General features: G+C 32.3%; 1 protein-coding gene across 1 annotated transcript; it reads left to right on the forward strand.

The window, feature by feature from the left end:
- The first annotated feature begins 29,364 nt into the window (after window positions 1-29,364).
- On the forward strand, window positions 29,365-100,329 carry LOC118206018 (beta-1,4-glucuronyltransferase 1-like). Its single transcript, XM_035378298.2, has 5 exons — window positions 29,365-29,568; window positions 57,327-57,453; window positions 73,138-74,163; window positions 85,191-85,420; window positions 89,446-100,329. The coding sequence occupies exons 2-4, from the start codon at window positions 57,391-57,393 to the stop codon at window positions 85,383-85,385; spliced, it is 1,284 nt and encodes a 427-aa protein (XP_035234189.1). The 5' UTR covers window positions 29,365-29,568; window positions 57,327-57,390; the 3' UTR covers window positions 85,386-85,420; window positions 89,446-100,329.
- The last annotated feature ends 20,930 nt before the right edge of the window (window positions 100,330-121,259 follow it).

Raw genomic sequence — 121,259 nt, forward strand, 5'->3', positions numbered from 1 at the left:
TTGAGGTAATGCTTATTCTCTCTTAATAAATACTGCATTTCTCATATTTTAAATTACTAGTCTAATTTTTAAAGTTATGCAGTTGTGTATAATGTAATTAGACAGGTGCTTATTTTTTTTCATAAAATGTGCTTGAAAAGTGCTTATAGGTGCTTATTTTTTTAACTGAAATGTGGCTATGAACCCTGTTATTGTAATTTAATAAATGTAATTGATCATTATATTAGCTGTAACTATAATTCGACCCTCATATTGCCTTCCAGTAATTTCAAGAAGCAGAAAATAGTAGAAATATTTTGGTGGCTGGTGAAAACTTTGTAAGTTTAGAGAAAATGGCTGTATTGAAAATTATAAAATAAATTCTAACATTCCATTTTGCAAGACTGAAAAGCTGAGTTTATTATATTACTCTCTGGTAATATAATTTATAAAATTCTACACAATTTCATTAACTTAAAAAGTAAAAGCAGTACATAAGTAAATTAAAAATCAGAGATGTTAATCGAGAAACTTGAATAAGCACATTGCAGTCCAGAGTTTGATGTGTCGATAAATTAAAATATTACAGTACCAAAGAAACAAGTGTAAAAGTTAATTTAGATTAATTCCTTATAATACAGACTCAGCAATGTAATTGCACTGGTAGTATATAAAAGAAGCAAGTCAACAGTTTGCTTAAATTTGTATAGCGAGTCAAGTCAGTTTACTGAACCATTAGCTGTCTAAATTATTGCTTGCATTTCAAAGGACATTAAGTTGTGCATTTGAATTAACTTTTGTGTAAAATCAAAATCAGAAGTACTTTACATATCTAAAATAAAAGAACATGTTTATTCCTGTAAGTTGATAATTATGTTGCACCTTATCTGTATTTTGAAATTTTAAAAAAAGATAAGAAAAAATGGAGTGTGATTTTTGTTGTTCAGGAGCAAAATATTGACTGGTATGTTATTTTTGTGCATTCAAAGCTCAATTCCAAGGTAAGGTTGCATGGTGCAACTTTTAAAAATAAATCAAACAACAAAAGTTTGCAGAGCCAAGTAACACAGTCCACCATGGTATGTAACATAAAGAATTTTAAACTGTTTTTCTGAAAAAGCGAGTGGTAAGGTTCAGCCTTGCAAATAATTTGCACTGAAATTCTTCAGTCTTCATTATGTAGTTCCGTCTAGTGTATCATATACAGTGGTGGCCAAAATTGTGGACACTTTAGGAAATTTTTATGTTTTTGAACTTTGTATGCTTATAGAAAATGTTACGTTTCGCAAAATGCAAACTTGTATATATCGTTTTAAAGAGAATTTATTACTGAATTCAATACAAAACACAAAATTCAATTATTTGCAATGCAAAAAAAGTTATATGTACTTTAATATAAATAAAAAACACAGTTATGAAGTGGTTTGTAATGTCTAGCTTTCCTGGCCAATCACTGTTCTTGTTCTGAGAACTAATCAAATGTTAATAACTGCCAGTAGAAGCTGACATCATGTTTTTACTTGAAAAAAATTCATTATTTTGCTTTGTTCTGTAGAAGGAGGGCCTGTTTCTTATACACTGCAATTGCAAATAGGAATTTTTGTAAAAATTTTTAATATTTAGTCAAGAAGCAATGACATCAAATAAAAGAGTAGACTGGACACTTAGAAAGAGATGTAATATTATTGTGTTACGAGAAAGTGGTCTTTCCTATGCTGAAATTGCAAGACAGGTGGGTGGTTCAGTGACTAGATCTGGAGTCCGAAAGTTTTGTTTACAATATCAGGAGACAAATTCAATAAAAAACAAAGAAGGAAAAGGCCGAAAAAGGTGCACCACATCTATTTATGACAGAAGAATAAAAAGACTATGTCTTCCAAGATAGAAAAATGTCATCAGCGGCGATCAGAAGTGATCTGAATGATGCTGGTGTTTCTGTCAGTTCAAGAACAATCAGGAGAAGATTAACAGATGTTGGACTGAGAGGTAGAATTCCACGGAAAAAGCCTTATCTTAATTTTCAGCAACGAAAAAAAAGACTCCAGTGGGCAAAGGAACACATTAATTGGACAGATGATCAGTGGTCACAAGTTATATGGAGTGATGAAACTAAGATATTGTTATTCGGTAGTGATGGGCGAAAATATGTAAGACATAGAATAGGAGAAGAGCTACATCCTGACTGCATTCAAGCAACTGTGAAGAACCCAGTTAGTGTTATGATTTGGTCATGCATGTCAGCAGATGGTATTGGTCGCCTTCATGTCATCGATGGGACACTGAATGCCAGAAAATACATTGACACTATTCTAGAACCAAAACTTCTACCTTCCATCAGAGATCTCTTTCCCAACAATGCTTCGTTTATTTTTCAGCAGGATTCTGCTCCTTGCCACACGGTGAAAATATTGAAAGAGTGGTTTCGTACAAAGAGCATTAAATTGTTGTCATGGCCAGGAAACAGTCCTGACCTCAATCCTATCGAAAATTTGTGGCACCGTTTGAAAACTCTTGTCTGAATGAGGTGTCCATCAAATAAAAGGAAACTAATTGAGGCTATAATTGTTTCCTGGCATCGTGTAATAACGAAAGAAGAGCTTAAAACTCTTGTCAGCTCAATGAAACGTCAATGTGAAGCTGTAATAAAAAATAAAGGGTACCCTACTAAGTACTGATAACTCACTGCAATCATCACTATCTAATGTATATCAATAACTATTATCATTTAACTTTTTTTTATTGCAAATAATTGAATTTTATGTTTTGTATTGAATTCAGTAATAAATTCTCTTTAAAATGATATATACAAGTCTGCATTTTGTGAAACATAACGTTTTCTATAAGCATACAAAGTTCAAAAACATAAAAATTTCCAAAAGTGTCCACAATTTTGGCCACCACTGTACATTCTTATGATATCATTTCTCTTTTTAGTCATATTGAATGAAAAGTTTTTTTAATTTATAACTGCAACGTGCACAGTTGTATCCCCCAAAGAGAGACATGCTTCATGGAATACTTTCTAAAGGAAATCAGCACATATCCACATTACACATAGAGAAACTGCGAAAACATCCATACAACCAGCCGACTCGAACTGCCGGTGTTCAGCGACTTTGCCACTCGATTGCTGGTGGGCCTTATAAAAAGTGTTGAAGCATAAAATTAGGATAAACTTCAATTATTAGTAGTTTCATTTCAAGTTCTTACAAAAGAACTGAAACATCAACAGTTTGGTTATGCCTTGAAAAGTAAAATGTTGTATCCAAAACAATATAAGTTAATTATTGAAGAAAATCTAATGTTCATGCTTAGTTAATTTTCTTTGTTAAACAATAAAATGTTTTAAACTTAAGAAAAATGTAACTTTAATGTAAACTTAAGATGTAGAAAAATAAGGCAAGTAAATTGCCATGGTGAAAGAAAATTATAGGAGTTAAACAACAAAAGTGAAATCGTTAAATTTAAACTTGGCTAATGTATTGCCATTTTAGAACTCTGAAGGATTTTAAATTTTATCAACAGTGTGAATTAAAGTGTGAAGGTCAAATTTTCATACGCTTACAGGAAAGCAACGAGAAAAATCGATAAAGCTAATTTATTTCAACTGAGGAAATGTGCCAAACATTGCAAGTTTATCAGCAAAACAATAAGCTAAGATGAGACCCATTTTCCGTAAAAACTGTACATGAATTGGAAAATCTGAAGAAATTGGATGCACATATGATAGACCACAATCCGGAAGACCATGTGTTCCTTTTGAAGTTGTTGTGCAAGTGCATAATTCAATTACCTGCAGGTCCAATGCATACTACAAGAAGTGCTGCCTGAAGTTTGAAAACAACAGTCCGGCAACCTATCACTTCGAGGCGAGTAATAGTGTGTCGACTTTGAAGGTAGCAGGTAGCCATTGTGGATGTTATGGATGGACAAGGTGTATTTCTCCTTAGTTATAAACACCAAGAACTGCACTTACTGGGCTAATAAACATCCTCACGGTGTAGCACCAGTTGCCTTTACGTGAAGCTAAAGTGACTGTGTGTGCGGCATTGCAAGCACATTCGATCTTGGTCCATACTGCTTCGAAGTGGTCTTTTTCATAGGTATGAAAACATATTGCTTCATATATACAAAATAATTGTGCAGAATTCCAGAATTGCAGCAGTGAAATGCCATTAATGTCATTGTATGGATGTAAGATTTTACTCCTTCACATGTAACAGCACTCTGGAGATAGTAATCTCCTGTAACTTTGCAGTTTCATGGCCACCACGAAGTCCCGACCTCACTCTGATAGATTTCTGGTTCTGGCGCATCTGAAATGTAAGGTGTACATCAAATCCACGATATTTATCCAAACTGAAAGATGCCATAATACTTGAAGCTATGCAGATTCCTTCTACTATGTTATGTTCGTTGATGTCATATATTCCTGCATGCAATGCGTTATCATCTGTGAAGGTGGGCATCATGAAAACTTGTAATTCTAATAAAAGTTTTTTCCCCCTCTCCTCACTTGTCATTGTTACTTGTCATTGTCTTTACAATGTTATTCCTTGCAAATGTTTCGTGCCAGTAATTTTCATATATGTATTGTTCCAACGCTATTTATGATTGTCTTGATCAATTTGTGCAGGAAAAAAGTGGGTGTTGCCAGTTGAAAATTTTGAATTTTTTTGACAGTTACCTTGTAAGATCCATTGTTTTAAATCATCACAATCTTGAGCACATACATTCAAATAACAAAATCTGAAATTTCATTTCAATTGGTTGAGCGAATAGGCCGCTAGAGGTTCATATATCATAAAAAAATTTTTATGACCACCCTGTGTAGTATAAAACGTAATGAATACTTGCTATGGCAAAATTGAATTAAGTATATTTTGTTGCAGACATTCTGCACCAGTCTTTATATCATCCTAACACTAGGCATGTCTTCCTGCAGGACTTCTTAAGGGAAACTGGCTCGCATTCATGTTATGAGTGGGGAAAGCCATGAAAACCAGTCATGCAACGAGCTGGTTTGCCCGGGGTCAGAGCTTAAATTGTGCCAGTACTTCTTAGTTTTTGGAATAAATCCTAATTCTAACTGGAGCACACTGGAGCCCTAAATGAGAAGGCTCTGGCACTTCTTTTATGTAATTGAACAAACTTTTGATTAGATATTAATCTAGAAGTGAAATAAAAATCAGCATTATATTTTCAAATTTTCACGCCATTTGCGCTTTTGCAGCTGAGGATGATGGTTCGGTAAAACCATCAAAACTAGTTCGGTGAAAATTTGAAAATATAACGCTGATTTTTGTTGTTTGACTTCTAAATTAATAGTTTGGCTAGATATTTGATCTCAAAAATTTTATTTTCAGTAATAAAATTATATAAAAAAAAATCTTTGTTAAATTTTAATTGTTTAATTACTTTAATTTTTGATTATTTAATGATTTTAATAATTCGTTGTTTAATTTTCAATTACTTTAATCATATATTATTTAATTGTTTTAATAATTATTAATAATTTGATTAGTCATTTTATTTATTTATTCTTGTTCCCCTTTTCTGATGGTCTTCCACAGGGCTCCGGCACTTCTAATTTTAGAAAGTAAGCCCTGCCTGGGATCGAACTCCCAGTGTTCAATGGTCTTAACCACTCGGCTGCCAGTGGGACTAATAAGGAGGGAAAGATTTCTATGTTTGTTTAAAAGTCCATTTATGTCCTCAGATTTAAATTTGGGAATATTATGTGAAAACGAAAAATGTTAGTTGTGGCTGAATTCCTTTGTCTTTTTCATAGGTAGGGTACATTACTGCATCATTGATAATGAGATTTTTAAAATTTTATTTTGGAATTGGGCTGGGCTTTTGTTTCATAATGATGGTTTAATCGATTATAGTGAAATGGACAATGACTATCTGCTTTCGGGTAGAGATGTCTTCGTAGATGATTTTTTTGGGTAATTTTCCTAATTTACATTAGATATGGAGAAAACCATTTACATATCCTCACAGTCAGGGCTCAAAATGCAAATCAAACAACCATTGTTCAACAATCTCCGATTGGCTGTTTGTTTCACAACAATTTTATTTTTTCTCTTGATATATTTGCAGATTTCGATTTCAACTTGGGATCATCTGCAGTTTGTTCAGCTAATTATTGTAATGTGTAAAAGAAAAATTTTAATTTATTCATAATTTCTGATATTCTCAAGGACTTTGAAAGCATTTCTTACAGTCAGTATAGCAGAGAAGACGTTTTCATTTTTATAATTGGCATTAATTTAATTTAAAACATAGTGCCATAATATGTAACCAATAGTGAAATTAAATAACTGTAATATGGCTTAAAAATGTTTAGATCTCTGAGCTTGATGTCAACGTCAAAGTATCAGCTTCGTGTTTTCTTATTTTATCTGGTGTTTTCCGATTAGCAATTTCTAGCAAAACGTTATAATATAGGAGATGAAAGCTTTGATTTTAGATTTACAGCAGTTAGTATCTAATGGTTTAGGAGTTGAAATTGAAATACATATAAAATTATTCAGACACGATACAAGAAAAATCGTTTAACTAATTGATTATTTAATAATAAATTAATTGAATGTTAAAGCAATTAATAACACATAGTAGTAACTTTTGATTTAGTTAAATTCTAAATATAATCACAGACTCTTCTGACAGTAATATTAGATTAAGCCCACGAAATCATTGAGACCAAGAGGGCACTTTCTTGTGTCTGTCATTAGTTTAAACCTTAGGCACATTATTGGTGACATTATATCACTTTTTCTCATTTTGAAACAATGACCGGGAGATAGAGCCAAAAATCATCTATCCCTCTTCCATTCCCACTAACTCTTGAGGACTTTTTGTTCCATGCTATTTAAAGTGCACCCACGCCACAAAGTAAAGAGAAATTTAAATGCCACCAACCTGTACCCCTTTTATTCTCATTCTAAACTTTTCAAAATAAATACAGATTTATCATATGAATACAGTGCATCAAAACAAAAATATATGTGGTACTCAAAATTTTTCTGGGGAAGGTACAGAATCACCCATTGCTCGGTGCGTTTTTAAGAATTGCACATACTCGGTATCCATGTACACATCGACCTATTTTCACTTAAAAAGGTCAAAGAAAATTGACAAAAATCCAATTCTTCTTACTCTTGTATAAAGTGCTAAACACATAAGTGAGCGATTCTGCACTTTACCCATTTTTCTTTTTGTTCATTCTTTAAAAATCTCTCTTATGCAGAGTCATAGCTACGGTTTTCAGCGCCCAGAGGCAACTGAAGATTTCGCGCCCCCTACTGCTTGCAAAGGATGGAAAACATTTAATTCTAAAATGTCGTAACATCAGTTTGGCGCCCAGTGGATTCTGTGCACGGGGACAGATGCCCACCTTGCCCCCCTCTAGCTACGCCCCTGCTCTTATGTGACCAATCATTTGAAAGAAAAAATGAAATTATATCTGAATGATGGCAAGTTTTGTATTTTTAGTAGAAAACCCACTCAATCTCTAAATACTTTTAATACTTGGAAATTTATTATTCCTGAATTGTATGACTCTAATAACTAAATCCTTATCACTTATATCCTTTATGCCACTTCCCTTTTACAGAAGTCTTAAATCTACTCCCAGAAAGAACTAAGGGTTTTAAAAGAAAGCATAGGTTTTCATTTTTCTAGAATGAAAATGTGAAATTATTATTTAATATTTTTATTTAATGTAATGACTGCAAAAATGTACGCCTTAATTTTAAGAAAGTATACTGATCTAACACCGTTTTTTCAAAATACTTTGATCATGTCTGAAAACAAATTTTTGTTTATTGTATATGTTAATTTTAATATTTTATGCTAACCATAACACAATATAAACCTGAATTGCCAGTGCTGTGAACAAACAGGCATAGAAATCATAGGAAAAGTACACACTCAAGCAGTGGATAAGATACTACCTCATTCTTCTTTCTGCATAAAAAAATTGCATCTCTTACTATCAGATCTTTGACAACTCAGGATACCAAACATAATCATTACTCAACCACTGGTAATTATAATGCACTTGCTGGCCTTTTAAATGCTAATTAATAATATATATATTATTAATTAGACTATATATTTATTACATCATTTTATATTTTAGTAATTTTAATTTGCTTAAATATAATTTGAAAAGTTTTTTTTTTTTTCTAATCCAAGAACCTTTTTCCATTTAAATTAATGGTAAATAGTTCTTTGATTTATACCATTATGTTTATAAAAATGTTCATTGAAAGATTGCTTTCATTATGTATTAAAAAATCTGATTTTAATTAAAATTTGAAAATTGTTCTGTAATTACATCAGCTTGACACTATTAATTAAAAAATAATTGCCATAATTTTGAAACTTTAAATTTCAAGATAGTTATTTCTTGTAAGTGCATAGTACATATTAATAGCACATAACCTAAAATAGCAACAATATGCCAAACTTATGATGTACATAATCTAAAGTGACCACATTTTCATCGAGACAAATGGAATGAAATAAAAATTGTAATTTAGTTATGAAAGCAGACCAATCATTTAAAAAAAAGGTATTTTATTGTATACATTCATCTACTTATCTATAAATATACATAAATATATTTATTATTAATTATTGGTAACTATAAAAATATTTGTAAAAAACTATGATTTGAATATTATGTTTTTTAATTAATTTAATATTTTATTTAAAAAATTTATGGTTTTCTTTCACGGTCCTATTTTTTATCCAATTGAATACTTTGCAATATATTCGGATGATTTATTAAAATGTCGTGAAATTTCTCACATGAATTGGTCAAATTATATTTGACGCTTAATTCATATTTTAACCCGGAAAGACGCACCTGTAATCCCCCCCCCCCATAATTCGAAATAGTTAGGTCCATCAGTAGCTGCATCCAAGCTCATGTTCTACACGTTTCGAGTGGAACCGGCAAATTCTGAGCATTTATTGTGGTTTAAAGAACAGTTTGGGGTGTGCCGCCACCCCATGCGCGTTTTCGTGCTGCTATTTTTCAGCGTGAAGCCATGGCGTATTCAAGTCGCTCTGTTCGGTCTTCCTCATTTGACGTATGATCAAAAAATGAAAAGACTTGAAAAATTAGTAGAGGAGGTTTCGTCGGATGAAGATTCTTTAGAAGAAGAATTAGGAGATTCAGATAATGAATATATATTTAGTGATCATCGGTCTGTATCCAAAGAAGAGTGCGACTCTTCAGAAGTTATTCCTTATGATCAAATTGACTATTTTAGAGGAAAAGACAAAACAATACAGTGGCAGAAAGAACCCTTTCGAGGTCAAAGATGCATGGCGTCCCATAATATAAAAATTTTGCCTGGCAATACGCATATATCTAAAGACGCATCTAAAGATGCGTTCTCACCCATCGACGCATGGAACCTAATATTTGATGACACAATGATTGAAATGATTGTGAAACACTAATATTTATGTAAAAAATATTCCGGGAAATTTTAAAAGAGAAAGAGACGCAAAACGTTGCTTTTTTTACGACTCTTATACATAGCTGAATTGCACAAATTTTCCCACGCAAATGTTAGAAATTTATGGGCGACTGATGGCACAGGATTGGATATTATTCGCAAAACCATTAACTATAAGCGTTTTCTTTTCATTATTCCTGCTTATAATTTGACGATGTCAGAATACGGGATAACAGAAGAAAGAGTGAAAAATTAGCTCCAATAGGAGAGTTATTTGAAAATTTTGTCAAGACCTGACAGAAATTATATCATGTAGGATACTACGTGACTTTAAACGAAAAGCTAGAACCTAGTATATACCTAAGAAACCTGCAAGATATGGTATAGATATTTGTTGTGGTTGATTCTAGAATCCTCTATATTTTCAACATGGAAATTTACGCAGATCAGCAGCCAGATGGGCCATACGAGAAAGTCAACAGTTCTAATGAAATAGCAAAGCGGATCTTAGCTCCATTATACAAATCTGGAAGACATTTTACCGCAGAACAATTGATATACCACTTATGAATTGGCCAATTTCTTACAGAAAATGATTTGATGAACCACAAACAAAGGAAAAAAATATAATGCCGGATATGTTACATGTACTCAAGGCAAAAAGACAGAAAATGAAATCTATATGTGTGAAGTGTAAAAAATGTGTGAAGAGCACTGTGTTTAGATGCTTCATATATAAACTCCAAAGTATCTAATCTTTGTTGATCTGGTGCTATCTAATGCTAATTCATCTGAAAATTAATAACTCGTTGTTCAAGCAATAATTCTGCATAATTTGAATTATAATTGCATTCAAAAATAAAAAACAAAAATTTCTCATAGACATCAATGATTCCTAGTCATCTGGGGGGAAAAAAATAATTTATTTGTTTTTAATCTTAAAATTAACATTATTTTAAGCTATTTTATATAATAAATGTTGCAATTAATACAGAATGCATTCTTTTACTGAATTGTAATAATATCTTTAATTTGTACGTCATTTAATTGCTTGGGGTGTGTTGACACACCATGCGCGTTCTCGTGTTACATAATACAGCGCGCGTCCTCCCGGGTTAAAGTTTTAATGTTCAACTGCGTTTTTTCAATTGTCTATATTTTATTGATACTAGAAAAAACACGTTCTATTGCTGCACTTGTTCCTAGAAGAGAGAGTGCATGTTCTACAATTTTCAAAATATTTTCATAAGGAATATTATTCTGTTTAAAATGAAGGAATAACTCCGTCCACTTTTCGTCTCTTTCCACATTTGCAGACAAAGAACATTTAATTTTTTCTTCAGTAACTTATATTTTAAAAAATAACCCCTCATCAAAAAGATAATTTTCGCAAATATTATTTTTCTGAAAATGGTTATTAATATATTAAAAAGATTTTCCCACATATTCCCATAAAATCTCCTTTTTTTTTTTTTTTTTTTTTTAAATGTTACCCAATGAAAATTTTTAATATTCTCGAATTGAACTGTCCGTTCTTCAAGATATTCCAAGCAGTTATAAAAATAATTATTATGACTTCTTTCAGAAAATCAGGTCGTTTAATGGCATCTTGTTCTTCTAACCTAGTGATGCTCTTTCGAATAACTAAAGGAACGTAATCGTTATAAATTCTTTCTCGCAATTTTATTTTTAAATTATTGATTTCATTTGTATGTCTGTCTGTGTGATTATGGCAAAGCCTCGAGGGCTATCTGCCTAAGGGGAGGGATGCCTTTGTGGAGGACTTTCTAAGGGAAACTGGCTCGTATATACGTTACACATTGGGAAAACCACGAAAACGCCCATGCAACCAGCCCGTTCGCGGGATTCGAACCTCGGACCGAACTACCAGTGTTCAGCGACTTTACCGCTCGGCCGCTGGTGGGCTGATTTCATTTGACACTTCCGTAATTGAAATTTTGTCCCCTTCAATAATATTCGCAGCATTGTGAAATAATGTAGCTTGGTTGTGGATGAACTGATGCCAAATTTGTGATGTGTCATTTTCAATAAAGAGCTGCAATATTCTTGGACATTTATCTAATAAAAAGTATGATTTTAATGGTTCGCATATTTTAAAAATATTTTCTACAGCTTGTAAAAGAGCTAGCCATCGTGTTTTGCTGTAACCAATAATTCTTTTATATTCGATTTCTGCGCTTTCACAAAAATCATTCAAACTTTCAACACGCACATTGTATATATATATATACAAATACGAATAAATTTTTGCATTAATATTTTTAAGATTCCACAGGAAGTTAGTCAGACGCTGTTTGAATAGTACTGTGTAGAATGTGCGCTGCACAACCTGCCCCAATAATTTATTGGTTCAAATGTTCGTTAAGTTTCGTAAAAACGTTATTAATGCCTCTTCTAGCTTTTCAACCAAAATTTGCGTTAGTGTTATCCTCACAATAGGCAATAATTTTATTGTTTAAATTATTACTTTTTAAAATAGTACTTTATGAATCAAAAATTATTTGTGAAGTTTCATCCGGCAATGAAACAAAATCTAATATTCTAATTTTAATTCCTGTTTCTGGATCAAAAAGTCTAACAATAGTGGGAAATAATATTAAATCTTTGTGTTTGTAAGCAATATAATATATGAATATAAATGTGCATTTATCTAATTCTTTCTGCAGTTGTGAAAACGAATATAGTGAAAAAATATAACAAATAATTGCTTCGGTTTTTGTCCTTGCACATGCAATTTTTTTGTCGTACAATGTTTTGATCATTTACGACCTACAATCAATTGATCTGAAACTTCTTATTGTGGTTTATGGTGTGGAAAGCAAATAGCCCTTCAGCTAATTCTAGCTGAGCTGTCCCTCCATTAACAATACATATTCCTTGCCGAGACGTAACGTTAATGATCGAACACCACCGGGTAAATCTAACTCGTTACATCACCTAATTTAGTTTACCCTGCATGCATTTTATGTGTTTTTTAATTTATGTATTTATCTCTTTATATTTACTATTTTCTAAACAAAGCACGCGCTCTTGTATTTTTAACTAGCAGCTTCGCTGCCAGCCTTCGTCTGGCTTTTAAATGTACCGGAAAATGGCTGAGGGAAACACCAAACGTTAAATTTAAAAACTGCATAGAATTTCACTCTGCAGAACAACTTCATAAAAAAAAGTTATTACGTATAAAAAAATTACAATGAAGCAATATCCCGTAATACAAATATTAATTATCCTAATAAATAAATTAACCATAATAAATAGTTCATAATAAAATCATTTTTAAAACAAATGCAAAATTATATTTTAATATTTAACAGCCATAAATAATGTTTAAAACATTAGATTAAATTTATAGATATTAATAAAACCAATTACGTTTTAAGTAAAGTGTCGTCACTATAAACAACAAAATTTTTATTTCAAATAAAAATGCAAAATGAAGTTGATTTTTAATGTTTAAAAGTGATAAATAATATTTAAAAAAATGAATTTATGCATAATAAAACGCATTATTTAATTTACCCTGAAAAATGACTGTAAAAAATGACAACAAAGTATCGGTTACCATAAAGAACAACTTATCCAGCAATGGGTTTACCATAAGTTGTATTACTCGCCAAAAGAAAAATTGCCAAAATCCGTTCAACCGTCTACCAAAGTTCCACCAAAAAATTACAATGAAATAAGCTATATCCCTTAATACAACTATTAATTATCCTAATAAAAAAAAATTAACCAACTATCCGTTGAAGAAAAAAAATCATGCACAATTTTTCAATATCTTACAAACAGTGAAATAAGCAAAAAATAACATGAAAGAAACTCAAAAAACAAAAAATTCCGCGCAGAATTTTACTCTGCAGAACAACTGTATAAAAAACATAAAAAAATGTATTATATATATAAAAAAAATGGCAATTAAATATGCCAATCTCTTAAAAACAGTGACATAAGAAATACTATGAAAAATTGTTGCCAAACCCATATTTCTAAAAGAATGAAACTATTAAAAATGATGCGATTTCATCAAAAATCTATCAACGACAATAAGAAAGGAAAATTGTTGCCTGTGATATCTTCGTTCTGAAGTGTTGAGTCATTTAATTCACAGTAGTTGTCTTTTGTTATTTATTGAAAACAATAAAAACATGATTGAAACAGATATGAAATATCACACGCGGCACAGTGCCGGATCTACAACTCTTACCATATCATCGTTCCTGTGTGTTCTAACTATATTTTCCCCCCGCCGCGGGAAAAGCGACATCAGTTTATCCCGTTAGAGATTTTTAGTTGGAACATTGCCAAAATCACATTTGTAAAGATGTGAGATGTGAGAACTCCGTACCACAATAACCATATTGAACGGGTCAACCAGGTGGTCAATAACTTCCTTAATACCCCTGCTCCGTACAACTTCACTTTCCTGACTACCCCAACAATCGTTGCCAACACCATCAGCGCCTTACAAACGAAGAAAGCCCCAGGGCACGATGGCATCTCGACCAAAGCACTGAAGCATCTTCCTATCAAGGCTCTTACCTGCCTAAGATAATCAACAACATTATCAAATTCGCTCATTTTCCTAAGTCATGGAAGCAAGCTATAATAATTGTTTTTGTTAAATCGCAACAAAATCCAACTCTCCCACAGAACTATCGCCCTATCAGTTTACTTAGCCACCTGTCTAAAGTTACTGAGAAAATCCTACTTTTCCACATCCAAAAAATTCACCCTTCCATGAATTTTCTCCCAGAAGAACAATTCGGTTTTCGTAATCATCATAGCACTTGCCACCAACTTCTTAGAATTATCAACATTATCACTGAAGGCTACAACTGCAAGCTTCCGACCGGTGCTATATTTCTCGATATTGCGAAAGCTTTTGACAGAGTATGGCATCGAGGCCTTATTTACAAACTAATCACTCTCAATTTTCCAGATCATTTTATTTGCTTAATAGCCTCTTTTCTCAGCAACAGAACATTCAGAATCAAAGTCGGTACTGCTTACTCTACCACCAGAGTAATCAATGCTGGTGTCCCACAGGGGTCGACACTTTCGCCGTACCTTTTTAATATTTATACACAAGACATCCCTAAAGACCCTTGTGTTCATCTTGCACTCTTTGCCGTTGACACCGCCATACTTACTATAGCCTGCACAGTTATCGCCATAAGAAACCAACTCCAAAGCTATCTCATAAAACTGGAAAAATGGCTTACCCTTTGGAAGATTAAAATTAACACTGATAAAACTAAGGCAATAATTTTCCGTAAAGGAAACATGAAATACTATCCTCCACCCCCTGAAATATTTGACGAAGAAATAGACTGGATTAATGAAACCAAATACCTTGGAGTCAGCATTGACCAAAAACTTTCCTTCAGAACCCATTTCTGGTCCGTAGTACAAAAATTTAAAATCACCACAGCTACTATGCGACCTCTTCTTGGTAGAAAAAGCAACTTATCTACTACAAACAAATTAATTCTATATGGCTCCATACTGCGCCCAGCTCTTCTTTATGCAGCATCGATCTGGAGACATGCAGCTAAAACCAATATTAAACAACTGCAAATTCTACAAAATAATATTCTAGGAGAAATTATCAATGCTCCTTGGTATATTCCCAACATCTATATTCACAGAGACCTTCGAATCCAACTTATTCAAGAGTATAATAAACGATTAGCGGTCAGCTTCTTTTATTCAGTACAAACCCACAGTAATAGCCTTATTAGCACTCTCAGACACTCCCGGGGTCCCAGACAGTGGCGTAGCTAGGATTCCAGCGCCCGGGGACAACTGGAGAATTTGCGCCCCTTTCTATGTGCCAAGAATGCAAAACATTCATTAAAAAATTTCGTAGCATTAATTTGGCGCCCCCTGGATGCTGCGCCGGGGGACAGATGTCCCCTCTTGCCCCACCCTAGCTACGCCACTGGTCCCAGAGAAAAACATCGTTACCCTTGTGACATCCTTCCACATAAGAATCACAACCTTAATTGACTCATTCACGCATAACTGACTCTGCGGTTTTACCACCCGCGGCTACATCTTATAACGACACTGAACTTGACACCTCCCCTTTTTTCGCCGCCGCTAGTGCGGACCTCACTCTGTTTCATCCCCCACCCGATCTTTATCAGAAGTCGAGTAAAAAGATATTTCTGCATCTTGACACTCGAGAATAAAATACGATCTGTGTGTGTGTGTGAAGGTCCGTAGAACGATTTTCATGAGTGTTCTCTGCGACCCTTATTTGAAGTACGATGGTATAATTTGGTTGGTGGCATGGCAAATGCGGTCAAGAGCAGAAGACTGACGTTACGGAAGGGGAAAGTAAACGGCTGTGTCAGGGATCATAAGGGGAGATATATTTAAAAAAAAAGTGTTTTTAGGTCTCATTCAGTATCAGTATATCATTAACGTAATTAATGAAAGCTATTTGAAACCAAAATAGGATTTGCATTAGTAAATTATAGTTAAGAATAATGGCCCCGATTGTTCTGATTATTACTGGAATAATTTAAAGATTAAATCCGATAGTATCTTAAGATATTTTTGCAGTTGGAAAAACAAGAATATAACTCATTTTGATTCACCTTTCTTTTCTTTATGAATCACGAATATCTGTTTTCCATACACGTGATCAAATAGGGAATTAAGTGTTTAATCCGTAACATTATAAGTATTGATTAACATTTCCTATAACTACTTCTAATTGAGGCTTTCTAAGAGCAACCCCCTTAATTTTGACTCGCAGCTTTTAATTTTAGACTAAAATATGAGCATAGAATGTACCTTTAAACAATGGGATTTTTTTTAAACACTGTGGCATGAGAGTGCCTAGTAATAATAGTCTTAGAGTCGCTAAGAATCATTTTCTGGATTCTCATATTGATTTTTTTCCAAAAAATATTAAAAGCTGCAATTGACGAGTATGAGCAATGCATAATACATACATATATAACGTAAGCATACCATAAAGAAAAATGAACCCCCAACAAAAGCTGATCGACTGCTATTGAACTCTAAAGAGGGGTTTATCAGAAGGAAAATGGCAATTAAAATCAATTAAAATTCCATTTAATCGATTTTAATTATTTATTTACTGTATCGATTTATTACTTATTGTAATGGATTGAAATATTTGAATATGAATTAGCTGAATATTTAAGAAAAATATTATGACTGCGAGAATAGGAAAAAAAAAACATTTCTTGAATATTTACTTTCTTATAGAATGCAGATGAATTCATTTTTACTCAACGAAAATCAAAATTTAGTAGCTAATTAATCTGTCTTGCATCGAGCACTTTAATTCAATGATCCGTATTAATGGGCGCTTTTTTTAAAAAAAATTTAAATGCTTCAAGAATAATTCGAAAAGGGCATAATTCTCTTCTTACCCTTAAATTCTTCAATAAAAAAAACTGCATGTTCAGCTATAACCAAGTGAAATAATTTTCTAAATATAATTCAAAGCATGAAAAATAAGGTACATAAACAGCTTGGAAATGTAACTAGCATTGAGATTCTCTTTAAGAAATATGGTGAAGCTTAACAAAAAAGTTTACGAAGTGAAGTAATTCCGTAGAATATTTTCTAACTCTTTATGATTAAATTTCACTCAATTATACTTTATAAACGACATGTAAATACTATTTAATGTATATGTGTGGATGTGTGGATGTGTGTGTGTGGCTCACTAGCGGCTGAGATGTAAAGTCGTTGAACTCTGGCAGGTCGATCCGGGGATCGAATCCGGATCGACGGGGATGGCTGTATTGGCGTTTTCGAGGTTTTTCCCACGTGTAACGTGCATAAGAGTCAGTTTTGCTTAGAAAGTTCTCCACGAGACACCCTTACCCTTAGGCAAATAACTGTCGAATGCTTTGCTATAATCAAACAAACCAGACCAAACAATAGATATATAAATAAGTAGCTTAAAAAACTGCTATATTTTATGTATACTTATCAAGTAGTATTTCAATATATATAATGATTAAAAGAAAGGAAAAGTCGTATCCTAACTGATTGTATATAATGTAATCCCTATGAAGGCCCTAACAATTCTTTCTCACTTAAAGTCGTAACCCAAAAAGAGTTCAGATACGTTTACAATACTGAATCTAATGCAAAAAATACAAATATAAAAATAAATTATATATGTACGAAACCTAACTAACTATTTATATTGATATTACGTAAATAATAATAATGGTAATGAACATTGTATAATAAAGATATTTTATACCTTGTTCTATATTTGGTTCCATTTATATATACCTATACATAGATATATATATAATTTAAGGATTCCATTTAAAGATTATAGTAGTAGTTAATACTACTACATATAAAACACAAAAGTGCATCAATAATGTATTTTTTAGTATTATTTAACTTCATTCTTAAGAATTTTCTGCAATCTAGTTTGCGTTATTTTATTCATAAGTCTCAAATAAAAACAGTTATTCTTTATATGTCATTAGAAAATTAACTAAAAAGCAGCGACCACAATGTAATTGAGAAACAGTCCTTAGTGAAAAGGTTGAAAGCCATTCGGTTATGACTATTATCTCACATACTCAGCTACTTCGCATACATGGAACATAGCATTCGAAATGAAAAACTCAATATTTACTACAAATTCATTCGTGTAACAAGTATGTGTATTTCTACACCTATGGCTTTAAAAAAAGATGTTATTTATCTTACAGTTTATCGTTAAGTAATACATTTTCTGTTGTGAAATGAACTGAAGTAATACCCGGCGCGAGGCGCTGCTGTTTGTAACGTCAGCCTGCGTGCTGAGTGTTTCGAATGTTTTGCTTGTAGACGAACGAAAGCTGATCTCGGAAGAGTGATACTGTTTTGATGGTAATAAAGAATGACTTATTAAGAATTCTTTGTCTTTATTCATAATGCACCCAGCCTCGGGTAGAGGCAGGCCCGCAACTGAACGAACTTTTTTGAATGTATTTGATTTATATATTTTCTGTGTTCTTCGTAACACAGTGGTACCCTCGGCGGGACCGGGTGCTTTGAATTAGAATTTTCCGATTGAACTTTTGATATTGAATTTCGATTTTGAATATACTTTGAAGATGGATTTGATCGCTTTAAAGGCCCAAAGAAAAGGACTTAGAATTGCGTTTTCGCAAACCTCAAGGAAAACCGAAAGTGAATTAACTAAAGAAGTAAGAGATTTAAAAATACTTTCGATTTTGAAGTGTTAACTTTGTGATAAATTCCAGAGACTTGACGTATGCCAGAGTGCTATATCGCAGCAGATTTTGCAGACTGAAGATGGAGAAAAATTATTTAGTGATGATTTTCAAGAAGCGGAGAATTATCGAGATAAGTTTCTAGAACAGTGTGCTCAAATAGATGCGGAAATACAAGCCTCCTCTCCTCCAAGTAACTCCGAATTTAGGAAATTTAAATTGCCTAAAATTGAGCTTAAAAAATTCCGTGGTGAAGCTGTGGTGATGGCGATAAGGAGCGCGCCTTGCGCCCTCCGATAAGTGTGGCAACCCTAGAGGAGAAATTTCTTACGAGTAGCGAGCAGAGCGAAACAGGCAGGCTGTCGGGCAGTGTGCGCGAAGTTCCTAAATAAAGCTTAATTTTTATTGTGCACTATGTCTTGTTAATATTATATTAATGCAGTAAGAACATAATCTGTGATATGGAATTCGAGGATTGGTGGTAAAAACATAACAGGAAATTACCATAATGGTAACCTGGACTGTGTTAAATCGTATGAACAGTTCTCAAGCACTTTCGGTTTTGACTACAAGCCATCACTCAAGATCTCCAAACCAGAAGTAATGGATTACATCGGTTTTCATCCTCCGGATCACAGATGAGTAGTAATTATAGATCATTTTATAATTCTGTTTACTACTTATCGTTTAATTTCATTTTCTTTAGTTAAATTTTTCCTTTTATTTTGGCTTAAAAACCTTGCACAATGTCTGATGTTTATGCCGTCCAAATTCCGGTTTATAACCGATCAGACCCATCTTTATCGTTTATTATGTGTGAAAGTACCTTTGCTCTTGCCACCCCCAAACCTATCACAGAATCCATTACTAAATATAATTATGTAGTTGCTCATCTTCCTCCAGATATCGCATCAATAGTACGGGATTTACTTATGAAACCAGACCCTATTGATCCATATACAAAGCTCAAAACTGAGTTAATAAATCGTTCGGGAGAATCTTCTCAGCAAGAAATTCGCCAATTATTATCTGGAGAGGAATTAGGTTCTCGAAAACCTTCCGATTTGCTTAGAAATATGAAACGTCGAGCAGAATCTTTAAATGTTCCTGATAACTTAATGTTAGAATTATTCCTTCAACGTTTGCCTTCGACTGTTCAGTCTATTTTGGCAGCGGTTTCCAATTTAACTGTAGATAAAGCTGCAGAAATTGCCGACAGAATTTTAGAAGTAAATCCAACCCCAGGGACTTGTGCCGTTTCTCGCACAGTCGATCAGTCTCTTGAGGATAAATTATTTAAACAAATAGAAAAATTAAACAAACGTATTGATCGCATTTCTCTTTCTCGTGGTCGGTCGCCAAATCGCGGAGATCGCAATAAGGAAAGAAGCAATTCCAAAAGGAGAGATTATTCTGTTTGCTGGTATCATAGACGTTTTGGGAAAAAGTGTAGAGATGACAAATGTACAAAACCTTGTTCATGGCAGGGAAACGAAACCAGCAAAGAATAGAGGCGACTTATTCTTTGCCTCAAGTTTCACGTCGCCTGTTCGTTCGTGACCGTAGAACAAACCTTTCATTCTTGGTCGATACCGGCTCTGACGTGTCCTTACTTCCAGCAAATAATTCTCAAAAACAGAATTCGTCCCAACAAACACTTTTCGCTGCTAATTCTTCTACTATTCATGTTTATGGTCAAAAAACACTTTCTTTGGATTTCAAATTAAGACGACAGTTTACATGGACTTTTCTTATAGCAAATGTTAGTACACCCATTCTTGGAGCAGATTTTCTCCATTTCTTTGAATTGGTGCCTGATCTCAGAAACAAATGTCTCAAAGATTTAAAAACGCATTTTAAAACCGTCGGTTGCGTGAAAAATGCAAGCATTTATTCAGTAAAAACTGTATTTAGTGATACACCATATCACAAAATTTTAAAAGAATTTCCTTCAGTTACTAGATTACCAGATCCTAACCAACCTGTTAAACATAACACCGTTCATTATATCATAACTAAAGGTCCACCTGTGGTTGCAAAACCTCGTCGGTTAGCTCCAGATCGCTTAAAAATAGCAAAACAAGAATTTCAAACTATGATGCAATTGGGGCATTTGAGACCTTCGAGCAGCAATTATGCATCCCCACTTCACATGGTTCCAAAAAAGGAAGTCTGGAATGGAGACCTGTAGGAGATTATCGAGCATTGAACGCTCAAACAATAAAAGACAGATACCCTATTCCATGCTTAGCCGATTTTACTGCTGCATTGCACGGTACTAAAATTTTTAGTCATGTCGACCTGATTAAGGCATACCATCAAATACCAATTAACCCAGCCGACATCCACAAAACCGCCATATGCACACCATTCGGTTTATTCGAAAGTACCCGTATGCAATTCGGCTTATGCAATGCATCAGCGACTTTTCAACGTTTTATAGATGAAGTCACGCGGGATTTAGAAGGTGTTTACGCTTTTGTCGATGACTTGCTCATAGCCTCTAAAGATTCTGAGGAACATTGCAGGCATTTGAAAGCTTTATTTTCCAAACTTCAGGAATATGGACTTTGCATAAATGTTTCAAAATGCACCTTTGGTCAAACATCTATTGATTTCTTAGGTTTTCACCTTAGTGAAAACGGAATTGAACCTCTTCCTGACAAAGTCAAATGTATTTTAGATTTTCCTCAACCTACCACTCTCACTCAGCTTCGCCGATTTTTAGGCATGTTTAACTTTTATAGATGTTTCATACCTAAAGCAGCACATATTATTTCTCCTTTAATAAAATTGTTAGAAGGCTATATTAATAAAAAGAAATCTCGTTCTCGTGTTCAGGATTCATCCCCACAATTAAATTGGAACGAGAATGCTGAACAAGCCTTTATTGCTGCCAAAAATGCCATTGCTCAGGCTACCCTTTTGAGTCACCCTATTCCCGGAGCCCAGCTAAGCATCTGGGTAGATGCCTCAGACGTCGCAATCGGCGGCACACTTATGCAGTTGTCTCAACAAACATGGGAACCTATAGCATTTTTCTCTATGAAACTCAGTAAAAGTCAACAGAAATGGTCCGCGTACGATAGGGAATTATTTTCTATTTATTCTGCAATTAAGAAATTCCGACACATGTTAGAGGGCAGAAATTTTATAATTTATACGGATCAAAAACCGTTAATATACGCTTTTAAACAGAACCCTCATAAATGTTCACCTCGACAATTGCGCCATTTAGATTTTATTTCTCAGTACTCTACTGATATTAGGCATGTGCAAGGTTCAAAAAACGTCGTTGCTGACGCTCTTTCAAGAATCGAAATTGATTCCATAACAAAATCTCCATTTTTGGATTTTAAAAAATTTTCGGAAGCTCAACGGCATGATCCGGAGGTACAAGACCTTCTCAAAAACAACACATCATCTTTGAAACTGGAATTTAAACCGTGCCAATATTCTGATGGTAATATTCTTTGTGACATATCAACGGACATTCCTCGTCCATTTGTTCCAGATTCCTTTCGCAGACTCATCTTTAATCATCTGCATAATCTGTCACATCCAGGAATTGCAGCTACTACGAAGCTTATTTGTTCTCGTTATGTATGGCCCGATATGAAACGTCATATCAAAAATTGGGTGAAATCCTGTGAATCTTGCCAAAAATCGAAAATTACTAGGCATACTAAAGCACCATTGGGCACATTCTCTCTTCCTGATGCACGTTTTTCAGAAATCCATATGGATATCGTCGGACCGTTACCTCCATCAGAAGGCAATGTGTACCTTTTGACTCTAATAGATAGATTCTCCAGATGGCCTGAAGCCATTCCCATCCCGGATATGAAAACGGAAACCATTTGCAGAGCCATCTTCAACTGTTGGATATCTCGTTTTGGCTGCCCATCGATCATAACAACAGACCAAGGTTCTCAAATGAGATCCGCACTTTTTGCAGAATTCACGCGCATTTTGGGTACGAACAGAATCACAACAACAGCCTATCATCCAATGTCAAACGGCATTGTTGAACGATTTCATCGACATTTAAAATCTTCTCTCAAGGCTCACGAGACCAATAACTGGACTGAAACACTACCAGTTGTTATGCTTGGTATTCGGACAGCCGTAAAGGAAGATCTACAGTCATCTTGTGCTGAACTGGTGTACGGCACAACTCTCAAGCTGCCTAGTGATATGATAACGTCATCTAAGATATCTCCGTATGACACACAATTTATCACGAATCTTCGGCATAAAATGCAACAGTTGAATCCAATAGCAACATCTGCACATTGCCAAGAAAAATGTTACGTAAGTGCTACCTTAAAGTCGTGTACGCATGTATACTTACGTGTCGATCGAGTAAAGCCACCTCTGTGCCAACCATATACAGGTCCGCATAAAGTCCTTTCTAGAACAGACAAAACTTTCACAATTGATGTTAACGGTCTGAAATCTACTGTGTCTATAGACCGTGTGAAACCAGCCTATTTGCTTTCGGACTCTAATTTGCCTGAACTGAAAACAAATAAAGACTTAAAGACAGTTCAGCAGAATAAATCTGCAAACGAACTCTCTAAGACACAAACTGTCACCAGATCGGGAAGACATGTTCACTTCCCTAAGAAACTTGCTTCTTACATAACAATTTAAAACATTTTTTTTAAATTCATATCTTAACATATTTCTTGTTATTTCATGTTTATTATATGTGTCAATACCTTGTTATATATTGAATTGCATTTTGATCTTTTCTAATTTTATATTCTAATTTTGTAATCATGTAAAAAATACCCGACAGTACGGATCCTCTAAGACAATTTCATAACCTATGTCGTTCCTTTGAATAGTCATTAAAGGAACTGGGGGGAAACTCTGTGGTGATGGCGATAAGGAGCGCGCCTTGCGCCCTCCGATAAGTGTGGCAACCCTAGAGGAGAAATTTCTTACGAGTAGCGAGCAGAGCGAAACAGGCAGGCTGTCGGGCAGTGTGCGCGAAGTTCCTAAATAAAGCTTAATTTTTATTGTACACTATGTCTTGTTAATATTATATTAATGCAGTAAGAACATAATCTGTGATATGGAATTCGAGGATTGGTGGTAAAAACATAATAGGAAATCTCCATAAAGCTAAAGATTACCTGACTTTTTGGAGTCAGTTCCAGAAAAATCCACGACGACAGAAGTATCGCGGATGAAGATAAAATGCAGTATCTGTTGCAGGCTATGGAACCCAAATCGAAAGCAGAACGCCTAGTCCTTAGCTTCCCGGCAACGGCAGCTAATTATCCTAAAGCCATCGAACAACTAAGAGAGCGCTTTGGACGCGAAGATTTACTTGTGCAAATCTATCTGAGAGACTTGTTAAGCCTAGTGATGAAGAACGCTGTAACCGGAAGAGCAAAAACGGTTCTACCCTCCCTGTATGATGAACAAATTGCGAGCCTGAAGGAAAATTGCGAGCGTTGGAAAGTTTGGGGAGAACTCAAGAAAAATATGGGGATTTTTTTTACCCCCTTAGTGGAAAGTTGCTTACCAGAAGAAGTATTGATGGCATGGGAAAGAAGCAGAAATCACGACTCCATTGAAACTAAAGGAAATCGATCTTTGAAACATTTAATGAATTTCTTAAAACAGGAAGTTAAGGGGGAGGTGATGGTTCTCCTCGCAAGAACTGGTTTCGCTTCCCAACAGAACCATCGGAAGAAAGATTTTAACCACGAACAGGTAAAGCAAAATGATCCCGTAACAGCATCAGCTCTAGTAAGTCTTGAGAATTCAGGTAAGAGTGTTCCGAACTGTAATTTTTGTGAAAAGAAACATTTTAGTGAAAAATGTTACTCTGCAAAAAAAATGACTTTAGCTGAAAAACAACAATTGTTGTTGAAAAAAGGTGCTTGTTTTTCTTGTCTGAAAAGAGCGAGTCACATTAGTAAATTTTGTCCTTTGAAAGGTAAGTTCAGTTGTTCTATTTGCAAAAGTTGTAATCATTTTGATGTAATGTGTAATCAAAAGCTAAAAAATAATGATCAGATAAATGTTTCAAAAGAGAGTTCTCTTTCTTACTGTGGCAGAAGCGAAACTGTATTTTTGCAAACGCTTTGCGTTCGAATTCGGTGTCAAGGTCGCGAGAAAATTATTCGCTGCATAATTGATAGCGGAAGCCAAAGTAGCTACGTTAGTGAAAATATGATGAGTCAGCTTAAAGCATCTCCACTTCGGGAGGAGACAGTTATACATGCACTGTTTGGGGGGGACGAAACGAAACCTAGACAACATGAAATGTTTTCGGTCGAGGTCAGCAATTTAAAAGGAACATTCGCATGTAGTTTTGAGGCATTATCGGAAAAAAAGATTTGCGGTTTTATTCCTAAGGTTAAAGATAAAGAGATTTTGAATGAATTAAAAGAAAAAGAAATCGAATTTTCTGATCCATTGCGAAAGGAAATTCAAATTAACCTTTTAATCGGAGCAGATGTTATGGGAAAATTATTGACAGGAAATTCTATTGAATTACAGTCCGGGGTAACGGCTGTCGAAACGAAACTTGGGTGGACGGTATTTGAAAAACGAAATTCGGGTGAAAAGGATAGTATTTTGAAAACATTTTCAATGCATGTCAGGAGAATTCCTCTAAATGAGTTATGGGAACTTGAAAAAATAGGAATATGCGCTCCAAACGAAACTGTTAAAATGAATGAAAGTTTTAATTTATCTGAATTTGAGAACAAAATGAAAATTCTTCCATATGGAAGATATGAAGTATAACTTCCGTGGAAATGTGATACGACACATTTAACCGATAATAAAGAATTATCCTGGAAAAGGTATCAAAAGATGATCTATAAACTCAGATGTAATAAATTTTTCGATGATTATCAAAATGTGTTCAAGGAATGGGAAAGGTTGAATATTATTGAACCCGTACCAGAAACCGAACTGAATAATGAATGTCATTATTTGCCGCATAGGCCTGTAATCAAATTAGGAAGTGAAACCACGAAAATTCGTCCTGTTTTTGATGCTTCTGCATCTGAGAAAGGGAAACTCTCTTTGAACGAATGTTTGTGTAAAGGAATAAATCTTATTGAATTAATGCCTGATATTCTAGATCGTTTTAGAATGTATCCGATTGGTATTAGTGCCGATATTGAAAAAGCTTTTTTAATGTTATCCGTCGCATCTAAAGATAGAGATTTTCTTAGATTTTTTTCCCATGCAATGAAGGGCAATTAATTTATAGGCATTGCAGAGTTGTGTTTGGAGTTTCTTCCAGCCCCTACTTGTTGAACGCATCTATAATGCATCTATTAGAAAACTGTCCACGTCAATATAGTGAAGTTGCTCAAAGATTAAAATCGTCATTTTATGTGGATAATTGTTTATCTAGTGTTTGTAGTATTGATGAACAGTTTACTTTTATTGAACATTCCAAATTAATCATGTCAAATGGATATTTTAACTTGCGCGGTTTTGAAAGCAATGTGGCTGGTACAAATGTTGACAAACATTCAGGGGATACTTCCGTTTTGGGGGTAATTTGGAATTTAGATAATGATACGCTGAGGTGCTGCACAGACACAGATACATTGACCTGTGATACGAAAATCACAAAGAGGACAATTTTGGCAATTGTGCAGACAATTTTTGATCCTGTTGGTTTATTAACAAACTGTTGTTGCAAAAATTGTGGAAAGTGAAAATTGCATGGGATGATGAATTGTCTCCGAATGATGTAAATATATTTTTGAACTGGTTTAAAGAACTTAATGTTTTGAAAGATGTTACTTTGCGAGGCAAAGTAACATACTTGTTTACCAATGACACGTCTGAACTACATGTATTTGTGGATGCTTGAAGGGGGGCGTATGCAGCGTGCGTCTTTGTTCGATTAATATTTAATTCTGAAGTAAAAATAAATCTCGTACGGGCGAAGTCTAGAGTATCGCTCTTGAAATCTTTAAGCATTCCTCGCTTAGAATTAATGGACTGTTGTATAGGTTCTAGACTTGCAAATTCTATTATCAAGGCTCTCAGTTTGCCCGATTTAAAAGTTACTTTCTGGTCTGATTCAACCACTGCCCTTTGGTGGATAACAGAGCAAGGAAATTGGTCCATTTTCGTCGAAAATATGTTTAAAGAGATTCGAGAGTTGACGCGAGGTCATTCATGGAGACATGTCCCAGGGAAACTAAATATTGCCGACTTGTTATCGCGCGGATGTTTTGCGAAGCAAATGCTTCGGTCTAGATGGTGGGAAGGCCCCTTGTGGTTGCGAGAAGGCCCTGAAAACTGGCCCACTGGTGAGATTATTTGTTTGCGTGAAGAAATAGAATTGGAGAGGAAAAAGATAAAAATAGTAAATATTGATCTATCAAAAGACGCAACCCCTTGGCATCGAATCGATGTATCCAATTATGACAAAATGATTAGAATATTTGCATGGATATTTAGATTTGTAAATAATTGTAAAGGTGGTTCTGAAAAGAATAGAAACATTGAACTTTCACAGTATGAAATTGAAAATTCTGAGAAAAATTTAATTCGTTTGGTTCAAAATTATTATCTGACTGATAAGAAATATTATAATTTTATTGAAACGCTCATTGATGATGAAGGTATTCTAAGAGTTAAAACGAGAATTCTAAATAGAGATGACCATGAATCCTTTCTGTATCCAATACTGTTACCAGAAAAATGTGATTTCACTAAGTTATTAATCAGAAATGTGCATAATAAGAACTGTCATGCTGGTCTTCAGATGATGCAATGTATATTACGAGAAAGATTTTGGATAGTCAGAGCTAGAAAAGCCATTAAAAATGTCCTCTTTAACTGTATCGTTTGTAAAAGATTTAAAACTAAGGCTATGTCAAGCGAACCGACACCTCTGCCACCAGACCGAGTTACGGATTGTGCGCCATTTGAAATCATAGGGATTGATTTGGCCGGACCGCTGTTTTTAAAAAATGGAGGAAAGGTGTGGATCGCGCTGTTCACCTGCGCTGTGTACCGTGCCATTCACCTTGAACTCGTAAATTCTCTTCCTACTGATGCGTTTCTCCTGGCGCTTCGACGATTTGTTCCTAGGCGCGGACGCCCTAGAATAATCTATAGTGATAACGGGACAAATTTTCGGGGTGCAGCTAATGATTTATCAAAACTAAATTGGGCTAAAGTATTAAAGGAAACAGGCACTGAAAGGATAATCTGGAAATTTATTCCACCTACTGCAGCTTGGTGGTGTGGCTGGTGGGAGAGGTTGGTTCGTACAGTAAAAGAATTGCTAAAACGTACTTTAGGTAAATCAGTGTTATCATATGAAGAACTTTATACTATTATTTGTGATTGTGAAACTATAATTAATTCTAGACCCTTAACTTATGTTTCTGAAGAACCGCAAGAATTAGTACCTCTGACACCCGCTATGTTTCTTATCGAGAACAGAAATTCCAATGTTGAAGATCTTGATGAATTAAATTCGTCAAGTCTTAATAAGAGATTAAAGTATAGAACTAAATTGTTAAATGATCTGAGACAACGATTTAGAAAAGAATACCTTAGTCAACTGGTTCAAAAGCATAATGAAAAACGATCTCGGATCTCGGATGATAAGAGAAAACGTTTATTTTGGCCTTTAGCCCGAATTACAGAATTGATCCCTGGATGTGATGGAAAGATTCGTACGGTTAAACTTAAGACCCGGCATGGAATAGTTATACGACCAATACAACGCATCTTTCCTCTGGAGATACAGTCCAATGATAGAAACATAATTCCTGATAAGAAACTGGATGCAGAGGAATCTAATTCTAGTGCTGGGTGTACGTTAAAAAAGGGAATTGCACCTGATAAAATGGTGATGCAACAATATTCCTCCTCTGGACGACTTGTAAAAGCTCCAAAAAGACTTGATCTTTTAAATAATGTTTGTTATGAGTTTGAGACTCAACCTGAGTCTCAAGGGGGGGGGGAGGATGTTGTGAAATGAACTGAAGTAATAACCGGCGCGAGGCGCTGCTGTTTGTGACGTCAGCCTGCGTGCTGAGTGTTTCGAATGTTTTGCTTGTAGACGAACGAAAGCTGATCTCGGAAGAGTGATACTGTTTTGATAGAAATAAAGAATGACTTATTAAGAATTTTTTGTCTTTATTCATAATGCACCCAGCCTCGGGTAGAGGCAGGCCCGCAACTGAACGAACTTTTTTGAATGTATTTGATTTATATATTTTCTGTGTTCTTCGTAACATTTTCATTGTACAAAATTGCATTCATTCGAAAAATTCAATTTGTATTTTACTCTGTATAAAACGGAATGTAGAGAAGTTAGATGTTTAAATGACCCCCACATTTTGTCAAGAGCAGGAGCAAGATTATCCCTTACTTTTCAGCCCCCCCCGTGAAAAAAGGGGATCTAAATTTACGACCTGACCGCATATATGGGTGTTTCATTTGGTTACCCAAATATTTAGTGTGGTAATAATACGAGGAATTTTAACCAGAGTAGATTGTACAAAATCGTAATTAAAATCTTTCTGCTAACGAGATTGTGGAGTTAGCAATAATAAAATATTCCTTCTAAGGAACGACTTTGCTGCTTGTTTACATAGAATATTTTCGCTGTAATGGCAACGCTAGACACTTGTCGCAAGGAACGACGAGCGTGAGTTTGTTTTTCGCAAAACTTACAGGTGTTGTGTTTTGATAACTATATAAATTGAATTACCCTTCAAATTTAATTATGATTATGAATAATGGTGAAACAGAATTTTTTTCCGCAATAAGTGAAAAGTTTTCTTCCTTTACCATTGATGTTTAGTTTATTATTTAGTCATCATAATGACTTAAAGGTAAATCGTAATTTTTGTGACTAATATTTGAAGTTCTGTATGTTATAATTAATCCTTCTGTAAAGTTTTCGGTAGAAAAATAATAATGTTGGTTTCTCTCATTTTACGAAAGGAAAGCTTTCCCATGAAGTCCTCTGTAAGCCGGAACAGTGTAAATCAACGAAACGATTACCATTAATTCACAGCAGTAAAATTTAGTGCTCTTCTGTTTTGAGGGCTGTAAAAAAATTGCAGCGAAAATGTATGTGCAAAAGCGCCAAATCTAGCAAACGCGCCTATTTAGCAGCGCGCCAAATCTAGCGTACGTGCTGTTTTCAGATTGCGTAAGTTTATATAGTTCTCTATTTCTTAAGACGCCATTGAAATACAAGTTTAATTTTTAAATCCTTTTTTTGATATCCTATGGATTTAACAATTTGGGAATTGCCCATGATGAAGAGTCGGCAATAGAATTTTGGGTAAAGTGCAGAATCACTCACTGCTTGATGCGTTTTTAAGAATTGCACATACTCAGTATCCATGTGCACATCCACCTATTTTCACTTGTTGATCTTTACAATATGGTAACTGGTAGTTTGGCGACATTTTGGAGGCGATAAAGGTTACTACCTGGGACTTTGGTAATAATGTGAGCAGTACTCAGTTCCGATTACGCATTATTTTGTGTGAGGGAAATGAGAGATCATGGGATATGTCATGTGATATTAATGGACGAATTACGGTTCTTTAATCGGAAAAGGGGGGGAAATCGGGAAAAAATCTGGAAATTTTGTATTTGGCTTTATTCTGTGTTGTGTGAAACAGTGTTCGTGAATTTTTGGATCCCATGGCCGTAACTAAAGTGAATTCAAAATGGGTATTTATGTATGTATTAATTTAATGTATGTGCTCATTTATATTTTAAGTAGTGTTTTTGAATTTAATTATATTTTAATTAAATGACAGTTATTTTGTGAATTTTATGTTTGTAGGAATTTGGTATACGTTTTAGTTGAAGTAAACGTGCATGGAAATAATTTAAATATCTGACACTAAGTATTTGTAATGGTTGCTGTATGAATTCGTTGGTGACGTGTATAATGGAATATATGATTTAGAGGTAAAAGTTTTTGGATATTTTATTTATTTTATATGTGGAAATGTTCATTACTTTTTCGCGATCAGGTAATTTCATATATGTTCTTTTTACCGGGTTTAAAGATTCAGAAAATTGTTATGAATTTTCGTGAAATTTTTCTAATTTATGAGAAAAAAGAAGTGTACATGGATATAGTGAAGAGTGTGCGCAATGCCATTTTTGTGCAATTCTGGGATGTTTTTTTGGTTGATCTTTACATTATGGTAACTTGGCGTTTTTTTTTTGGCGAAAATTTGGCGACCAACTCTTTTACAGCAACCCTCTATTTTTGTTTTCCTGCCGCCATTTTGTTTTCACGAAGTAAAGACATGTTTCTTTTCTTTTTATCTACTGAACACTTCTTCCAACAATCTACTAGCCGAATTACACTTATGCTAGAAATTTTATCTAACAAAACTGCTTAATCATGACAAATATTCACTGCAAAATTGGGAAAAACTGCACAATACCATACTCCTTACGCGTTTTTCAAAATAACACATACACATAAACCATGTACACGCCGACTTATTTTTACTTAAAAAAAATCCCAGAATTACACAAAAATGGCATTGCGCACACTCTTCACTATATCCATGTACACTGCTTTTTTCTCATAAATTAGAAAAATTTCACGAAAATACATGACAATTTTCTCAATCTTTAAACCCGGTAAAAAGAACATATATGAAATTACGTGATCGCGAAAAAGTTTATATCCTTTCCAAATATGAACATTTCTACATATAAAATAAATAAAATATCCAAAAACTTTTACCTCTAAATCATCTATTATATTATACATGTCACCAACGAATTCATACCGCAAGCATTACAAATACTTAGTGTCAAATATTTAAATTATTTCCATGCACGTTTACTTCAACTTAAACGTATACCAAATTCCTACAAACATAAAATTCACAAAATAACTATCATTTAATTAAAATATTACTAAACCATGTACACATCGACTTATTTTTACTTAAAAAAACATCCCAGAGTTGCACAAAAATGGCATTGCGCACACTCTTCACTATATCCATGTGCACTGCTTTTTTCTCATAAATTATAAAAATTTCACGAAAATACATGACAATTTTCTGAATCTTTAAACCCGGTAAAAAGAACATATATGAAATTACCTGATCGCGAAAAAGTATATACCCTTTCCAAATATGAACATTTCCCTGTATAAAATAAATAAAATATCCAAAAACTTTTACCTCTACATTATCTATTATATTACAAACGTCACTAACTAATGCATACCGCAAACATTACAAATGGTTACAAATACTTAGTGTCAAATATTTAAATTATTTCCATGCACGTTTACGCAAATTACTTTACTTCCACCTTACATTTAGAACAATGCATAAAAATAATATCCTCAAATAATTAAAAATACTAACTTACCTATTCTTCTTCAGAATCTTGATTACGTGTCCGATAAACTTTTCTTATTTCTGTTTCAGGATCTTTAAAATCATACTTATAGTTCACACCAAGGTACCAGGTAAAATAAATAACTTAATAAAACATCTTTACTTCTATCTCGCACAACCTTAAAGAAACACTTATTACTACCCCTTTCAATCCCACTAATTACCCATTTCGAATTCATTTTAGTTAGGGCCATGAGATCCAAAAATTAACGAACACTGTTTCACACAACGCAGAATAAAGCCAAATACAAAATTTCCAGATTTGTTCCCGATTTCCCCCCTTTACCTTATTAAATTACCTTACAATCCTAATTACTTTAAACTAAATCATTGCTTATAACAATTTTCCCAATAATACAAAATTCCTTTCCACCTTACATTTAGAACAATGCATAAAAATAATATCCTCAAATAATTAAAAATACTAACTTACCTAATCTTCTTCAGAAACTTGATTACGTGTCCGATAAACTTTTCTTTAGTTACGGCCATGGGATCCAAAAATTCACGAACACTGTTTCACACAACACAGAATAAACCAAATACAAAATTTCCAGATTTGTTCCCGATTTCCCCCCTTTTCCGATTCAAGAACCGTAATTCGTCCATTAATATCACATGACATATCCCATGATCTCTCATTTCCCTCACACAAAATAATGCGTAATCGGAACTGAGTACTGCTCACATTATTACCAAAGTCCCAGGTAGTAACCTTTATCGCCTCCAAAATGTCGCCAAACTACCAGTTACCATATTCTAAAGATCAGCCAGAAAAGGCATCATTCATTTTAGAAAATTACGTTTGAACAACCAACGAGATGAAATTATGCTTTAGCGATAAGTTGGTAGCGAAATAGCGATGAAGGCATCCATTCAGTTATGTTTAGCAATTTTTTATATAAATTATAATAATGATTTGAAATAGTTATTTACTCTTATGCTTCCATTCAGTCATGTTTAGCCTTTTTCATATAATTTATAATCATAAAAAAGTATTATATGAAATTAACTTTTCATCTAAATTAAAACATCAATCTTAAATAGTTATTTACTACAGTTAAAAGTCGTTAATTTGGACACCCATAATTTGGAATGATCTATAATCCGGACCTCAAAACTAAAAATTTTCTGCGCATGCGCCGCGTTGACACATGCACATGGGCGTTTACGCGTGCACGTAAGACCTTTTATGACTGCGCATATGAGTGTGCGCAAGTGCAGAATATGTTTTCGCGTGCGCGTTTTATGTATAATGGACGTATGAGCTAAAATTATCTAATTATCTATTTCAGTTAATGTTGATGATTGCGTTGTTCCTTAATTTTCGAATTGGATCCGGCTTATTATTTTTTGCAGACTGTAAGAGCATATTTATAAAAGTAAGCTAAACTTTCGATTATATCAGATAGAATTTTCGATATATATTTGTTAATATGTAAAGGATCTAAAGCGAAAGTATGTTTTGAAATCCGAAATCTGTTTATCGATTTCACGCTGCTCGGCGGGGGGAACGCCGCGGCGGGCGCATAATGAATTGGAAGTTGATCTGTCAGCACTATCCTTATCTTCAGCGCAGATGTTTTTATTTTATTTGGCTTATAATTCCTTACCAAATGTAGTATTTCATCTCGATATGCTCTGTCTTTGATATGATTTAAAACAAGTTCCTCGTCATTATAATTCGCTTCCGATAGCGAAGAAAAGTGAGAGAGGTTATTGAAAATGAAAAAATTTCGATTGACAAATTAGTCGGTGTTCTCGACACAGCAATTATAGGACTTGAACAGCAGAACTTTGTAACTGAACAAGAAATTATGTCTGTTTAATAGAATTAAAGAGAAAGTATTATCAAATGAAACGAAGCAAAACTTAAACAACTTACATTGAAAGAAATGTTTAATAAAGTAAACAAATAAATATTAAGCTTTTTCTTTATGCAAATTTTGATACCCTTTAGATCATAATTGTTCTTTATTTCATAAATTACGGTTTCATATTTTTAATTTTAGAATTTCTGCATGCCATCTTACGAGATTTAAACTGATGATCTATAATCCGAAAAAATCGATAATCCGGAATCGGCGAAGTCCCGACGAGTCCGGATTAACGACTTTTGACTGTATTATACTTCCTTTCTTGCGTTAGGGTTGCCGCAATTATTTTTGGCAGCATTGGCATCAACAATAGTTTGGCGATTTTTTACATCCCTCGAAACTGAATAGTACCTAAAATTTTAAGCGTTTCTAGACAGTTGTGTATATATATATATTTATATGAATAAATAATTGAGGCCCTAGAAAAAGAATGATATACATTTCCTGCTGATAGAAGTGATATGTATACCATCCGCAGTTGAGGACTCTAGACATGGCAGAGGACATAAGTGTAATAATGATAATGTATTAAGCAGTTTACTGAAGATTTGGTAGTGGGAAATGTAGGGACTGTGGTGTTGGTGGGAAGTGATGAAGATCTGTTACCTTTGATTGTATCCATCAGTGCCTACAGGGTTTCTGTACCTGCCTTTATAGTGTCAAAATTCGAGGGCTATGTTTAGCCTGATGTAAAAGAAAAGACGTATGTTTGATTGCTTAGCTTAATACAATTTTATTAATCCTACACTTAATAAAATTGTGTAATAAATATTAAATAATAATATTAATTAAAATATTCTCTATAATATCCTAAACCTTCATGCTGTATCATATTCAAAGTTATAATTTTCCATAATCAGGAGTGAACGAATTGCTTTTTTTTACAAAAGCCAAAATCCTTTGTCACTTTCTTTTGTTACTGCAAAAAAGTAGGCTAATATAAAGATGAACTTTGTGTGGAAAAAAAGTATAAAGGATTAAAATATAAAGTATAAAGGAAATAAAGGATTAAAATATAAAGTATAAAGGAAAAAAAGTATAAAAGTATAAAGGATTGCTGAAAGCCTTTTTATATCACAGTTAAATACACAGTCTTTGGCACAAAATTGCGACTGGGCAGTGCAAACATTTTTGCGGTGTTCATAATAAGTTCCAAAAAATTGTCTTGTGGACCAAATTCAGAACAAAATAAAAGTTCATACTGCCGAAAATATTATAGTAGTATCACAGTGTCTGATTTCAAAGAAAAATAACAGATTCTATATAAATAAAATGGATTCCGTCTTTTGCTGGAATTTTAAAGTTTTTTATATTTGGAAAGATTAATTTATTTTTAGCTGTTAAAAAAGAGCACTTAAGTTCTGACTGTGTAGACGCTTTCTGACCGACTCTTTAAAAATGTTTCTGAGACTGCTATTTAAAAGTATAATAATTTATTAGTTTTCAAATAACATTATTTTAGCTGCAGTGAGAATCATAATATGAAAATTTAAATGAAGTTAAAAAAATATTAATTTATGTATGAAAAAGAGTGATCCTTGCTATCTAAAAGGAAGAATATTTAGCCAATGAAGTTATAGCATCAGATCAAGTTGAAATCCTTCATGTTCAGAACATAAGAAAACAGAGCAAGGAGATTGGGGCAATCAAGGTGATAGGAATTTATAAACCTTGACATTCTGGATGCAGTTAATTCAATAGAAGAACAGAAAAAAGAGGAATAAATCAATTATAATCATTGGCATTGACAAGTAGAATACTAGAGTGTATAAACAAGCATGTGAGTCAAATTGAGTTTGAATTTATTCTAAAATGAAATTGTAAATCACTTTTATGAGTAATTGATTATATCTTACTTGATGAACTACTATGTTAGGTTTAAAATCATGTACAGTTAAGTGCAAATTGATTTCATTATGAGTTCTAAAATCATCCTATAATGTAATTCCTGAAGTTAAAAATTTGTTTATAGTATGGGTGTAGTATTTTCCATTCATTAGGCTGGTGATGGCAATCCTGTTAAGCTTGAAGTGTAAAAATTCAGAAAAGTCATAGCTTAACTCTGGTGCTGTTACATACAGAGTCATTCATCTGCCATCTATGTCATCTGTCTGTCAAGAATGTACTCGAACGTGCACAAAGTAAGCCGAACATGTTAACAATGACAAAGCCATTGAAAGAGACATCTTGTTGAAATTCATGAATTAATCATGATCTGAAACAAGTTTTGATAAGAAAATTGGAAAAAAAATTCATTGCATTACCAAATTCAGAATTGAAAAACATGCAAACTATACAACTCTGTTACTATCTCTTCAACATTAATATAAAATTGGCTTTGTCATTTGTACTGAAGCAAGTCACAGATTTTAGCAATTTTCACTATCACTGCACCATTAAAAATGGTGTCTGAAGTGAATGGAGCTGGATCTGCATCTTTAATTGTGTTCTCAGTAGAACTGCTTACTTTGAGAAGTGATTTTAATGAGAATTTCATTGAGTTGTCTTCGTGCAAATTATAATTTTGTCATAGATCTGCATAACTTGACTATACCAATACAGAAATAAAGAATAAAATTGTTTATCTTTCATGAAAAACATATAGACAGTGCTCTGTTGTTGAAAGTAAATACTTTATCAGTTGTTTGTTCATTTTAAACAATATTATTTTCTTATGTATATGATAGTAGTAAATATATAAAACAATATGAATCTATTTTATTTTCATTGACAAATGTTTATGCGTAAAATAAAAAGTTTATAATATGAAAATATGTTTTAGCCAGGATCTGGTATTTTTGATGACCTTATTGTATCTTTTAGGCAGTTTTCTGCATTGATTCTCTGACATTATTCCATGCCATTTATGTGATAAATTTCATCATGATTTTGGAGTTTACTTTATACTGTACTGTGCTGTAAAAATTTTTAGTTCTCATTTGGATTTAGGTGATTGCAACAGCCTTCCTTATGTTTATGCTTGGCATGACGGAAGCACCACAAACTTCAGTTTGTGTCAGACAAAATTGCTTTGAAATCGTTAAAATGAGAGTTAGAAACTACATGAAATGTCTGAATGTCTGAAATATCAGAACAAAATAAGTGAAAATGTTGCTTAAAATATGAAGGGGACGTATTGTAGCTTAAAATAATCATAGCAGGTTAAAAAGAAGGAAGTACCAGAACTTGGCAGTTTTGAAATCTCATAAAATACTGTGGAAAAGCAAGAGAAAATGTTTGTGTTTTGGTGTCGACAGATTTTAGCACAATACCAGAAATTAATCTTTCATCATATAAATGTGGAGATCAAATAAATCATATGTGTGATTTATAAATTTATGAATCACATTTCACTTACTGCAAATTATGGGTAAATGTAATGTAACAACAATCTGCTGTTTTGTTTAAAGTAGCTCCATTCATTCCCGATAAACCATGTTTTGTTTTTATGAACAAATATATGAATTAATTGCCATTCTGTACTTCTTTTATTTTGAAAAGAATGATTAAAGTTTGGAACCTGCCTTCAACAGAACAGTAATTAGTGAATTATTTTCAAAGTTATGGTATCCTATCATAAAAAAGTATGTATTAAAGAACATGGTATGGTCAACTACGTATGGCAGAGAAAATACAGTCAAAAGTCTTTAATCGGACTCGTCGGGACTCCGGCGATTCCGGATTATAGATCATCAGTTTAAATCTGGCAAGATGGCATGCAGAAATTATAAAATAAAAAATATGAAACCGTAATTTATGAAATAAAGAGTAATTATGATCTAAAGGGTATCAAAATTTAAAAAAATAAATAAAAAATTATATTTATTTGTTTATTTTATTAAACATTTCTTTCAAGGCGCGCATGTGTAAAGCATACATTACCCATAGTTGAAATTAGAAAACTGCAACCAGAAAACTATTTGATGTGTATTCATGATATTTATAATGACGAGGAATTTGATTTAAATCATATCAAAGACGGAGTACATCGAGATGAAATACTGCACTTAGTAAGGAATTATAAGCCGAATAAAATAAAAACCTGCCCTGAAGATAAGGATAGTGCTGACAGATCAACTTCCAGTTCATTGCGAGCCGCGTCGTCCCCCCCCCCCCCGGCAGAGCAGCGTGAAATTGATAAACATATTTCGGAATGATTAGAGACTCAAACGATATGCCTTTATCCATTTTTTGCAGCAATTCCACTTTTTGTTTGATGGATATCGAAACATGCTTTCGCTTTGTAGATCCTTTGGTAGCTCCAGAATCGGAAATTCTTTTTGACATAATCGAAAGATCAAGCTTACTTTTATAAAATTGCTGTAACAGTCTGCAAAAAAGAATAAGCCGGATCCAATTAGAAGATTAAGGAACAGTGCAATCTGCAACATTAACTGAAATAGATAATTAAATAATTTTAGCTTAGCTTATACCGTCCATTATACATTAAACGTGCATGCGTAAACGTATTATGCACATGCGTAGATGCATATGCACATGCGTAAACGTATTATGTGCGTGCGTTAATGCATTATGCGTTGACGCATGCGCAGAAAGTTTGTAGCTTTGAGGTCTGGATTATGGATGTCCAGATTAAAGACTTTTGACTGTAGTAATAGATTAGAACAATTACCTGCAGGAAAATATGTACTCATAACATTCTAAAAAGAGCTTCCAGTAAAATCGGACACCTAACAAAATAGTAGAAATAGACACAAGCATTTCCCCCTAGATTCATTACTGATTGTTTATTAAATGCAAAATTTATGTTTATAAAGCATCAGTACCTTCAGAATACCTATGAAATGATTGGTGCAGCTTTGACAGGATCTTCATTAGTTTTCATGGTTTGATACAGTGGCATAGTAATAGATCAGCAAGATTATACAAGCCTGAGGGACTATGTGCTTTAAGGGACGATTTCTTATTGATTTTTTAACTTCTGAAAAGTAGTAACAAGTTAATAAATTTGATGCCGAATCCACATTTGGTATTTTATATGTACATATTTAATTACAAATAATAGTAAACAAATTATGTTGTTAATTATAAAAGAATCTTATATCTTTATTTTTGAATAATGTAAAAATTAGAAATTGAATGGTACAACAGCATATCTTGTTTGTTGTTAGTTCTAGTGCTGTGTAATGAATTCTTTTGTTTACATGTATTGGCCATCTGCAGTATGGTAACACTGTGGCAAAATGCGCATGGGATCTAACCAAAATTAGCCTGTTTTGTTTATGATAATAATTTTGTATTTGTTTTTACTGCATTTTTATATAATACAAGAAGATAGTAAAGCCTAGTAAAGAATTGCTATCACAAATCAAAAAAAGTCTAGTTTTGGTTAGATTGTACCTGCACATTGGATAAAAGGGGCAAACAGAACAGCTAAGAGCCCAAAATCTATAGTAGTATGTATCATATATTGCGTTCTCCAAATTCTTTAGAATTGCTTTAATAGTTGTTGGTTGGAAAATAAAATTTGAAGATAAGAAGTATTAAAATAACTACAAGACTTGGTAAAATACTATGTATATATTATAGTAGTATTATACTTATATTAGTAGTTAAAATGGATGAGAAAAAACAAAAGAGTGGGGCCCAAAAGTGAAAAGAAAACAAAAAAACAGTAGAAGGGGGGGGGGAAAGCTCCCTGAATTAGACAACTTTGATATTAAAACATCATATACCCCCCCTGCCAAAAAAATTTGAGTTGATATGGTCTCTGCGATATGATTCAACAGACTGGACAAAAAACTATATTATCAGCTGAGATCACCTCTACTATTATGGTTGATAACAAACATACCGAAGAAATATATATGAATATCTGTAGATATAGGTAGCTCGTTATATAGGTTAATGTATTACTGATGATATGAGAAGATTTCTAATTTAATTGTGATGAAACTGAAGAAAAACCTATGAGCCCATTTCCAAAAGATACCAAATAAGGAAATAGGCATTTTAGTGCAACATATTAAACATCCATGATGAAGTACATATAGCTGTTGTGACATTAGTTATATTACTCTAAATTATTGTATGCTTCATATTGCAAGCCTTGTTAGTTGTTTTCTAACACTAGCTTCTAGTAGTTGGCATTCAGGTATTAGAGATTGAAAAAATTAATGGTAACAATTAAAACCCACAGTGGAAGCAAAACAAAATTGGCTACTGATAAAAGATTTAAAAAAACAAATTTGATACAAGATAAATTTTTGGTTTAAAATGGTTTTAGAATGATTATTTAGCATTACACTTATGCTGTCAGAAAATGTGCTAGCTTTTGAGTGGCTTAGTCATGATATAGATACTAATTATAATGGCAATATTTTTTTGGCAGTTTAAATCACTCTTTGGGGGAGGGAACATCATGAAGAAAGTGATTGTTTTTATAACGGTGATTGTTTAAATTAAATATGCAGTTAATAAAATTATTAAAAACTCAGGGCCATAGGATCCATCAGTGGCTAGCAATTGTACATTGAATTTTTAAATCAGTAATTCATGAAAACCACCTAGCCATGATGTAAGGCATAATAAAGATTTGTAATCTCATCCTACGATACACATTCTGCCAGGCATTCCTCTATTGTTGCTCCAAATGTGCAATATTTTGGGGTGCCTGAATCTGGCAACCTACCATAACCCCATATATGTTCGATTGGTGAAAGGTATGGTTACCTTGCTTTCTAAGGAAGATTGTTAATAGTTCAGAGACAGTCCAGAGTATAAGCAAGCCATATGGGATCTAACATTATCCTGTTGGAAAATAGGATGGCATACTATGAAGGGTAACACAAATGGCCGTAGAGTGTCATCAGCATATCATTGATTATACAGTCAAATACCGAAAATCCACTGACCTGAAATCTGCGTTGCCTCTCAGAATATAAACATTCAGTTTATAGGTTCCGGAAACTGCAACATTGAGTTTGAAATATCGAAGAAAAAAATACTTACCGAATAAATGACGTCATAATTACCGAATAATAATGAGTCAAAACAGAAATACAAAAATTATTATTAAATTATTGACATAAAAAAGTTTAAAAAAATAAGAAAATTTTTTTTCCTCTCTAATCTGCATCGAGGTAAAAAGCAGACTATTCACCCAACTCTTTGTTCAGGTTCACAATTCACGTTGTATTTTCTGAGCTTTGTTATTTCATTTGACGAGATTGTTTAGTGCTGCCTTTTTTTTATATGGAGAAATTAAGAATATTTTAAATTTCAGCCCTTTTTAATATAATGACAGATAAGAAATGCACTCGTGATTTTACTGCTTGCAACATTGAAAAACGTAAACACATTACATTGACGGTAACACAAAAAGTGCAAATTCTGCAAGAGATGAAAGCAGGTGCTACTGCTCGATTTATAGCAGAATGGTATGGAATTGCTACACGATTGTGTATGATATACGGAAAAATAAAGAAAAGCTGTTGAAATTTTACAGCAACAGTGATTCTAACACCGGAATCCGAAACCGGAAATCTTTGCATGAGGCGAAATTGGCAAACCTCAATGCTGTGTACATATAATAATACAATGAATAATATAATCAATTTATATATGTAATAATAATTTAATGCATATAATAAATTATGGCAGTAATGTATATAATAATTTAATTTAATGTATCTAATACGCCTTATTCATTTTGCACTTTTAGTCCGAATATTATGCTTTATCTTTTCTGTCCTGAAATCCGCACAACGTCTAATCCCAAGCTTTGCAGATTTCTGAAATTCTACTGTAGTTGTATGCATGATGACTACGGTTGACTTGCTGTCGGAAAAGATAGCATGCCACGCCATCGTACCAGAGATAATAGCTATTTGCCTCTCTAAAACAGAAGCTGATGCTGCCTCTCTCACACACACATAGATCTAATGGCCACTTGCCCCAAGACTGAGGCAGGATTTAGCTGAACACTTTGCAGGGTTCGTACGGTCCTTAGAAGTCCTTAATTTTTTCAAAAATGATTTTTGGTCCTTAAAAGGCCTTAATTTGGGCCAAAATGAATAAACGGTCCTTAATTTTGCTCATTTGACATTTCTTATCATTTCTAATGATTGCCATTTTCAGTGTGAATTGCGATTTCTCATGAATATGGAATTAAAATTCGGGTAGTGGAGGAAAGGTACCTTAATAAAAACGAAGAAAGAAATAAAAAATCTGAAAGTTTAGGGGGCGTTTTTTTAACATTTTGCGTGTTACATTTATGTATCCCAACCTGGAAGGCCACAACCCTTCCGACGCCAATAGGAACGAGATGCCTGGAAAGTGCATTTCAATAAACTGTGTCCTCATCAAGTTGACTACAAAGACTGGATATTGATGGATGACAATCCTTATAAAGCTAAATGTGGTCTTTGTCTGAAACAAATTGAAATTTCTAGAATGGGAGAGTCAGCGCTGAAAATTCACATGAAAATTAAGTTTCGTTTCATCATTTCAATTTGTTTTTACACGGTTTTGCTTAGCTTAATTTCTGTGTTTGTTTCAATTAAGCCATAAATTAATTTTTTATCACCTTCTACGGAGTTTATTCTCTTTTGCACATACTATATGCATGGGATATCGGGATTATGAGTTTATTTCTGCAGATGGTCTGTTATCGATTTCGCGGGAAATCTGTTGGCTCCATTTCGATTTTAGGTTGCCAAGGGCAAATTCGGTAACGCTAGCCGAGAAAAAGTGAAGTTCGGAAATACGTTTTGAAGCTTCAATAGACAATTAAGTATTTGGTTTAATCCTATGCTGTTAATAGTAATGCATTATTTTTGCTAATGGCGATACAATTATTAGTTGAAAACAACTAACTAATTAAAAATTTTAAAGTATTTTTAAAGCTGAAAACAACTAATTGAAACTAATTTTCCTGAATTAACTAGACGCAAAATTAACTTTCATGAATTACTGAAGTTATTGGGTAGAAGTTTAACTGAAAATATACATTCCGTATTATATATATATAATACGGAATATATATATATATATTTATACAAAGTCCGAGGTCTGGACTCGTCGGGACTTCGGCGATCCCAGATTTGAGATTTTCCCGGATATTAGAACATTTTAAATCTAAGATGGCACGTAGAAATTATAAAATTGAAAATATGAAAGAACCCGTAACTGGGGACGTGCGGTCTGACGGACCGTGCCACATGTTCCTCCCATCACCCCTATTGCACGCTTTGTCCAAGTGAATGGATTCTTCCCCTAGCTTCACGTTTCGTGACCTTCTTTCCGACACCTTCTTATCGGAATGCTTTGGCAAGTGTATCTGTTGAAATTCTTCTAGAGCGGTCTGTGAGACCTCACCTCCCTCTCAGTGTTACAATTTTCAGCAGTAGTGAACACATGGCTTTGAAGTTAGGTCCGTGGAGATTCATTTATCCTTCTGATCCACGTTATGCGGAAGAACTGAAAAAAATTCTAGACGAAGTTGGAAGTGATTTTAGTGAAGAAGATGACTGTGAAGAAAATTTCTGCGAAAAAAAGGCGAGCAGTGGTTTTGATGTCATCATAGCATCATTCGATAGAAACAGACTCGGAAACACAGAAACCTGAAATAATTGGTTTTTATAACAGAACCAAAGATGGTGTTGATGCTTTAGATGAAAAATGTTCTGTCCATTCCTGTAGTAGGAGAACAACGCGTTGGCCTATGGCTCTTTTCTACCGGTTAGTAGATATGAGTACAGTAAACGCATACATTTTGCACCAAGGTTATAACCAAAACCCTGTTATGACCAGAATGGTGTTTTCGAAAGAACTAGCGAGAGAATTAGTCCAACCACTACTACATACAAGAGGGAAAAATCCAAGAAGAAATCGAGAATTGCGCCTGACGACAAAGCGGATTTTAGGAAAAGAAAGCTGAGTCTAAGGTTGTGGAGCAGTGCACAAAAGAAGCAAAATTAAAATCAAGGAAAACATGTCGTCTGTGCCCCCCCCAAGCAAGAAAAGAAAGACAGTATATTTGCCAAGACCCTGTTTGTTTGGAATGCACGCAAATATGCTAAAGAAGACGAAAACTAAATTGTTTACTATCAGAAAATCAGTGAGATACTGATATTTTAGGTACTGTCAAAATTTTTCTGTATTGTGCTACATACAATTTTCTGTGGTTAAAATTTGCTTTGAATATTAACTAATATATATAATATAGTTAATTCAAAATAGATGCAATCTTATTTTTAGTTTTATAGAATTTAGTGCAGCATATGATTTTCATCAAAAAATTTGAGGCTATGGGGAAATTTTCTGCGAAAACTTTAATTTCACTTAATAAGTGTAAAAACATATTTTCTTTTCAGAGTAAAATGTTCAAAAAACATCTAAGTGAAATATCATGATGATATTTTAATTAGACGACTTTTAAAAATTTATTATAATGCGCGGTCTCTGAGACCGCACGTCCCCTGTTATGTTCAACTTTTTCACCTCCCCTGTTACGGGTTAATATTTATATGTTTACTTTATTAAACATTTCTTTCAATGTGAGTTGTTTGATTTGTTTTCTCTGCTAATACTTTAGACTAATACTATAGACATATAATTTCTTGTTCAGTTATTAAGTTCCATTGTTCAAATCCTGTAATTGCTGTGTCGAGAGTTCCGAATAACTTGTCAATCAAAATTTTTTCTCTGTTACTTTCTTCCCTATCGGTAGCTGTATTTTCTTGATTTAGAACCATACTACAGATTTCGCCCTCCGTTAATTGATTGATGATTGGGGCATTGTCATCGCAATGAAAAACTTCTGTTTAACTTCCCTAAATTCTGCCGCCTGGTGCGGCCATGCAAGCTCTGGTGCTGGTTCTGGCTTTATGTGAATAACAAATCAGTTATTCTTAATTCAAATAGCACTAAATATAATCGTTTGTCCTATGAGTATCATTAACAAAATCTATTTTTAGCATAAGGAAAGAAATTTCTGTTAAATCTCCCCTTGTCAACATTTAAGCGCATTAAACTTAAATCTGTAATCAGATAATACTCTATTATTTGGCGTCGCTGCATGAATCATTACTCAAGTTGTCATCCGTTGATAAACATGCGGTGATGAAAGCAAAATACAATAAATAATGATTCGCGATTTCGGCATCAAGGATATAAAATATTAGTTGGTGTAAAATTAACAAATATTTATTTCTTCAATAAGGAGATATTTTATTTAGCGCCAAACTGAGATTAAGAATCGGCATTTCCGACATGTTCTTTTATGATGAGGAAAAAAATCTAATGCACATGCGTAAAGCATACCCCTTCCCTCCAAAAAAGCCCTAAAAATTGGTTGGTGGTGGCTTTGAGGTCCGGATTTTAGATCATTCCAGATATTGGATGTCCGGATCTCGGACTTTGTACTATATATATATATATATATATATAGTAAAAAATGTATATTTTCAGTATACATTTCTTATTATACATATACAGTCAAAAGTCGTTAATTCGGACACCCATAATCCGGAATGATCTATAATCTGGACCTCAAAGCTACAAACTTTCTGCGCATGCGCCGCGTTCACGCATGCGCACAGGCGTTTACGAGAGCGCGTAAGACCCTTACGGCTGCGAATATGTTTGTGCGCATGCGCGTTTAATGTGTAACGGAGTTATACGCTAAGCTAATGTTATCTAATTCAGTTAATGTTGCAGATTGCGTTGTTCCTTAATCTTCGAATTAGATCCGGGTTATTATTTTTTGCAGACTGTTAGAGCAATTTTATAAAAGTAAGCTTGAACTTTCGATTATGTCAAATAGAATTTCCGATATATATTTACTACAAAGCGAAAGTATGTTTTGAAATCCGAAATCTGTTTATCAATTTCACGCTGCTCTGTGGCAGAGGGGGGGGCAGAAACGTCATTATTAGATTATGATAGATTAGAAAGATTATGTCAAATAGAATTTCCGATATATATTTACTAATATGTAATTTGTATCTACAAAGCGAAAGTATGTTTTGAAATCCGAAATTTGTTTATCAATTTCACGCTGCGGATTGGAAGTTGATCTCTCAGCACTATCCTTATCTTCAGGGCAGATGTTTTTATTTTATTTGGTTTATAATTCCGCACTAAGTGTAGTATTTCATCTCGATGTACTCCGTCTTTGATATGATTTAAATCAAGTTCCTCATCATTATAATTCGCTTCCGATAGTGAAGAAAGTGACCCAGAGGTTATTGAAAACGAAAACATTTCGATTGACAAATTAGTCGGTATTCTCAACACAGCAATATAGGACTTGAACAGCGGAACTTTGTAACTAAACAAGAAATTATGTCTGTTTAATAGAATTAAAGAGAAAGTATTATCACATGAAACGAAGCAACTTACATTGAAGGAAATGTTTAATAAACAAATAAATATTAAGCTTTTTCTTTTTGTAAATTTTGATACCCTTTAGATCATAATTGTTCTTTATTTCATAAATTACGGTTTCATATTTTTAATTTTGTAATTTCTGCATGCCATCTTACCAGATTTAAACTGATGATCTATAATCCGGAAAAATCGATAATCCGGAATCGCCGAAGTCCCGATGAGTCCGGATTAACGACTTTTGACTGTACATACATTATATACATATATATGCGATATTTAATTTTACTAATGCCTTGCATGTAATGCCCCTTTTACGTGCAAAACATCACTCCCTTCTCAACTGCAGAGTTTCTTCTAACAGTATCATGAATTTTGTCAAGTTAGAAGAACCATCTACTTCAGGAAAAGATGTAACTGCTAATTTAACATCAATAAGTGTAGAAAATAATAAAATCAATTCTTTTCTTTTCAAATCTGAAGTTACAGATGCAGAAATATCGTGGGCTTTTAAGTGCATCAAAAGCCACTATTCTTTTAAATCGTGCGATGATATTGGGCCGTTATTCACACAGATCAAAAGAAGTAACTAGATATTCATGTGAGGTACTGGCATCACGAAAATAAGGTCAGAACTCAGTACCTTACTTTTGCATTTATAGGGCATGCAACAAGTGAAATTATTTTATCCAAATATTATGAATGTGTTGAAAAACTAGACTTGTCATAACTCTTACAAATATCGATGGATGGTCCTGCAGTAAACTGAAAATTTTATGATTTATTGCAACAGGACTTGACAAAGGAACATAACATTCAATGCTTGACATTAGGGACATGCGGTTTACACATTCTTAACAATGCTTTCAAGCATGGGATGTCATCCACTGGCTGGGACATTCCATCATTCTTATCCTCCTTATATTGGATTTTTAAAGATTCTCCTGCAAGACGTGAAGATTTTTTAAGTATATCTGGCTTAAAAAAGCTACCTGTGAAGTTCTGCTTTTACCGATGGTTGCAAAATGTCCCAGCAGTTGAAAGAGCCATTGAAATATGGGATGACTTGCTACTGTACATTAAAAAAGTTGAAATGGGGAAGTTTTAAAAAAATTCATCGAAATCCTTCTCAAATATTTTGGAGGCAACTAAAGATAAAACATTTCATATAAAATTAAATTTTTTTCTCTCTCTGTCGAAAATATTATTGCCTTTCCTTGAATATTATCAAAGTGATAAACCACTTATTCCCTTTTTTACTGAAGATATCTTAAAACTTGTAAATGATTGCCTTCAGTACTTTAAAATTTTGAAACTAGAATATTCAAAAATAACTAAAGCAGAAAATCTTTATAAATTTAATTTTAATGATCCAAATTGTTATAATGATAAAAGTAAAGTTTATTTGGGATTCATTGCTGAGCAGTTAATGAATGATAAATGCCGCAAGAAGGACATTTCACAAGCTGAAAGTTTTGCATTGAAACAAGAAGGTCAACAATGTGTCTTAACAATGGTACAACACTTAATGTCTAAATGTCCAATAAATTATTCTCTTATTCGAAATGCATCTTGTATAGACCTGCGATTGATGGTTAAAAGTCCAGAAAAAGCCCAGAACAAAATGAAAATAGTTCTAACGGTATTAATGCGGAATAAACCTGTTTTACAAGATGATTGTGATGAAATTCTGCTGCAGTTTGGAGAGTTTCTAGACAAAGTAGTTAAGACAAATTTACATAAATTTTCTACTTTTGATCCTCAAAATCTTTCTCTTGACACATTTCTCACTTCTTATTTTCATGATTTTCACTATTCAAAAGTATGGAAAATAGTGAAAATGATTCTTATCTTGTCACATGGACAGGCCTCTGTGGAAAGGGGCTTCTCTGTAAATAAAGCAATTGAAATTGAAAATTTAAGTGACTCATCATACATTTTTCAACGCACAGTATTTGATTACATAAAATTTTCTGGAGGTGTTCTTAATATCGAAATTAATAAAGAAATGAGATCGGCAGCAGCTTCTGCAAGGTGTAAATATATGCAGTATTTAGAAGAACAAAAATCTTTAACTAAACTTGAAAATTCAAAGAGGAAAAGAAATATTATTGAGGAAGAAATTGATTATATGAAGCAGAAGAAAAAATTTCTTCAAAGGGACATTAAAGATATTAATGAAGAAGTAGATGCTTTAGCAGATGAAGCTGAGACCAGTAGGAACATTGATTTGTTTATCAAAGCAAATGAACTTAGAAGAATAGTTAAAGAAAAGGAAATAGACATAAATAAATTAGATGTTAAAATAGCTGAAAAGATTTCAGATTTAAAAAAAGCACAAATGTTTTGTATCTTTTATTGTACAGTTTATTATTCTAGCATCTTTCAAAAAACCAAGGAAATAAATTGTATGTTTACAAATCAGTTATTTTAATCTGCAAAATATTCTTACATTGTGATTATAATAGTAGTTGACTGTGTTTAAATAAATATCAAATAAGTTAAATAATAATCATTAAATCTCTAAAATAGTGACTGTTATTAGTGTAAAATACACTTATACATGTTTTTCAAGAAATTATGTTCTTAATTTAATGTTATCTATTTCATAACTTGTAGGGAGTTAGTTAAATTTTCAAAATTGTTTTATGGTAAGTATTAAATTGAATTTAATAATAGTGCATAATACACACTTCTGTTAGTTTCTTAAAGTGAAATTACAAGCATGAAGTCGGTTGTATGGATAATTGCTTTATTCTATTCGTTTTTTTGTTTGCTGATAGGTCCTTAATTTTTTCTTTGATGGTCCTTAAAAGTCCTTAATTTTCATGTAAGGAAATGTGTACGAACCCTGCTTTGTGATGCTACTCGGTTGGTAGCTATGACACCACTTCAGACGAGTCTGTTGATGAGCGCAACCTCGTCTCAGCCAAGCTCTGTGAGATGGTGGAAGATGTCATGGATGGTATGGAAGTGGTTATAGCTCATTGGTTAGCAGACAAAACTGCTGTTAGGACAGTTAGGGCCAGTCACTTCATAATTCCGACTTCGCCTAACATTTGTGCACCTTCGCTTTGATTATGCCAATGATTACAGTAACCATTGAAGCACATTTAGGTTAATCTTTGGATTATGGTAACTTGGCGATTTTTTGGTGAAAAATTTGGCGATCAACCCTGCTACAGCAACCTGCTAGTTTTTTTTTGGACGCCATTTTGTTTTCACGAAGTAAAGGCCTTTTTTTTTTTTTTTTTTTGCTCAAAATTTTTTACAACAATCTGCTAGCCGAATTACGCTTATGCTAGAACTTTTATGGAACAAAAGTGCTTAATCCTGACGAAGATTAGGTGCGAAATTGGGGCAAAGTGCAGAATCGCCCACTGCTTGCAGTGTTTCTAAGAATTGCAGGTACTATTCCGTTTTAAGGGCCGTAAAAAAATTGCAGCGAAAATGTATGCGCAAAAGCGCCAAATCTATCAAACGCGCCCATTTAACCGCGCGCCAAATCTAGCGTACGCGTTGATTTCAGATTGCGTAAGTTTGTATAGTTCTATATTTCTTAAGACGACATTGAAATACTAGTTTAATTTTTAAATCCTTTTTTTGATTTTAAGTCCTTTTTTGATATCCTATGGATTTAACAATTTGGGAATTGCCCATGACGAAAAGTCGGCAATAGAATTTTGGGTAAAGTGCAGAATCACCCATTGCTTGACGCGTTTCTTACAATTGCACATACTCGGTATCCATGTGCACATCGACTTATTTTCACTTATAAAAAAAAAAAAATCTCAGAATTGCACAAAAATGGCACTGCGCACACTCTTGACTTTATCCATGTACACTGCTAACGTCGTAGCTAGTAACCTTTATCGCCTTACCAAAATGTCACCAAACTACCTGTTACCATATTCTAAAGCTTAGCCCACATTTGCACAGCCATGTCTGTTTGGTGTAGGCACGGCTTTTTGCTTAGCCCGTTTGATGCATCCCTATTATGTTATCACGTCTGAAGTTGTCCTATTGTTTATAAAGTTTACAACAACATCATAACAGTATTATTGGCTGTATCACTACAGAACTGCAATGCTGACAATGAGAAAAGGAAAACTATCCGCAGTTGTTACCTATTTTGTACCATGCTAGTTATGCAGTAGAAACATGCATTGTGATCAAAGTGAACAAAAACTCATTGGCCTTAAAATTTTATCATTTGCATAAACATTTTTGAGATTTTCAGATTCATTTTTAACAGTGCTTTGTTTCTTTTGCAAAAGAATGCATCTTGCAATTTTTTGTAAAGGCTCTGAAAATTGTACCAGTTTAGTGGTATGTCCCCAAAATTTTATTACAAGTGCATTCTTTTGACTGAGATTTGGTCTGTAGTTAAAGTTCAGCATCTTTATGGAACCAAAAATAACTTTTTTTTAGTATGAATTATTTTATTGTTTGGTAAATTATCAACATTTTGGTGATTTGAAAAATAATTTGATTCTTATTTGCGAGTTGATTTTTTTCAATAATTATAACAATATTATTATGGCATCTTTAAAATAATGATATTGCATTAACCCCTACTTTGTTGACAGCGTGTCACATGTTCAGCTTTTTTGTGCTCGTATCATTGGTGTTTCATGGCATGCGATGAAGAGAAAAGATTGCATCATTCAAGTGAATCCATCGCTATGTTCACATCTTGTTATATTTCATGATTATGTTTTGTATTTCTGACTATTGCTAACAGTTGGCACAACTAGTCATACTTTCTTTAACCCATTAACCGCCAAAACTACAAGGAATGATTCTTTTCTCATGAAAATAATAACAAATATTAAATTAAGCATTTATATACATTGAAAATAAAAAAAATGCTCTTACCTGTGGAAAAAGTGAGTGTTGCGTTCGCGCAACGTCAGCGGAATAAGACTACGGATGTTGAGTGAGTAGGATTGTACTCGTGCAGTTTTTCCTTTGAGTGGAGCACTGGATTACTTTTTAGCTGTATAGCGTTTTATAAATCTATAAATCACATTACTTTTAATTAATTTAATATTAAAATATACATTATATTTCTTTTACAAACACAGATTATTTCAATTGAAAGATTCAAGCATGAAAAGCTTCTCTACAATCTTGATGTAAAGCTACATTACATGCTTTGCATCTAAAAACAGTTTGGCTATGGCACTCTTTACAACAAGTCTTTTGTTATCATTGGATTTTATGATAAAATGTCTACCATCTCCATGCAATAGTTTTTGAATGCTGAATTTACTAGGTCTTCCTGTTGCTAATCTATTTCTGGTTAATTCTACACTCTCAATAGGAGTTTGCAAAAGGAATAATGCAATCTCGCATCTGAAATCTAAAATACACTTTATTTCCAGTAGCAGAAAGTCATGATATTTAGTTAAGTTTAGATATGGTCTCACCTTATATAATTTATCAGTATTGTCAATTTGACTTTTGTCAGCTAAATGCAAATTCTGCTACGTATTCCTGTGCTACAAACGTGATATTGATTCTTGTACAATAGGAACAGAAATGTCCTTATCAAGTGACCAATACATTTTTTCTTGAGGTAAAGAATAATATCCCGTATATACAGGGGTTGGACAAAAATATGGAAACACCTTTAAAAAAACATGTTTCTTTGCTTAATATGGTGTAGGAAACCCGTTGGCATCCAAAACAGCTTGCAGTCTTCTCGGAATGGATAAATACAGTTCCTGTATGTTTGCCAAGGGAATATTATACCATTCTTCCTGCAAAACGGTGGCAAGTTCAGATAACGATGTTGGCGGTGGATAACGAGAACGCACTTTCCGTTCCAATGTAGACCACAAAGGTTTGATAATATCCAGGTCTGGTGAGTGTTGTGGCCAGGGAAGATGGGACAACTCATCCTCGTGCTCAGAAAACCAGTCCTGGACAATGTGAGCTGTGTGAACAGGGGCTTTGTCGTCTTGGAAGACACCATCACCATCGGGGAACAAAGTTTGTACAATGGGATGAACTTGATCGGCCAAAATGTTCACATAAGTCTTGGCAGTCATGTGCCCTGACACAGTTATCATGAGGCTAGCAGAGAACCACGATATGGCTGCCCAAACCATAACAGAACCCCCGCCATGTTTCACTCTTGGCAACAAGCAGTCTGTATTATAGGCTTGAGATGGCGTTCTCCAGACGTAAACTCGGCCAGAAGTGAATGTGAAGTGGGAAACAATGTGAAAGAAGAATCGTCAGACCATATTACTCGCTTCCACTGCTCTGTATTCCAGGCTTTATGACTTAAACACCACCTTTTACTTTACGGCATTAGCATCACTGATGACTGGCTTCTCAATTGCCAGCATGGCCAGCAATTCCCTGTTTATGAAGCTCCCTTCTAATTGTTTTGGTACTCACAGGGTTCGGTAACACAACATTCATTTCAGCAGTAACTTTTGCAGCTGTGGTCTTCTTATTTTTCGTCACAATTGCCCTTAATGATCGTCTGTCACGATCACTCAGGACACACTTTCGTCCGCGCTGTGATTTAGCAGATGATGTTTTTCCGCTTTTCAAATATGCGGAATAAATCTTCGATACACTACCTCTTGAAACACTAAACGTGTCGGCTACCTTGCTTACGGAAGCACCTACCATACATGCTCCAACAATTTGCCCACGTTCGAAGTCTGTTAACTCTGACATAATGCAATGACAACCTCACATAACAGTACTCCGACAACAACTGAACTGTTTAGCACATTTACGAAGTTGTATAGGTGGCGTCAGTAGTCAAAAACGCCAGCACCACCTACATATTTAATTAAAATCAATCTTTCTTTTCAAACATGCATTTCAGACATATTTCAAAATATTTCAAACATATTTCAAAATATGTTTCCATATTTTTGTCCATCCACTGTATATTCCAATAATATTTCAATAAATCTTCTCATATAGGCTTCAGATGCAATAAATTCTGGGAGATTTTTTTGCTGAGCGTATAAATTTGTCCTTTCAACGAGAAGGGAGTAAATGTCTATACAAAAAAGAAATATCTCTCCTGTAGTTTTACCTTGTATTTTGTCTTTTATGGTTTCTCTTCTGTCTCTTTATTTTCTTCCTGAGACATAACTGAGGGTTCCTTTCTTATCCATTTCAAGTTTTCAGTTTTCTGCTTTTTCTTATGACTACCACTGCTTTTAGAAGGCTGAAACTTACTTCTTACATGAATTTCAACTTCCCAGTAATATCATTTGGTAAAATATCATTTTCATTACTTACAAAATTGTCATTCCCTTCTTCTTCATCAGTAGCTTCTAAAATTTCTAGGGGAACAGCAACAATATCAGTTTCATTCTGGTCATTATTAACATTATCATCATTAATTATTATTAACATTAATCTGTTTCTTCATCAAAATAATCTTTGAAGGTCTTCTTCTAATGTAAGATACCTCGTTATAGGCATGTTTAAAGCAGCCACAATAGGAACCAATCGAAAGGAAAGAGTAAAAAAGGAGCTTACCTGTTTCCTGCTGACGTTGCGTCAGCGCAACACCTGTTTTCCTTCCTTCCCAACACAAATATAAACATCTGATTGATGTAATGTTTTGATAAACGGTGACCTTGAATAAAAATAGATCACCCATAAAGAGGGCGATTCTTTCGTTAAATATTTTCGGCAAAAATACCCGGTCGAAAATTTTGCTTAAATTTTTGTTAAAGTATGAGATTAATTATTATAAACAAATTGATTGAAGGCAAATATTTTTTTTACAGAAATAATCTTCATAATATTCCCTACAAAAAATCATCTGCTGGTAATTTCATTCCTTGCAGCAATGGTGCAAAGAATTAATTAAATTTGTATTTATTCAATTTATTCTTTTGAAACAATTAGGTAGTTATATTTATATACGCATTTATTTTGACCCTTGCGTCAACGCAATACCAGCGGCTAATGGGTTAAATTTTTTCTGTGAGATTTCCCATTTGAATGGAAAATAGTCATTTTCTATTTCCTGTAATTTCACTTTCTTTGGTCATTGTTGCACATCAAGATAGCTGGATTCAGGGTGTGGGTTCAAGAACAGTGAATAAAGTAGCCAAGATTTTTTTCGACTAGTTAAGGAATAAAATAATCAACAATAAATAATTTCATTTTGCTTATTATGCTGATGGTCAAGAATATTTGTGTAGCTTTCTTCATGGTAACGTTATAAAACATTTTGTATGTATTTGGAACAGTTCTTTTTATGCAGAGACTTATCTTAAATACTTTAAAGGTAATAAATTTGATATACGTAGCATTAGAGAGTATTTTTTTAAATTTAAAATTTGGGTGTGTTGTGGGGAAAACTGGAGATCAGTAAACGAGATGTCACATGTTTGACAACCAGTGAGTCAAGTAAAAATTGCTGACTGACAAAATTGTTTTACACTTTTGAATTCAGGATAGCATATATTAATTTTCATTGACAGAAAAAATGCTTTTTTGGACCAGAAATTCAAAATAAAAAAAACAAAATCGGACCAAAAAGAGTTTAGAAAATGATACTGAAATATTTTTTCCCACATCTATCATGCTTCAAAATATTTTTATCTTTCATTTTTACAAATTTCATATGTCTTGATTTTGAAATTTAAACTAGGTAATAAATGTTATAAAGCAACATTTCTAAATTTCTTTTTACCCTCCCCTTGGGAAAAAAAAAAAAAAAAAAAAAAAAAAAAACACTATTATAATATTTTTGTTAAAATTTATTTAACTTATCTATCTTTTTGTGACAAGTGTTTTTCCCTCATATGATTATTTCAAAATATTCAGGTATGTGTTGGCTTTATTGTAAAATTAATTTTATGCTTTAACACATTGACTGCGGAAGGGGGGGCCACCAGTGACAGGCACTCGACTTGGCTACAGTGCCGTGGGTGCCACCGGTGACTGGCGACGCAACCAATAGTAAAATACATAATTAGAGTAAATATCGATACTGGTAAATTTTTAAATAGTACCATTGTTACTATAATGGTTTGAAGAGTAATAAATCATAAAAATTTTAATTATAAATCACAATAATGGTCTACAGCATCTTAGGGGTGACTGATGACGACGTAACGGCTGAACTGAAGTGTCAGGAGCTGTGCTCTATGTGTCGTCGAGTGCATCGTGAGTTGTAGCCTGGAGAGTCTCGAGAGTATGTGGAGTTCTGAGAATGACTAAGCAGAGTCGGGAGCTGTACTTTGGTGCTTTGCAGTGAAGCTGTCTCCACCTTGATAGCCTGATAACCTGAAGGCTGTGTCGCTGATCGTGTCAGCATGTTTATAGTAGTTCATCGACGACTGTGAAACGTGTTTTGGAGCTGTCCTGACAATACTGGCCAATAAAGTGTGTTTTGATACTTCATCAAGTAGTATTGTCATTATTCACTCCAAATCCTCACGGACCCCGTACGAACGTGAAGGAAGAAAATAATGTAACAACTGGTGTCAGAAAAGAAAAACGCAACAATATATATATATAAATCATTAATAAGAGGTCTTTTGGCTCTATTTACATAAAGTTGGCTGTAATAATAAAGAAGTACTTTTTTTACTTTTGATCCCAAATGTTTTACTCTTGATACATCTACTATCTTTTTTATTTATATTTTTTATTTTATTTGTATTCTTTTCTTTATAATTTTCACAGTTCAGAAGTATGTGAAATGGCAAAAATGATTGCAATATTTTCATATGGACAAGCATTTGTGGAAAAGAATTGCTCTGTTAATAAACTGACAATTTAAAAGATTCATCCTTTTCTGGAGTTATATTCTCAATATTAAAATTCCTAAGAAATTGATTAATAAAACAAAATAAAATTCTTCATCCAAAAGATATTGTTGAAGGTATTAATAGGTATGGTACCCTATTTAATATCTTCTGAAATTGATTCTTTTCTGGTGATGAAGAGACTAGTAGGAGCAGTGATTTATTTGTTTATGAACTAAGAAACCTAGAAAGAAATGAGCTTCGAAAAATAGAAAGAAATGAGTATAAATAAGCTAAAATATGTGGAAAAATTTAAGATAAAAAAGACCCACATATTTGTGTTGTGGATGGTTTGCATCTTTCTAACATATTATTGTTTTAATATCTCTTTAAAACCAGCATGGTACATTATATGTGTAACTGCTTGCTACTTTTAACATCAGAATTTCCTTAGCTTGTTAGAAAATGTTTTGAAAATGTTTTGAAAAATAAAACAGTGTTTTAATGAAGACAATCTAAATCTTTTTAAAAATATATGTGATAGTTATAAATGTGTAAAGAAATTAATCATGAACTTATTTTTAAGTCCTTGATTTTCATATACTAAAATTTTTATGAACCGTACTTAGAAAGTCCTTTATAAAGGCATTTTCTTAAGCAAATAGCACTTGTATGCTTAATTAACCAGAATTTTCATCCTAATTACATCAATAGGAAAAAGTTATGGTTATTGTTAATTTTAAATTAATTTTTAAATCCTTTTTAAGATTGATTTTATGAAGGTTTTTCTAATAATTTTCTAAAATAAAATCTTTTGCTGAAAATCATTTAATCTTTAAAGTAGTATATCTGATTGCAAATTTTGATGACTCAGAACTTGATAAAAATACTTTTCTGATTAGGATGTTATATACACATATTAAAAATATGAATGAAGTAAAATATTTTGTAACAAATCCTTCTTCCAAATTTTCTGTGCTGCTTTTTTCTGGTGCCTCTTTCTCTCTTTTTTTTAATTGAATAAATCTTTTATATTTATTAACTGTACTGCAAAGTTTTGATAAAAGGAGATTTATTATTTGTTTGAATATAAAAGTGTTTAAATTTATGTGAATAGTTTTGTTTTCATACATATAGAAAATTTAATTATCTATTTGTTACAGTTCAGTAACTGCTCAAAATATTTTGTTTAGAAATTTATATATGGTTTTTGCAGATATGCGTTTTACAAAAACTTCATTTGAAGAGTTAAATCATGCAAAATTTTTTATGACAACATAATGATGCAGGCTTTGTGGAAGAAAGCAGTTATCTTTTTAGTTATAATAATTGCCATTCTGCAGGTATGTTTCTTCAAACATTTCTTTTATATATTAAAAAAATATTCTGTATTTTTTTCATAAATATGTCATCATTAATTTTTTCAAGAAATTTATGAGAGTATTTATGTATTCCTATGTGATTTTATGTGATGTATGGTAGATCGTGTTTTTACTTCCTTCTATGAAGTAAAGAAAGTATTATAATCATGAAAAATTTTGGGTATCTTATTTCAACGAAAATATCCTTTTGACTGCTCAGAAATTCATTTGGATGATTTTTTTTTTTTTTTTTTTTTTTTCATGACATTTGTATGTATGGATGGAATAAAGGACACTTTTTCCAAAAGAGATTGTAAAATGGATTCGGAAGGTGTTTTTTTTTTCGATGTCTGTTCGTACGTATATATACCTCACATTACTCAAAAATTATCAGCTGTAGAACATTGAAATTTTGAATTTTGGACTATAACATCTAGTTATGCATCTCCCTTTTTTATTGCTATTGGCTGCACTCCCACTCTCATACCTGGCTCAGTGAGCTCTTTTTTTTTATTCTTAATGTTGGTAAATTGTACATTTTTGCTATTTGAAGACCAAAATGGCCCAGACGGCCTTTCATTCAGATGACCACAACCACCTCAAGCGGCCGAAATTCTGATGTTGTTTTCTTCCCTCCCCAAAGGTAGCAGGTGTAGTTTTCCCAAATGCATTGTATCAGTTTATTGCAGACAGCTTGCCCTAAAAGGATTTATTTGTTGTTTCTTATCTTTATTTGTTAGAAGTCGAAGGGATGTCAATTGAAATCTTCACTCTTCTTTGTGTGCTATTGGTTAGGGTGGGGAGGAAATTGCTGTGATTCTCGAAAACCATATCGAGCAATTCAGTATTTTAACATACAGGTTAATAAAAGCTCCTTTGTGTTCAAAGAGTTATGGATAAGAGAGAATGTGATAAAATTATGTTGTTGTTCTTATTTTCTAGTTAAGGTTTTTATGCCTTTAGTTAATCTGCATGCAATAATTCTAGAATTATCAGCAATCATTCAACAGTTATAGAATTATCAATTATTAAAAGTGTATGTGGAGCTAAGCCTAACAAGGGAGAGATATGTGTACATTTGAAATTGTTAGTTGTATAGTGAATTAGGTTAGATGGGACATATGCTTCATTGTCAATCTGCCCAGTGGAGCCAAAAGTTGAGTTTAAATTTTGGTGCACGGAAAATTGTGTCTTCGGACACATTGGCTGAATTGCTTATTTTTGCTTAGAATTCTAATTTTAATTGCAAAAATTATTTTTTTAAACTGTTTTTCACTGTATCCATTGTTTTAGATTTTCCTTGTATTTTGGAATTTTTGATGAAGATACCATAATCCTTCACAATATAGATTTTTAAAGTTTTATCCAAGGGATCAGTTTTTGTCACTTTGTGAAATGTTTGGATTGAGTTTGTAGTAGTTACAATAAGCCTAAGCAAACATTCAAAATAAGAAAGTAATGTTCTTGGCAAAAAGTGTTTGCTATACATAAAATTTTCAAGATTATTTTTTAAATTCATTTTATTTGGTGAACCGAATGATATTAAAAATCTTTGACTTTTATTGATTTTTATTGATTAACTATTCTGGAATCGCCGAAGTCCCGACGAGTCCGGATTAAAGACTTTTTACTGTATGTCTTGGTTAATAGGGAAGGTAGCCTTCAGGGATTTTACAGCTCTCCATTGTTATGGAATGTTATTATAAACAAACTGATAATGCATTCTCCTCTTTAGGCTCTGATTGGTACTGTTATGTGAATGACCTTATGATTTGAATGTTTGATTCTTCTCTTGAGAAACTAGAGGAAAAAATTACAGGAAATTATTATTATTTTGAGAAGTTGGCGTGAGGGAGAGGGGCTTTTAATTTAGAGGAGACTAATGCTGTATTTTTCCCCCAGGAACAAAACAGATAAGAAAGCTAAATCTAAAGTATAAAGATCATAAAATTTGTTTCTAATTTGGCTTACTTATGTGTTATTTTGGACAACAAATTGAACTTTTTTGAATATTTTAATTTCATCAATAAATGAACAGACACAATTTTAAACAAATATAAAAGGAATTTTTGTTGAGGCATCTTTCCTTTGAAAAGTTTTACCCTTTAGGAGATTTATAGAAATGTAATTATTCCCACTGCAATGTATGGTGTCGGTGCCTTGGGGGGGGAGCTAGAGTGGCAGAATTATTAAGATTACGATTAAAACTGAATACTGTGGAGAGAGACTGGATGTTGTTCATTATGAAATTATTTAGGATTGCGTCAGGGGAGGTTGGCTGCCTCTTTGCTGGCTTTCTGCCCATCTTGTTGCCCTTTAAATAAGTTTATGACAAATTCTTTTTAAGATCTTGTCGCTTGGAAATGAAATTGTATGAAATTCTTTCATAACAGGAGCTGCCTTCGAGATATTTTATATATACAGTCAAAAGTCGTTAATTCGGACACCCATAATCCAGACCTCAAAGCTACAAACTTTCTGTGCATGCATCGCGTTGACGCGTGCACGTTTAATGTATGACGGACGGTATATGCTAAGCTAAAATCATATAACTCAGTTAATGTTGCAGATTGCGTTGTTTCTTGATCTTCGAATTGGATCCGGCTTATTATTTTTTGCAGACTGTTAGAGCAATTTTATAAAAGTAAGCTTGAACTTTCGATTATGTCAAATAGAATTTCTGATATATATTTACTAATATGTAAAGGATCTAGAAAGCGAAAGTATGTTTCGAAGTTCACTAAACAAAAAGTGGAATTGCTACAAAAAATGGATAAAAGCATATCCTTTGTTTCTCTAACCATTCCGAAATCTGTTTATCAATTTCACGCTGCTCTGCGGTGGGGGAGGGACGCCGTGGCGCGCAAGGAATTGGAAGTTGATCTGTCAGCACTACCCTTATCTTCAGGGCAGATGTTTTTATTTTATTTGGCTTATAATTCCTTACTAAATGTACTATTTCATCTCGATGTACTCCGTCTTTGATATGATTTAAATCAAGTTTCTCTTCATTATAATTCGCTTCCGATAGTGAAAAAAGTGACGCAGAGGTTATTGAAAACGAAAAAATTTCGATTGACAAATTAGTCAGTATTCTTGACACCGCAATTATAGGACTTGAACAGCAGAAATTTGTAACTAAACAAGAAATTATGTCTGTTTAATAGAATTAAAGAGAAAGTATTATTATCACATGAAACGAAGCAACTTAAACAACTTACATTGAAAAAAATGTTTAATAAAGTAAACAAATAAATATTAAGCTCTTTTTTTTTTTTTTTTTTTTTTTTTTGTAAATTTTGATTATAAATTTTGATTATTTTGTAAATTACGGTTTCATATTTTTAATTTTAGAATTTCTGCATGCCATCTTACCAGATTTAAACTGATAATCCATAATCCGGAAAAATCGATAAACCGGAATTGTCGAAGTCCCGATGAGTCCGGATTAACGGCTTTTGACTGTACTTGATTGATCCCTACATAGAATATCAATTTCCTTTGTTAAGACTTTTTCAGAGATCCATGAATTTGACATTTACATTGATCGCCCTGGGTTTGAAGGATGCATAATTATTGTTTTTGTAATATACTGTTATGGTGTAGAGATAAATAATACAAGGATTATATTGCAGATGTGTAATTCAGTATTTCAGGCTGAAGTACAGGCCATTCTTTATGCTTTAAGATGGTTAGACACTTGAAAGGTGGACATACAATTTTTATATACGCTGATTGTCTTTCTGTGCTTCAGGCTCTCGCCTGTCCTGATAACTATAATCAAGTCTTCAGTGACATTAAAGATTTGTATGTAAAATTAAAAGTGTTCAATGATTTTGTTTTTTCATGGATCATGACACACGCAGAGGTTTCCAATCCACACTTATGGTTGGTGATTATGAGATCCATGTTCTGGGTTCAGAATGAAATGCTATTTCTATATGTTGAAAAATATACTGGTATCTTGGAACACATGTTAGATGAAGTCTAACAGAATAAAGATCTTTTATGTTTTAAATAAAAAAGAAAATGAAAATCATGAATGATATCAACTTCAATCAGCTTGTTACAGAGCATGGCCGCTTCCCACAATATTTTTCAAGATTTCGTGTCTAGGAAAATCCATTTTGTAAAACTTGTAATAAGTGATAATATGCATTTTCTGGAATTACGTGAACTATCTGCTGGTCTCAGAGATGATTTTGAAATTGCCAGTGAACATGATTATTACTCTAAGAGAAAAATAAAAATTGCCCGAGATATTATGAAAATTATAAACCATAATAAGGATAGGATCAGAATTCAAAGTTAGCAGACTATTAGTCAATCCCCCTTTTTTTTTGTGTGTGTGTTTGTGCGATATGTGGGTATGATTTGTCCGTTCTTGCGATTATATTTTTTCCTTTTGCTTTTATTATTATTATTTTTTTGTGGATTTCATATTTCCTTGTTTTCTTTCTTTCTTTTTTTTTGTGTGTGTTCTTTTAGGCACAGTTTATTTTTGGCTATAAAGTGATCTCATATTTGCTAGGCGGGCCGAACTACACCCAGATTGTAACTAAATGAGGGTCAAACTGACCCTTTCATTCAGAGCAGGTGATCGTTGATGGTGTTACTCGAGCTCTCAGCCACCTTAGAGTTGAGGGCAACTGTTAGGGATGAAGGGAAGATTCATGAGAACATCTGAAACCAGCGGGTTGACATCTAGAGGAGCAGTTCCGGATGGACACGGACAGGATAAACTAGGAGGAATGCTGGCTTAAGGTGATTAACGCTAATAACAGATATCCTGTTCTGAGCTGAGATGGTGGAATATTTTGCTGTTCAAGCAAGAACTTAAAATGGTCTATCTTAAGGTGTTTAGAGTGGCTTTTAAATTACATATCATTGGAGGAGCACATGGAGACAGGTCTGAGGGTCCATGACATGGGTCCAGACATGGAGTCTGAATGATGGACAGAAAGGTCTGAAGGATCGATGTATGAGGTTATCATGCTATGTAAACCTTTTCATGGTTTCACCTAACTAACTGATAAATTTGGATGGCTCAACTTTCCTGGTTGTCACAGGACCTAAATGGAAAATGTTAGAAGAGAGTCATAACCAGTTCTGTCGCTATGCACTGAAGGTGGGACTTAAGGCACACTCCTATGCACATTGCATCAGAAAGATGGTGCCATATTATTGTCATTTGGCATTAAATGCACTGCTCCTTTTCATTTGAATTACATATCAGAGGCAGAATTTTTGCTAATAAAGTTTCAGAATCTTGATCATCTAGGATCATCTAAGTTTTTTGAATTAGCTTTTGTGTTTGTTAAATTTTCATCATTGTAGATACTACAAAATTTTAGATCAGATGATACACAAAAAATAAAATGCCAAATAATGCTATAAGGAGAATAGTTTGGTAAGTAATGCTTTATGTCAAAACTTAGCCCTTTTAAGGGCCTCTCCTTCTTTTGTTTAATAAAATTGGAAGGAATTTGATGGAATTAAAATTTAATATATCATTACATTAACTAACCAAATGATTTTAATTATTTGTATTTATTTTCAGATTTAAAAATAGCATTTTAGTAGCATCATCTGATATATAATCGGCTAACTAAAAGTAGTAAATTGCATACATCACTTTATGCACAGGATTGTCATAAAAAACTTCCCTGATAAATGAACCCCTAGCAGTCTATCTGCCCAACCATTTGAAATAAAATTTCAGATATTGTTATTTGAAGGTACGGGCTTGGTATTGTGATAATTTAAAACAATAGAGCTCTCGCAATCGTGGTTGCAGTGAAAATATTTCGAAATTTTCTAATGGTAGTATCCACTTTTTTGATACCACAAAATAGATAATTGCATTAAAAAACAATAAATGGCATTGGAATGATAAACACATGACGAAAATTGTAGCTATAAAATATTTACGAACAATAGCACGGTAGAACAGCAGTAGAAACAATAGAACAATAGAAAGGAGGTATATTGGCACACTGCATAATACGCAGGGACAGAAACTGGATGCACAGTGGAAGAAACTGGGACAGATTTTGATCTAGACCAGTGGTCGTCAACCGGTGTTCCGTGAAAATCTTTTGATGGTCTGCAGAAAAATTGGGACATTATTTATATTTTTATGAAGATTCAGTTTAAAAAATGATGAGTAACAAAACCTGTTATGGAATATGGATTATACTTTTTTTTTAAAATTTAGCTACTATTTTTAGCGAAGTTCCTTCTGAATTTAGCAACTTTTTAGCTACTTTTGCAGGTGTATCTAGCGCCATTTGAAAGTGAAAGTTGCCATCCATGGATATGCTGCTGTTATCAATAATAGCACGAACTGGAATTCTCTTTCCTTTTGAATTACAAACATATGCTTTTGTAGTCATTAATTAACATCATTAATTAACACAGTTTTTTTCGGTGTCAATAGGCAACTTGATGGTTTTTTATGAGAACCATCTGCATTCTTGTTTCTAATTGCATCACTGGAAGTTTCCATTTTTGTTTTGTCTAAATATTGATCGATGACACCATTGCAGAATAAGCAATGATTATTATGTTTACAGTAATTAAAAATTGGTGGCATAACACTTTCAGTTTATTGATATTGCTTTGCGTTTGCTGGTTTGTTCTTGCTTTTTGTGAAGTTCCTTTTCAGTGATGTGGAAATGTAAAGCTTTCCGTACAAGAAGGTAAAATTGTTTTGAAAATTATATTAACAAATGAAAATTAGAAATACATGTATTGGAAAGTTGAATATTGTTTTTGCATATTAATATATTGTTTTTAAGGTCTGATTTAAGGTTTTTTTAAAAAATAATTCATATTAATGGTCTGCCAAATATAAAATTATATATGTAGTGGTCCGTGAAGTTCTAAGTTTTGACGACCGCTGATCTAGACAATCGTGTGTTCCTTTTGAAGTTGTTGTGGAAGTGCATAATACAGTTACTGCAGGTTCATTGCAAACTGCAAGAAATGTTGCCTGCAGTCTGAATGTATTGAAAAACACAGCTTCTGTGGATGTTTCCTTATTGATTCCAGTGCATCTGGATGTTCCAACTTGGAGATGAGCAACAATGTGTCAACTTTGAATATTGTTTTCATCAACAGATATGATGAAGATTGCACGTGGCTGCTGTGGATATTATGGACGAATGAGGAGCATTTCTCCTTAAATGGGAACATAAACTCTGAAAACTTTGTTCACTGGGCTGACAAAGATCCTCGCAATGTGGCAGCCGGCACCTTTACATAAAGCTAAAGCAACTATGTGGTCTGGCATCGCAAGCACATTCGTTCTCTATACTTCTTCGAAGAGAATGCTTCCCCAGGTATTAAAACGTGCTCCATCACAAGTACTCGTGTACAATAATATTGCAGAACTGCATATTTCCAGAATTGCAGCAGTGAAGTGGCATTGAGGACCCTATAGGGATGCCAGATCAGCTTCCTTCACATGTTGTAAGATGTGTTTGGGAAGTGATGCGACAGCATTTTGTGGATGGTGTCATCTCCCGTAACTTTGCAGTTTCGTGGCCACAACGATCCCCTCACTCAGATGGATTTCTGGTTCTGTAGTTGTCTGAAATCTCAGGTAGACACATCAAATCCACAAGATTTGTCAGAATTGAAATATACCTTAAAATGTGAAATTAAGAAGCTTTCCTTCTGCAATATTATGTTTATCTTACTGGTAACAATCTCACACATGCAATGCATTATTGTGTACAAAGTTGGCATGTTGAAAACTTTTAATTCTATTAAAAAAGTTTTCCCTCCCCCGTCTTGTGTTATCATTGGACATATGCTATTCTGTTCTTTGCAAATGTTTTACACCAGCAATTTTCATCACATGTATTGTTTCAATGCGCTGATCAATTTGTACAGGATAAAGGTGGGTGCTGCCAACCAAAAGTAGGGCTATTAATTTTGTTTTGGTATTTTGCGTTGATTCACTATAAATGTCGATTCAGTTTTCAAATTGTTGCCACCAAATATTATCACCCTGTGTTACATTTAAAGAAATTAAATAAGGAAGAATCTGCTTAAATTCATGAGCAACTCATCCGAATATGGGCAACTGGAAGCCCTAATTTGAAATTTGTTTTATTCTCGATTTCATATTTGTTACATTTTTAACGAATTTTTGATTAACAAACTCGATGATTTCAAAGCCAGCAATGTCAGCTTCGTACAGGGAAAAATCACATTTTATCTGCAGCGTGCGAGACTGTGTATAAAAAAATCTAAAGATATGCTGATTTAAAAATTATTTCGCGATGTTGTCATTGAAATGAATTTTATGGTTTGAGAAGAACATGCTATTTAATAAATAAGATAATACACAAAACCTTAAAAAAAAAAACGCCCCTTTGGGTGTAATGATCTGAAATCTGAATGCTTTCAAAATTTTTTTTTTAGTATTTATTAGTATTCATTCTCTTTCGCCACTTTGCCCTTCTGCTGGCTTATGTGTTGCTTAGTCTCTGCTTGCTAGTCTCAGCTGTTTGAAATGTAATTATTTATCTAAACTTGTGACGTGTGTTTAGCACCCCTAGTGTTCTATCAGTTAAGAAGATATGTGCCAAGAAAATTTTCATCCAAAAATAAATGGTGTTTAACTACCAAGCTGGTCATGCTTCTAAAATTCTATTCAGTCATCCACAACTCTGTGATGTCCAGCCAACTACACAATAGTTTTCTCGGCCATGAATAAATAGCGAATTGGTTCATTCCCTTCTTGAGCATTCATCTAATATCATATTCTCTGCAACAAATTACATTATCATCACAAACTCACACACACATATATGTTGTTGGTTGTGCATTAGCACTGAAGGCGTAATGAGTACATTTCCTCAAGCACAGAATTAAAGAATCATACATAAGTCAAAAAGATTAACTACGAAATCTTTATTTAATAGGATAATTTTGCTTAACTTAAGCATAACAAAAAGTAATAATGTTCAAGGACATTAAAATTGAAGTATTCAAAAGAATAACTTACATTGAATCCTCATCAGTACTAAATATCATCAGGCTTACCTATATTAGGCAATAAGAAAAATAAACAGGAACATACTTTGCCATCGTACCTGAAAGAGAAGAAAGTACTACTGGATTAGACCTTTGGCCAGGTACAAGTAGCTAGGGTGAAAATCAAATATACTGCATTGCACTCGAGCTTTACTTTCTCTCGCCAATATATACCTTGGCGCACATTCGTTTCGTATGCCTTTCGAGTTTCATTATGCAGAATACCTAAATTTATGCTAACATTGCCCCTGTTTTGCTAATGAAACTCATACCAATTTTAGTTCATTCCTGCAAAACTGAAATTTAGCTTTAGGAATTGGTTTAGTCATAATATCAGCAACCATTTCCTCTGTTGAAAGATAAGCAAGTTTTACTATTCCTTTGTTATTCAAGTCGCGTATATGATGAACTTTTGTATCAATATGTTTTGTGCATGGCATGAACTGAATTTTTCAGATTCTACAAGTCTTATAGTAGACTGATTATCTTCAAATACCTTTATCGGTAGAGTTTGGGGGTAGATTGAAATCTTCTGTTAATTTTAATAGCCATAATAGTTCTTGCGTAGCTTGCGATAGTGCAACATATTCAGCTTCTGCTGAGGATAAAGAAACACAAGTTTGTTTTCTTGTAAACCATGAAATACAGTTCCTTCCTAATAAAATAACACTTCCTGATGTAGATTTTCTATCTTCAATATCTTGTCCCCAATCAGCATCTGAATAAACTGTAATATTAGGTTCTTCACTCGACGAAATTTGTAAGGATAGGTTCTTTGTCGTGTTTAAGTATCTAATGATTCTTTTAATAGCATTCCAGTCTTTTTGACGTGGATTATTACACCTTCTGCTGAGTATGTGAGTTGAAGCTGTGATATCTGGTCTTGTGATAGACGATATATACAAAAGACTTCCAATAGCTTGGCGAAATTTATCATTTGAAGTTAGGAGATTTTCTTCCTTGTTTAGGTTATAATAGTTCGTTTCCATTGGTGTGCTGGCGGGTTTCGCTTCTTCAAGTTGAAATTGCTTGACAAGTTGATTTATTTTATTTTTCTGTGATAAGAGATAACTTCCATCTTCCTTGTGATTTATTTCCATGCCTAAGAAATATTTAGCTTCACCAAGATGCGTTATTTGGTAACGTTTCTTTAAATCATTAATTGTTTGAAGAATTAGTCCTTCTTCTGTAGAACTTATTAGGATGTCATCAACATACACTATTAAATTAATTCTTTTATCACGAACCACTTTTGTGAAAAGACACGGATCTGCTTTGCTTTGACTGAACCTCAGATTCTTCAGTGTATTTTCAATTTCTGCATTCCAGCACCTAGCTGCTTGTTTGAGACCATAAATCGACTTCTGTAATTTACAAACTTTATGTCTTTCTTCCGGAACCACAAATCCTTCTGGTTATTTCTTCATTTAAGTTGCCGTACAAAGAAGCTGTTTTAACATCTAGTTGATGTACCTTGGCATTATTATACGCTGCCCATGCTAAGAAAACTCTTATCGTAGTGTGTTTCACTACTGGTGAAAAAGTATCATCATAATCACTGCCGTATTTTTGAGTAAATCCTTTGGCTACTAAGCGTGCTTTGTATTTTATATTTTTACCAGTTTCATCATATTTTGTCTTAAACACCCATTTGCTGCCTACTGCATGTTTTCCTGGTGGTAATTCTGTAAGTTTATAGGTTTCATTTTCTTTTAGAGAATGTATTTCTTCTTGCATAGCCTTGATCCAAGCTTCTTGTTCACGTTTTGGTAAGTTTAGAATTTCTTCAAAGCTTTCTGGATCTTTAATTTTAAGTAAGATTGATTCTTCGTCTTCTGCTTTATAAGAGAATCTTTCCGGTGGGACCCCTTTGGTTGATCTGCTAGAAACCCTTCTTTCTACATTTTCTTCACATTTAATTAACTCTTCGGAACTTTTTCAATCTTCTGTAAAATCATCGCCAAGAGATGTTTCTTCATTATTTTCTTCATCATCTTGCGAGTTATTGAAGTGAATTAATTCTAAATCTTCAGCATTATTTTCTGCAAGTTTGTCAGGTAAAGACGCGTTTTCTGAAAATTTAACAGTTCTACTTACTATTATATTCCTTCCACCTACATAAATCCTGTATCCCTTACTTCGTAAATCATATCCTACGAATATTCCTTCTTCAGCTCTGTTGTCGAATTTACGCCGTTTTTGTTTGTTCACATAATAAAATGCTGTACAGCCAAATACTCGTAAGTGACTTAAGTTTGGTTTTCTACCATTCCACAATTCATATGGTGTTCTATCTGTGTCTTTAGTTGGTAACCTATTTTGAAGATATGCAGCAGTAGCTGCTGCTTCAGCCCAGAATCCTTTCGGTAATTTAGAGTTTATTAGCATAGTTTTTGTAATTTCTATTAAAGAGTGATTTTTCCTTTCTGCGACGCCGTTCTGTGCTGGACAATAAGGAACCGAAGTTTTGTGAAAAATGCCGAGTTTCTTTAAATAATTTTCAGTACTTTCGTTACAGTATTCTGTACCGTTGTCGGATCTGAGAACCTTTATTTTCTTTCTAAATTTATTTGTTGTTGATGCAACATACTGTTTAAGTTTGTCGAATACTTCATCTTTTGAAGTAATAAAATAAATTTGAGTATAACGCGAATAGTCATCAATGAATTTTCCCTCCTAAGCTGTTGACTTCAATTGGCCCACACACATCTGTGTGCACTAAATCCAGTGGATTTTTAGATCTAAAACTAGTTTTGGGATAAGGTGTTTCAGTTAGTTTCGCTTTTACACAAGTAGAACATTCCACACTATGAGTGCATTTGCCAAGTTTAATGCCGTCTGCCAAATCTTTTTTCTCAAGTGTTTTTATGGCATCTATATTTCTGTGGCCTAATCTTTGATGACATTTTAGTATACAGTTCGTATTTGAACATGAAACATTATTAGCTAAGTATGCTTTCTCATCAATTGGGTTTACGATCAATTTATATAAACCTTGCTGAGCGTTGCCGTCGGCTACGAGTATATTGTTACGTTTTATGTAACACTTATTACTATCAAATGTAACAATGCAACCTTTATTGGTAACATATTGAACAGAAAGTAAATTACTATCTAAACCTGGTACATACAATACATTTTCCAATTTTATTTGTGTAACCTGACCCTTTAAGTTTTGAACTTTAAAATAGCCTTCACCAATACCATAAGAATTTAATTTAGCACCATTGGCTACAGTTACTATTTGTTTATTAGAGTCATTTAACTGAGAGAAAAATTTCTTATCACTCGTCATATGAGTGGAGGCTCCTGAGTCGATAACCCATTCTTGCGTTTGCGTGTTTTCATGTTTATTTTCCACTTTTAGAACTTGGTTAAACTGAATCTGCGAATTTTCAGTTTCAATACTTTTAAGATACTTATTTTCTTTAAGTTTTGTTATGTTTTCTACACTTTGCGTATTTGCTATTTGGCATGCATTACTTTTATAATTTTGAGGATAATTTCTTACTTTACTATTATTTACATCTGTTTTTGGGGAAGTTCTAGCGTTGCGTTTTAAATGAAAACAGTCATTTATCATATGGTTATTTCTATTACAATAAGTACAAAATTGTGTAACATACTTTGGTTTATTTTCGCTTTTACTTTTTAAAGCAACTGAATCGTACTTTTGAACTTTCTTAGTTTCCACACGTTTACAATACTGATCTATTAGTTTGTTTTTAACATATTCTAGCGACAATTCAGCTTCCGATTTACTTTCTATTGCAGTTATTAAGGAGTTGTATGAATTTGGTAAAGAACATAGTAGTATTGCTATTAAGTTATTTGCTTTAATTTCTTCACCTATACTACGCAGCTTTTCAGCCAACTCTAGTACTCCTTTGATATGTTCCTGCATTTTAGAACTTTCATTATATCTAATGGAATATAGTTTTCTAAGAAGAAATAACTTATTTGTTAAATTTACACGTTCATGGACACATTTTAACTTCTGCCAAACTTCTTTTGCAGATTTACTATGTAAAACATGGATAATTTGTGAATCCGAAATGTTTAGACATATTAAAGCTTTAGCTTTATGATCATTCTTTAACCAAATATCGGTATCAGTTTCCGGTTTTTCTTCGAATACAACATCATCTAAACCTTCTTTTATTAGAAGTTGTTTTATTTTAAATTTCCACACTGAATAATTTTCATCTGTTAATTTTTCTATACAAATTAATTCTTTTAGAATAGACATTGGTACTTGTTACAATTATTCTTATAAACTTTGTAACTAGTTTTTTTTTCAACAAAGAGTTTTAACACTTTATGCCCCTGGAATCTTACAACATTACAAAATTTCAATTTCTCAGTCTCATGATCTCTTGTTGGTTGTGCATTAGCACTGAAGGCGTAATGAGTACATTTCCTCAAGCACAGAATTAAAGAATCATACATAAGTCAAAAAGATTAACTACGAAATCTTTATTTAATAGGATAATTTTGCTTAACTTAAGCATAACAAAAAGTAATAATGTTCAAGGACATTAAAATTGAAGTATTCAAAAGAATAACTTACATTGAATCCTCATCAGTACTAAATATCATCAGGCTTACCTATATTAGGCAATAAGAAAAATAAACAGGAACATACTTTGCCATCGTACCTGAAAGAGAAGAAAGTACTACTGGATTAGACCTTTGGCCAGGTACAAGTAGCTAGGGTGAAAATCAAATATACTGCATTGCACTCGAGCTTTACTTTCTCTCGCCAATATATACCTTGGCGCACGTTCGTTTCGTATGCCTTTCGAGTTTCATTATGCAAAATATCTAAATTTATGCTAACATTGCCCCTGTTTTGCTAATGAAACTCATACCAATTTTAGTTCATTCCTGCAAAACTGAAATTTAGCTTTAGGAATTGGTTTAGTCATAATATCAGCAACCATTTCCTCTGTTGAAAGATAAGCAAGTTTTACTATTCCTTTGTTATTCAAGTCGCGTATATGATGAACTTTTGTATCAATATGTTTTGTGCATGAACTGAAATTTTCAGATTCTACAAGTCTTATAGTAGACTGATTTTCTTCAAATACCTTTATCGGTAGAGTTTGGGGTAGATTGAAATCTTCTGTTAATTTTAATAGCCATAATAGTTCTTGCGTAGCTTGCGATAGTGCAACATATTCAGCTTCTGCTGAGGATAAAGAAACACAAGTAGCTAGGGTGAAAATCAAATATACTGCATTGCACTCGAGCTTTACTTTCTCTCGCCAATATATACCTTGGCGCACGTTCGTTTCGTATGCCTTTCGAGTTTCATTATGCAAAATACCTAAATTTATGCTAACATATGTATATATATGGAGTTTAATATTCTTCTATAATAATACTTTTTACAACTACTTGCCAAATTTGTTATGAGTCAAATATTTAGTAAATTTAAGTTCAATGGTTAAATTGACTGCTGTAATTTCCATGTAAAGTTATGTGTTTTTAGTAGATTTTCTATTCAATTATGTTTTATATTTCTGTGGTAATACCTTTATTTTTATGGTAATTTTATTATAAAATTATGTACTAAAGATTTATTTGTGCAAGACTTTATCACATTCAGGTAATCACATGATTTAAATGAGTAAGGGGTATAAATAATTTATATAATTTTCATTTTTTTATTACAATCTCTATTTCATTTTATTGTGCATTTTATTTTAATCTTTAAATGCTGAAATGGTCATGCGGAACAAAATGGGATACAGTTTACTTAGATTATTCAGGTTTTGATGCTTCAGATGTCAGTCTGAAACATAAGAATAATCTACAACGTATTATAAATTTTAATATGATTGGTATTTCCATAGTTATAAAAGAATTTTAAAAAATAGTAAGGGGATCTCCTTTAATTTTGATTCAAAAGTTTAAAATGTTATAGGTTTCTGTATGCAGTAGCATATTTTTTGTATTGCCGATTGCAATAAAAAAAGGGAGGTGCTCAATTAGATGTTATAGAAGACCCAATCCGAAATTTTAATATTCTACAGCTAATAATTTTTCAGTTTACATACTTATGCTCAAACATCCTGAACAAAAATCCCCTTTGAATCCATTTTGGAAAATTGAGTATTTTATTCTGTCCATATGCACAGATTTCATACCCCCCCCCCCCAAAAAAAAAAAAAAAGAAAAAAAGAAAAAGAAAAGAAAAGAAAACCGAGTGGATTAAAAAATAGGCAAAATAGATATTTCCCTTGAAATATGATACCTGAAATTTTTTACAGTTACAGTATTTCTTGCAAGGAAGAGAAAAAGGAAAGAACTGTTTGGTTATGTCACTTGGCTCTACCCTAACATAACTTAATGAATGGCTAGGGATAAATATTTTCCTGTTTAATGTGAATGTATACTCAGTATTATTTTTTAAATGTATTAATTATATTTTATGCTGCTTGAGAATTTAATGAATGATTATAGCCTTTTTTATATGATCCGAAAATCAGTTTATCGTGGTTTAAAATTTAATCTTTTTTAAAGCGTGCTGTATGTTTTAGGTTTAATTTTTCCTGAATTTAGTATCTTTTATAAAACTATAAAAAGAATTTTCTCCCTCTTTTCTATATTTAGGTTATACATATGACTCTGCTTAGTAGATTGGAAGCACGCAAAAATCAAAGACATCAAAGAGAAGTCACTGTTAGAGGATGGGACACAAGTGTTCAAGATTATCAAGAGACAGAGATTCAGAGAGACAGAGCCAATATGATGAAATCTATTCATCAGAGTAGTGTTTTAGATTCATCTGGTGAATTTCATATTATAAATTATCTCATAACTGGAGAATTAATCAAAAATAATTATCACTTGAAACAAGACCTTACTTTAGCTACACAAACAACAATAAATGGTCTTCATAATCTTGATTTGCTTGCATCTTCATGGCAAGGAGTAATTTCTGTAGCTGTTTTTAGTTTGACAGAAGATGTTCCTTTAGCAGTAGAAACCATTCTTCATCTAAGGCGTTGCTATCAAAATATTCGTTACAACACAAGCTTTCATCTGGTGTACCCTTTAAATGGTCCTACAAATAACGCATTGCCTTCCTCATATCCTAATGTTAATTCATGTGACTTTTTAGTAAATAATTTACAGAAACTTAATGTTGGAAAGAACTATGCACTGGGCGTTGCTTATCCAAACAATTTGTTACGGAATGTTGCAAGGAGAAGTGCACTTACTGAGTTTGTGTTTATGATTGATATTGACATGGTGCCAAGTGAAAACTTACATAATGATTTCTTACAGTTTTCAAAAGAAAAAAAGCTTTTTTCAGAGACAAATAAAGATGATAAGACTGTGTATGTTGTTCCTGCTTTTGAAGTAAAAGAAGATGCAACAATTCCAAGAACTAAATCAAGCTTACTTCAACAAGTTGAGGCAATGGAAGCAAGGCCATTTTATTTTGAGCTTTGTTGGAAATGTCAAAGACACACAGATTATGAAGCTTGGCAAAGAGAACCACCATCAAAGAAACTTGATGTTCTTTTTGAAGTTCTGTGGAGAGATCCTTGGGAACCATTTTATATTGGACGAAATAACGTTCCATTATACGATGAAAGATTTCGACAGTATGGATTTAATCGAATTAGTCAAGTAAATATAAATGTTTTTATGCTTAGTAAAATATTATATATATGTATCAGAGCTTTTCTTTTATTTTGTAATATTATTTCCCTTGTGTAATTTTTAGTAAAGCAGTTTCAGAACGAAATTTCATTAGTGCTTAACTGAATTCTACAAAAGCTTATATATATGATAATTCACATAAGTTATAATACTGTTTGTAGTCATTATTTTGGTTGTTATTTGACAGGTAATTTATGTTGGCTAAATTGGATTGTGTAATTGTAGGTCAGTATGGTTTCTCAAAAAAAAAAAAAAAAAAAAAAAAAAAAAAAAAAAAAAAAAAAGGGGAAGATCCTACCCATGAAATTAAATATCTGAACACTGGTAGTTTGATTTGAGTTTAAATGCCTCTGAATGAGGTTGCTGCATGAGAGTTTTTGTGGCTTTAACCATATATAACATAAATACGAGCCAATTTTCCTTAGAAAGTGTTTAACAAAGATAACTCTTCCTTTAGTCATATAACCCTAATATGTTCTTCACATTGTTTAAAAATTCAATCCCTTTTCATTTTAAAAATGAATAAGGTTTGCAAGCTAAAGACTGGCTGCTTCATCTGTTTACAATAATGAACTTAAATGAGCCTTCCTGATACCTCCCCCCCCCTGCCCAAAAAGCATTAAGCAATCATTATTTAACTTACATAATAATAATTTAATGTTTTAATGATATGTATATTGTATTTTTTTTTAACTGGTAACAAATTTTGCTAGGTTTTAGTTAAGGAAGCTTTAGGTAAAAAGTTCAGATCTTATACAGCTGTCAGTAATTTCACGTTTTCAGATTTCATTTAACTGGTTTAATTTTTCTTAAGAACACTAATATATGACTTGCCAAAAATTTTCTAACTATGCTTGGGGAGGAGGAAATGTCTACAGGTTAAAAGATAGATGGCTCCATCTTTTAAAAAATTGACAGCAGTCGTAAAAATTTTATTGTCATTATATTTGCATTCATAAGTAATATTTCCCATTCCCCTTATTTCTTACAATTTATCAATATCTTACAATTACAAATTATAGATACAAATGAATACAAGCAAAGACAAATTATTGATTTATTGGTATTAATTAAGACACAATAACACGCCGAATAAATACTAATTCAGAAGTCAAACAACAAAAATCAGCGTTATACCTACAAAATTTTCACAGGACTAGTTTCGATGGTTTTACTGAACCATCATCTTCAGCTGCAAAACCGCAAATGAACAAGATAGGAAATAATGATTAGATAAGATAAGAAAGCCTGGACAAGAATAAGCAAGTGGCGCCATCTGTTGGCGAAACCAGAACTAAAACATAATTTCTCTAAAAGCCGAAGGCAAATTTGGATTGGAATTAGGATCGTTAACTAGAACAGAAAGATTTTTATGAATGTGAAATGCCTCTAGAAAATCCAGTTCTCCAATGGAAGATGTTTTTTGAATAATTTTGGCAGCAGAAAAATTGAAAGTGTGATTTTCAGACCAACAATGTTGAGCAACAGAAGACTTCTGTGTTTCCTTTTTTCTAACATATGCCTCATGTTCTTTGACGCGAAATTTTAAGGCTCTCTTAGTTTGGCCAATGTAAATTAAACCTAGGTTTGCTAGGTTTTAGTTAAGGAAGCTTTAGGTAAAAAGTTCAGATCTTATACAGTTGTCAGTAATTTCACGTTTTCAGATTTCATTTAACTGGTTTAATTTTTCTTAAGAACACTAATATATGACTTGCCAAAAATTTTCTAACTATGCTTGGGGAGGAGGAAATGTCTACAGGTTGAAAGATAGATGGCTCCATTTTTTAAAAAATTGACAGCAGTCGTAAAAATTTTATTGTCATTATATTTGCATTCATAAGTAATATTTCCCATTCCCCTTATTTCTTACAATTTATCAATATCTTACAATTACAAATTATAGATACAAATGAATACAAGCAAAGACAAATTATTGATTTATTGGTATTAATTAAGACACAATAACACGCCGAATAAATACTAATTCAGAAGTCAAACAACAAAAATCAGCGTTATACCTACAAAATTTTCACAGGACTAGTTTCGATGGTTTTACTGAACCATCATCTTCAGCTGCAAAACCGCAAATGAACAAGATAGGAAATAATGATTAGATAAGATAAGAAAGCCTGGACAAGAATAAGCAAGTGGCGCCATCTGTTGGCGAAACCAGAACTAAAACATAATTTCTCTAAAAGCCGAAGGCAAATTTGGATTGGAATTAGGATCGTTAACTAGAACAGAAAGATTTTTATGAATGTGAAATGCCTCTAGAAAATCCAGTTCTCCAATGGAAGATGTTTTTTGAATAATTTTGGCAGCAGAAAAATTGAAAGTGTGATTTTCAGACCAACAATGTTGAGCAACAGAAGACTTCTGTGTTTCCTTTTTTCTAACATATGCCTCATGTTCTTTGACGCGAAATTTTAAGGCTCTCTTAGTTTGGCCAATGTAAATTAAACCTAGGTTTGCTAGGTTTTAGTTAAGGAAGCTTTAGGTAAAAAGTTCAGATCTTATACAGTTGTCAGTAATTTCACGTTTTCAGATTTCATTTAACTGGTTTAATTTTTCTTAAGAACACTAATATATGACTTGCCAAAAATTTTCTAACTATGCTTGGGGAGGAGGAAATGTCTACAGGTTGAAAGATAGATGGCTCCATTTTTTAAAAAATTGACAGCAGTCGTAAAAATTTTATTGTCATTATATTTGCATTCATAAGTAATATTTCCCATTCCCCTTATTTCTTACAATTTATCAATATCTTACAATTACAAATTATAGATACAAATGAATACAAGCAAAGACAAATTATTGATTTATTGGTATTAATTAAGACACAATAACACGCCGAATAAATACTAATTCAGAAGTCAAACAACAAAAATCAGCGTTATACCTACAAAATTTTCACAGGACTAGTTTCGATGGTTTTACTGAACCATCATCTTCAGCTGCAAAACCGCAAATGAACAAGATAGGAAATAATGATTAGATAAGATAAGAAAGCCTGGACAAGAATAAGCAAGTGGCGCCATCTGTTGGCGAAACCAGAACTAAAACATAATTTCTCTAAAAGCCGAAGGCAAATTTGGATTGGAATTAGGATCGTTAACTAGAACAGAAAGATTTTTATGAATGTGAAATGCCTCTAGAAAATCCAGTTCTCCAATGGAAGATGTTTTTTGAATAATTTTGGCAGCAGAAAAATTGAAAGTGTGATTTTCAGACCAACAATGTTGAGCAACAGAAGACTTCTGTGTTTCCTTTTTTCTAACATATGCCTCATGTTCTTTGACGCGAAATTTTAAGGCTCTCTTAGTTTGGCCAATGTAAATTAAACCACACTGGCAAGGAATCCTATAAATACCCCAGGAATTCATATCCGGAATGGGGTCCTTGAGTATAATGGAAACATAATTTATTTTGGAAACATCCAAAATAAAAACTGCGATCAAATCTTCGCAAATCATTTCAAGCAACTTAAAACATTCGCTTATCCCATCTGTTGCGAATTGTGCCAGATTATATGCTCTTCCCAAAATTCATAAAAGTGGTATTCCTTTCTGCCCTATTATATCAAATTTAGGTACTGCCTCGTATCCTTTAGCTAAATATTTAGTTTCTAGATTTTCCACTCTATTTAGACAATAACATTTACACCATAAAAAATTCAATAGAGTTTGTAAAAAAGGTTAAAAACATTTCTCCTAGTAATTTACTCATGGTTTCTTTTGATGTAAAATCATTATTCACCAATGTCCCAGTGGAGGGTGCATTAAGATGTCTAGAAACCAGACTTCGCGAATTTCATTTCTCTTGCATCGAAATTGAGGAGCTAATTTCTCTCACTCAACTCTGTTTGAAACAAACACATTTTGTTTTCCAAAATAAATATTACAAACAAACTGAGGGATTAGCCATGGGAAGCCCCCTCAGTCCCATCCTGGCTGATATCTACATGCATTATTATGAATCAAAATTGTTTGAAACTTTAAACTTCCCGGCATGGTTCCGCTACGTAGACAATACTTTTACCCTGTTTGAAGGTAATAAAGATGATTTAAATAAAGTTCTTTCAACAATGAATTCTATTGATCCTGCTATTCAGTTCACTTTTGAACTTGAGACTTGCAATTCTCTTCCGTTTCTCGACATTCTGGTCACACGTAACACATCCAACTTCAGTACTACAGTTTACCGTAAACCTTCATCGGTTTGCCTTCCACCACACTTTAAATCATGTCATCCGACTAAACAAAAGTTAGCTTCATTTTATTCCTATGTTTTCCGTGCTCTTCAAGTTTGTTCCTCCAAATTAGCCCTTGATGAAGAACTAAATTATTTAAAAGCAATAGCTATTGACAGGGGCTTTTCACCCAACATTATTAATCAAGCAGTTAAAAAATTCTCATCTGAACACACTAAAAGCCACACTCTTATTTTAGGAGATTAAAAAAATTCTGTTGTCATTCCCTTCTTTCCATCAATTAGCTATAAAGTTGCACATATTTTGCAGAAATTTAACTTTCGGGTTGTTTATTCTCCCATCAATAAAATTCCAACTTCTATACTCAAGGACCCCATTCTGGATATGAATTCCTGGGATATTTATAGGATTCCTTGCCAGTGTGGTTTAATTTACATTGGCCAAACAAAGAGAGCCTTAAAATTTCGCGTCAAAGAACATGAGGCATATGTTAGAAAAAAGGAAACACAGAAGTCTTCTGTTGCTCAACATTGTTGGTCCGAAAATCACACTTTCAATTTTTCTGCTGCCAAAATTATTCAAAAAACATCTTCCATTGGAGAACTGGATTTTCTAGAGGCATTTCACATTCATAAAAATCTTTTTGTTCTAGTTAACGATTCTAATTCCAATCCAAATTTGCCTTCGGCCTTTAAAGAAATTATGTTTTAGTTCTGGTTTCACCAACAGATGGCGCCACTTGCTTATTCTTGTCCATGCTTTCTTATCTTATCTAATCATTATTTCCTATCTTGTTCATTTGCGGTTTTGCAGCTGAGGATGGTGGTTCGGTAAAACCATCGAAACTAGTCCTGTGAAAATTTTGTAAATATAACGCTGATTTTTGTTGTTTGACTTCTGAATTAGTATTGGTATTGCTTTAATATGCATATGCTGGTATGAATTTAATCTAAATTTTAATTCTGTATGTAGAACTTGGTAAATAATGGAAAAGAAAGGTGAAATTAATTTTCATTTTAGCTTCTAGAAAAAAAGTTTCTTTCTCAAGAAGCTAAAAGGGAAAATTAATTGCATTCTGATTGGTATATTTTCTCCTCGTACAAATTCTTCTTTTCAAAATATTTTGAGCATCAGAAAATAAAATTATCGCAAGAAAATTTTCTAAAAAAAAAAAAAATTGTTTTTGCATATTTTCCCATCGGTTGTGAAACGTCGTCAAGTGGTGCAATTTAGTGCCAATTATGGATAAGCATATTATGATGTTACAACACACTCATAACATCTGCACTTTCATTTAATGTAACCCTGATTGATTGAAAGAAAGAAAAGAATCTGAGGATTGTAGAATTGCATTTGTGACGGAACTGCTGCTCATTTGCAGCTGGTTGAAATAATGAACATCCATTGAAAGGGGAAAAAACAACTAGATATGGCTGACTAAACTGTAATAGAATGGAACAATGACCCGTGGGAAATTTGTTATAGCATTTACAAATTTGTTATAACAATCTAAACAGAGCTTTTGGCTGATAAAATTAAAGGGCCTAATAAAATAACAGAAATCAATGAAAGGCTTTTTGTGTAGAGCAAAAATGAAATGGGTCGAATACTTCTGCAGCATTGGCATTTGATGGATTATTCAGAGATACTGATGATGTTTTTTGCAAGAACTGCTGGTAGAAGTACTGCTGAAAATTCCACTTGAATGGCTGGTGCAACTTAGTTACATAAATTATGCTAAATTACATAATTTAATAGGAGCCAGCGTTCACAGTTAATGGAATAAAATGTAAGTACAAAAAAAAAAAAAAAAAAAAAAAAAGTTTCTGTGAATTAAAAAAAAGAGGTGTTTTGGTGTAAATTGTATGCAAAATGATTTAATGTTACTTGAAGGAATGGAATAAACTGCAAAAACTGTTTTTCTTATTGTCAGAATATTTTCTTGCAGAATCTTTACAGTTAATGTTACAAAAAACGTTTGTTGTCATGCTTAAAAATTTTAACTGTCAAGCCTTTTTTATATGTTACCAATGTTTTTCATAATCAATAATTTAATCTATTTATATATTTTTCAACTTCACTGAGATTACTAAATTGGTGACTTTTTAATTCATTGTTAGTATTGGTATTTGCAAGCTTATCATCCACATTTGGACAATTATTGCTTGTACCTGGCTAATACATGAGTATTTAAAGTACAAGGCTGTCTATTAAAATTATAACTTCAATCAAAGAAGCAACTTAACCATGTTAGGACATGATAGAAGAAACAGATTTGCAAGCTTGCATGGTGCAGTTAAGCAGGTATGACGAGTTAATGATCAGCATTGCAGCATATTTCCACATCATGGGCACCAATAACATCATCTGACAGCAATAAAAAAGAATGAAATGGAGCTTTTCATATGTGATTCATATTTGCTTGTTGTTTATTGCATAGGAGGTGTAAGTATGCCTCATGTCAGAGGATTGAACTCAATGCACTCCTTGTTTAAATTTGACCACATGACATTTCCAGTATAGAGTGATATGGATTATTTTAGCTGAAACTGTTTCTTTTCTTGGGACAAATTTGATTTCTGTTTTATAAATGTGGAATCACAAGACAATGATTGGATTAGAATGATTGGCATGGAGACAATGATTGGCATGGAGGAATTATTAGGAAGGATCACTACGATCACTACTCACAAATGCTTTGCTGATGATTGGATTAGGAGGTCTGGAGGAATTGTTAAGAAGGGTCACTACAATCACTACTCGCAAATGCTTTACTGATATTAATATATAAGATATGCTGAGTGCATGATACTTTTAAATCACAAACCACATTACAGATTTGTATATTTTTATCATTTAGAATGTGACAAATAAATGAATCAGTATGCGTAGCAATATGATGGACTGCTTTCATTGCAGCTTTTGGTTCACAAATCTTCATCTGTAATACAGAGTGTCTGTGGATATAGGGGTGCACTAAATGATGCACTTAAACTCCTGAATAGCATGGTCTTATATTTAGATAAATCTTGTTTCTGGATGCTGCATTATTTGTGAAAATTGATTGTAAAAGACTTGCATTATGCATTGTCATAGTGGTCCAACAACCTTGAAATCAACTAGCATATTAGAGTTTGTGGTTGTCCTGCATTCTGGCATTACTTGCTAGTGGGATCACTTATGACTGCATGGTTTATGCAACATCTGACATTTTTTTATAGGCAGCATGTTTATCAGATTTTTCATTGATTGAACATGTCTGGACCTTGATTGAGCGATTAGCATGATAGAAACAAGCAACTACAATTGGCTGATATATTTGAACTCTGGCAATGAACTGAAGGCCTGTAGACTAATACTTTAAGCTTACATCCATAACCTACTCTAGTTCTATACATAGCCATATCGCAGCAATTATTGTTCGCATGTTTCAAGGAAATTCAATCTAACCAAATGAAATAGGTGCATAATTAAACAAATTTATTCTTTTTAACAAATCTAGCATTGATAGATCTTTATTAAGCAGAATGAGAGGAAATGTAAACAATATAGAATATGTTTCTACTGATGTTAATAATGTGAGTGATGATAAGAGTGAAAATGATGCAGATAATTTTATTGTGTGCTGTACACATACTGAAAATTACAAGGGTCACTCTGAAATTTTGGTTTATAAATAGGTTTTTAAATTTATACTTATGTAGTTTTAGGTTCAAAGTATCCTCCTGCAGCATCAATGCACATCTGTAAGCGATTTTCCCGAAGATTGTATGCCTCAAACTATTTATTTCTTGGAATTGACAAAAATAATGCATTTATAGCCTCATTAATCTCATCTTCAGAATGAAAATGATGTCCATGTAAGGTCTTATTTTAGATAAGAAAAAAAGTAGTCAAAAACTCACACACAACTAGGTCAGGTGAATATGGTGGATGTTTTACCAGTTCGTTGTATTTTTGTTGAAGAAACTCAACTGTTAACCTTGCTGAATGAGAAGATGCTTTGTCTTGGTGGAGCATGAGTTCCCTAACATTTACTTCTTGAAGAATTTCTGGAAGACACTTAGTGGTGTATCAGTTAGCTGTGACTGTTTTCATTCCTTCCATCTTAATCGCTTTGACCAATCTTGTATTTATGAGGAAAACGACATACATTACATTTTTCATGGTACATTGTCAAAAGACAACGTAGGTGTGGGGATCATCTTAAAAGACCCATACTTTTTTTTCTTTCTTGATGTGTTGGAATGCCAAAACATGACATACACGTTTCATCATGGTAACAATTTTAGAAATAATGCAGTGGCCACCATCTTTAAGTAATTTAAGGGTTTCTTTATTGATTCTGACATGCTCCTCTTTTTGGTGCTCAGTTGAAGTATGGAGAACCCAATGGAAAACTATTTTTTTTTCATTTGCAATACTTCACGAATAATTTTATGTATGGTGGCGGATCCAATGTTATGTTTCTTCTGTATCATGTGGTAAAGGTAGCGATTATCATTGATAAGATTTTTCGTAGACACATTATCTGGGATTACTGCTGACAGTGGCCTTCCTGTGTATTCTTCATCCTGAAGAGAGTTTTGACTTCTGTGAAATTCTGTGAACTTTTTGATTAGAGTAGCATGAGATGGACCTTCATTCCCAAATGCTAATTATAGACCTTGAACACATTCTTCTTGATGTAATCCCACTTTAAAGTCATAGATAGTGTGATAATGTTCTCGCATCAACTCCATTTTTCTTCCTGCCTAAAATTTGTTCTTTGAACTAGACTTGCAATTGGCCAATAAAAATTGCCTGCTAGGCTAAAATAGTTCATATTTTCAAATCTAACCATTAATTTTTTTTTTTTTGCCACTAAACGTTTACACATATCTCAAAAATTTCAGAGTGATCTCTGTATCAATCAAAAATTTACAAACTCAAAATAACTATGGCAAAGTGTTTTCAAAAGATATTAAAAAATGCTTAAGACTTGATAGCTGACTGTAATGATGAAATATAGAGCAATTTGTTTTGTACAGTATTTTTATATTTTTATACTATAAGTATAATTATGCTCTACAAGAGAGAAAAAGGGTTATTATGGTAACTGAAAATACCATTTTATTCATAGATACAGTACCAAGAAGTAATCTTTTATTTTATAGGCTTAGCACCATATATATACAATTTAATTGTTGTTAATTGATGGTATATTGGTTTATTCCCTTGGTAAGTCGATTAATCTATGATCAACGACAATAGCTACTTTTTCAATATTAAAAATATCTTTTACACTTGATTTTGGTATTTTTGCAATTAAGAATTTTTCTATACAGATTTTTATGTTTTCAAAGCAAAAAAGATTTTGAAAATACTAATTAAAAATAATAATTAAAATACTGACTAAAATTTTTTGGAGGTTTTAATTGAATTTCTATTCCCTGGAGATGGTATATGAAAAGTTTTCTAATTATAAATTATTGTTTTATATATATGTATGTATATAAAATATATATATAAAAAAAACATAACGATGGCTTTGCTCTATGCGAACAGACAACCTCTAATTAACTTTCCGCAATTTCAGGGTCTTCCCCCAGATCAGTACTTTCAAGAACATTCTGGCATGTTATGTAATCGCTATTATAAATGTAGAGTTCGCACCATTTTTCATCAGATTGCTTTTGTCCTCCTGCCACTATACTATAAGACCCTTGTTGCCGCTCTTCCTGTCTTTCTTTGTTTGAATGTATAGTATGACACAGTAAATTTAAAGTTAATCCTATTTAGTCTAAATTATTATTGTGTATGTAATCTTGGAGAATCTAAAAGAATAATGATTTACCATTTGAATTGAGTAAAGGTGTGGAATCAAAACAGCTAACTTCTTCTGTGTCATCATTTCAGGCCACCAGTGGCTGAATAGTAATTTCGCTTAACAGTGGTAGTTTGGCCAGGGCCTCTAATACAGGGCTGACTGCATGGTCATTTTTGTGGTTTCCCCAGGTGTAACGTGTATTCAAGCCAGTTTCTCTCAGAAAATCCTTTACAGAGACATCCTTCTCTTTAGGCAGAGAGCCCTTGAGTGCTTTGCCATAATTAAAATAAACCAAACCAAACCAAACCATACATATGTACTCTTTCTCTCTCTGTATATGTACATAGTTATCCCCTTAACTTTGCTCAAAGACAGGGTCATTGTGAAACCTTTTATAAGCTGTTGTGGCAGAAAAACCAAGAAGCAGGTACCATTAATTTATGTGAAGAGGCTTTGAGTATTCTCAGTTCTTATAAAGAAAAATTAACTGTCAAGCAGTAATTGTAATTGTTAGAAAAATTGTATCCAGGTAAAAAAAAGGGCAATGATAGTTACATTCACCATCTAAATATCATAAATGTAGCTTCAACTTGCATGTGATCAACTTAGGAAACCAAAATGACAGCAAGCACATTGGGAAAGCTTTTATGCGGTGGAAGTGAGAATGGTATTTGAGCCATCATTGATTCAGAATTGAAAGATAAAAAGCTTGTGGTGAAAAGAGAAGGGATAGAGATAATCTGTTTTGTTATTGTAAATTGTTTCTGCCAGAATTCATGTGTTAATGTTTGTAGTGCAGTTTTTCTCTGGAAAGAATTTCATGTTAATTTTTGATTCATGATGGCATATTTTGTTAAATAAGTTACAAGATGTATAATATATGTATTTAATAATTTGTGGAATGCATTTGTTTAATTTTTTGTAAAAGCCATTGAACAGTTTAAGCTTTGCAATAAATATTTGTATTTATTTCAGGTATGTGAGCTCCACGTTGCAGGTTATAAATTCTCTGTCTTAAATAATGCTTTTGTAGTTCATCGTGGTCTTAAAACTCCTCGTTCTTTTCACAAAGATAAAGATGTTGACCAAGAAAGAAATCGTATTTTATTTCGACAATTTAAAGTGGAACTGAAAGAAAAATATCCCGATTCTTCTCGGAAATGTTACTGAGTGATATTTTTAAAATTATGGTTCCATGCGAGAAGGTAAATTTTATTTTTATTTCCTTTTAAATATATCTTATTGGCAAATATGCATAATATTTCTTTTTCACTGATTAGTATTTGTAACACTTTTGCGAAATAATGCTATATTGTGTTTTTCATTTAAAGTTATTTTTTTTTTGCTTGAAATCGCCACAGTCTTGTATGTATAGCAAAACATTTACATAACATATTAAGATAATTTATCCCAAATTTTTAAAACTTATTTACTTAGATGTACTTCAGAGTGTGGTGTATTGAACTTTTTCTAAGATATCACCTGTAGTTCCAGGTGATTTTGTTCATCTGTGGAAATAGTCATCTTACAGGGATAGTCATCATACAGGGATGATATTCTATTTTCAGAAATACTGGCCACTTATGGAAGTTGTTGTTTTAGGTACATGGTCACTCTGAGAAGGTTCATTATGTTTGATTCACTTACTTGCATTTAACTACTATCTAGGAGTGAATTTTCCATTAATTGTATTGCCAAAATAAAATGGAAAAAAAAAAAATAACAAAAGATTTAGAAATAAGATTACAAATTGTTATATTAACTCTTTCGCATCGTTTGAGGGCAAAATCTCAATTCCCCAAACATCGAAAACGCCCGTATCTAAGAATTTCTCCTGGAATGCTTTTCATTCCCCCATGACAAGTTGAATACTACAGCGCTAACAATAGCCTTACTTAAGTAAAGCGAGAACTTCTTTCTTCGACGCTTTGACACTGTGTGAAGTTCCCCCTTGGGACGGGATTGCAACTTTGGGCATCAAAAGCTAAACACTGACAGTAAACAAAGGAAAGGAAGGAACAAAGGAAACAAGGAAGCTACTTTTAGTAGCTTCAAAAGAATGATTGACATGTGATTTAACAACACCTGAAAGCAATGAGTAATGCAGTAACGTGATGGGGGAAAGCACTGGGTAGGAAATTATTCAGGCGTTTCGGGTGTCCTACCGATGTCTGAATGCTAAGGCGTTTGGGGCGACTTCGATGCGAAAGGGTTAAACAGTGACTTTTTTTCTTATGGCTTAATTGCCAGTTTCAAGGAAGAGTGTGGGTTGAGATGGTTTTCATTTTCTGTCCACGTGTGTTTTTCAAAGGATTCAAACAACCACGTGTTTCTTGTGTGGTGATGGTCATCTTAGAATGATGATCACTCTTCGTGTTTACTTATGATCTTCAAGATGCTGTTCATTTTCAGAAGTCTTATAAGAATGTTTTCTATATATCGTTGTGCAGAAGACACTGATGCAGTATGGGAAAGAGTGTTGGAGTTATAAATGTAAAATTTATTAAGATATATTATTTAAAGATATAGTCTAAATAAAATACCTATGCAGTTTGAAGTAGCAGTGTAGGTGTTTTCTTGCTTGTATATATATATATATATATTAGCTTTATGTAAGAATAAGTAGTTTAAACAGCTGTCTAAAGAGCAGAAGGCAGTTGTTACAACTTAGTAAAAATTGAGCACAATTGTTAAGTTAGAAAAAGGAGAGTCTCTTCACAAATTGACTCATTAGCCTTGAAACCGAACATGATTTTAAAAAAATGTTGTAACACTTAAGCAAACAGTATTAACCCTTTGACGCGCGGTGGTCGCGCCCTGAAACCACCAATTTTCGAATTTTTTTTCTCCTCTTCCTTGCGAAATTTTGAGTGAAAATCAATTGATTACTGATCTACTCTAAATAACACAAAATGACTACAGAATCATACATGTTTTAGGTCTTAGTACTTCAAATCGGATGTCTTTTAAAATTCGTTTTCAATGAGACAAAATAACTTCCTTTTATTAATATAAACAACTTTAAATTTCAAAAGTTATTCATTGCACATCATGATTTCTATCATAAACAATAAGAAATAGCAAAAATTAAACTGCATATATAAAAAAAAAACCTCTATATGTATGGCATTTGCTTTGTGGTTTCAGGGCGCGACCACTGCCCCACTAGAGCATTGTGTCACAATGCTCTAGAGGCACAGTGGTCGCGCCTTGAAATCACTGCTCTTCACAATGGTGTTTGCTTGCTTCTCAAATAGGAATGTTTATTTTTATCCGGATATAGATAAAGGGTTTTGAAATCACAGAGTTATTTTATTACTAAACAATAGATGCACCTGCCCAGTAAAAAGGTCTTTCTTTTCCAGAGACTTTTTTCTAACCTCAACACACTTGCTCCCCAAGCTAATATTGTGATTTTAAAAATTATTTCCTGTGGTTTAAATTTAAAGTAAATATACTTTGCTGTAATTAAAAATAGAAATCGTGTAAAGTTTTATTTAAATGAAAAATATTTTCTAAATATTTTGAGATGAAATACGAATAAAATAAGTATGAATGGGAAACGAATGATCCGTACCAAAGCGAAAAAGACCAAGCCCTCCCCCATTAACATAAAAAAACCAGAAATTCCATGTGCCAGATGAAAGGAAACTAAATAATGCTGGACATATACCAGTGAAATTTAGATCCAATCAGTGTACATTTTGTAGCACAAGGAAGAAACATCATAGAAGAAGACACACGAGCGAAACGTACAATGTGGGTCTATGCATGTACCAAAAAGACAAAAGATGCTTTCAACAGTGTCACAAAGAATATTTTTTCTTTGAAATAATAATAAAAAAAAAAACACTGAGTCTTTTTTTTATCCTTATTTTACTGAGTGTTTTAATCCATGTAGCCAAACGTCCTTATTATGTAGGTACTTATACTTTCACTGCGATAGAAAAATTACATAAACGTTTATTTTTTAATTTTTTCTGGTGATTTGGTTTGTAAAATAATGTAAAAAATATATATATTATGCAATTCTGACATGCATTTTTTTTAATTCGTAAATTTCGTCATTTATTGGAAACGCGCACGGAAAAGGCAAGTTTTTTTTCCCTACTACCTAGGTAAGTTTCAAAGTCCTAGACGCGCGGTGGTTTCACACTGCGACCACCACCCACAAAACAATGGGCAAGAGTAGATTTTTTTATTTCATATATTATTTGTCTCTAGGACCATAATATTCAGTTTCTAGAGTTAGTTAAAAAAATTATAAAAATAATATCGTGCGCGTCAAAGGGTTAAGCAACAGTAACAATGAAGCAAAAATTGAGCACTATTGAAGTTAGAAAAAGGAGAATCTTTTCAGAGATTGACTGATTCATTAGCCTTGAAACAACATGACTTTAAAAAATGTCTACCCCCCCCTGCAGCATGCAGCATTGGAGAGATGTTAGGCATAAGAAAGCATAGAAAAGAGGATGTTTTTTCTTGCTTGCATAATTTAGTCAATCTTATTGCTTGCATGATTCAAACATATTTTTCTTTTGATGCTTGCATGTTTTATTGAGTAAATCTAAAATTTAAATTGTGAGAAGTTATTCTCATTCAGGATTCCTGCATGGAAAAAGCATTTTTTCCAATCAGGGCTTTAGCTGCTGAGAATTCATTTAATGCATTTTCATTGTGGATGCTTCATGTGAGAGGTTGCAAAAATCTGTAGGCATTTAAATGTTATTTTAATTAAACTCTGCTTTAAATAGTATGTTGTGTGTCATTTTCATAAAATTCCTAAGAAGTTGTTTTTTTTTATATAGATGTAATGTTACCGTAATCCTTTTAATTTATTAATATTGCCTTATGCCGTTTTTGGCCTTATTTCTTTTCCTGTTTCATGCATACTAGTGGATTAATTATGATAAATAATCAGGAGATTAGTTTATAATGTAAAATCGAGGCAGCAAATAACAGCTCTCTCTCTGTATCTCTCTGTATGCGTATACATATGTATCTGAATATTAAATTATAGTATCGTGAAGTGTAATATTCGTAATATATAAATATTTACTAAATAATTTCAAGTAGTAAATATTACTGAAATTTAAAAGTTATGTATACTATAGTCTAACCTTTAAATTCTTAAGAAATGTTATTTTTAGAATATTGAAGCATGGGAGGTGTGAAAACTTTCTGTTTCATATTTTAATGGAATTATTAAATTTTATATTTATCTTTTTAGGGTTAATAACTCTGGTGACTTCAGAAAATTTTTGGGAAATGAAATCATACCATGCATATGCATCATATTCATTGCAAACAGATAGATAGATACATGTATATCACTGAAAATTATAGATTATGATATAACTTTGTTTTGTTGTTATATTGGTAATATTTTGTTACATCTTTAATGGTAAGTGTTTTAATCTTGGCTAAATATTATGTCTTGCAAATGTATGTTTATACAGCTATTATTTTAAGTTATATTTATGTGAGAATGGCAGATATCTGTCGCTGTTAAGAACTGCAAACCTTAAAATAATTGTTCATTAGTTGTATGAATGAAATTTTTATTACATGTGTATTTAATATTTTTTATATCATAATTGGACTAAATGTAAATTTTTAGATTTGTAAATTTTTAGATTAGATAGCTTAAACAAAATGGTTTTATGTGCATGCATTTTTATGTAACAATTAACACATCATTTTATGCTAAGATCACTTTTAATGTAATTTAATTGTTTTGTTAGTTACTAATTGAAATGGGTGTTCTAAATTAAATCAGTAATGCTTATAATTAATTACATAGATTGTTTTACGGATTCTGTGTGCCCAACATAAAGTTGAGCTAACTTTCTTCTGTGATTTCTTTGTACGATTGAAAATGGACAAGAATATTGTCTTTTCAATCAAGAAATTTTGTGAGCTTATAATGTTTTTATACTGATTAGTATTTTTTGTACTTTCTGATTATTTGACCTCCAGTTTCAACTTTTGTAGAACTGCTTATTTTTGATATATTTTAAAGTACACATGTGACAATAAATAACCCATACATACATGTAGCATATACATGTCTGAGTGCATGCTAATTTACATGCTTTATAATTTATGGTCATTTCACTAAACAGTGTCCACTGTAGATAAAAATATTAATCTTTACATTTTTCCCCTCACAAAACTCTCTGTTTCTCATAATGTTTCTGTTTATAATTATTTATGAGTAGAACAGTAAATATGTACTGCAAAAATAATCAAACAAATATTTTTCATCTGTTTACAAAATCACTGATGAGTTGTCAGTGGGTTGCTGATTATCAGAAAGTACTGTATTTTCTTGAAAATATTAATAGTTTTACTGCTAATTAGTGAAACTGTTTAGCAGTGAAACTAACTAGTTAATAAAATTAATTTGTGAGAAAATTTCAATTATTAGCAGTAGTGATATTTTCTTGCAAATGCTAGTTAGGTTATTAAAATACATAGGACTTACAGATAGAGCTTATGAAAAAAGTAATGGTGACAGCTGATCTGATTTAATAAATTCTGCTTTGAATTTAAAGCATAAATGTGATTATGATTTCACATTTTCCAGTAAATTCTGAAAACCCTTTTCTTAAAAAAATATGTGCGTTATGCTTAGCAGTTAACCTATTTTAAGTATCATATTGAATACTATTTTGATATTCTTTTTATGACTTCAATTTTGAAGTAATTGTCAATGGAAAAATTTGATATTCTATTAGAAAAATAACTACTTCATAGAATGAATATGAATAGCCTTGATTAAAATCTAAGGATTACTTTGAATGATTCATGAATTTCCAATTCCTGAACCATAAATACTATATATGACCTGTACAATCTTTTGCAAATTGGTATAAAAGTATAGGTACTTACATAGTAATGCAACCACCATGGTGCAGTTTCATAATTTTTTACCAAAGAAAAAGAATGATGACTTGTAATGACCAAAAAATTATTTATTATATCCATATGTGCATTATATTTTAATCTTGAAAAATTTATCGTTAACCTATGTACAAGTGGGTTTTCATTTCTTCTGTTGTAAAAATTTTGTGGCATTCACTTTAAGAACAGTTTCAAAATAATTGTTCCTTTTTGTGATTTTGAAGTAAAATACAGTATTTTCCTGCAGAAATTTTACATGTTCTTCCACTGTAGGCAAACATGTAATGTGAGTACAAGGTCAGTTCCCTTAGAAAGTCCTCCATGAAGGCATCCTTCCCCTCAGGTATTCCTTTTCAAATAACCTCCTCTGTCAACACATTCCACAAGCATGTGTTTTAAAATCAAGTTTAAGATAAAAATATAATGATTAGTTTATAAAACTAATAGGACTTGGTATACAACAACAATAATGCAAATGAAGGCAGTGTTGTTGCTTTTTAAAATAGAAGAATCGTTATGGGCATGGTTGTCCAAAAACTTTTATGCATGTGGTTACTAGGGTTTGAAACAATCTGAAAATTTGACCCTTTCTACTAAGGTGGTTGCACTAATACAAAACTGTACCAAAACATAACTTTAGATACCTCTTCAATATACATTGAGCACCTGTGTAGTAGATATATGATGCAGCAAAATTTATAGATTAGTAATAAAACCATGCCATAATCATACTTTTGATTTATTAGTCTGTATACTGAGTAATAGAGTAATACCACTTGTTAGTAAATGGTCGGGCATGACCTTAGTCTGATGATGGCTCTACTGCAATGCACATTCTTCCAAGAAGCATTTATGTATGCACCTGTGAGTGATATCTAAGGATGCTTGCTGTAAGACTTTTTGCTTCCTTAGTTATGGAGGCCGAATGTGGATATGGACCATTGATGGTTTTTAAGATTAAGCAACCATGTGCCCAGTCAAATATACATGGATTTTTCATGACAGGCATTTTGTCTGAAATTAATCTCATTATGATGATACCTCCTTGGTTGACCTGGTCCCCTATTCTAATGTTTTTTTTTTTTTTATATATATTTATTTATTTTTTATATTTCTTTTATGGGGGATACATCAAAGACGTTTTCTGAACACATTGTGCAGTTAGCTATATTAGAATTGACGAATTATTTTGGAGGTGGCATCATCAGTATTCCTAGTGATATATGGACAATTTTCAGAGCTGTTTAGAGGACTCTCAAATGATGCAGCAGGATCATCATTTGAGAGGGGTCATATTCAAACACCGACTGATAAATGACATTTTTGTAACTATTGTTTGATTTAAAAATAATAAACGAAAAGCAGATGTTCATTTATGGCATAATTTTGTAATTAAGTGTGCTACGATTAAATATGAATGTTTTGCAGAATATATAATGATTTGGCAAAATGCCAAAAATGAATAGAGAATTCTTCTGTATTCCTCATCTTAATAATTTTAGTTTATATTATTTTCGAAGTAAAATAAAATTTGTTAGGCTTAAAGAAAATTAATTAACTTGAAGCCTGTTTTGAGGCTGCCATCTTAACTGGTACAGAAAAATTCATTTGTTTGCACTTGCGGTGTGCATTTTATTGATTTGCTTAAAAATATTTTATGATTTATGTATATTGTAATATCACAGTCTGTGAAGTTGCAGGATAAAATAATAATAAGATGACTTTTAGGTAATAAATCATAACTAGTATAAATGGTTTGCTAAATTCAAATATCTTAATTTTGCAGTTTTCAAGATTTTAGGATCTCTGAAAATGCCTGATTTTGGGTGTATGTCTCAGGTTCTGATAGTTTGAAAATAAGTGAAATCCAAGTCTTGAGTTATTGATATCCTGAGCTCATGCTTTCTTCTAAAAGCAGCCATCATAGGTTGCTGGAATTGGCAAACATTAAGCATCAAATTTGCAACATGCAGCTTCATTAGTGGCTAGTTACTAATGGCCTAAAGCTTAAAAAACCAACAGAAAATTATTCTGTGTTAAAAGATTTTTTTTAAAGTAATATTTTTGTGTAGAAAAGGCAAAACTGACATTTTGCAGTTAGAGATTTTAATAGTTGGTTAATTGGTAAATATATGCAGAAATTTTAACATTTTGTTAGTATAGTGTTTAAAATTGAATTAAGATGATTCTTTGATATAATAATAATCCTGATTTTTAAAAGTAAATTCCAGTAATCTTGGTAATTGCCAAGATGCGGACTGCATTGTGAGGTAATAAATTTTGGTTTATGCTGATATTATACCAATAATTTACATGCATATGAAGCACCATTTTAGATGTAAAATATTAATAAAAAAGTTTAGGTAAAGGAAAAAATGATTTTTTTTATATTGAGTTTTTTGTGTTTTTCAGTTTTTTTTTTCTTTGTCCATGATCTTAGCATGTAATATTTATAAAAATTGCAGTTAATTATTTAGTATGTAGCCTTTATATGCATTTGAAAAAAATATTAACTATATGTGAAAATAATCTAGAGTCCATTACCCTACCTAAGCATGTTGGTGATCGTTGGTTGATGACCTAGTTGGGTGATCGTGAAGGTTGGATGATACGGAAAGTAATAAACGTGGCATTTAAAACTGAAGAAATACATTCATTATTTCAAAAATTACATACTGGTAACTTGAGCAGATTATGAATTTATACTGTGTGTACCATAAAGAATTATAAAGAACAATCAGATGTGATGACAAAAGCTGGTAATTGGCATTTGTTTGCTTGCTGTTTGATGTCCTCTTCTAGCTAGATCTCACAATCTCTGCAGAAGTAAAACATCTTGGTTAATGAATTTTCTTCCAGCTGCTCCATATATTCCAATGCTACCTCCAAGGCAATTTGTGTCTTTTGGTGTGAGAAATTCTATCCTTGCTTTCAGCCATCACTACTATATTTTCATTACATCCTGTATCTTTCTCGTTTAGCATCATAATAACAATTTCTTTGTCTGCCTGTATATTTCTTATCTTGGAGGGGGAGGACATTCATTCAAGTCCTGAACTGTTACTTTCACATTCAGGTACTTTGTTAGAATAGACAACGATGTCGTCTTGATTAGGTCAACATTTCCTGGTCAGCATCTCTCAAGGTCAACATTTTCTGGAAATTCTTCTTCTTAGTCCTCACCTTCACTTGACAAAGTTTTCCAAGATCTTTGCGATTGTTAAGCTGACACTTTCCCCACTATTAAGCTATGTAATAGGCAATGTCCTTTAAGTTCAAACTTCTCAAACTCTTGATCATATCTTCTCCTTAATAAATAGAATCAATAAAAGTTGACAAAGTTTTTCCAATAATTTCTTTTTAAAGTCTTCAAAACCCCTTGATCCATGGGCTGACAAATTGTCAAAACATTTGGATGTAAAAATGGCCTTTATTTCTCTACTTTGAAGTACTTCATTTGAGAAAGAGTGTTATTTCAAAAGCAATAGTCTTGGCAAATTTTTCTTTTTTGCAAAACGTCTCAGTCTGTGGCAGAAAGTTATTAAAAAATACCATTCTTTAAAATATCTGAACTCGCCCACGAACTTTTCTGCTTAAAATATTTGGCTAGAAGAGCATTGAAAGCTCTTGAATTGTTTGATTTTCCTATCATAATAAGTTTCATTTTAAGCTTTTTTGTGGCATTACTACAGGAAAGAATCATTATTTATTCTTTATTTCACTTGTAGCTCGGTGCTGCAGTTTCAGACTTAGCTGCGAGTGTTTTAGCAGGCAGCAGTTTGTAACTTAGTCATGTCTTGTCACATTTAAATATTTGGTCTCTAGTCAAGCTTTCTTTGTCATGCAACTTATGAAACTTATGAAAGTGAAACTTTCCACTAAATCATCATTTGCTGAAAGTTTTTTTTCTATGTGCAGTTAGCTGCTGTATGCAACATCTTTTTTTTCATATATTGAGCAATTCAACACTAGCTGTAAATGTACGGTCACTTTAATTTAATTTCTTTTATAATTCTTAGGCCTTTTTATTGTACGATTAGTCCAGTTATTGGAACACTTTTATCTCTGAGTTCATTCAGTAAATCAAAGAAACAAAGCTTTGCTAACATTTTCATACTCATATTTTTTTATTGTTTTTCTTTGTTCCGTAGTGTTAGCTGTCACTTGCTTGGAACATCGCTTTTCTCTTTCTTTCTGATTCCTTTTCTGTTCTCCTACGTTATTTTTGTTATGTTTTAATCATATGCCACTTTTGTTAAGGTTGTACCTTTATTAATCTCTTCTTTTTCTTTCAGAAAAGCTTTCAGTTTTTCTTTCAAAGAAACATACACTTTTTTTCCTCTTTGAAGCCATCATAATGCACCTCTGAACAGTACGTAAATACAAGGTAGAAATATTTTATTGTAAACCGGACATTGTCACAGGAATACAGAACAACCTAAATGCCAATTCATCAGCAGTGCAATTTAGTACTGAAACGGACACCTTGAGCAGGTACACACTACTGATTGCAGTGTAGTGACTCGGAACTAATTGAATTGAGGTCAACAATGAAGCATAAATGCTACTTAGTTGCGTTTGCTCAACAGTTTGTGATCTTTTTTTTATTTTTTTGGCTGGTGACTAGACCAGATTAGCGTAGGTTGGATGACAGGGATTCTACTGTACTAATTTTATTTCAAACTCATTTTTAAGTTAAAAAGTATTTTCTACAATTACAGAGGTAAAACATATAATTGTGTTTTTAAGAGAACATTATCAGCATAAACTTAAACATTTATTACTGTTATGGCAAAAGCATAAATTATAATATTTGTGGCAAGAATATTCATCTATTATTCTTACAAATCAGTGTTAATAATATATAATACACATTTGTTTAATTTTTGAAAGTTAAATTATTTGGAAGATATTTTCCCTTAATGTTTCTGATATTTCAGTGTTAGTGATCCCAAAATGTTGTAACTATTTTCACGTTATCTTACAAAAGCAGTGCATTATTTCTTATTGCTTTAAACAGTTTAGAACAGATGTGCCTTTATGAATTAGTTGTAAAATGTACTTTTACAATTGAACTTGTAGTTCCTGTGCTATATGTCAGAATTAAAGCCATTAAACTTTTTTCAAAATTTGCCAAATATTTAAAAATGACTCATTAAATTTTTTTTTAAGCCATTTCATTCTTGGCTATATATTTAATTTTTTTTTATACCAAAGATGATTTTAAAGTTGCATTGAGTAAAAATGTGTAAGTGCAATATTACTAGTGAAAATAATCTGTTAGTCATTCATTGTTATGTCATGTTTTATTGTATTATATAATTTCATATTTTGTTCATATTGTGAAGTTCAACGTATGTTAAGTTTTCCATGTTTCTTTTGTATCTTTTTAAAACTATAATCTGTAGTAAATATAGAATATTGTGACAAATGTGTTCAAGTTTATAATACGACTTTTAAATGTGGGAAAAGTGCTTCTTAATGTATAATTGAAATGATCATGTTTGTGTTTTAATGTCCTTGTATGTTTATGATGACCATCGAAGAAAACTTTTCTTGGAAAGTCTTAAGATGTTATTCTAATGTTTTCAAAATGAAGGTGCAATAGGATCATTTTTGTTTCCTAAATAGCTTATTGTGTCTCTGTCTTTGTGCTTGTGATACTGAATATGATTCTACAACTATTTTCGATGTTAGCAAAAAGTATTTATAATACGTATTCCTGTGTCAAAAGTGAGAAAACAAATTTGCTATATTTCTATGTATTGTATGATCTGCCATATTTGTTATTTTAAATTCTACTTTATATGTGCATTAATATAAATATTTCTATTAGCTCTGAATGTTTGTAAATTTAAAACATTTCATACTTTAATTAATTGTAAATATGCATTTTATTCTGATATATTAACCCTTTGAATAATTGTCATATTTATATAATGTACTGAGCTGAAATGGTTATAGAAATATCTGTTAAATGTTAACTGTGTATGAAGATTTTGTAAAAAATGGAGCTTATGCTCTGAAGTATTTTGAAGAAACTTATGATGTAATATTTAACTGAACATCTTTTGGGCATTAGAAGGATATATATAAAGAAGCAGTCATATACAGCAGAGCCCCACCTAATTGAGATTGAACTATTTCGAATAAGACTTTGTTTCGAATAACCCATAGTAACTATTTTCATTAATTTAAGGTAGAAATAAATATGTATAGCACTGTTGAGCAAAAGCATATATTACTTTGCATTAATACTTTTACATTATAAAATATTTGCATATCTATTTCATTTAAACTGGATAAGAGCCTTTTTTTTTAGTTTTTATGAACAGTGTTGTTGACAGCTCTGCCAAGCCAAGCAGATTAGCTACTGTAGTTTTGCGGGTTTTTTTTTTTTTTTTTTAGACTTTTTTTTTTTTTTTTTTAAATGTAAAGCAAATAATAAAGCTGTTTCCATTGTTATTGTAACTAATATGGTGAAATGTTTCCCATGTAGTGAATATAGACAAACTGAATGTATATTTCCAGTTTCAGAAATCATCTTTTGGACTACTATCAATATTAGTAGCTGGCCACTGGTAAATTTCTTTGCAAAAGACAAAAATTCGCTTGAGACATTCTGCTAAAAATTCTTAATAATGTATTTTAACTTAATATTCATCTTCTGATCTTTGTTACTTTATCTTAAGGATTTATTTCAAAGTTCACTGCTTCTGAATACAATATATTGAGATTACTTCTCATTGTTAAACACCATCAAAGTGTGGAAAAATTATGTTATATGTAACTTAATTTTTTTTTTTTTTTTGTATGGTAATACAATGCTGTGAAGCAATAGCACATCATTATCATCATCTTAACTGTACAAAGTAATCTGAATGCTGAATTTTTTGTTTATGTTACAGCTATTGTATATTATTCAGTTTATACTCTATATTATTTCAGTTTGAAAGACATGATATCAAAAGAAATGGTAATATAACTTACTTTTGAATTACCAATACTGTTGTTAATTATTTCTTTTGGTTCGCTCATTTTTCTTAACCCATTGTGAAGTCTATTTTCTTTTCCTCCTTCTTTTTCAGATTGGGTTTGACAGGTATCAGGCAACGTATGTTAAGTTTTCCATGTTTCTTTTGTATCTTTTTAAAACTATAATCTGTAGTAAATATAGAATATTGTGACAAATGTGTTCAAGTTTATAATACGACTTTTAAATGTGGGAAAAGTGCTTCTTAATGTATAATTGAAATGATCATGTTTGTGTTTTAATGTCCTTGTATGTTTATGATGACCATCGAAGAAAACTTTTCTTGGAAAGTCTTAAGATGTTATTCTCAGGTGTAACTGAGAGCTCAGGTGTAACTCTTTACTACTGAAAATATCTAAATTATTCAAGCCAACGAGGGCAAGGGTATCACACACATATATAATATGGCTGGTTCTCATTTTGATTTTGATAGAGGCAGTCATGCTTTTAATAGCTTCTTGTCCTTCTTCAGATGTTGATTGAGTGAACTTGAGTAGAGGTCATTTGTACCTCATTCGATGAAATATTAATGTAAACATCTGTGAATTGTATTTTCTTAGATTTTTATCAGTCAGTATTTCAGTTATGTTACCATTTAAATACTGATAAGTGGTAAAGATTTTATATCCCATTAGGTGCATGACAGGCCAAAGTAGGAAATTGAAAAATTATAGCATCAGAAACATAAACATATATAAAAAGCATAAGAATATTATTTTTAGCAGACAAATCAAAAAAAAAAAAAAAAAAAAAAAAAAAAACCAGATGTAAGCAATCCAATGAATAAAAAAAAATGAAAGCACATATACATTTTAAAACCAGTTCCGGTTAAAGATTAAAAAAAAGCTTATAGCATAAAAATCATAAATAAGCAAAAAAGCTTAAAAATGTAATAATAATTTTGAATTTAAGGGCACCAAGTCCTCCCTTCTCTTTTTTTTTGTGCCTTCCAAATACATATTTATGTGACATTAGCTCTGAATAGCAGATTCTAAAATGATCTGAGAGCCAAGACCAAGGATTATACTATGTGCACTTTACAGTTTTATGGTTTTAATAAAAGGTTAATAACAGAGATATTGAAAATAAAATGTTAATTTTTTAGTAAAGATATTGCAACTGAAGTGGGGAGGAAAGTGATTGATTATAATTAACTTAACTTCATTAATACAGAATAACTTCATTAATTCATTGTATTGATTTTTATCTTGTATTGAAGTGCCAACATTTTTAAATAGGTCACTATATATACTAGTATATATATATATATGCACACGCACACAAAATCTTATGTTCCTTTGAAATAATTGTATAATTCGGTTATGTGCTACCTGCGTTAATGAGCTACGTGTAATCACTGTGCTGTTAATCTTACATTCTGTAGTAAGTCAAATATTTCTTGCAGTTTTTATTTTATGAAGTGTCTTCTTTATGAAATGTTTCATCATAGATTGTGCCATATCTGTGTGAATTCAACTTAGAAATTATATATTTGATATATTGTGTTTTATTTTAATGTAAAAGACTTGTTTATATTTCCTTTGCAATAGGTATTCTTGTAAATATATACTGTTTTAGTACCTTTACTGCTTTCTTTATTTCCTTTTTTAAATATTTACATATGTCTTATGCTGATACAAACTATACAAAATATTATATTTGTTCAGCATGAATAATTTACAAATATATTGTGATTGAATGAATAACAAAAGTACCATGTTTAAAATGACTTAAGAGCCTTTATTATGTGCATCTAGAATGTTGGGAATTATCATAAAAGTTTATATTTGGCTTTATAAAAGACATGGAAAATATAATTTAGGTATTATGTTAGGGGAAATTTTTTAAAATACTTTTTATAATGCTTTCTGAAATTATCTGCAAATAAATTTTTAATGAATTATATTGTAAAAATTTCTACCTGAATTTTAAAGTCCCCCCCCTTTTTGTGTGTGTATTGTTTTTATTTTTTGACATGGAGGAAGTATTCTCATGTTTATGCTCACTTTTCTACTTAATTTATTATTATTTTATGTATTATATTTAATATTGAATTTTATAATTTCTAGTCTGAAATATCTTATAATTTGTAGAAGGATGACTTGCCATGTAGCATGCCATATATTTAAAACTGGATTTTTAGCTGCTGAAATAAAATTACTTTTGAAGTGTTAATTTTGTATCAAATTTGCAGTATCCATTATAAACATTAATATAATCTGATGAGCCTTTGAATTGTGGCTACGAAGACTGAAGGTACTTTTATTTTTAATTCCATTTTTAAATACTTGTGAAAACAGATATTTTCCTTTGCACACATACTTTAATTTTGAGACAAATTGTCTCAGTAAGCCTTTTTTTTTTTTTTTTTTTTTTTTTGCAGTCACATTTGTAAAATCGAAACAGTTAAAATTTACTGATGAAAATTTTGATGCTTAACTTGGATGTTGAACAAGCATAAATTTAATACCACTATTAGAAAAGTCATTCAGAACCAAAAATTGCAGAATATTCTATTAATATTCATATATTTTAATTATAATTTTGAAATAACTCTTTTTAATAGCAATTATTATCAAAATTATATTTTATACATTGACTGTGATTCTTGATGCGAATGTAATACTTTATAAGTTTGTAACAGAATGCAAGATAATAAAGTATGTAGTTAAAATATTTCATTAATTTTCTAAACTAATATTTTTTTGTATTCTTATTGGAAAAACTGACTATATACTATGTTGCTAGGAAAATACATCAATCGGACAACACTGCTGTAGAGGAAATAAGGTGTTCGTATATCAGAATATATTGCCTAGGTATAAATATTGCTTCAAATTAGTTTCATTAGTTAAATTTTTATTAATTAAATCTTGTTTATGTTACTAATTTTTTATCATATCAAATAGATTTTTTTGGTTATGAAATAATTAGTTTTTTTATTTACCTAATAAACAACATGTATTTAATCAATATAAAATATTTAATTTGAAAAGAGTTATAGAAAATAAAAATTTTTAATGAAATTGTTTTATTAGCTTACTACTAAAACACATGTACTTCACTTTTTTATACTTTTCATAGTCAGTTTTATTTTACATTGACAATTTATGGTAGTAATTTTTTCATCACTCCATAATGATAAACTTTTTTTTTAAGGCTGAGGGAGTTAACTGTATACATAAAGTTTCCACATATATTGAGAGTGAGTGGTTTATGCTTCCAAAGGCTTTTGTTAACTATATCGAGAGCCAACAAGATGTTAGTTCGGTTTCTGGGAATGTGTAACTTTTCTTTCATTATTATTATTAATTCTTTTGATTTAATTTTTATTATATTTTTCAAATATAAATTCTAATTTTAATTAGTAATATCAAAAGTGAGGTAGAATCTTTTATTGAATTAGATTTAAATAGGAACTATACTATGTTACTGTGTTGAGAAATTAACTCATTTCACCATTATTAATCTGATGTTAATAACATAGTCTTGCCTATTCTCACACTTATTTCGGTCATAATAATATGTCCACTTCACAGCATTTTCTTGTTTCCAATTGTGTTGTTTCTATATATACACAACTTATGCTTTGATGAAGCTTCATCTTGCATCTACTTTTTTCACATTTTGTACATCACCATCTAAAATTAATCTACTAAGACTAAGTGCATGTGCACATGCACATTTTATATGTATATATATATATATATATGTGCAAGTATGTGATAGTGAAATTATGGTAAAACATTATTTAAAATAAATTATGTATAAAAATTGATAAAAAAATAAAAATTGAATAGAGATTCATAAAAAATAAAAATTGAATTAAAATTCATAGAGATAAAAATTGAAATATATTTAATTAAGTACAGTTGCTGTTGAAATTAAATGTGACAGAAAATGCTACAAAATTAATTAATTTACAAAAAAATATATGTGGAATAATTCAGGAATAATAGTATATGAAATAATTCAGGTAAAGACATGCAACTGTATAAAGAAATAGTATCAGTCATAGCTGGATTTAATGTTTCTTTGTTTTTATTGACAAACATATTTTAAGACAACAGGTATAAATTGGTGTAGTAAGCTCGCGTGTTTTTGAAGAACTACATCAGAACCTTATGCTTTTGAATAGATATCTGAATAGAGATGGAACAGCAAGGTGTTAGGTAAATGGGAGAGAGAATGCGGCTTGCCTAAGATGAAAGTTTGGTGCAAATTGATTTAGTTTCAGTTCGTATTTGGTTAATAAAAAATTTCTATTCTCAGGTGTTAGCCGGGATGCTTCCAATCAGAGAATTCCCTACAAGGTGGCAATTAAATATAAGCTAATAAAATCAGTTTAATAATGATTACAGAACATACCAAAGCAGATTTAAGTAAACCTTAAAACAAAATTGAAGTACATTTTAGAAAAATACAAAGTATTTTGTTTAGATATTGCTGATAATATTGCTTTATTGCTGATAATTAATCACAGAGTGTTTTCTGTAATAGTTATTCAAAATGATGCAAATCAGTTTTCAGTTCTAAACGAGAAAATCATAATTAACTCTTTGTTGCATACAAATAATCTAGAGAAGTTAAACGAAAATGTTTATATTTTTTCTACTTAAAATAACCTTAGTAATAATAATGAAAATTAATTTTATTCAAATTTCGTTTTAAATAATTGTTCACTACAGTGGACAGCATGCATATACGTACGTGCATACAAATATCTTCCCAACGATTTACGGTCATTGCATTTGAAATCATTTCCTGCAGAATCGTAGCTAGGGTTTTCAGCGCCCAGGGACAACTGAAGATTTCGCGCCCCCTACAGCTTGCCAAGGATGGAAAACATTTAATTCTAAAATGTCACAACATCAGTTTGGCGCCCCTTGGAGTCTGCGCCCGGAAACAGTTGCCCCCCTCTAGCTACGCCCCTGATTTCCTGCCTTGTTTGCTGTGATCAGCATCATCTTCTAAATGGTAAATCTACAACCGACATGTACACTGCTAAAAAAAAAAAAAAAAAAAAAAAAAAAAGAGAGAGAGGGGGGGGACAGTGCTATATCTCCTGTTCTACGGAACCGATTGACAAAATTCAAACTACGTTTTTCATGTCTCGAAAGCGCGACTTAGGATATATATTAGATTTATATATAGCCGTATTCTAACATAGGTATTTTGATACAAAATCGGACGTTTTCTGAAATAACATACCAATTTTTTTCCATATTTCGATTCTACGACTCAAATTATGCCAGAATGCCAAGTTTTGTAAAAAATCGTAGCAAAATGAATTCAATCACAATCGACGAAATTAAGCTATTTTGGGGCACTGCTCAAAAAAAAAAAAAAAAAAAAAAAAAAAAGACAGTTCTATATGTCCCGTTCTACTGGGCCGATTGAGTAGTTTTTAAAATTTTAGCTCCTCATTTTTAATTGAATTTGGCAAATATTTATTAATATCTCTTTTTTTTATTAAAGTTTTTTTATTTTTCCTTTCACATTTCGAAATTTAGGTTCATTCAGTTCAATTATTGGCCCCGTATCTTTCATGTTACTCCCGATTGGCAAACTACATGATTTTTAATGAGTATTCGGGTTTTGCTAGTACCTTCACTTAGAAATCGCGCTTAAACCAGGTTAGTTGGTTATTTGAACATAGAAAGAACATGGGAGCTATTTGGTTAAGATGCTTTCATAGAGAACCTAGAAAACTACGAAAACCAACTATGCAGCCTTGGGTAGACTTCGCAAAGAACAATTAGTATTTAACAATCTTCGTATGCCAGGCAACTGGTGAGGCTCCAATTTAATATTTTATTTGTAAATATTAAAAATATTGTTGTATTCTTATACACAAAAAGCAGAATTTAAGTTTTGTTAACTCTTTAGTAAACCACCAAGCAAATGAATATTCAATTTCTTTTGCAATAATTGTATTCACTTAATATTCTTGGAATATGAGCTAAAGAAGGAATGTTCTCGGAAGATTAAAGAAGTGTTTAAATCCAGTGATATTAGGTTTGTCTTACAAGCTCAGGATCAAAACGATTCTGCAATTGCCCGAGTAGTTGACTTGTAAATGGCTGTGAATTAAGCAGATGACTTTTAATCTTACGTTATTCAGTCACAAAACGTATTCCAAATGTTTTGTATTGCATGACAATGCATCTTTTCATTATCCAATAACCAATCGGAGAACCGCTTGTGTTCCAAAAATAAGTATGTGTACTCAATCGTCCTGCATGTTCTTTAAATTTGTCTTCTTGTGACTTTTTTCTTCCCCCAAAACTAAAGTTGCCTCTCAAAGGAAAGTTTTTGTACATTGAAGAGACAAAAGGAGTATGACATCTACTTTTAGAGGCATGTCAATAACAAATCTCTACAATTCTCTTCCGTTACATGTTGTGCATTGAGACAAAAAGTTGCATCAGCGTAAATTCTATTATCTATTTTTATTACACTCTGATTACTTTATTAACATACAATGAATATATACTAAACCTTTAACTTCAGCTTCAGTAATTCGGAATTTTTGACGGAATTGTTGTTGGAACTAGGACTTAGAAGATAAGTCAAATTGAATATTTCAGATAATCCAATACATTCAAGATCGAAGTTTCAATATTTTATTTTTGGAGGGAGGCGAAATTTTTTCAGTTTTCGTCCATTATCCTAAGTATATTTGCTTCGATTCTTTATTTTTTCCATAAAAGTGAAAATCTTACGCATGATATACATATAACGCATAGCTTCAAATTAAAATTTAATATTATACAGGGTGGTTATAATTAAAGTTCCACTTTGAAAAGGTCATAAAAGGAAAACTACTGGATCAAATGTTATCAAACTTGGTAACCGTATAAAGGAGGTCATGGGAACTTATTTTCCGCGAAAAAAAGAAAGTTCAAAACCTCACCACCAGGAGGGAAATGGCACTGTATGCAATATTGTTAAAGAAAATATATGTAGGAATCTAACTTAACCTTTTGTTACACGGGTTTAATATGTTGTATACGCTTAAGAAACTTTGAAGTAAGCAAATTACCATTTAAAGGCGTTAAATTCGATAAAAGTCGAGTGCGCCATCCGTGTAAGGGAGAAATTCGTCCGTGAAAACCACGAATTAGCAATTAGAAAATGTGAGATCGCAAATCACTCGCACATGTGCGTACAATCTGGAAATTGTTTTCTTACAGATCGCAAATTTGTAATTTTTGAAGCCTGAATTTGGCCGTAAAACATGAAGATACTCATTCAAAACGCTCTTAATCGATTTGAGCCAAAGAAATCCCTTATGTTATCTACCTAGTTCCATTGCATTCTCTTACTGCATTCGATTGCATAGCAGTCAGTCATTACACACCGTTTGGTGTGCAATGACAGCTAGTTTCATAATTGAACCATTTTTCTCTGAATAGCAGTCGACAGCTGGACCACTGTGATTGCAACTCGCTGCAGTTAATATGTTTTGTGATACATGTTAACATGAGTCAATGTTAACATGTTTCGTGATACATGAACTGCAGTAACGTGGCATTTTAGATACTACGATTTTTATGCAGGGTTGGGCCCCCACCTCACATGTGTCGCACAGGCAACATTTCACGAATGACACTTCCCCTCTTTCCACCAGACCTCAACCTCTGTGACTTTTGGCTATGGGGTTATTTCAAAAGCACTGTTTATGGTGATAATCTAAACAATTTGGCAGAAATGAAAAATGTGATACACCGCCCGTAACATTCCTCCTGATATGCTAAGAGTTGCTGTTGAGAATGCAGTGACAGGATTTAATTTGCTTTCGGAAAATGCTGGATGCTACATTGAACATGCTTTGTAACACGTTTCGGAAACGATTAAACACATTTTAAACCTATGTTTTCATGTCTTATTTCATTTAACAATATTGTATACAGCGCCATTTTTCCTCTGGTAGTGAGTTTTTTTAACTTTTTTTTTTTTTTTTTTCCCCGGGGGAAATAAATTCCCATAACCTCCTTTACACGATTCCCAAGTTCGATAACCATTTGATCTGGTAGTTTTCCTTTTATGACCATTTCAAAGTGGAACTTGAATTATAACCACCATGCAAATTAAACTTTAAAAATTTTACAGCTTGGTTCAAGTCCCAGCTTTAAAAATATATATATAAATATAATCTTTTATATTAATCCTCTTAGAAAGAATGCTTTAAGAAGCTAATTTTTCTCTCGCGTTATAGATTGTATAAAAAAACAGGATCTTTAATGTGATTTAGATTGTTTCAGCCGATATAAGAATCGGGTTACTCGGTGGTACAGAATTAACCCTGCTGGACTGTTTTATTTCTTTGTCATTTAGCAAAAATCTTTTAATTAAAATATTTATCCTTTGGATTTCGCTTTAAACTTAATAGTTAAAATAACTAGAAAGTTATATATATATAGTTAAAATGACTATATATATATAACTTTATATATATATATATAGTCAAAATGACTAGAAATATAAATAGTTAAAATGACTAGAAAATGAAAAGCTGTCTTCAGCTGAAACGCAATTCATGTAATTGATATTTAAAAAAAATTGACAAGAATGCAAAATTTAAGTCTAGCAATCGAAAAATCTTAATTTTCTTGTGTGAGCACTGAAAATAACTGTAGAAGGAAAGAAGAAAATTAGGGAGAAAAGTAACCAAAAATTTGCAGGGAAATTTGGCTGTCAGACATACCAAGATGTTTCAAAAAGTTGGACGCTTTTGAATATACTTTCAGGATACTTCAAAGAATTTAGGTGTTCAATGAGAAAACACTTGGACGTGTACACCAGCAAATACCATTAATTGAGCTTGTGTTAACAGAAAAGACCAAAACGATATCATTGCAGATTAATGTGAAGAGCGACTGGTTTTAGACTATATGGTTGTATAAATTTAAATTATGTTATAGAACATCATATCGTATCATAAACGGAGAATCCCACGATTTCTCAGTCGAATTATTCGAAGATTCTGGAATTTATCCAGTGATGTATGTGGATGTCACCTAAAGACGTTTTTTTCCCTCCTGATGAAACAGTGGCCGAGCGGTAAAGTCGCTGAACCCTGGTAGTTAGGTTCGAGGTTCCGGCGAACGGGCTGGCCGCATGGGCATTTTCGTGGTTTTCCCCATGTGTAACGTGTATACGAGCCACTTTCCCTTAGAAAGTCCTCCACGAAGCCACACTAGAGCAGATACACTATACTAGCCACACTAGGGCTAGCTGCCTAAGGGGCATCCCTCCCTTTAAGCAGATAGCCCTAGTGTGCTTTGTCATAATTAAATAAACCAAAACCTCTTGATGAAACCAGTCTTTCCTTTCATCTCATACCTTCAAAATGCTTAGCTTCTAAAGACTGATAAAGGCTCTGGCCAAATACTGATGAAATATATTGAATTGGATTATTAAGTTATGGCAAAGCAGGGCTATCTGCCTAAAAGGAAGGATGCCTTCGTGAAGAACTTTCTAAGAGAAACCAGCTGGCATACACGTTACACATGAGAAAATCCACGAAAGCGCTCATGCAACCAGCCCTTTACTGGGATTCGAACCCCGGAGTGAACTACCAGTGTTCAGCGACTTTACCGCTCGGCCGTTTGTGGGCCTTTATGAAATGGAAGGCGATAACTTTATTTAAAATGATTGTCAGAAATACCAAGATGTTTCGAAAAGTTTTATGCTTTTTAATATACTTGCATTCTGCAAGTATATTAAAAAGCATCCACCAAAGCATCAACTAAAGAAAAAGAGCAAGAATGAAGCAGAATGCACGAAGAAAAAGAGAAGAAAAAATAAATTTTTGCGTAAAATTTAGTATTTGTATTTTTTTTAATTTAAAATTTTTTAATCTTATGATATTTGATTCTTGCGATTTCAAAAATAAAATATTTGACTAAAATATGAATAACATTTTAAGAAACCAAATGTATGATAAAATTGTGTAAAGCAATGGGCACAATGATAAAACTGTTTAAAGTGTATGCAGGTCATCCTAAGTTAAAATGTCGGTTATACATCTCTCTTATTTATATATATCTTTTCTGAACGGAACATTGAAAGGCGTGTTAACTGTGCTTTACTGTATTTTCTCTTTTAATATATGCAGTTTTCAAACGCATCGTAGTCTGGGTTACAAAATATTCTTTCAAAAGAAACGCAATTCAAATAAATAAAATAAAATTCTGAAAAATTTATATTATAAATATATTTAAAATGCTCAGTTCGAATGAATAAATAGAAAATTTAAAAATAATTATCTGAAGAGACAATGCAACATTAACAATTAAAATAAAAGTCTAAAAATTACCTAAAATAGTAACTATGACTAAATATATAGCATAAAGAAAACTATTTGGAGGAGGGGGAAAAATGCACCTTTGATTTAAACTACGCAGTTCGAATGAGTAAATAGAATTTTTAAAACAGTTATACGAAAGAAACCATGCAACTTAAACAATTAAAATGAAATTCGGAAAAGAAAAAATTGCTTAAAATTAATAACAATTATAATTAAAAATATAATATAAAGAACATTATTTGAAAGAAGGAACGATTGGATCTTTTTTTTCCGCTCACGCATTATGTAAAAATGAAAATGAAAATAGGTTGCCACATATTAAGAAGTTCGCCAAGTGAACTAATTTTGGCGCATACTAAATAAAAGGCGCCAACATAAATTGTTGAATTTCTCCATATGGAAAAAAAATTGGTGTGTATGATAAAACAGGAAGAACGCAATTTGAATTTCGTCAATCGGCCCAGTAGAACGGGACATATAGAACTGTCTTTTTTTTTTTTTTTTTTTTTTTTTTTTTGAGCAGTGCCCCAAAATAGCTTAATTTCGTCGATTGTGATTGAATTCATTTTGCTACGATTTTGTAACCTGTACCTATTGGATTCAAATGTCAAATGCTCTAGAAATTCCTTGCCGAACATAAACATTTTCAGTGGTGTTTTGGCTTGATAAGCAGTACATTTGGGTTTCAATTCACTCATTTCGGTAAATCTTTATCTACCCACTCCACAATTTTTCTCAAACTGACATTTAAAATAAAATGTCTAAAACGACTAATTATGAATAAAAAACGGCAGTATAAGAAAATGTAAGCAATATTATATAATGTTTACTATGAGAAATTGTACTAACTTGGAAACAGAAGTAGCAGCCATTTTCCAAATAGCAATGCTTTACTTCGTGATGCTATACAGCCATCTATGATCCATAGTTGAAAGTTCTAATAATATAGAATGAATAAACACAGAAATGGAATCTGTTAAGGCATTTAAAGAAAGAATAAACAAATTTAAACTTTTGTCTACTAGAGTGGACATGATGCAACAAAGGGTTAATTTAATTTTTTTACTTTTCGCCCATTTTTTATAAGGTTTCTAGCTGGTATTATTATTTCTCCCTCTTTAAATTCAAGTACATTTCATGAAAACATATGACAGAAAATTTCTGTGATTTAGACTTTAGCGATTTTTGTACTCAAAATTACTCGGTAGAAGGAATTCACTTTGGCTTTAGACGATGAGTAGATATTTTCATGAATTTTGAATAAAATGCATCGAAAAGAAGAGAAAAAGGCAAAAAATTTACTTTTATTTAGCTCAAAAAGGACGTTAGTTCCGAATGGTATATTAGTCTCGAAACTAGGGCTGTGGAGTCGGTAGGGAAAATGACCGACTTCGACTCCTACAATTTTCACTTTCACCCGTTTCAGTTTTCAAATTTTTTTCACGAAGTTTTATCGCCCTGCATTATATTTAAAGAAATTAAATATTTTTTTTTTTTTTTTTTTTTTTTCCCCCTAATGGCGAGTGTCAGTCATTTTAGATTTTGGCCGCTACCGAAGCCAGAAGTGATGGCCATTTTATTATCTAGGTCCCTAAAAGGTGACCTTGCGTTACCTCCTATGAAGAGACAGACATGCCTTCTCCGAGATTCAAACTCGAGCCCTTCGGTAAGGCAGTCAGAATCACTAGCCACTTTGGGCGGCAAATACCGAAGAATCTACATCAGGGATGTCAAACTCATAGGTACACTTGGGCCAAACAAACAAAGTTTAACTTTAGGCCGGTCGGAAAAAAAAAAAAAAAATCAATATTCATAGAAACGTAGATTGATTTCGAATAATACAATAATAAACATATACAGTGTCTCAAAAAAGTGATGGGACACTTGTGCTTTACGAAAGGAAACTGCAATAAAATAAATTTAAAAAACATGTAAATTTTTTTGTGGGTGTGTTTCATACTTAAATTTAGTAACAATTATTACATAACATACATTTTCTCAAAATATTAAAATATTAATTTAATAAAAATACAATTGTTTAGAACGGAGCAGAAAATGGCTCACTTAAGTGATGGGACACTACGTACTATGCAACAAAAATCGTCTGAAGTAAGCAATAAAAATATCTTTTGGGTATTTATTTTTACTCAAAAGCAATTGCCAATAATTTATAAAATCGTCTGCAGTATTTCTCTCCAGTTTGCTTTGGAATTTTTGTGTTTTTTAGCTCTGTGCAGCCATGAATGCTAAACTAAAGGAAACTTTGCCTGGAATTCGAAAATTAGTTATTAATTTGCATATTGAACGTGGAAAATCTATTAGAGAAACTACTGAAACAGTTAACTTCAGTCATTCAACAGTTTTCAATATCATTAAACGATATAAAAAGAATCATATGATTCAGGATAAAAGAAGACCTGGCCGACCATCAAAGCTATCCAATGGAATAAAGCGAATTATCGTTCGAAATATTTAAAATAAAATCCAAGAATGAGTGCTCCTAAAGTTGCTGCTGATTTACAAGCATTATATGGAGTAATTGTTAATTCTGAGACTATTAGATGAGTAATTCGATCTACTGGATATCACAGTAGAGCAGCCAGGGAAAAATTCTTCGTAAGTGAAAAGAATAGAAAACTCGGACTGGCTTTCGCAAAATCCAACATAAATAAGAATTCTGATTGCTGGAATGAAGTTATATTTGCTGATGAGAGTAAATTTAATATATTTGGTTTTGACGGTAGAATCTTGGTGTGGAGAAAAATGAGGGAAGAATTTCGCAAACAGAACTTGGTGCCAACAGTAAAACATGGTGGAGGAGGAGTTATGGTATGGGGGTGTATGTCGTCTGCTGGAGTTGGTAATCTTGTTTTTATTGACAGTATAATGGATCAGTACAAGTATATTGACATTTTGAATCAAAATTTGAAATCTTCTGCACGAAAATGGAACCTTAATAACGATTTTAAATTCTAACAGGACAATGACCCCAAGCACAGTGCTTTGAACGTTAGACTCTGGCTGCTGTATAACTGTCCTGAAATAATAAAAACACCCCCACAATCTCCACAATTAAATCCCATAGAGAATATTTGGCAAGAATTGGAATCAAGAATTCGCAAACACACCATTTCATCAAAACAACAATTAAAATCGGCGCTTCAAGAAGAATGGGGTAAAACCACTCCAGAAATCACAAAAAAATTAGTCGAATCCATCCCAAGAAGATTAAATCATGTTTTAAAAGTAAAAGGAAATCCAACAAAATATTAAAACCTTTTAAAAAGTAAAATTTTTGGATAAATATTTGATGGAAAAGTAAGTGTCCCGTCACTTAAGTGAGCAATTTTCTGCTCAGTTCTAAACAATTGTATTTTTATTAAATTAATATTTTAATATTTTGAGAAAATGTATGTTATGTAATAATTGTTACTAAATTTAAGTATGAAACACATCCACAAAAAATTTTACATGTTTTTTAAATTTATTTTGTTGCAGTTTTCTTTTGTAAAGCACAAGTGTCCCATCACTTTTTTGAGACACTGTATATATATTTATATAGAGAAGAACAAGACAAATTTAATGTTTACATCCTGATACTTGACATCTCTTCTCTGCTATTATCTTTCCTATTTCGGGAGAAATTTTGTTTGAAGTTCGTTAGAACTACAGCTACTACTGAGATGAGTTGTTTGTTCTCGGCTTTTATAAGCTTTATAATTAATTTCTCGAATATACTGGAAACATCTATAAATATCTGAAGTTTTGTGGATGGCGACATCAATTACGAGATATTTATTTATTAGGTATTAAATTCAGGCGCTGTTCTATTTTTAACCTTCCAATGCAGCTATCTTTTCAAAAATCGTCTGCGTTGCTAAGGCAACATGAAGCAAATCTAATTACAATTCTAAGTAAAAAAAAAACTAAATAAATAAATAACTATGAAATCCGTAACAATATGAATTAAGTAATAATTAATAATAAAGCAAAGTGGATGCACATGCATGCACCAATATATCGTACAAAACTATGATTGGAAAACTGAGACCATGAGTTCGGCCACATTCGGCTATCGGGGGATGCGTACAAGTTCTGAGTGCACGTGTCCCCCTAAAGCCGAAGGTAGCTGAACGCAAGCTACTCACACGCATTTGTAATTTAAGTAGTGTGTGTGTCAGCTCGCTGTGAGTAATCTAACAACACTGAATAAATTATCGTTAATTACTTAGCAGTAAACATTTCATTTTTTTCTTCGTCGATATGTTATTTTATTATTATATATTATTATTTGCCGATATATTGGCCGGGCCGTAAAAATATTTGTTGTGGGCCGCATGCGGCCCGCTGGCCGCGAGTTTGACATCCTTGATCTACATGAATATATTTTTTGCATTGTGAAAAAACAACAGTACCTAGAGCCATCCAGTTTTGAATAACGTAATCCTCCACCGAATATGAGCATCTGGAAGCCCTAATTTGGAATTTGTTTTATTATCGACTTCATATTTTATAACACTTTAACGAATTTTTAATTATCAATCTCAACGATTTGAAAGCGAGCAATGACAACACTGTACGGGGGGGGGAACCACATTTTTATCTGCAGCGCGCGAGACGGTGTATCGGAAATTCTAAAGATAGGTTCATTTTAAAATTATTTTCCGATATTGCTCTTGAAATGAATTTTATGATTTAAGAAGAACATGATATTTTGTAAATAAAAGGTAACACACAAAATGTTAAAAAAACGCCTCTTTGGACGTAATTTAAAATCTGAAACCTTTCAGATCCCCCCCTTTTTTTAATTTTGTATTCTTTGGTTTGCATAACATTTTTATAAATTGGAAAAGAAAATTGCGAACTGAAAAGAAACCTAATTGAACGCGCAAAGTTTGCTAGTTGTTGAATTTTATGTTTTTTATTGCTTGTCTATGTATAAAATGTAGAAAATACGTCATTTCTTTGTTCGATATAATAAATCCGCTGTTGAATTTTCGAGAGATGCAGTGTTATTGAGAATGTAGAAACTGCAGGAAACTTGAGAAAACAGCAGGTGTATTTAACATCGTGGAGAAACGTTAAAGGACATTTGGAATATTGATCTCATGTCAAAAAGCTTTTCTTGTGTTTGAAATATTTTTTACATTTTTGTATATTCAATAGGATATTCTTTCACAATCGAATATCCATCTTTAAATTCATTCAAAATTTTCGCTCTACTTGATTTTTATATCTACTAAAAATTTTGACGTTAATTTGTTGTAGCCTTAGAGTCGAGATGAACGTGAGACACTTGCCTTCCTAAAAAAGAATAACTAGAAAAGAAAAACATTCGTAGCTAGTTTGGAAATTGGCTACGAAACGTTATAAATTCATTTAAAAAAGATAATCATAGTTGACTGTAAAATATATCAAGAAGCATGATTTTTTTACTATATCATATTAGGAAAAATCATACTTCTTGATAAAAAAATCGTATTTCTTGATGTGAATATTTTCGGTAATTTTAAAATATCATTAGCCCAGCAGCTATTAATTTCGTTTTGGCATTTTGCATCGAAAGCTTTAGAAGTCTGAATCACTTTTCAAATTGTTGCCACTCAATATTATCGCCTTGTATTATATTTAAAGAAATTAAATAATGAAGAATCTGCATAAATGTATATATGTTTTTCGCACTGTGATAAAACAACGGTACCTAGAGCCATCCAATTTTGAATAGCGTATGTCTCCAGCCGAATATGGGCCTCTGGAAGCCTGAATTTGGAATTTGTTTTATTATCTATTTCGTATTTTGTAAAGCATTTGATTTCGATTAAGAAACTCAATGATTTCAAAACGAGCAATGGCAACACTGTAGGGGGGAAAAAATTATCTCCAGCGTGCGAGTATCGGAAATTCTAAAGATATGCTCTTTTTAAATTATTTTGCGATATTGCTGTTGAATTTAATTGTATAGTTTAAATGCGAAGAACATGATATTTAATAACTAAAGGTTACACACAAAGCGTTAAGAAAACGCTCTTTTAGGCGTAATATAAAATCTGAAAGCTTTCAGTTTTTTTTGTATTATTTATATTGTTGATACTGCTTTCATGTTCGGCATGCTATATGGTCGACTGTCTGATTTCCATTAATCATTTTCTTGTAGCCATCCTCTGTATCAGAGTAGCATGTTTCAATTTACGTTTGTTACGGTACAGTTTCAATAAAATACGCAGGAAAATTATTTAAATATGAATTAACTGATTTAATTTATTACCTTCCTACATTCAGGCTTCTTTAATATATAATTTGACGATACTTTAATACATAAAATTTCAAGAAAGGAATGAGAAAAGTCTTTTATTATAAATATTTCAGCTGAATTAGGAGATGCATTAATGATATTAATTTTTCTATACATATCCACAGATGAATGGATATTAAGTTAATTTTTATTCTTGAAATTTTATTAATTGAAGTTTGTTTACGTTTATGGTTGTGAATTAGATAGTCTGAATCTGTCCCAAAAATGCCATGCTGCCGACGTCAATAATTTTTTGCTGTTTCCATTAATCCGAATTGGGACTCTGAACTGTTGCAAGAACTTCGCCCATAATAAGCTTTTCAAAGTCCTCGAAGTGAACCTCGAAGGTACCATAGCCACCTAAACTTCGTTTCAGCAAACTTTAAGACCAAAAGTGCTTTGGAATGGCATAAAAATTAAAATAATAATTTTGAAAAGGAAATCAAAAAGTGGAAAGTAAAGAGATGTGTAAGGCCTGACTTCTCTTTTTTATGAGATTTCTTGAATTGTTTAGTAACAGAGAAAGAAACAAACTTTTGAATTTTGTTGAACAAGAATTAGCACTAACACTCCCGGCTAATTCTAAAAAAAAATATTTTAGATATTACAAAACACTTCTTTTTTTCCAGTACTACTAAGTCGAAAAAAAAAAAAAAAAAAAAAAAAAAAAAAAAAAAAAAAAAAACAACCCTGTTGGTAGGTGCTGCTAGTTAATAACTGTTATTTTGGAAATTAATTGTAGTGAAAAGTGAAGTAAAAGTTTCTCTTTATTAACATCTTTATTAAAACAGGAATGAATTCAGAAATTTCAGTAAAACTCGGTAATAACTGAGGTTCTGAAATAATATTAATATAATACTTATTTGTTCATCAGTAGCCGATTGGATAAGACCTCTGAACGCTAGTAGTTCGAACCGGGCTGAAATCCCAAAGAATGGCTGGAATCAGCATCTTCGAATCGTCCCCGAAAGCGTGTATATGTTACGTTGAAACACCAAAATCTGGAGAATGTAGACTCTCACCGGTGAATGTCAATATTCACATAGTCGCTTGGTATATGTCCGAAATATTTTCCAAATACTCTTATTTCTGACTTACACCGGTAAATGTCGACATTCACCATGTACTAATGGTGAATGTTGAACATATAAGAATATCATATTTTCTTCTCGTAATTCAGTTGCGAAAAACGCACTTGAAACTTAAAATAAGAACTTAAGAACATAAGAACTTAATACACACAGTATATTCAAAAGGAGAAAGAAAAATAATAGAAGTTAAAAACTTACTAAATTAAGGAAAATAATAGAAGTTAAAATCTTACTAAATTATGTGATTCAAATCTTATTTATTGCAACAACTTAAACTATTATGACACTTTGAAATGCACAAGAGTCCCTTGCTTTTACAACTGCATTTATTTGTGGAACACTTCCTTTTGCAATGACAGCATGTACATATACTCCTCTCTTTTCGACCTACACCAGAGCGTATCTGTGATTGTCGACATACACCGGTGAGGGTCCGAATGTACAAGAATTTAATGCAATATGCGATCTTTCACCGACGTATTTGGTGAATGTTGACATTCTCCGGTGAAAGTCGACATTCTCCAATTTCTGTCTTTTACAGTATGTACGCACCATATGTACGCACCAATTTCCTTTAGAAAGATCCTCCATGAAGACATATTTTAAATAGATAACACCCGTGTGCTTTTCCTTAACCTGTTAACCAAATTATATAAAAAAATCTGATGCAAACACCACATGACTTCCCTGTATGGAATATTAAATTATACGCATTATTTGCTGCATATTATTTAAACCTCATTATCTTGAAATTCATTACAGGTATATTTCTTATTCAAAGTTCAGTTCTTACATCGCCGCTAGGCAAAAATATACAAAACCTCAAAATATCTTCATTAAAATTTGAAATATATAGGAAAACAAAACACTAAATACAATTAAAACAAATATAAAAAAATTACAATTAAAAATTAAAGTTCCAACTCAAAAGCAAGCAATTCACCTAGCGTGCGAGAAGAACAATTGAAATTTTTCGGTGCACAAAACTGAAAGTTTACTTTTGGTTCTACTCGACAATACGATACTGAAGGGGCAGAAATTGGCTGAATTCACTGTTCTGATAAGTTTCAAATTTAAACAATTAAAAAAAGTTAATGTTCTATTAAAAACTGTTCTATTAAAAAAAGTTAGGCTTAGATGCACTTAAACAACTTTTAAATTGTTGATAATTCTACGACTATTGCATGCAGTTTAACTAAATGCATAATCACCTTAACAGGAAGAGGCGAACAATATAAGTCAATCATTGTTAAAGCAAAAAATGCACAATTTACCAACACATAAGAATAAAAAATATTAATTAAAAAAAATCAGCTCACAGAGCCGAGTAATAGAGTGGGTATACTTATATATATTTGTATATTTTTGGAGCGGCCGATTGCAACCAAAAAGCGAGGTGCACAACTACATGTAATAGCAGTCCTATATACAAAATTTTAAAGTCCTGAGGCTACTGGTTTTTGAGTTATGCGAGATCGAACCTCGTACCTGTGGTGCAGCTGCGCGACGCGCTAGGCACCTGGCTGTCAATGCATAGACATAGCCTTCTCTTTTTATTGACAGGTAGTCCAGAGTAATTTTCAAGGAGTATAGTAATACCATTTGAACCTTTTGTTCACTGATAACTCCCAAGTAATGGAAAAGTAGCCTTAGACATATATATGTAGATAATTTGAAAGGTTTCACTAAAATAATAGCATAAATATATGGGTGATAAAATTGTATAACTTACCATTAAAAAGAATAAGGTTTCACTCTATTATGTTATCAAACGAGTATGCTATTAAACGATTTACGTGAATATTCATAGTAGCTAATTTAATATCACATTAAAGTACGGAATATAATTTTTCATCGTGTGATACAAATTGTATTTAAATGGCAGCTGTTGTAAACATTCAAGAGAAAAATGGCTCTTGAACGGCACCTTAAATGCTTCATCTATCTAATTTATCAAAATGCAACTAAAAAGGAAAAAATGATATTACTACGAAAAAATTTTCATTATAACTAATAAATTATACTTGAATCCAAAACTTTATGACATTTGATTTCTTTTAATTAAATTATATATCAGCTAGAGAAGTAAAGTAATTATTCAACGCATTCAACCAATCAGAATAGCCTCTAGTATTATGTGATGACGTAGAGCTCGACAACAACTTTACATCTGCGTTTACTTCGAAATTTTAGCACCCTTAATTTATAATCGCTTTTTCTGCTAGAAGGCTGCAAAAAAATAAGGTAAGCTTTCCAAATATGCAAAGAGTTTTAAAGAAATTTAAGAGACTAGTGATTTGTGTGCAGCTACTGTTTATTCACTTAGGTCAGACGATTAAGTTTCGTAGTGCGACATTCGAAATTCAATGCCGCGTAGTACATCTTGCAACAATTGAAATTTTACTGGCCACTTTTCTTTTCTTTTTAATGAAAATGAAATTACTCTTAGCAGAAGTTAAGATCTGTCGACATTAAAACTTATTAAATTTTTTTACAAATATTCATGGAAGAGTTCAGTGAGCAAATTTGAAGAATACAAAAATAAATTTTTACGCGTATTCTATTTTCCTTATAAGTTTAATTTTCCACTTGATGGCGTTGATGAAAGTTTTCACATGCCAAACGATTGTATAAAATTTTTTTAAAATGTGTTTCATGGGAACGAAAAGTGCAGATTTTTAAATTGAAAGTACTAAATAAATTACTTAGGTCCTTCCATATTAGCATTCTAAAATTAAATTTATTGTGCATTATCATCAATGTTTGTTAATAGATTCAGTGATAAATAATTAGTGCTTTGCGATTTAATTAAAAAATATGAATGTTTATTCGGGAAGTAAGTTCCTAAGCTTTTCCAGAGGTGAAATTTCTTGTCCACGTGATTGTTATGAATTTAATTTCATTGCGGCTAAGAAACTGCTATAATATAATACACCAAAATGCTGCTTTATTTGATAATATTCAGCACGAGATTAAATGTTAATACACCTTCGACGTAAAAACTTTGCTAATTGTACATATTATATTGAAGTGTCTATAGTGAAATTGTTCCTTTCTGTTGTACTGTATTTATAGTTATTACTGTCTGGTGTTTAAAACGGAATATTTTATTTTCTCAACTCGTATAGCGAGTTTTTACTAGCCTATAAATAAAACTATAAGTTTTTGTATACACTTTTCTAACATGTAATTATTATTCATAGAAATGGTTAGTACTTCATTTTAAAAAGGAATACTATGTTTAGTGTTTTTTCTGATAGGGTTAAAAGTACCAAAACATACATGCTATTTCACTGAATTAAAAAAAAGAAAAAAATTCTTTTAGGTCTAGTTGCAGTTTAATTATCTTTGTATCCGTTTTAAGGATTTCCTGATGTCTGAAACATTTATAGCTTCATGTGTTTTTCTTCTTATGTTACGATACGCTGTCGGAGCATTCATCATCCACATAATCCGGCAAATTGCCAATTCTCCTCATTGCGGTGCCATTTCGTGTGGCTTAAGATCTTTCATTTTTAACATTTTAAATAACTTTTGATAAATAAGCTGAGTGATCTAAAAGTAATATACTGTAAATCTTAATATATTATATCTTTACTTTCTGTAATATCTATAATCTACAGTCCATTTATACAATTCAGTAAATGCTTAGTTTTTGCAAATATTTGCATTGTCAGTATGATAAATAACATGTGCTACAGAATGATTTATGTAACATGACTGGTGGTTAAGTTTGCTTTAAGATACTGAATAGATCTAGATACTGATATAGTTAGATGATAGATACTGGAGGCGAACGCTGTTTTCCGCATGTGTAGTGAGAATACGAGTTAGTTTAACCCGCTGAAAGTCGTCCTCCACGAAGGCATCTCTCAGGCAGATAGCTCTCGTGCGCTTTGCGATATTCAAATAACATAGCGTATAACTTAGCAAACAACAAAAACACGTTGTTGTGATTGCAAAAACATACGTTGTTTCGTTGTTTTGATCACAAACAACGAAAGTGCCCACCAGCGGCAGAGCGGTAAAAGCCGCTGAACACTGGTAGTTCGGTTCGGGGTCAGAGTCCCGGCGAACGGGCTGGCTGCATGGGCGTTTTCGTGGTTTTCCCCATGTGTAACGTGAATACGAGCCAGTTTCCCTTAAAAACACCTCCATAGAGCATCCTTCACTTTCCGTGCAGTGCCTAAGGTTGAAGGACGTAATAAGTAAAACAACCACAGTGTTATACTTTTAGTTTAATATGTAAATTAATGTTTAAATAATTGTATATGTTAATTAATAATATTTAAATCTGCCTAAGGGTTGAATAATGTTTAAATAAGGGTATATGTAAATTAATGTTTAAATAATTATCTCTAACAAAAAAAAAAAAAAAAAAAAAAAAAAAAAAAAGGAAATACAAATTGTATGTAACATTCTATTAAGTTATAAGCAGACCGAACTGTGAAAAATTATCATCCAGGAAAAAAGTCGTCCAATTGGCGGCGCCAACGTAAAATGACTGTGTATCAAAGCTTAAAACATTTTCTAAAATAACTGATCACAGGTATTGAATTTTAAACTCAAACTATCCTTTGACATAAAATAAGTAATATTTCTAAATTGTGCTTTGTTCTTTTTCAAATCTATACATAGCTGCACGCGAAAAAGAAATAAATATATATATATATTTTTTTTTTTTTTTTTTGGTAAGCATAAACTTTGACGTAGTGAAATATGTTTGTAATATTAACTTCAAACTAAAATGATAGAAATGTTATATTCCTTTTGCTGTTGATTCTGTGAATGATTGCCGAGTGCAAGGAGATATTTTCAAAGATGGCATCTTTTTGTCTCTCCTTTTTTAAATGTATTTAAAAGGTTTCATATTTATAACGCGGCTTGATAAACCGCATTTTATAGTAACAGGCAAGTTTTGCCTAAAATAGTATTTTAAAAATGCGCTTAGAAATGAAGGAAATTACTCAAATTCTATAAATAAAGCGGTCTCGAAGACATCATTTAACGGCTTAGTATTGTATTTCAAAATCTTAAATAGGAGCTTTAGCTCTGAATCTCAAAACTACATAAGAACAAAAGTTTAATTTTATTAAAAAATATAAGAATGAAAAAAACAATTAAAAATCTCAGAAATACTTAATTTAAAAAAAAAAAAAAAAAAAAAAAAAAAAAAAAAAAAAACGAAGCTGTTCTTTTTTATATTACGCCCAAAAGGGCGTTTTTTTTCTTTTAACGTTTTGTGAGTTATATTTATTTATTAAATATCTTGTTTTTCGCATTTAAAGCACATAAAATTCAATTCAACAGCAATATCGCAAAGTAATTTTAAAACGAGCATATCTTTAGAATTCCCGATACACAGTTTCGCGCGCTAGAGATAAAAATCTTTTTTTTTTTCCTCCCG

The sequence above is a fragment of the Stegodyphus dumicola genome, chromosome 9, assembly GCF_044657685.1.
Source record: "Stegodyphus dumicola isolate Sdum_Otavi_A_Nest chromosome 9, ASM4465768v1".
NCBI classification, from domain to species: Eukaryota; Metazoa; Arthropoda; class Arachnida; order Araneae; family Eresidae; genus Stegodyphus; species Stegodyphus dumicola.

What these genes read in the sequence shown, in the direction of transcription:
- LOC118206018 (XM_035378298.2), top strand. Translation starts at nt 57,391, where the DNA reads ATGATGCAGGCTTTGTGGAAGAAAGCAGTTATCTTTTTAGTTATAATA. An exon ending in TAATAATTGCCATTCTGCAG is followed by an intron (nt 57,454 to 73,137) that starts GTATGTTTCTTC and finishes TTCTATATTTAG; the next exon opens with GTTATACATATGACTCTGCT. An exon ending in GATTTAATCGAATTAGTCAA is followed by an intron (nt 74,164 to 85,190) that starts GTAAATATAAAT and finishes TATTTATTTCAG; the next exon opens with GTATGTGAGCTCCACGTTGC.